The 144,179-nt window shown below is 42.8% G+C and overlaps 5 protein-coding genes across 6 annotated transcripts; 1 reads left to right on the forward strand and 4 right to left on the reverse strand.

Moving 5' to 3' along the window:
- Positions 1 to 11,546: 11,546 nt before the first annotated feature.
- Positions 11,547 to 16,238, reverse strand: LOC130125461 (syndecan-1-like). The gene is made up of 5 exons (XM_056295044.1): positions 16,088 to 16,238; positions 13,617 to 13,701; positions 13,376 to 13,503; positions 13,159 to 13,267; positions 11,547 to 13,067 (listed from the first exon to the last, which is right to left on the reverse strand). The coding sequence occupies exons 1-5, from the start codon at positions 16,151 to 16,153 to the stop codon at positions 12,928 to 12,930; spliced, it is 528 nt and encodes a 175-aa protein (XP_056151019.1). The 5' UTR covers positions 16,154 to 16,238; the 3' UTR covers positions 11,547 to 12,927.
- A 2,508-nt stretch (positions 16,239 to 18,746) lies between these two features.
- Positions 18,747 to 54,244, reverse strand: pum2 (pumilio RNA-binding family member 2). 2 transcript variants are annotated; one of them, XM_056294483.1, is made up of 23 exons: positions 54,068 to 54,244; positions 51,184 to 51,547; positions 45,820 to 45,888; positions 44,994 to 45,099; positions 44,079 to 44,266; positions 41,550 to 41,722; positions 40,612 to 40,906; positions 40,437 to 40,530; positions 40,186 to 40,293; positions 39,843 to 39,988; positions 33,832 to 33,958; positions 32,974 to 33,114; positions 32,451 to 32,756; positions 27,251 to 27,478; positions 25,451 to 25,718; positions 24,248 to 24,377; positions 23,954 to 24,088; positions 23,237 to 23,374; positions 22,882 to 23,007; positions 22,500 to 22,571; positions 21,352 to 21,473; positions 19,901 to 20,093; positions 18,747 to 19,375 (listed from the first exon to the last, which is right to left on the reverse strand). In XM_056294483.1, the coding sequence occupies exons 2-23, from the start codon at positions 51,532 to 51,534 to the stop codon at positions 19,244 to 19,246; spliced, it is 3,648 nt and encodes a 1,215-aa protein (XP_056150458.1). In that variant the 5' UTR covers positions 51,535 to 51,547; positions 54,068 to 54,244; the 3' UTR covers positions 18,747 to 19,243. The 2 variants fall into 2 exon arrangements, with proteins under 2 accessions (XP_056150458.1, XP_056150459.1); XM_056294484.1 differs by lacking the exon at positions 54,068 to 54,244 and adding an exon at positions 52,315 to 52,393 and having other exon boundaries at positions 23,960 to 24,088.
- Positions 54,245 to 54,617: 373 nt separating this feature from the next.
- LOC130125053 (rho-related GTP-binding protein RhoB) lies at positions 54,618 to 56,052 on the forward strand. Its single transcript, XM_056294485.1, has one exon. The coding sequence runs from the start codon at positions 54,789 to 54,791 to the stop codon at positions 55,377 to 55,379; it is 591 nt and encodes a 196-aa protein (XP_056150460.1). The 5' UTR covers positions 54,618 to 54,788; the 3' UTR covers positions 55,380 to 56,052.
- A 12,404-nt stretch (positions 56,053 to 68,456) lies between these two features.
- LOC130125051 (apolipoprotein B-100-like) lies at positions 68,457 to 86,332 on the reverse strand. The gene is made up of 26 exons (XM_056294482.1): positions 86,237 to 86,332; positions 85,583 to 85,618; positions 85,014 to 85,126; positions 84,762 to 84,907; positions 83,918 to 84,065; positions 82,804 to 82,956; positions 81,885 to 82,009; positions 81,502 to 81,587; positions 80,927 to 81,377; positions 80,688 to 80,805; positions 80,416 to 80,562; positions 80,057 to 80,268; positions 79,655 to 79,874; positions 79,142 to 79,321; positions 78,799 to 79,002; positions 78,507 to 78,674; positions 77,992 to 78,197; positions 77,507 to 77,689; positions 77,253 to 77,383; positions 76,450 to 76,651; positions 76,098 to 76,270; positions 75,800 to 75,978; positions 75,548 to 75,663; positions 74,946 to 75,319; positions 69,985 to 74,693; positions 68,457 to 69,841 (listed from the first exon to the last, which is right to left on the reverse strand). The coding sequence occupies exons 1-26, from the start codon at positions 86,289 to 86,291 to the stop codon at positions 68,705 to 68,707; spliced, it is 9,972 nt and encodes a 3,323-aa protein (XP_056150457.1). The 5' UTR covers positions 86,292 to 86,332; the 3' UTR covers positions 68,457 to 68,704.
- A 17,313-nt stretch (positions 86,333 to 103,645) lies between these two features.
- On the reverse strand, positions 103,646 to 121,134 carry LOC130125373 (apolipoprotein B-100-like). Its single transcript, XM_056294930.1, has 28 exons — positions 121,080 to 121,134; positions 120,291 to 120,320; positions 119,903 to 120,015; positions 119,624 to 119,769; positions 118,888 to 119,035; positions 118,576 to 118,728; positions 118,339 to 118,463; positions 118,148 to 118,233; positions 117,591 to 118,038; positions 117,357 to 117,471; positions 117,127 to 117,273; positions 116,804 to 117,015; positions 116,486 to 116,681; positions 116,211 to 116,390; positions 115,890 to 116,093; positions 115,556 to 115,723; positions 115,247 to 115,452; positions 114,908 to 115,090; positions 114,675 to 114,805; positions 113,120 to 113,330; positions 112,856 to 113,028; positions 112,516 to 112,679; positions 112,297 to 112,406; positions 111,842 to 112,215; positions 105,651 to 111,677; positions 105,428 to 105,539; positions 104,917 to 105,103; positions 103,646 to 104,780 (listed from the first exon to the last, which is right to left on the reverse strand). Exons 1-28 carry the CDS (start codon positions 121,132 to 121,134, stop codon positions 103,779 to 103,781), a joined length of 11,406 nt encoding a protein of 3,801 aa, XP_056150905.1. The 3' UTR covers positions 103,646 to 103,778.
- Between the last annotated feature and the right edge of the window lie 23,045 nt (positions 121,135 to 144,179).

Consider the following 144,179-nt stretch of genomic DNA (forward strand, 5'->3'; position numbering starts at 1 on the left):
CCTAGAAATACCCAAGAAACACCCACTTTCCATGTAACTGTGCCCACTGTTGCGCTTCAAACATGAAGTTCACACTTCACTTTCTCCTCTCTGCTACTAGTGTAAACTACTAATAACACACGTTAGCCGCTAGCTAACGGGTCTGACCCTTTAGCCGAGCGGTTAGTGACGTCGCCTTGTGGTGCAGTACACCTCGTATCGAATCCCGCACCGGGCAAGAAAATAACCGGCTATACAGCTAAGACGGGTTTATCAATCCTCAAGGGGATTGATAAAAGTTTACCAGAAATCTAATGGAAACCCCGCAAGCAGTTACCTAGTGAATAAAACGCCACCTGATAACTAACTTATACAGTTCTCGCTTTCAGTGATTAACACAATACCATCATTTAAACATAAAATCAATAAATGATAGATACATGCAATTGTAACGATCACGGATGAATAGGCTCGGTAGCCCTCATCTAACGGGTCGGACACTTAAGTCGAGCGGTTAGCGATGTCTCCCGCGGTGCGGGAGATACGGGTTCGCGTCCCGGATGTGGCGGTTCCCTACTGGCCCCCGAATTCGCTACATTGGTGGCAAAAGTATAACGATCTGACACCAATGCAGCGAATTCGGGGGGCAACCGCAGGAACCTCCACCCGTGGTGCAGGAGATACGGGTTCGCGTCCCGGATGTGGCGGTTCCCGACTGCCCCCCGGATTCGCTACATTGGTGTCAGATCGTTATACCTCTGACACCAATGTCATATCCATCCATTTTCTGAACCGCTTATCCTGCTCTCAGGGTCGCGGGGATGCTGGAGCCTATCCCAGCAGTCATTGGACGGCAGGCAGGGAGACACCCTGGACAGGCCGCCAGGCTGTCACAGGGCCACCCTGTCATATGCTTTTTCTAAATCCAGAAAGATACAATGTAACTCCTTCTGACCATTTCTATTCTTCTCCAACAAGACTCTTAAAGCAAACATCACATCTGTAGTGCTCTTTCATTGCATGAAACCATATTTCGCTTTTAGTGATTAACACAATACCATTCATTTAAACATAAAATCAATAAATGATAGATACATGCAATTGTAACGATCACGGATGAATAGGCTCGGTAGCCCTCATCTAACGGGTCGGACACTTAAATCGAGCGGTTAGCGATGTCTCCCGCGGTGCGGGAGATACGGGTTCGCATCCCGGATGTGGCGGTTCCCTACTGGCCCCCGAATTCGCTACATTGGTGGCAAAAGTATAACAATCTGACACCAATGTAGCGAATTCGGGGGGCAACCGCAGGAACCTCCGCCCAACAGCAGAACAGAAGGGATGTGAGAAAGGTAGCTATGGATGCAAGGACCAGCTACTCATCAATCAACCATATAACAAGAGGTCAAATCGAAGAAAAAGAACTTTTCAACAGCATGGATTGACTACAGGAAGGCATTTGACAGCATGCCACACTCCTGGATAGAGAAGAGCCTCAAGATCTACAGAGACTGCCCAACAACTGTCAAATTCATCACGGAGAGCATGAAGACCTGGAAGACCACCCTGAATCTCTATCATGCAGAGGGGTCGTTAACATCGACACTGATCAACATCAGAAGCGGAATCTTCCAAGGGGACTCATTATCACCACTGCTCTTTTGCCTTGCACTAGCACCACTCAGCAATCTACTGAACAACAGCAGCTATGGGTACAAATCACAGAATGGCAAACTGATCCACCTGTTCTACATTGACGACCTCAAGACATTTACCAAGGATGACAATCAGCAGAAGGGTCTACTCACCATCGTCAAGATCTTCAGTGACGACATCAAGATGGAATTTGGAATCGACAAGTGTGCCAAAGCCACTTTCAAGAAAGGAAGACTTACCAAGACTGCAGACTTAGACCTTGACACTGACACTGTAATCAAAGAGCTAGACAAAGATAGCACATAAAAGCACCTAGGAGTGAACGAAGGAGACGGCATACAACACTCAACCATGAAGGAGAAGAAAGAGTACCACAGGAGAGTGCATATGGTACTGAAGAGCGAACTCAATGTGGCTAACAGAATTGAAGCTATCAACACCCTAGTGATACCTGTAGTGACATACAGCTTCAACATCATCAATTGGAAACTGAACGACATCAAGAGACTAGACACCAAGACAAGAAAGATGCTGACCATGGAGAAGATGCACCATCCAAAAGCAGATGTCGACAGGCTGTACCTACCAAGAGCTTCAGGAGGACGAGACCTAATCCAACACGAAGTGACCTTCGAGACTACCACTATCAGGCTGGATGCATACCTGACAAAAACAGATGACCCACTCCTCCGAATAGTAAAGCATCAGATCTACTCCATCAATAAAGAAGCTGTGCAATTCAAGAAAGAGCTTGATGTCCCAGAAACCCCACCAGCAGAAAATGAGGCAACTACCATCTATACCAAACGAGTGAAGCAGAAGGCAAAACACCATGGCCAGCGGCAACTGCAAAAAACATGGGAGGACAAAGCAATGCTCGAGAAGTACCCAAAAAGAATGAAAGATGCAGACTTGGACCAACAAAAGACACACCAGTGGCTGAGGAGCACCAGGCTGAAAGCAGAGATGGAGGGCCTGATAATCGCTGCACAAGACCAGAGCCTGGCAACCAGATCCTGTCACCAACACATCATCAAAGATGGAACAGACCCAAAATGCAGAATCTGTGGAATGTACGAAGAAACCATTGACCACATTGTCTCAGGCTGCCCAGAACTGGCAAAGACCGAGTACATGTACAGGAACAACAAGGCAGAGGCATAACTGCACTGAAAGATCTGCAGGAGTTACAAGATCAAGACGACTGAGAAGTGGTATGAACATCAGCCAAAAACGGTCACTGAAAACAATGATGTCACCATCCTCTGGGACATGCCCTTCCACACTGACAGAGAGCTAAAAGCCAACAAACCCGACATCGTTATCAAGGACAGGAAGCAAAAGAGGTGCATGCTCATCGACATGGCAATACCATCCGAAAAAAACACCTCAGTGAAAGTACAAAGTCCTGGAGATTGAAATCAGCAGGATGTGGGGAATGAAGACCGAAACAGCACTAGTGGTAATCGGAGCCCTAGGACTCATGAAGAAGGGAATGGAAAAGTTCACCAATCTTATCCCAGGAAACATCAACATCTGTGCAGTCCAGAAGATCACCCTACTCGGAACAGCCCACATATTACGACGAGTACTGTCAATCAAGTGACATCTGCCCCATAGTGCCCCAGGTCCATAGTTTGGACCCGGCTTTACGGGATGTAAAAAAGGGAAGCGTGAAAGAAATAATAATAATAATAAGTATAATAATAATAATAATAATAATACATATTTTATCTAAAGGCGCCTTTCATGACACCCAAGGTCACCTTACATCAAATCCAATCAAACAAAGCAGTAAAAAAAAACATCTGTGCAATCAACACTAAAACACACAATAAGCAATAGAGCATACATCAGCACGAGTTAGAACAAAAAGAATTTGATGCTGTTAATGCTGTTAAAGTGAGTAATCTAGTTTAAAAAGGTGGCTTTTAAGAGAAGTTTTGAATTCTGTAATGGATTCCAGTAAGCGGATATGATAGGGTATAGAGTTCAAGAGTTTGGGTGCAGCATAGGAGAAAGCCCTGGCACCCATTGTGCTGAGGTTGATGGCTGGTAATGCCAATAGACCTGCTGATGAAGACTGCAGGGAGCAAGATGAAGTGTAAGTCTGAAGGAGGTCTGTGAGATAAGCAGGGGATAGATTATGAATAGCTTTGAATGTTAATAATACAATTTTAAAATTAATCTGCTGTGACACTGGAAGCCGGGGTAATTGAATCAAAAGGGGAGAGACATGGTCAGTGGACTTTGAACGTGTAATAATCTGTGCTGCAGAATTCTGGATGACTTGAAGTCAGTGAATAAGTTTGTTGGGGATGCCTGCTAGGATCGCATTGCCGTAGTCAGTGCGTGATGTGACCAAAGCATTGAGTAAGACTTCCGTGGAGTGTTGTGATAAAGCAGGGCATAGTCCAGAGATGTTTCACAGCTGGAAAAAGGCAATCTGGGAGACATTGTGTATATGACTGGAAAAGGAAAGGGTACTAGGGTAAAACCAAGGCTCTTAGCCTGAGCAGAGACAGGTATGGTGGATCCAGCAATGAGGAGTGAGCAAATGTTAATTTTTGATATTACAGATTTAGTGCCAATGAGGAGTCAATGAGAAAATATAGTCCACCTGTGTGCACCTTCCTCCACACTTATATGTCCCCCTGTGTTCTTCACTCTTCTTGAAATATGTATTCACCACAGCCATTTCCATTTGTCTTTTCACATTCCTCTCCTTGACACCATACCTACCCATCACCTCGTCATCACCTCCATTCCCTTCACCAGCATGCTCATTGACGTCCGTTCCAATCACCACTCTCTCCTCCTTGGGTACCCTCTCCACCGCTTCATCCATCTCACTCCAGAATTCTTCTTTCTCTTCCATATCACACCAAACTTGCAGGGCATATTCGCCTACAACATTCATCATCACACCTTTGAATTCCAGCTTCATACTCATCACTCTGTCCGACACTCTCTTCACCTCCAACACACTCTTGCCATAGTCTTCCTTCAGAATTACCCCTAACCTATTTTCCTCCCATCTGCACCATGGTAGAAGAGTTTGAACCCACCTCCAATGCTCCTGGCCTTACTCTCCTTCCACCTGGTGTCTTGCACACACAGTATATCTTCCTTCCTTCTCTCCATCATATCAGCCAGCTCTCTCCCTTTACCAGTCACAGTGCCAACATTCAACGTTACGACTCTCACCTCCACACTACTACCCTTCCTCCTATCCTGTTGCCTCTGGACATGCCTTCCCCCTCTCCTTCTCCTTCGCCCAACAGTAGCATAGTTTCTACCGGCACCCTGCTGGCCAACAGTACTGGTGGCAGTTGTTGGTAACCCGGGCCTCGACCAGTCTGGTATGGAAATCTGATTTATGATCTGCATATTTGATTTAGCAAAGGTTTTACGCTGGATGCCCTTTCTGATGCAGCCCTCCCCATTTATCTGGGTTTAGAACTGGCACTATGGATGCACTATAATTTTATTGTGTTGAAGTGCCAAAATGTAATTCTTTAGCCCTGTCCGCACTAGAAATCAAATGAGAAAAAGTGTTATAAAATGAATAAAATTATCACACAAAAACCCAAATAAACTATCCTGGCATAACTGAACAAATGTTATTTACAACATATAAAGGAACAGTCAAGATATTGTTTTACTAAAATATCAAAAAATGAAAGGAACTTTTATCCGCAAATTCGAATTTCATCAAAAGCTATTCAGCAACAATAAATCCCCAGGCCATTCTCAGTCATATTGCATCATCAGGGTCATGTGACCACTGGTTACCTAGAGCACCCCTGAAGGTCACTACAAGGGACTGTAAAGTGATTAATTCACTTTTACATTTTTAATAATTTCACCTTGTTGCTTTCTGGTACAAAGTGGCAAAGATTTGCCTGTCAGTCAAAAACGTAAAAAAAAGTGATAATAAACTCATTTTATGAAAAAAAACAAATACATCATGTATGTAGAAATTAATGATAAAAGTTATGGCAACGCCAAGTAATTGTCTGTTAGAGATGATTATGTTAGAACGTTGTCCTCCAGCAACATGGTCATGTCATTCAGAAACACAAAGTTTCATTGTTTCACCAAGCTGTCATCCATGTTACTATTGACTGAATATTTTTACAGAATATTCATACTTAATATTCAACATTTAATAATAAAATGTTATTTAAATCAATTTGACAAATACAACAGATTTTCCTTGATTTCACAGATGCCTCTAAAACAAAGAGTGATGCGTCTGTTACAGGGAGAACATTGGGGCTGATGCTGTTGAGAGGGAAGAGAGGGTCACACGGAGGAGTGAGCGGTATTTTTGTCATCAAGTTATGCCGTCTTGGAGGTTGACAGTTCAGGCTGTGATGTCTAGTCACCAGAAGCACAGTTTAGTCAAACCCAGATGATTGTCATGATCTCTCTCTCTCCTTACAATGTCCTGAGGTAGCCCATGACACACAGGTAGTCCCCCGGGTTACGGCAGTGTTGTCCACTGTCACCTCCACTGTTTTGAGCCTGTTCAGCACCAGGTTGTCATGGCCGTACCAGAGCACCATCTGATCAAGGTAGTAGCTGTTCCAAAATACAGCAGTCATCTGTACAAAAATAATTCTTGTCATATCCTGTGAAATTCCATGATAGCAGAGAGGACTAAATGCAGCCTCATTTTAAGTACAGAGCACTGGTGGCGGGTTTTTTCTTCTTTTGTTTTAAACTGTCACCCATTAGAAAGGCTATCCGCAGAGGATGTTACAGCTCCAGTACAAATAGAGGCTGCCGTTTCCCACTGCAGATTAAAAACAAAAACCATGCCAGATTGTGAAGCCATAAAAAGATTCTTACAATAACACCTGATCAATAAAACTGTATACATTATATTCAAGGGGAAAGGAGTGATGAATATACACACATCAAAATGCACATTTTTGCTTCCCTCCCCCCCAAAAGTGTAAAAGACATCCCATTTACAGCATCAACGTTTACAAATGTACAACTGTACAGACGAAATAAAAGCATCACTACAAATTTAAACAAACACAACTGTCAAACACAACAACTAGACATTTCATTTAAACTAATAAACTTACACTTATTTAACTGCACATATATACTACATGTATTCTACAATTATTCATATGAAGCAAATAAGTAAAAGCATGGTATCCCTGATGACTGTTTTTTGTGACTTTCTACTGAAAGCCAAATAAGATGTAATAATTTTTGTAACAGACCAACAACTGCTTTCTGTCTCTGCATTGTGTAGTTGAGTGAGACACACACACACTGGAGTTAGAGATCTGTGGGGTTTATTTTTCTTCACAAGAAAAAGAAAAAGAAAAACACAGGAGTCAGTCACATAGCTTGTCCTCTGCATCTCTTCATACAGCTCTGAGCATACATGCTCACAAGCTGCATGGTGGCCCAGTAGTTACAGCAAGAAGGTCCTGGGTTCGAACCCCAGGGTTGTCCAACCTTGGGGGTCTTTCCAGGTCGTCCTCTATGTGGAGTTTGCATGTTCTCCCCGTGTCTGCGGTGGGTTTTCTCCAGGTGCTTTGGTTTCCTCCCACCATCACAAGAAACATGCATGTTAGGGTTTATACTCCTGTCTGTGCTCCTGACCAAGGCAATGGGAGAAGAACTGGAGTTGGTCCCTGGGCGCAGTATGAAGGTGGCAGCCCACTGCTGCTAGCTACACAGATCAAAGCTAGGATGGGTTAATTTGCAGTAACTGAATTTCCACAAGGGGATCAATAAAGGAAACTTAATTAATTAAATTGACGAATTGTGTATTATTTTTGGGCTCTGTGATGGACTGGCGGCCTGTCCAGGGTGTCTCCCCACTTGCCGCCCAATGACTGCTGGGATAGGCTCCTGCATCCCCGAGACCCTGAGTTCAGGATAAGCAGTTTGGATAACGGATGGAAGTCGAGGCTCAAATGAGTTATTGGTGTTAAAGTCAAAGTCGAGATGCAAGTCTTTTCTTTAGTTTTGTCAGTTCAAGTTTAAAGTTATCAAATTTGTGACTTGAATCTGACTCCGGTCCAAGTCATGTGACCCAAGTCCACCTCTCTGGTTCTAAGCATCCAGAGAAGCCTGGTATGCCAGCTTTCTTTATTGACGTGTCTATGAATTAATTTACCACAAAGGTATTTAGTAAAAAGTGACCTATGAATGGCTTATATAGTAATATTTTTATTTTTATTATCCTGGTACCCTTAAATCATGTATCATCCCATCAATATAAAAGAGAATAAAAGCAAGTTCTCAAGCCATTTCATTGGGTATTTAGTGGTATGAGAGTGCTCCCATCCTTTTTCAAGAAAAAAAAATCTTGGGACGTGTTACTGACTACTTTTCGAAATGAATGCTACACAACCACAGAGATACACTGAATGGCAAGAAAATCATGTAACCGTTCAGTTACTATCAGGTCATATAAAGACCGTACCAACTCCATATCTCATGATCCTTTTTAGGGGTAAATGTGGGATGTGTTCTTATAAGATTTGGATGGAGAAACAGTGTCTCAGTTTGACACACTTCAGTTGATAAGGAAATTTCTAACATACAATCTCACCACTAAGGTATAAATAAAATTATATTATAAATTAGATTAGATAAATTGTATTAATCCCCAAACAGTGAAATGGGGTTGGTTCAGTTTAGTAGCCCTGATAAAATTCACACATATATCAGCATATAGTAGCTGTCCGGCTTGCTTGGGAAATTATCTCAAGAGAGAAAAATGTATAGTATAGTAAAGTATAGTATGGTATAGTATAGTAAAGTATAGTATGGTATAGTATAGTAAAGTATAGCATAGTATAGTAAAGTATAGTATATGTAACGGGGGCAGTCCTATGCTGTTCTATGCTGGTCAGCCTGCTGCACGCCCGTCACTCTCATCATTAGCTCTGCGTTGTGTTCTATTTTCGGTGGGGTCCCAGGTGTTGTGGGGGCCCTCAGTTTCTCATCATCATCATCATGATCAAAGAAGGAGGGGGGGACACACAGGACTCTATTTGGCCCACCTTGCCATTTATTTTGGTTTCAAACTCTTCGACAAACGTCCAGTCCTCCAGCGGGAGCGGTGTTTCTTACGGACGTGGGGGTCGAAGTTCAACCATTACCCGGACTTCACTCGTGTGCGTTAGAAGGAGAAACCGTCCACGGGACTCCGATGTAAGAAAGGATAAACAAGTATTTTATCCCACAGCTTGCAGTATCTTCTTACAGGGATACTCAAGGTTACGTTCTCCTCAACCAGCAAAACTGTCCCACGGTAAGAAACACGTGTGGCTCGGCTCGATTGCTGCTTGAGACTCCTCCCACAAAACAAAAATGGCCTCTCCCGTGTTCCGTCTTCCGTGTACCCATAAGACCTCTCTCTTAAAGCGACAGTACACGTATATGACGGTCGTTGTAAAACAGATAAAAGTAAATAATGACATAAAATAAAATGTAGTAAACACAAATAACAGCACACAGACAGGATTTGGTGATATTTCATACTCAAACAAAATAAAATAAAAACATTAATTTTAACCTGGTTACATATAGTATAGCATAGTATGGTATAGTATAGTAAAGTATAGTATGGTATAGTATAGTAAAGTATAGTATGGTATAGTATAGTAAAGTATAGTATGGTATAGTAAAGTATAGTAAAGTATAGTATAGTATAGTTAAAGAGGTATAAACACTTAAAACATGGGTGTTTTTTTTTATTTTACCCCCTTTTTCCACCCCAATAGTACCTGTCCAATTACCCCACTCTTCCGAGCCGTCCTGGTCGCTACTCCACCCCATCTGCCGATCCGGGGAGGGCTGCAGACTACCACATGCCTCCTCCGATACATGTGGCGTCGCCAGCCGCTTCTTTTCCTCTGACAGTGAGGAGTTTCACCACGTAGCGCGTGGGAGGATCACGGTACCCCCCCCCCCCCGAACAGGCGCCCCGACCGACCAGAGGAGGCGCTAGTGCAGCGACCAGGACACATACCCACATCCGGCTTCCCACCCGCAGACACGGCCAATTGTGTCTGTAAGGACGCCCGACCAAGCCGGAGGTAACACGGGGATTCAAACTGGCGATCCCCGTGTTGGTATAGGCAACGGAATAGACTGCTACGGTACCCGGATGCCTTTTCTGAGGTAACATCCACCCAATTTCAAAGTCCAAAAGAAGGGCACTTCTGCTGTCAGTGCAAACAATTTGTTGTGGCTGACGTCTACTGTACCGTCCATCTCACAGGTCTTTAACGGTGACAGGTGAGAAAATGCTCAGCCTGGTCAAACTAGTCAGACCCGAAGAAGTTCTTCAGTAGAACAGCTTCAGCAGAAACTGGTTTTCAAAGTCGTGTGAATTAATTCTTCCCCTTCATGGGCTGAAGGTCAATCCAGCTGCACTAGAAAGCCCTTCACCGGCAGGCGGAGCTGTGTTCAGTTTGAGCGACAGGCTGGACAGCTGGGTGATACGTCAACATGTCCGTACTGCAGCGAATTCGGGAGGCAACCACAGGAACCGCCGCAGCCGGGACTCGAACCCGTATCTCCCGCACCGCGGGAGACCTCGCTAACCGCTCGACTAAAGGGTCCGACCCGTCAGCCAGCGGCCAACGTGTCTACTTATCCATGCACGTTACAATATGTATGAGGGCAGTGTGACAGTAGTGACGTGTGCAGTCGGAATGACGAGTGAAAACTTCCGGAAAACTACGTTAGCACCGCCCACAAGCTGCCGACAGCGACACACAGCGATGAAGTCGCTGCCGGTGTGAGCGCAGGGTAACGGGAACCCTCACAGAAATGTAGTGGAGTAAAAGTTATAAGTTTCCAAAAAAAATAATGAATTCTCAGGTTAAGTACTGATACTCAGAAAACGTACAAGTACAGTACTCAAGTAAATGTACTTCGTTACTGTCCACCCCTGCGTATAATAGACCATTTCTTAAATGCAATATATCAGCTCAGGGGCTTTCAGACAGCCCTGCATCTTCATTATCAGGATAACAACCTTTATTTACACGGCACTTTTTAAAACCCTGTTGCGCTTCACAGCAAAGTGGAAAGGAAACTAGAAAAATGCTTGGTAACACTTTAGTATGGGGAACGTAGTCACCATTAATTAGGTGCTTATTAGCATGCAAATTAGCAACATATTGGCTCTTAATTGGTCATTATTACGTACTCATTAATGCCTTATTCTGCATGGCCTTATTATACAACCAGTAAGCCATTGACTATGAGTTTTCCCTCTATAACCTCAGAATTATTGCTTATTAGTAGTACCATCTCAATATGCTTTGCTTAGTATGGCCTTTATAAGGTGGTAGTACCACAAGAAGAGTTATTCTCTCTTACTAACACTTAATGAATATGATCTGTTCTTACATAACAAAACACAAAACTACAAGTGTTAATATTGTTAAATTACTCTAAATCAAGTTTTTGTTACTTAGAATATGTTCCCCATACTAAAGTGACATCTTGATCATTACTAATTCACTAGTAATTAAGTTTTTTTACTTCGAATATGTTCCCCATACTAAAGTGTTACCCAAATGCTTTTCAGCAGAAAAAGCGTGTGAATGCTGAGCTGCTGAAAGAAATCGCGAAAGCATTGCTGAAAATGTATAAATAAGAAAAGTCAGAAAGTCACCAGCCCACCTGAAATACCTGGGAACTCAAATGTGAAATGGCTGACTATTTTAAAAGTTTTAAAGGTATGAAAAACTGAAAAATGTGACATAATGTGCTAAATACATAAATAGTTTGATTGTTGAATGGTTCCTGTAATTTAAAGTATGAAAAAGTGGAAGTGGTGCCACTAATGAATAACTGCAAAGCAACAGTGTGAATGCCCAGCAGTCACGCTATGGAGAAGTGCAGTTGGGATATGAGATGATTTATTGAAAGCGCTTCAGATTTTCCATGACAATATCATTTGATAGAATAACTGACAGTAATAACTTACTGATGTGAAATACGTCACACTAATTGACGGGACAATAAAATGAGGCTCGAGTGGGCAATGATGTCTCATTTTGTTAAATGCCCGTCAGTTCGACTCCTCTCCTCTCGTGCTTCTGGGCGTGTTTACGTGTTTATTTACGTGATTGTGACACATGCCACGAGGAGGGTTCGACATGAAGGTGGTTTTAGGTAATTAACACAGGCTTAATTTAACAATGTCTTTCATTCATTCACTCGCACGAGCCGGTGCGCGGCTCTCGGCGAGTCACGCCCCCTCTCTCTTGCAGCCGAGGCTAAACCACACCCCCTTCCACAGTGACGTCCCCGTCTATTTGCATGTAGAGCGGGAAAGTGAGATCCGATCACAAGCGGTCACTCGAGATGCACGCGGAGACGGTCTAATAGCAGGTGTGAACTGACGTACTTCCTGTCCACTTGTGACCGAATCACCCAAGACACTTGTTAATGCCGGGTATAAACAGCCTCACAGAGGCTTTCACCAGCCCTGGGAAGAGCTGCTCTCAGGACTCATCCAGGCCCAGAAAACACTGGTGAGGTGGCCTACATGTGAACTTTATTGTTTTTTCTAAATTGAACGATGAATTGTTGTGATTTTATCTTGTATGTCTTTTTCGTTTGTTTTGGATTTCCCCCCTTTTTTCCCCCCCATCTGTATCCGGCCAATTACCCCACTCTTCCGAGCCGTCCCGGTCGCTACTCCACCCCCCTCTGCCGAGCCGGGGAGGGCTGCAGACTACCACATGCCTCCTCCCATACATGTGGAGTTGCCAGCCGCTTCTTTTCACCTGACAGTGAGGAGTTTCGCCAGGGGGACGTAGCGCGTGGGAGGATCACGCTAGTCCCCCCAGTCGCCCCCCCCCTCCGGAACAGACGCTCCGACTGACCAGAGGAGGCGCTAGTGCAGCGACCAGGACACATACCCACATCTGGCTTCCTACCCGCAGACACGGCCAATTGTGTCTGTAGGGACACCCGACCAAGCCGGGGGTAACACGGGGATTCGAACCGGCGATCCCCGTGTTGGTAGGCAACGGAATAGACCGCTGCCCTACCTGGACGCCCGTTTTTCTATTTATACCATATATATGCTCTGGACCCTCTTGTGAGTCCAAAATAAAGTTTGAATTGAATTGAATTGACACACATCCCAACATATTATTAGGTAATAAATGCACAGTAGAACCATTCTATTATTACAAAACCATATTAGACAACAGATTTGAAAAGGAATAGTTGGTCAATATCTGTAGTGGGAATAGCAAAAGACTGAATCCCTTGATCTTAGATGTAGGATACTCTGTTTGGAAAAATCTGCTGGCCTCGAGTGTATGTTCTCTCATCTTTCCACCTCCATTTGTAGATTATGACAGCTGCCACCGCAGTGGCCAGTGTCAGTCCTGTCACTCCTCCTGCAATGACACCTGCAAGACATTGAGGACCGATGCAACTTTTCTTGAAAAACTTGAACAGTGTCTCACTTTTAAAAACCTATTACCAAGTATTGCCCAATACCTGCAAGGACTTCTTTGTTCTGCAGAAAGCTCTTGGTTTTTGCACCTATGGTTGAGCCAAAGTCATTGCCTCCCCAAGGTGGGACGTCAAAGCTCATGCCTGAATCATCCTGAAAGACATTTCACAACTTGATTTCTGCAAATACTATAATGCCGTTAATATTATAAAGGTAGAGCTACAGTAAGCCTCCTGAAAGAAAGTCATATCATGCACCTACGTTATTCCTGGCACCACCCTTTGCTTTTGCTGCATTGAGTCTGTCTTCACCATTGCTCTGGGGGATATTCTTGATTTTTCCTATTTCATTTTCTGTCTTTGCAGTGAATCTTTCAGAAGAACTGCTGCCTTATGGAGAGGATGAAACATCAGGCATTTAGTTTCAGAGATAACTGACAAAACTGATGAATGGGATGAAAGGTTGACCATAACAGAAATTTGGTGAACGTAAAATCATTTACCTTGTTCTGACCAGTCTCCTGAACCAGATCCTGAACTGTCCAGCTCATATCCCAATTCATCAAAGTCCTCCGCAGTTCTAGAGAACTGATAATAAGAGACCATGTGTAAGAATATGGCACGAGGAACACCACAGCACAACCAGGGCTGGATTGCCATCAGACTCTGAGGCAAACAAGTTCAGTATGCCCCCCTTTGCTCATCAGCCACCCCCACTCTACCCAGCAAAACCTAATCTGTCAGTTTTTTTAAATTCCGTTTTGATATTCTAATTTGTTTTGAGGGCTCCAAATCAATTACACTCCAGTTTTTCTGTTACACATAAAGAAAAACATAGCGCCTTTTGTTAATCACTATAGTAGTCACCTCAAACACCAGCATGCACATTCTGCATGCAGTCTCTCGATATTTGGTTTAAAATGAAGCACAAAAAGTGTTTTCAGAATTTACAACATTTAGTTTGGAATTCATTTGAGGGACACGACATTGACTGAGTAGCAAAACGTTAAAATGCTGGTAAATCTGTTATACTTGTAGACTTATCCTCACTCTTCAATGTTATTGGCTGTTATTGGCTTATTTAAATGACATGGCATCTTGTGTCTCTACACAAGTATCCAACACCGTTTCATTTAAATGTAATATTGCAGCTGCATGTGCAAATACCAGGAGGCTTTGCCAGTAGGCTAACTAACCTTTTAGATTAAATACAGAGTTAAAGTATTTGATGATAAGGCGCTATACAAATAAACTTGCCATGCTTTGCCTAGAGGAAAATACAGTTTTAGGTTAAGATAATGCATTTATGATGTCTTCTCCTGGATCGCCACCTTGTCATGGTGGAGAAGCTTGTGTGTACCAATGATCCCAAGAGCCATGCCATTCGGAGCTTGGCTCCTGGCAGGGTCACGCAAGGCGGATAGGTCAAGGGGGAGGTTAAAAAACGAAGCGCAATCCAACAAAGACCTCAACGGAGGAATTGGTGGAAGATGTCCCCAGGTCCCAATGACAGTGAAGGTGGATGAAGGCTGCAACAGAGGGTGGTCCCCAATCGTCTATGTTCTCCATGCAATTGGACTCTGGCCACCCCCTCCCAAGGACCACGCGGTGGCTGCAGGAGCATCAGCCACTCCATGTAAAAAGCTGTCACGTGCAGGCGTCCTCCCATTATGTGGCTCCTCCAGGAGCTGCCTCTGTGCCCACCCGAGGCAAATTTGTAATTTAGGGCTATACAAATAAAATTGACTTGACTTGAGGACCCAGAGGGGGGACAGTCGTATTCGACCCCGAATGACCGCCGATGATGATTTATGATGTGTTGTGCAGTTGTAGTTTCGCATCAAAAGAATTCTGTGTTTATGGGAAATATACTGTTTGGCAGTACAAGTCCAAAAAGGTGAAGTAAAATCGAATGCTACAATTTTGATGAGGGAACATTCTGGAAGTGCCTACTGGGAAACACTTGAATTGTTCACAAAAAACACCCACTCTCCTATACGGATCGTGAATCATATGGCCAAAAAAAAAAAACTTTGCAAAGAATGCTTCAGTTACTGTTTGACTGAATATTGGAAGTGAAAAAAATCAGTGAGCTATGTGACCTTTAGCCAGGTGTAGGCGAATTTCTGATGCCATGTATACACACCGATTCCATCAAATGCAGCCGAGAACATAGAGACAAGCACACGGTGGGCATAAACAGTTCGTTGATACTAGGTAAGAGAGGAAAAACGAAAGCTACAACAGAGATATGGGTGGGCCACGGAGGTAAATAATGAGCATCAGCGTAAGAGTGATTCACCCAAGCAACTTTTCAGACATCTTATAGGCTATAATCTATTCAGCCTGTTCTGAGAGCAAATTTACTTTTCTTATCACTTGGTGGGTTTATACCCAATAATAAAGTAGGCATGCCCATCATTGGCCACAGAGGTTTTATATTAACCCCACTCATCCTGAGGCTGATGGGGGGGGGGGGACAGTATGCAACACTATGAAGATGAACTTTTAAGACATGTACAGTGGCCCATATGACAGCATAAAATGATTCATGTGGATTTAATGCCTGCAAAATGTTATATTGGTTGAGGATTTTGAACATTGAAATTGTGGGTTATGGGCTGAATTATTGAAAATGAACTTAATTTAGAAATACAACTCATATGCATTGGAGGTCACCCTGTTTGAAATACCTACTATTGATTAATCCAGAACTGGAGCTTTACACCGGAAAAAGACAAGTATGCCCACATTTTATGACAGAGTTGCATCCTGACACAAGTTCCAACACAGACGTACTTCAAATAGAGAGACATGGGCAAAGTTACCAACACTAATTACGGCGGCGACCTTTGAGCCGATACAGGAAACAAGTTTTAGCGCACCTGCACGCGGAATACAATGACGCGATGTCTGACTCACAAGACTGGGACTGAGAAGCCAAGTTGGCTAAAACACAGCAGATAAAACTTACCGCCGTACTTATCGGGGGAATAAACTCCGTTGCTAATAATGTGAAAATAGTCACAGATATCTTCATATTTTGGGCTGGAGTAGTCTCGCGCTCCCTTCCCTCTTGGGAGGTTCTTCCACAGGTGCTTTTGTCTGCCTGCGAACTCCGCGGACGGCCGGCCGGCGGAGCCACGCCCACACGCACGCACACCTATTAATACTGGTTGCGCTGGATCCGGGAAGGCGTGGGCGATACCACAAGGAGCAACGCCGAGAGCTAATGGCGATGAGCGGAGTCCATATTCTACAGGCTAGGACATAGTTACTGATGCGTGCGCGCGCACACACACAGTCTGGTTTCACTATACTTGTGGGGCCCCCCCGTTGACTACATTCATTTCCTAACCCTAACCCTTACCCTGATTCTAACCGTAACCCTAACACCAAGTCCTAACCCTAAAAAAAACCCTTTTCCTTGTGAGGACCTCTGAAATGTCCACACAAGGTAGGTGCTGTCAGGTTTTGCTATCCTAATGAGGTCATTTGGTCCACACAAGGATAGCTAAACATGTGTGTACACACACACACACACACACACACACACACAAATCAATTATTCAAGCTTTCTCCAACGCTGCATTTGTTGTGCCAGTGGGACAGCCGTTCTCATCAGTGAAGTAGTGATAAACAGGGAATGACCCTTAGTGGATAATGTTGGTCTTGGATAAACTACCTGGATTGTGAAAGGAAGCACACAACACTGAAGAAATGTTAGAAGAACAGTTTAATCATACATAGTCACAATTCTGCTTCCAAAAATGAGTTTTTTCTTCATCTAACATCTGGAAATGTACATAAGGCCACCTGAAAATGTACATGACTTTTTGACAGTGTGACAAAACTCATATGTTCATATTTATATAATTGACAATATCTTACATTGCTTTTGCTTACAAGGTAGTAGCTGTTCCAAAATACAGCACTCTTCTGTACAAAAATAATTCTTGTCATATCCTGTGAAATTCCATGGTAGCAGAGAGGACTAAATGCAGCCTCATTTTAAGTACAGAGCATCGGTGGCGGTTTTTTTTTTCTTCTTTACTTCTTTTGTTTTAAACTGTCACACATTAGAAAGACTATCAACAGAGGATGTTACAGCTCCAGTACAAATAGAGGCTGCCCTTCCCCAATACAGATTAAAAACAAAAACCATGCCAGATTGTGAAGCCATAAAAAGATTCTTAAAATAACGCTTGATCAATAAAACTGTATACATTATATTCAAGGGGAAAGGAGTGATGAATATACACACATCAAAATGCACATTTTTGCTTCCCTCCCCCCAAAAAGTGTAAAAGACATCCCATTTACAGCATCAACGTTTACAAATGTACAACTGTACAGACGAAATAAAAGCATCACTACAAATTTAGCAAGGCCTGTCAAACACAACAACTAGACATTTCATTTAAACTAATAAACTTACACTTATTTAACTGCACATATACTACATGTATTCTACAATTATTCATATGAAGCAGAAAAGGAAAAGCCATCACTACTAGAATTACAGGTGAATTGTATAGCTTCTGATGGCCCCACCAGCCTCCACCAATGCACTTGCATACCCAACATAAAGTTAAAAAAGGGAGGAAGTAAAAAAAAAATATATATGCAGAACCGAAATAAGGTTCTTGCCACATCCCTTTCCAACCACTTATCACACCAATTCTTTTCCATTCTATGTAGTCGCACAAAGCTGATATAAGCACCACTTCACAACAACAACTTTGTCCTACAGCTCTGAACTTCAGGCGGTGGGGGTACCATCACTGGCACAAGCCCCCTAACCCAAAAGCAACAAGTTACTCATACATAAAGATGCTATACATTGCTAAACTACTTCTATGCAAGAGATGATTTTCAGTACATAAAGATACAATTTCTAGGGCAGTGTTCATCTCAAACTACAAGACAGATAAGATGTTGCACAAAATATGATAAAGAAAAATCATTCCAAGTATTAAAACCTGTCACAGCATGCCAATGCATACCCCCGCTCCCACCCCCTACCCCACAGAAGCCTGTGACAAAGGTCCTTTCATGTTAAGATTACATCAGGTTACACACCCACTATACAACCAAACCTCATGCTCTGCTACTAAGTGTTGTGTTTAGGGTAGTGTTCCTCTGGCATAACCCCTCTAGGCAAAACCATTTGATAAAGGAGAATGAGTAAGACAACCGAGTTGGGGCTCAGTGGATGCAATAGCACGAGTATGTCAATCTGTTTAGTACCGAAACAGTTCAGATTATTAAATCACACACCGCTTGCTGCAAGGGCATGTCCTCCCCCGAGCAAAGGAGGCTATGAACGAGGCAAGAAAACACCACCGTGGGATGACACTACCCCAAAATAAAGCAGTTGTCCAAAGCCAAGCATGCAAACTGGTCTTGAAGACCTATGGGTGACCAGCTCATTGGCACAAGACACATAGTGATCAAACTGTGGACGGAAAAAGTTGATATCCATCCGTACTATGCAGTGCTATTTAATAATGAATTAATCCGCTGCTTTGGCATGGGCAGCACAATGATGTGAAAATGTTGAAATCCTGTAGCGTCTGGCTTTTATTAGAGCAGCTCACAAGAGTCTGGGTACAAAAAAAGAAAGAATTGGATTTGTTTTTTTTTAAAGGATCACTCAGTTTGGCCGTATAAAGTCACTTGCTGGTGTAATTGTAAGAATTGTAAATTTCAGCAAATGTGTATAACTTTTTTTTTCCTCTACAGAGAATTTACAAGGTAAAAAACTAAATGTACAAGATAATATGAAAACCAGTCAGATACATCAATTACATCATAAACAATGGGCTTGTGCTTTACCCAGGAGACAGCCTGCAAACCATGCTTCCCCTGGTGGCCATGCAGGGGACCTGCACCAGGGGTGGCAGAGGGTCAGACATCACAGCATTCTTAGGTGAAGTTGAATTCGCTTTTATCTTTTTTTTTTTGGTAATTTCCCCAAAATGGGAGAACAAAGGGTGTCTGCAGGTAAACCCCTATGGCTGAGGAGCATCTTATAGGACAGGGGTTAAGGATATGGGGATAAATGGGTGGGGGTAAAAAAGGTCTCTGATTCTGGAATTCATTCAGGGGACCCAGGATGCCAGGGCAACTACATGAGGCCATTTGTGGGCCCACCGATGGGGCCCAAATCAGATCCACTCTTCATGTAGTACTTTTCCAACTTGGCCAAAATGTGCTTCCCATAGGTGTACTTGCGTAAGGTGGCAATATGAGGCCGAATCTACAAGGTAAGAGAGGAAAAATGAGCAAGTTCAAATTCATTTTCACTCAACCTCAAATGCCCAACACAAAAAAATTAATTCATCAATAGATAAGGTAAAGCAAAGCCACCATTATTACAGGGTTACAACCATGGGCCTATTTTATTTATCGTCATGGTGTTGATTTTGTATTTTGTAGGCCATTTGGGAATTGGAATTGAGCCATTTGAAGTGCTCAGTGTACACTTTGTGATCCCTTACAGCTCATTTATGCAACTTTCTACCGAAAGCCAAATAATATTTAATACATTGTTTCTTACTTTTAGACTCTATACAAACTATATTGATCCAGGTTGACTCACAGTCCCAAATCCTTACTAAGCATCAGGGACATTCTGTAGAGTAGCATTTTTATCAAGACAGATATTTTCTCACTGCACTGCATTAAATGTGTTTCCACTGTTTAGATAGACTTGGCCTAATGTCCTTTTATATTTGTGGTATCACAGTATGTGTAGTACAAATCAAACATGTAAATCATTTACCTTGTGCATGATGATCTTGCGCTGCGCAGGCTCTGCCATGTCAATCATCCTCTGAACAACATAGTTGGCATACTGGTCCTTCATCATGGTGTACAAGGCGCTGTGGGGGCCATCTTTCTGGCAGCAGACTTCGTCTATCAGCAGGGCCCTCTCCGCACGGGAGGAGTGGATCACACATTTCTCCACCACGTTACTGAGGATGACAGAGAGAGAGACAGAGAGAGAGAGAGGGGGGGGTTCTCTTCATTAACTTTTTAAAGTGAGCTCGAGGATTTAGAGCATTGGTCACCTGGTTGTCTTTGTCCCTCTTCGCTCCACCAGGCCAGCTGAGGCGACAACACAGTTTCACCTCTGAACAGTTCATTGGTGGCAGGGCCTAAGCTACTGGGAATTGTATGTCGTCGATTTAATGCAAAGTTATTTGGAAAAAAAGTGTATGAATGCCGTACATTGTCATGTTTTTTTTTCCTGATTCTGATATCCCAAATCGTGAATCATACTATACATATACAGAAGAGAATAAAAGCAAGTTCTCAAGCCATTTCATTAGGTATTTTGTGGGGAGAGTGCTCCTATCCTGTTTCAGGAAAAAAATGTTGAGATGTGTTACGAGCTATACTTCTAAATGAATGATACACAACCAAATAAAAGTATAAATACACTTATCTCGATGGCAAGAAATTCACCTAACAGCTCAGTTACTACCAGATGGTCATTTACATACCGGACCAAATACTACCACCACTTTTGGCTGCTGCCGTTAGGGGCCGCCACAGCGGCTCATTGGTTTCCATCTCTTCCTGTCCTCTGCATCCTCTTCTGTCACACCAGCCACCTGCATGTCCTCCCTCACCACATCCATAAACCTCCTCTTTGGTCTTCCTCTTTTCCTCTTCCCTGGCAGCTCCATATTCAGCATCCTTCTCCCAATATACCCAGCATCTCTCCTCCACACATTTCCAAGCCATCTCAATCTTGCCTCTCTTTCTTTGTCTCCAAACAGTCCAACCTGAGCTGTCCCTCTAATATACTTGTTCCTAATCCTGTCCTTCTTCATCACTCCAAATGGAAATCATCAACATCATCATCACCATCTTCAACTCTGCCACCTCCAGCGCCGCCTCCTGTCTTTTCAACATACTGGACCAACTCAATATCAGATTATCCTTTTTAGTAGCAAACTGCTGATGTGTTCTCACAACATGGATAAAGCGTCTCATTTTGACGCAACACTTTGGTTGATCATGAAATTTGTAACATATAGCCTCACCACTAAGGTATAAATTAGATTAATTACATTAATTCCCAAATGGCGACACTAGCTTTGCTTATTAGTCCTGATACATTTCAAACATAGAAGTAATCCAGCTTTGCTTGGGAAATTATCTCAAGCTCCAAAAATGTCTGAACACTATTGCCAGGACCTAGGAAAGATTAGGAATTTAACTTACCTTGCAAATTTGTGCTGGCTGAGGACAAGAACTTTCCCGCGAACCTCTGCCACTATCTTGCTCTTATCCTCTGGTCGACCATGCTCTAGGACATGCTGAATAACGTAATTTCCATACTGATCCTGCAGGAAGTGGGGAGAGGCATGTGATTGGGTGATTTGGGTATGGGACACTTGGTCACCACAGAGAATCAATGTAACATCCTTCTCTCTCATTCCTGTTCATGCACTAATCTCCCAATCGCTCCTAATTGATGTGAGTAATCATGCATTTCTAAAATGACAGGTAGATGAACACGACACCCCCCATTTGTAGTCCCAATTACCATTATGTCATCACTGTGGAAGGTCAGACAAAGTAGATGCTGCTGTTTTGGGCATCTTGACAAGAAAACCCAACCAAAAGCATCTTTGCCCCTTCAGAAATGGGTGATAGACAGTTATGGGTATGACTTTGGTGAGGAACTTAACACTGGAAGCGGTGTAGGAAGGGCACAAAAACTCACCTGACTAGGTGTACAATACTACTAATTTTTCAAACAGTAGTACTACGAAAATACTGATGTGACCTCAGCATGTCCACTTGCTTTGTCTGGCTTGGCACAAATTTCTCATCAATCTACTTTGTTGAAAATGTCAAGAATTTTGTTTATGGTGCTTGACTTTATGTCCCAAGTACTTAAAGTCAAGTCAAAAGAAGTTTGTGCAGTATGTAAATTTAAGTGTCTACAAGAGCATCTAACTGCTCTTAGAAGGCCACTACCAAGCAATAAAAAATAAAATAAAATAATAATAATAAAAACAAAAGTTTGAAGGACGGAAGTAGTAAACAGACATTGTAGACCTAAGAAAAGAACTACCATAGAGCAGAGAGGCAGGTGCTGTGCAAATTCTCTGTGATAAGAGAGTCTGATTTTTAAAGGCAATGCATAGAGGGGGGGGGGGGGGAGAAGGAGAAAAGGAGGTGGGGAACAAGGGGAGGAAAGAGGAAGAGGCTCACTGAGCGGGTTAGAAGAAAGCCTCTCGAGGTGGGGGAGTTGAAGGAGAAATAACTAAATGTTAAATCAGATACATTGCAGAAGAAAAGGCAAAAGGGAAGGAGGGAGGTAACACGGGGATGTCCGCGAGAGGGAGGCAAATTGCTCTGACCTTGAACAGTGCATCGCTGGACACTGTATAATATGTTTTGGGTGTCATCTCCAATGATACGCCTTGATATTTCTAGATGGAATAAGTGGGGGGCAGGGTGGATGTTTAATCATTGCAGGTCAGATGTAGTGACAACTGGCAGTATAACAATTATCCTTACACATTATATTTAGCATACCACTGACTACATGGCAAACACTGACACGCTAAAAAAAACAAAAACAAAAACAAAACTATGAAATGCAAACACGAGAAGAAGAAACATGAACATAAACTAGACAAGCACACAACTCACCAATGTCACAATCACGTCTACAAATGTTACATCTGCGATGGGTGTGGGCCTAGTAGTAAGACCAGATGTAAGTTTGGATAAGCTTACCTGGCCAAGCTGTTCAGAATGCTGATGCAGCTCCTCCAGGATGGGCAGTGTTTGCTCCTGAGTGCAGTGTTCCAAAATCCTCTGGATTACCCTGCAGCCATAGGGGTGAGTGGAAAGCACAAACACCTGCCAAAAAAACAAAACAAAAAAAAAAACAGTGAAAGTGATAAACAAATCAGCAGACAAGCAAATAGGCAGGACATCACCACAACACTGGAATATGCTCTATTGAATAAGAGCTAGCCTTGTTTGGTCTGAAGATAATGACAATGATGCCTGTTAATTAATTCCAACTTTAACACAAAATTCAGATCATGAGCAGTAACTGCTGAGCTGTTCAGATCATGGAACATACCTGGCCCTGGAAGGCATCAATGATGAACTGTAGGGCCTGAGGCTGGACACACTCAATACACTTCTGCACCACATGGTTCCCATTCTGGTCCTTCACACACTTCAATACATGGCCATCCAGCTCACGGACAATATCACTCTGAAATGGAACAATATGACCAAAACAATATCAAAGGTTTTACAGTGAAAATGTGATATAAATTAGATGGATAACTAGATAACTTCAATTCTAAAGATGTTTTATCTTGTGGTTAAAACTAGCTACGCAAAGTCAGCCCATTGCCAATTGGATGAGCCTTTGATCAGTCAGTGACAAATCCCATGATATAGACCCAGAGCACTACAGGTCCACATGTACTGGTCTGCTAGTTGTTAACACCACTACTGCCTGCATGTCAGACAATGCAGCCAATTGAGTTTGTCCAGTTCTGATGAAAATTATTATATAGCAGCATCAACGCTAACCTCTCCTAGTGCAGCCATTGTTGTCGTTGTCAAACTACGGCTATGCTTGTTGTCGCCATCATCACAACACTCCCCAAAGTTGGCCGATTGGTCTGGCTTCCAGCTGTCGGGCTCAACATATTCTAAATGTGTTCTTTCCAGATTATATCTGGCATAGTGAAAACCGAGTTTGTGAAATTCAGGCTGGCTTAGTGAGGTTAGTTTAACGTGCAGCCAAAATTCCATTTAATAGAAGAAGTGAAATCTCACTTACAATTACCTGCTGGTCAGAGGAGATGGACTCGAGGGCTTTCTGGATGACCCGGCAACCATACATCTGCAGGGCAAGGGGAAGCACGTGTCCACGGATACGTGTCGCCAACGCCAGCTTCTGATCTGCACTGCCAAACTGCACACAGAAACCATATTCAGTATAATGCAAAGCCTTCATCTCGCACAGCCTTTGTGAGTTGCTTAAAACAGAAGCAGTTTATAGACTCATCATGTGATTCCCTTATTCATATTGGGAGGAAAAATGATTATTTTATGTAACTCTAGCCTTGCAAACCTCAAAAAACTTTTGGATGACATAGTTCCCAAACACATCAGTCATCAGTTGGTATGCTGCCTGCAGAATTTCTCCAAAAACCATCTGCCTCTCAGCTGGAGTGGCCCTCTCCAGCTTCTGCTGAATAAACCTAGCAGGGCAAGGCAAGAGGGTTAAGATGATGAGTGAACAACAAATTCAATTCAGGAGACTCATGTAGAAACAAAATAGACACACAATTCACATCAATTAAAAGGCAAAGCTCAAGAGCTCCTAAAATTCTTCAGGAGACACACACCGACTATTTATAGACAAAGCCTCCCTGATTACTCTCCCGTTGGCAAAAGCATTTTTAAATGCTTCGTGTAAAGTGCCACATTTTGACTGCAGTAAATGTGTATTAGTAATACACACTTAGACCCACTCAGCAAGTCCACTACCAAGATCTTTTTGGTTTCATCATTCACCAGACTAACACATCTTTATTCACTTGACATATCTGAAGCACGATTCCACTTTTACTTACACATCAAGACACATTTAGTAGCAATTTATGCTAAATAAATTTAAAAAAAGTAATTATATAAAATCCAATCGCCTTTTTACTTGATGTGGATGTCACACTCACTCAAGAATGTTATGAATGAAGAACAGGAAGATGGATTTGTTTTCTTTGTAAATATTTCAGCATTACAACAATGTTAAATGTGGTTTTTAAATCCCTTTTATGCTTTTATGCAGTTAAAAGAGGAAAATGACACTATAATAATTTTCAACAGTGGGGGAGCCTGGAATGTTATCTTGGAAATGGGAGGGGCTTCGGGGGCAAATAGATTGAGAACCACTGACATAGAGGACAATATTAATTAAATCAATATCCATTATTAAGTGTTAGAAGACCAAAACAACTCACTGTGTAGAGTGTACGTAAATGAAAAACAAGGTGTCACAACATTTTGAAGGAATGAAAGGACACGGGTGTGTAAACAAAAGATTGAGTGATTGCAATTTTGCCCCATCTCTTTTCAAAAAAAGTTCTTTTGATTTGCATTAATGTTATATGACATTTGTGAAAACAATTCACATATAAGTAAACACTTTGGGTTAGCTTTCCATACAGGACGCAAACAAACAGATCTTGGTAGTGGACTCAGACCTCTGAATCCAAGTGTACATGTAACCTATATATTTGTATATGTGACAGTGAATGCGTATGCCAGACACCTGGATCCATGCTGGTCCTGGGAGAACTCCACCATGTGTCCTGGAAGGTCTCGCAGCTGGAGGTTGGGGAAGCGGTTGTTCCTGAAGTCTTCCAGCAGGCGGCTACGCCCGGAGGGCATGACGTCAGACCGACTGTACCGTGGCCGAGACGGCGGGAACAGCTGGCTGCTGGAGTTAAACAAGCTGGACGTCCCTCCAGTGCTGCGGTACTTGGCCTCTGCTCCAGGGGCGGCAGAAATGTAGCGCCCGCTGCCATTTGTCAGGCCACCTGGGGGACAAAAAAAAGTGACTGGACAGTGCAGGGGCAAAAAAAAGTAACCTAGTTGCATAAAAGGCTTTTTTTTTTTAGGAGACAAATAAAAGTGAGCATGAGATTTTATTTTATCTTTTTGGGGATTTTTCTCCCCAATTGTACTTGGCCAATTACCCCACTCTTCCGAGCAGTCCCGATCGCTGCTCCACCCCTTCCGCTGACCCAGGGAGGGCCGAAGACTACCACATGCCTCCTCCTATACGTGTGGCATTGCCAGCCACTTCTTCCCCCCAGCTCCCCCTACCCCCCGAACAGGCGTCTCCGACCGATCAGAGGACGCGCTAGTGCAGCAACCAGGACATTTGCCCACATCCGGCTTCCCAACAGCAGACACGGCCAATTGTGTCTGTAGGGACGCCCGACCAAACCGGAGGTAACACAGGGATTCGAACCGGAGAACCCCATGTTGATAGGCAATGGAATAGACCACTATGCTACCTGGATACCCGAGCATGAGATTTTAGGTGAATATGACATAACATTAGATTTATGAAATAATCTGATAGTGCCAATTGACAGACAATTCCAAGATAACAGGAAAACCAATTTGTGTTTCCATCAGTAGGGTGATGAGACAACTGTCTGGATAATGGTTGTTTACCGGTAGTCTCTATAATAGCCATTGTTTTGGAGCATTTTAATTAGTACAAACAAGCTCCAAGTGGAAAAACACCCTAACCTCAAATTAAAATGAAATAATGTAAATACTGTAAATAAAAACATAACCAATTCACTGGCATTAATGATCAGCACCTTTGACCCACTGATGTTGGCTTAGTCACTCCACTTAGTCATGATTGGAAGTTTTATCTCTTGATTCATCCAAAATTGCATCGCTTCCCATTTCAAATAACAGATAAACCACTTGAAGCCTAATAAAAAGCAATTCAAATGCTAATAGGCTTGTCACTCAGACAGCAGTAAAGATCACCTGGGCTTCAGTTAGTATAAAAGATCGACAACTCTTTCCATAGCAAAATAACGCTACTATACAATTTTATGAAAAGAGCCGTGAATTCTTCTTGCAAACAGTTGCTCAAAGGCTATTATTCTGCACAGATTGAATTAGTTGTGTAAATTTCATCAAAAGCACTGTGGTACTTTTGATAACTGGTCAATATCATGTTCTTTGTGTGCCTCTTTAAATGTTTGACATTTAAAATGTTTACATGCATTCTAGGTTACAAGAAGACATACCATTAAACAGCATCAATCTGGAAATATTACAACTAAAGAAAAGTTGAGCAAGGTGATTAATTACATACATTATATATAATAATATATTACATATATCTGGTATCCTATTATATATTTGGTATCATGTATATGTATGTATGTATGTATGTTATATTATATAATAATATAATATATATTTGGTATCCTTCAGCCAATACACACAATGATAGTATGAGTATTTCATGTCCTCTTAATACCATCATAATGACAAATGATTCACCATTCCAATGAATAACCTGTTAGAATCTCACCTAGGTGAAGGCTGGAAGAAGATCCATGAGAGGAGGGCAGGGAAGGTGGGGGGGTAAGTGGGGAGTGGCCAGGTGTTAGGCCAATGGGGCTGGGTGAAGAGGAGTAGCCCAGACTGTTGTAAAAGGGCTGGCCAATGGGGGTTAAACTGCTGCCACCGCGCTTGTACAAGTCTGAACTTGCCAAAAGCGAATCCCTGCGAGAGACACTGCTGCTGGTGGAGCTGGACACTGAGGAAGAAGAAGGGATAAAATGTGTGAAGAAACTTGTAGTGAATAAGGAAAAATATATATGGGACAAGAGAGTAGTGTTGTCACAATACCAACATTTTTGTTTCGATACCGATACCGTTATCAAGTCACGAATTTCAATATTTTGATACACTCAAATATCATTATTGTGCTTTATTTCAAACTCGGACAATGTTTTCAGTCAAAACCCAAACTTTTAGAACAATGAGAATCAATAAAATAAATTAAAGCAAGGGCATTTAATGTAAAATTACAATAATCCAGGTTAACTAAATAGCAGCATAATCTCGCACTGTTCAATTACCTCTAGCCTATCCTAAATCTTGGCTGTGTAATCCCCCCCTCGGTCAAGAAAAGTATTACCAACTCGGCCATGGAGCTTTATCTTAATTCTGAACAACTTTCCTTTGTCACAATTCAAAATAGATTTATATATATTAAAACAATAAGAAATGAAATTGAACACAATGAGATCTATGACAAATATTAGAACATTAATAGCCCAACTAATATAGCAGCACAACTGGCTTGAATGATATTCTGTCACTACTCAGCTTAAAACGTAGTCCTAGGGTGGCTGGCTGTTTTTCATTTGTTACTCAGTCCCTTTGCCTTGTTTAGATTTTTGGCCAAGAAAACAAGGGTGTCTACATTTTCCTCACTCAGTCTAGAACGTGTAGGACTGCAGATATTTCCAGATGTGCTAAAGACACGTTCAGATACACAGCTTGATGCTGGAATACACAGACACGGTTTTGCAAAGTGAGCCAGGATGGGCAGGTGTGCCTCATGTTGACTCCACCGAGTCAGGGGGTCCTCTGCAGGACTGATGTCTTTTAATGGTTTATAGTCAGTGATCTCACCATTCTGTTTACCTACTGGTGTTGTGGGTGTGGAAGAATCTTGTCTTGTTCCAGAACTATTTGCCCTTTTCTTTTCAGAGGTGATACTGCAGAGCAGACTTTTTAGATCACTTCTTTTTCTCTTTGCTACAGCAGCTGCACCTCTATTGTCCTCCAAGTCTTCTTGTTGCTCCTGACTGTGCTCCCTAGGAAGCTTAACTGTCTCAGCTTTTAGGAGCAGTTCCCTCTTAACTTCTTAAATAGTAACAAAGGTGCTCTTAAATCTTGAATCTAGGAAGCGGAGATGTTTAGTGTCATCTTCTGCTCGAGCTCATTGTATCTCTTTTCAAAGTCTTCTCTAATACTCTACTTCATTTCCAGCACTAGTGGACTGTCACCTTCCTCATCTTTCAGGCAGGCTCTTAGTGGCAGGACTGGTGAAAGAGTTGTTTCTCTCTCTCCACTTAGGGTATCTGTGAAATCACCGAGTGGAGCCAAGATATCCTTAATTGCTTCCAAAGTTGTCATTCTGTGTCTCTGGGCATCAGGTGCCACTTCTTTCTGTCCTCAACCAGAACAGTAGAGACTGCTTGCTGCTGCTGACAAAATCGATCCACCATATTATAGGTGGAACTCCATCGGGTGGGCTCATCATGAATTAGTGTATGTTGTGGCAGCTTTAAAGATTTCTGTTTGTCTTTCAGCAGTCTTGACATTTTATTAGAGCTTGAGAAGCCAGAGACAGTCTTGTGGAGTCAGGAAAGACAGATTACCACACACAATCAATGTCTATGGCTTTATGACTGACAAATGCAGATCTTGGCCAAAACAGGGTATCCAGGTATAGCCCGCGAAAGCCTTGTGGTTGTTAGAAGCATATCTGTTGTGACACCAGACATTTTGGCCACATCTAGCCCCCAGGAATATGTCACAATATCATCCAGGGCTTCCTTCACTGTCAGCTGTGTGGTCAGAGTGCAATGCAGAGCATCCTAAGCACCAGGACTGCATTTCCCAGGATTCTGTGATGAACTGGATTGTTACAGCCATGTATGTGTTTACAGTTCTGCTGGTCCAGCGGTCCATAGTGCAGGAGAAGAACGGCTTGGTGTCAGCTGTGCACTGATAATAGACCTTGTCTCACCATACACCTTGGGAATTTCATTATACATAAAGAAATTCCTTGAGGGGAGCTCATACCTTTTGCCCAGGTTGTGTACAAGGTTTCTGAACCCAGCTTTCTCAACTAAATATACTGGCACTAACAGATGAACTCTGCCAATACCCTGTTGAGCCTTTTTGCATCTTTGGACTCCTTTGAGTACTTAATATGCTGCTCAAAAACAGCTTGGATGGTAGGTTGCTTCTGAGTGGGCGGAGTCACTCTCTGAGCCAGAGGCACTAGACTTCTGTAGTTGGAAAAAAAACGGGTTAGAAAATTCATGGTGATGAATTTGTCGTAGCAGAGGGCCTAATTAGTTGGTGAAATACCATACCTAGAAAACATGTTGATGAGACTGATTCGATATATCATAATCTATGACTAGGTTATGTCATATGGTACGCTGATGTTTCACAAAAAAGAAAATAAAGAGTTCCAATGCTGTCTTTATACAGTATGCATGAAACATTAAATGGGCAATGGCCAAATCTCTCTGTATAAAATCATGTTTGTGACTTTGCCATATAAAAAAGCATGTGTGCATTAATTTCTGTTGTGAGTACAGGGGATGTCATGATGACTTTTTTGCTAGCTTGTTGCATATTGTCACCTTCTTAAAATAATGGCCTAAGTCATATTTTCAAGTTTTTCAAAAAACAGAATAAACTGACAAATTTTGTTTCAGTTTCAGTTTATTCTGTTTTTTGAAAAACTTGAAAATATGACTTAGGCCATTATTTAAGAAGGTGACGATATGCAGGATCGAAACATCTCACCACAGTTAAGTGACAGTGTCTCCGACACCGTTATTTGCATACAACATCATGGACGACAGACACTTTCAGCATTATGCAAATATGCAGGCTATGTATGAGTATGACTTTTTATTACTCAGTATTTCTTTCATGGACATAACAGGGGATTGAACTACTCAACTACCACCTGTCGGACTTTGAATTCCTTGAAAAGGTCAGCATGTTTGTCTGACAGATGTTTGGCCAGGTTTGACATGTTGCCTCCTTTTGCGAGGCGCACGTTAAAACAACGCTTGCACAGCGGTGCTGCTGTGTTTATGGGCTCGCCTTTTTGATCCACTTTAAAGCCAACATATCTCCATATTTCATTGCAGGCCCCTCTTTGTCAACGAACTCAGGTGTTGCTGAAGCTGCTGCCATCTCTTCAAGTCTAGTCTCTGAACAAAACAAAAAAGTGGTCTGCTCTCTCTACCGTTGTGCTTGACTCACTTCACGCTTACTGCAGCTTGCATTACAAACTCAGGCAGTGCAACATCACCGCTGTCAGCGATGTGCTTTAAGAGACAGATTCCTATTAGGCAGATCAAATAGCCGTTCTCATAATAACATCATCATTTTTTTTCCAAAATTTAAAAACTCTAGTACTGCGGTACTTTTTCAGTACCGGCAACATTACAAGAGAGCAGCAGAAGTGGAAAGGTAGTGTTAATTAATAGTGTATTTTTCAAAACAAATATCAGAGGGGGTGTAAATAAATAAAACATTCCTGAAACCAGGATAAACTCGCGTTTCACTCTGAGTGTTTTAGAACTGGAGTGTAGGCAGAACATTTACATGAAACTCTTATTTCAGACCAAGCGCAACACTAAGTAAGAGAGACACAGGTGAGGCGATTGGGCTGCCAATTTAAAACTGCGGTATTGTTACTAGGCATGGGTACCAAAACCCAGTATCAAACAGGTACCAGTGCGAAATTATTAAAGACCGTAGTACTGATAAGCTCCAACTGCTATCGGTATTGGAGAAATCAAGAAAATAAATTTCCTATTTATTTAGGCTACATAAACTTTATCTTGCACCTTTTATCTCACCAATTCCATTTCTAATTTGCAAAAAAATTAAGACATTTGTCTGAACCAAGGGGTGGGGCCAGCTCTCTGCCTCTCTCGCTCTCAACTGTGCGCACACACACGTAGACCCACACAGCCTGCGCTCAGTGACATAGCAGAGTGAACTAAACGGTCAAAAGTCTGGTTATACTTCACCAGAGTCGATGCTGACAGTGCTCGTTGCCACAAGTGCAACAAGTCTCTTGCATGTAAGGGCGGAACCACGAGCAATCTTCAGAAACATCAGCAGAAGTGCATTAAATAGGGTGGAGAAATGCCGTTTTCGGCTGCCTAGCTCGTAGTTCATCTCATTGCCCCGTCCACCTCAGATATGTTATGTATGCTAGCAACCTGGAGCCCACACGGAGTTAAGTAAATTATACAAACGGGTTAATGATTAAAAAGCAACGCTCTGTCCAGACATGAGAAAATAAAGCAATGTTAATTCTGTTCCCAATTTGTTTTTGTTTTTTTCTGGAAAAAAAAATCAATAAAGAGTACTGTTAAAGTGGCTCGATGAGCAGTATCGGTAAGAGTAGCAGTACCGTTAAAATCTTAACAATACCCATATCCCCAGTTGTTACTACTATTATCATATCCATAATAAAGAGAGAACATTTTTTGGGTCTTATTCTAGACCATTTTACGACACTAGATTTTACCAAGTCAACATTTCTCATGACATTAATGATGAGCGCAACTGCAAATTATCTGTTCAAATGCATTTACAGTTTTGATGACACTTTATATGTGGCACACAAAGTATGTGTACATTTTTGTATGCATTTTGTAAGGAAGACTTGAAGTGTAAAATTTCACTTTGTGTGTGCTTCCAGTACAAGCCCGCTCTTAAAATTGCAGGTGGTATGAAAAGTTACACTGGTTAACATGGGTACGAATAGAAAGTGGGGCAAACAGCCACAGACACTGAGTAGAACCGACGACTGGTCCAAAATGGGGGTCCGGCTGGGACTCAAACAACTGTCAAAGCTAAACAATTCTATGGTGTAAAGAAATCACGGAATATATGTTAGGAACATTTTCAGAAATACTGTGTTTTGAATTCTTAATTTGGCCACTAACCAGAGGAGCCAAAGCCTCCCAGTGCAGAGCCCAGGCCCACACCAAGGGAGCCTCCAGTGCTGCTGAAGCCCAGTGAAGAGCTAGGTGGTGGTGGAGCGGCAGATGTGTGGGAGAACAGGGAACTGCTTTGAGATGTGGCGGGAACTGAGCCAGAGCCATAGAAAGAGCTGGAGGGTAGGCCGCTGCTGGGTGGGGGGGGCTGCTGCTGCTGAGGCTGGGGTTGGGGCTGAGGCATGGAGCGGTACAGCCCATTTGCTGGAGGACCAGACATGTTGTTGCCAGAGCCCGACGCAGACGCAGCAGCTGCTAAAAAAGGGAGCAAGAAGAAAGACAAGTGTGAAAATCAGAGAAAATGGTCCATTTGGCCCACAGTGGGAAAATAGTGACAAGTAAAATGCTCAGTTTTAAGGTGGCCACACATTAGCAGCTAAGTGACTGTGCCCAAGACATTTGAGTTGTGTGGTCAAGTAGCCTCCCAACCACATGATGAAATGTCTACATTGTGAGGTGAAACAGCACTCACCAGCTTGTGCTGCTGCCGGGTTGATTAGGAGTGGGGTCTGGACCAGGCGGACAGGCCCACCCAAACTAGTGCGGGCCCCAGGGCCCATCACTAGGGCTCCAGTCTGATCATAATAGGCTGCAGGGGCCAATACTTGATAACCTGGAGAGATTCAGAGGAAATGAAATGGAGAAAACGGTCCGATTACTACAAGTGGGCCCTTTAAGGCAATTTAGAAAGGTTAAACTGATGACTGCTTGCTATAATTAAGATGCAAACAACTTTAATTTGAAACCCCTGTGATAAATTAAGACATTTGTATTGTTAGGCAATTAAGACACGTCGATATTCATTATACCTTGCTTTGAGCAGCTCTACTGGAAGATATGCCAAGTTGGTTACAGTAGCAGGATTATGAGCCATGTGATTATTTGGTTTAGTTATAAAACAGATAAAATGCACTTGGATTCCAAGTTGATTTACTCAAATGCTATTCCAAATAAGCCAGGAACTGATCACAGAACACCCGGTGCTCAATAAAGACTCATTGTGTTGTAGAATGACATGACAACCTGTGCAACTAAAGTGTTGCATTACCAAGTGGCGATGATAGCAAAGATACTAGGGTATTGTATCAAATAAAGTATTTAGAGAATAAAAAAGGAAAAAAAGATATACATAACAATAACAGAGGAAGGCAGCATGTTAAAAAAAATACACCACATCTTATCCAACTGCTCAGGTTGCGCATTTAGTGAGACTGCTTTGGCATCAAACACCATACCAGACTTTGAATGTGAAACCTGTAGTTTTCAGTATCCTTTTGATTCTGTAATGTAAAACTACTGGGTATCATTTCACCCGGCCTAGTCAGCCAACCTGGCATGCCGGTGTAGGCCAAGGCTGGGTTAGCTGCAGCAGCAGCAGCTGCTGCTAGAGACTCCTGCTGGCTCTGCTGGCCCTGACCAGGTGTAAGAGGGCGCTGACTGGTTCCTGTGCGCATCACCTGTAGGGAAAGGAAAATATATCACCACTGTACTGTTTGCATTTCAAACCGATTATAAGTGGCAATTTTTAACCAAAATTTGAATGTTTGCATAGATATTTAATGAGGGACGCTCCAATGCTAAAACAGGTTGTACATTTTTAAAGCCGCTTTTCAAATGCTAAAATCAGTTTCAGTCTCATTTATAAAACTAGTTAAATGCATTAAAAATATAAACAAGTTTCAGTCAACTGCCGGAAACTGCTGGTGCTCTGTCAGCCAAGTTTCACAAAAGACAATAACATAGCACACTGCAACCGTTGCGGCAAGAATTTTTAACGGCAGAGGCACCTCCAATATTTTTTTTTATTTTTTAGGCACCTCCAATATGGTAAAGCATTTACTGCAGCAGGATTTAAACCAGAAAGAATGCACATTTGCCAGTGTCTCTCCCAATCAGCATTATACAAGCATTCAGGGAGCACTAGTATTGGAAACATCTTGTATTTAGGTCAGGTATAACATCAATTGACATATAAGTTTATATGGTAAGATAGTGCCCTACACTGATGAGCCAAACCTTATGACCACTCACAGGTGAAGCGAATAATGATAATCTCCAAACAAGTGCACATGTCAAGGTCTGGGTAGATCAGATGGTAAGTGAATCAGTTCTTGTAGTCAACATGTTGGATGCAGGAGAAATGGGCAGGAGTAAAGAAGTGAGCGACTTTGACAAGGGCCAAATTATCATGGCTAGATGACTGGGTCAGAGCATTGCTGAAATGGCAAGGCTTGTGGGGTGCTCCCAGGTCAGCAGTGGTGGGTACCTAGCGACAGTGATCCCAGGAGGGAAAAACCACAAACCAGCAACAGGATGTTAGGCACCCAAGGCTCATCGATGTGCGAGGGCAACGAAGGGTATCCCATCTGGTTTGAACCGACAGACGGTCTACTGTGGCACAGTCACAGAAAATTTTAATGATGGTTACGGGAAGAATGTGTCATAACACAGTGTATCGCACCCTGCTGCGTATTGGGCTGTGTAGCCGAAGACCGATCAGAGTGCCTATGATGACCCGTCCACCACCGAAAGCACTTACAATGGGCACACGGACGTTGGAACTGGACCTTGGCGCAGTGGAAGGTCACTTTGCCCCATTTTCTTTTAGATCACGTGAACGGCCATATACATGTGAGCCGTTTACCTAGGGAAGTGATGGGGCACCAGGATGCACTGCGGGAAGATGACAAGCCAGTGGACGGAGTGCGGTGCTCTGGGCAATGTTTTGCTGGAAAACCCTGGGTCCGGCCAGTCATGTGGATGTCAATTTGACATGTGCCACCTACCTAAACATCATTGCAGACCAGGTACACCCCTTCATCGCAATTGTATTCCCTGATGGCAGTGGCCTCTTTCAGAGGGATAATGCCCCCTGCCACACTTCACACATTGTTTGAGAATGGTTTGAGGAGTGTTGAATAGTGCTGAAGGTGTTGCCCTGGCCTACAAATGCTCCAGATTTCAATCCGATTGAGCATCTATGGGATGTGCTGGACCGAGAAGTCTGATCAACAGTGGTTCCAACTAGCAACTTACAGGACTTGAAGGAACTGCTGATAACGTTTTTTTGTGCCTATACCACAGGACACCTTCAGGGGTCTAACAGAGTCCATGCCTCGGTGGGTCGGTGCTGTTTTGGCTGCACACAGAGGACCAACACCATGTTAGGCAGGTGGTCATTATGTTTTGTTGATCAGTGTATATTCATAGTCTAATTTTCTCTTAGATACATATTCACAGAAAAACTACCACCCCTTTTCCAGTTCATCCCTAGAGAGCTCCTGGTAGGGCAACTCCATTCACAAAGGAGTGCACCCAGAGTGCAGATCTCCGGCAGGCGTATGCATCTCCCCTTCTCCGGTGTTCAAACTTGGTGACAAACCACCCCTTTTTTTTGCTCACTGGAAGAATGGAAATACATGCACACTTGGACAGAAAATCAGTGTTTGTCCTGCCATAAGACTTTTGCAAAGCACCCATGTCGATTGAACAGGAAATATGGGGAAAAAAATCTTAATATGCAGCGCTCAAGCTAACAAATCCACCTAATAAAAACGTTTTGCCTGTCAGTCTGTGGATGTCCAGCCTCCTAAGTGGACCCTCATACAAAAGCAACCAAGGCTGACATGAAATGACAGAGATCAGGCTATCATAATTTCAAAGCCCCTATTAAAAAGACTTCAAATGTGTTTAACCATCGCAGTTTTCATGATATAAAATGAATGAAGGTGAACGGCTGCTCTGCCGATGGACTTTTCATTCTAAAGCAAGAAAACAACAGTAGGAAAAGGCTTCAAGAGTGTTTATCCATAGAGCTGGGCAATATGACCAAAAATGTTATCACAATAAGAATTTTCACATCAGTCGATGGATAATTATCACGATAAACGTCATCATTATTTCTTTAAAGTTTAAAGGCTGGTTTTTGTTGCTGAGTGAAAGTTGGAGAAACCAGACGGTTTTAAACTATACTTTATTGTCAGAACATGACAAACACTTGCCAAACAGTGGAACATTTCACAAATCTGAGCTAGACCATTCAAAACAATTAATGACAAAATCTTTAACATCAAAATATGCATAAAATCATTTTTCAGTCCTTTTCCTCAACAAAATATCGAAATAGAAAAATTAAGTGCTACAATGTACAGCACACATGTAACTTAAAATGGGTCAGACTGCAAAGTTCAGAAAAACACAACACAAAAAAGGGTTTAAAGGATTTTGTCAAATAAAAAATAGACAAAGAAATCATAATTCTGGTCAGAAGTATGTCAAACCCTTTGTGCAGATGGTTTGAAACTTTTTAATTGTTTTAGCTGACACTTAAAAAAAATAGTTTCAAATGATGAAACCGGTTTGGGGTGTTGCCCGTCTTCGTTGGCACATGTCTTCGGCACAGTTTGCAGTGCACGCTGCTCTGCTTTTTCTCGGCTTGTAAATAGCCAAAATATCTCTAAACTGAAGTTGAGTGGCCTCTCTTGTCGACGATGGTGTTGTCCTGCTTTGAGCTGATCATGGGTTTTTTCGGTGCCACTCTTTTCGTTTAGTGGTATTTTGCTTATTCCACTCTAACAACAAACCTGTCAGCCACTACGTCTGTAAACATACCTCTAGCCCTGTGACACGACTGGCTGTGCATCTTCTTCTTCTGTTTAATGGCAGCTGGCAACTAGAGTTTAATGTGCATTAGTGCCCCTCTCTCATGGTGTATGGGTGGTTTAATTATATCAAATCTGATATTTATTGAACATTTGTTATATTTCTATCAGGGGAAAATTACATTGAGATAATTATCGTTATACAGCCCGGCCCTATTCAACCGTCGCGGTTTTCATGATATAAAATTATTTTTGATTTTATTTGATTTTCGTATACTATATTAATCCCCTTGGGAAATTCCTCTCTGCACTTAACCCATCCTAGCTGTGTAGCTAGGAGCAGTGGGCAGCTGCTGTGCAGCACGCGGGGACCATCTCCAGTTCTTCTTTCCATTGCCTTGGTCGGGGGCACAGACATAAGTATAAACCCTAACATGCATGTCTTTTTTTGATGGTGGGAGAAACCGGAGCACCCGGAGAAAACTCACCACAAACACAGGGAGAACATGCAAACTCCATATAGAGGACGACCTGGGATGACCCCCAAGGTTGGACAACCCCGGGGCTCGAACCCAGGACCTTCTTGCTGTGAGGTGACAGCGCTAACCACTGCGCCACTGTGCTGCCCAATGAATCAAGGTGAATGGCTGCTCTGCTGATTGACTTTCATTCATAAAACAATGGTAAGTAAACATGGGCTCAGCCATGGGAAACATTTTATTGTAGCTACTGAGATGATTTCCAGCTGTGACTGGAATTAATCCTACTCTTGAAATTGTATTTTTATGGTGGAGTTTTAACATTGGAGACTATGACACTTCCGCATGGCGGTGAGGTGATAAGGTGAATTATTTTTGACTCATCCAGTCTTCCTGTGATGAGACCAGCAGTGAATGATTTGCTGGCTTGCAAAATATGATCAACTTCTTTTACTTTCAAGACTCATACCTGAATACATATTGTTTTGGTTTTGACGTTGTCGCTGCCCAATCTGACTCAACCGTAGATTTGAGGTGCGCATACGTATGGTTGACTTAGACTGGGCAGTGACGGAGAGCAGCATTTGTCTAGTGAGCTAGAGATTGTAGGGCTTGAGACCAACAGTGTCCAGTCATCCTGGGTACAATAGAAAATGTGTCTGGGATGAACAGAGCTCTTCCCCGGGATGCTTCCGGAACGAAAGGGATTTTATATTTTCCTATTTTAAATTACTGCTCAGCAAATGAGAAAGTGAACCGAGCACCGACTACAACGGAATGCGTCTTCTCATGCTGTTACTAAAGACACCATCACTGGCTGGCTACTCAACGTGAACTCTCGCTACTAACTAGCTAACTTTAGCCCGGCGCTGTAATTAATAGCGAATGGGTCTTAATAATACATAATTAATGAGGAAAATATTAATTACATTCTCTAAAATGTGAGCATAGCAGAGAGCAGAGCTGCAGTCTGCAGCTGGTTGTCTCCACACACACACACACACACACACACACACACACACACACACACACACACACACACACACAGAGTTAAGACATTAACTTACTAAAACTAATTTTAAGCAGCTTATAATACATAAAACTACTAATGTCCAGGTTTTTTTAAGCAAAGCAATAACTTTAAATAAAAAACACAATCATGTATTTCCCTATCAATTGAATAGTGTGTTTTTATGCAAATAACCACAACAGATGACAACAATAAAGTAAAATGACAACATTTAGAATTTTGGACGGTTTACACCGACTGTGGGACGGTTCAAATTATTTTTTGGGAAGGTGGTGAAAAAAGTTAGTCTGGAGCCCTGACTGAGTGAATAAAGAGAGGGAACGATGACAGCGAGAACAAATGTTTTGAATCACTGCAACCATGACAGGTTCTTCATCATACACTCATAACCACACAGAAGTTTTTCATCCGATAGGTCCAGTAGTTTGCGAGATTAGCCGTGGACACACACACACACACGCGCGCGCACACAACCAAACACAATCTCCTCCAGGCTACCGGTGGCTTAGATAATGCAGCGACAGATAAACATAGAAAGTGAATGACCATCACAGACCAGAGATGACATTTACCATGAAGGGATTACATTCCTTTCAACTGTCAGATCTCCCTCATTTAAGTAGGCAAAGCAAATATATACAATGATGTCCTGTCCTTTAAGTGATATCTGTTATTATTTGCACTACAATTAACTGTAAGTTTAGTACAGTTCATGATAGTAAACTTCAGAATTCTAAAGTATGATGGTATCTAGATGTAGTAATTTTTGAGTGTGACCTTGCAAGATGACCAAAGTCCTAACCCCTAAATTTTGAAATATTTTGTCCCCCCCCACAGACAAAAATCATAACAACTGGAACAAGGATTCAGTAAAAAGATTCAGCAGGCAGAACTGGAATAGGAATTGATGAAATCTAAAATAATATTAGCTTTATATCATTCAAAGAACCCAGCCGCTGAGGATGCACAAGCCAGTGCATTCTTAGTGCCGGTCCCAAGCCCGGATAAATGGGGAGGGGGGTTGCATCAGGAAGGGCATCCGGCATAAAACCTTTGCCAAATCAAATATGCGGATAGGGCAACCCCTAACGGGAGCAGCTGAAAGTAGTGGTGGCAGTAGTAGTAATGGTAGTAGTAGTAGCAGGAGATCCTTCAAAGAAAAATTTGTTTATCCAACTTACAAAAATATGAAGGCAAGGTAAAATACAAAACGAGCAACTAAAATGCCTACCTGTGGTTGTCCTGGCCCTGGTCCCTGATTGGATGCTTGCTGATTAGCTGAATGATTGGCAGAAGCTGCAGCCTGTTGCTGAAAGAGGTTAGCTGGGTACACACCCCAGGGAACACCATAGTACTGTGGTGGAACCACTGTCGGACCTGAAGAAAGACATTTTATTGTCAATATTGTTCAGATGTTAGAGGTTATGCATCCATACATTTGCTAAACATAACTTCTTGGTTGAATTTAACATGATCCCAACATGTGTCAGAAATAAGACTGCATCCCAGAATGAGAACATTCACAGACATCCCAGCATGGCACATTAATGTAAAGACAGAATTAGTTTGCTAACCTGCCAGTGTGGCTGCTGCTGCTAGCCCAGCAGCAGTGTAGGGGTCAGCTCCAGGGGGGCCAGCATTTATGATGTAAGGGTTTGGCACAAATGCAGGAGCGAGGCCAGCTGGGTAATATGAACAATAAACCATGTCATGATCAAATCTTAAATCAATCATCCATGAATGGTATTTTTCACTGCATGCCTGTTAATCAAAAGTAATTAAAATTGTGATATAAGACATCTAAAAGAAAAACAGGTCAACTTACCGAGGTGCTGTTGCTGGGCTGCAGCCAGGGCATACTGTTGTTGCTGAGCAGCAGTGAGCTGCTGAACAGTCAGATGATTGGATCTCTGGAATAGCTGAGAAGAGACAGCGATTTATTCCATGTGATTTCATCAAATTATGAATTTAAGTTAAAAAAAAAATCTAGTTCAACGGACCTGCTGCTGGGAGTTATAGTCGAATAATCCTACTGGGGTGCCAGAGGAGTCCACCTGAATCTGATTTCCAGCATAGTCAAACTGGAGAGACTCCACACCAGCTGGTTGCTCCATGCCTCCCATGTTCTGGGCTTCCTGGTTCTGGAAGTCCTCAGCAGGGGCTTTGTTTTGGGCAGGATTCTGCTGCTGGAGGGAGTGGGAGTGGTGCTGGCCCATCATCTCCAAACCAGCTTGACAGGGACCCATCCTCTCCACGGCTTCAGTGGGGGAAGCTTGGCGACTTCCAGGGGTTGGGCTGGTTGTGCAAGAGAAAGTGTGATTTCATCCCTTTAACTTTGGTGGGAAGATTCTTCAAAGCTACCAAGACATGAGCCCTAAAGATCCAAGCTTCAGACTGAATCAACATGTCACAATGATTAATGTAACTGAATGAATGAAGATAAATTTATACCTACATTTAACACTGAAAATGTTCAAATACTGATGTTCCCGTTATATAGTTTGGCTCTGTACACAATTTTGATGTGAAAACATGTAAGAGCATAACAAATTTTATGCTTATAAGGTGATCATTTCAGGTTTGTATGTGAAAATACTTACTGGGCACACAGAAAATTGGTATAATTGGTATATTGTTGGATGGCTACACACTAATAGATACAAAATTGACAAATTTTTCAAATTTCAGAAGTTTGCCTTAAAGTCACTTAACCTTTGGATGGAAACATTGCTAATGTTCCTTTCTGTGCCGAAAGCCCTCCCAAATGATGAACTGATGGTGGCAATGTCCAAGAAGCACTTTGCCAGTGGAGTCACTCTTGGAAGATTATGTGTAGGCCAACCAAATGCATTTATATCTTTAGACATCTTAGGTCTATAGTATAGTAACACAGTGTGTGTGTGTGTGTGGGGGGGGGGGGGTGACACACCATACTTACTTAAAGTCTTTGCAGTCTCTGTCCATGCCATTGAGTAAGACTCTTCCAGGGGCTTTAGAGGCATCGTTGTCATCTCCCACCTTCATCTCTGTGCTTTTGTCTTCCTCAAAAGGCGATGATTTCTCTTGGACGTCGCCCTTCTCTCGCCCATCTTGATCTGCATCTCCACCACCCTGCAATCATAGATTCATTGTGAACATAATAGAGTACACATACAGTGGTGCTTGAAAGTTTGTGAACCCTTTAGAATTTTCTATAGTTCTGCACAAATATGACCTAAAACATCATCAGATTTTTAACACAAGTCCTAAAAGTAGATAAAGAGAACCAGATTAAACAAACGAGACAAAAATATTATACTTGGTTATTTATTTATTGAGGAAAATGATCCAATATTACATATATGTGAGTGGCAAAAGTATGTGAACCTAGGATTAGCAGTTAATTTGAAGGTGAAATTAAAGTCAGGTGTTTTCAATCAATGGGATGACAATCAGGTGTGAGTGGGCACACCTGTTTTATTTAAAGAACAGGGATCTATCAAAGTCTGATCTTCACAACACGTTTGTGGAAGTGTATCATGGCAAGAACAAAGGAGATTTCTGAGGACCTCAGAATAATCATTGTTGATGCTCATCAGGCTGGAAAAGGTTACAAAACCAGCTCTAAAAGTTTGGACTCCACCAATCCACAGTCAGACAGATTGTGTACAAATGGAGGAACTTCCAAGACCATGGTTACCCTCCCCAGGAGTAGTTGACTATCAAAGATCACTCCAAGAGCAAGTCGTGTAATAGTCGGCCAGGTCACAAAGCAACACAGGGTAACGTCTAAGCAACTAAAGGCCTCTCGCACATTGGCTAATGTTAATGTTCATGAGTCCACCATCAGCAGAACACTGAACAACAATGGTGTGCATGGCAGAGTTGCAAGGAGAAAGCCACTGCTCTTCAAAAAGAACATTGCTGCCCATCTGCAGTTTGCTAAAGATCACATGGACAAACCAGAAGGCTATTGGAAAAATGATTTGTGGACGGATGAGGCCAAAATAGAATTTTTTGGTTTAAATGAGAAGCGTTATGTTTGGAGAAAGGAAAACACTGCATTCCAGCACAAGAACCTTATCCCATCTGTGAAACATGGTGGTGGTTGTATCATGGTTTGGGCCTGTTTTGCTGCATCTGGGCCAGGACGGCCTGCCATCATTGATGGAACAATTAATTCCAAATTATACCAGCGAATTCTTAAGGAAAATGTCAGGACATCTGTCCATGAACTAAATCTCAAGAGAACGTGGGTCATGCAGCAAGACAAATGACCCTAAGCACACAAGTCATTCTACCAAAGAATGGTTAAAGAAGAATAAAGTTAATGTTTTTGGAATGGCCAAGTCAAAGTCCTGACCTTAATCCAATCGAAATGTTGTGTAAGGACCTGAAGCGAGCAGTTCATGTGAGGAAACCCACCAACATCCCAGAGTTGAAGCTGTTCTGTACGGAGGAATGGGCTAAAATTCCTCCAAGCCAATGTGCAGGATTGATCAACAGTTACCAGAAACATTTAGTTGCAGTTATTGCTGCACAAGGGAGGGGGGGACATACCAGATACTGAAAGCAAAGGGTCACAATGCTTTTGCCACTCACAGATATGTAATATCTGATCATTTTCCTCAATAAAAAAATTATCAAGTATAGTATTTTTGTCTCATTTGTTTAATTGGGTTCTCTTTATCTACTTTTAGGACTTGTGTGAAAATCTTATGATTGATATTAGGATGCAAATATATCTTTATTAGATACTCTGCATGAACCAGCCATCAAAGTATAGAGTGCACCAAATTGAAGGGAAGCATAAACAACATACATAAGGCAAGAAGTGCTACGAGAATTTGATGATAGCCACCAAGTTAAAAGCTCACTATTTTTGCAACTGAGAGCATTTGCAGTATTGGATCATTATGGAGTACAGTGAATTAAGACATGGCAAAGCTCCATTAAATAAAGTTAAAAGCTTAAAATCTTGACATACGGTGGTCAGTTTGTAAGCCTATAGCCAACTTTGAGGTTGTAATGTAGTGTAGCTCGGCCAGACCTTTCTCCTTACTGCATTTCACTTGATATAGCACTGTGCTAGTATGTAAGGAGAAAAAAAAAAGACAGTCTGTCATAAGCCTTTTTCAACACACCAGACACTGAAAGCAAAGGTTCACATGCTTTTGCCACTCACAGATATGTAATATCGGATAATTTTCCTCAATAAATAAATGACCAAGTATAATATTTTTGTCTCATTTGTTTAATTGGGTTCTCTTCATCTACTTTTAGGACTTGTGTGAAAATCTGATGATGTTTTAGGTCATATTTATGCAGAAATATAGAAAATTCTCAAGGGTTCACAAACTTTCAAGCACCACTGTCTCTAGGACACTACCAATAATGAATTATTTGGCCAATGTATCGTTTACTCCTGTCAAAGAGAGAGACGAGAATCAGACAGAGATAGGCAGAGAGAGTGAGTGAACCAACTTACATAACCACCATTCCTATAACGGCCATCCATCTTATCTCCTGGAGAGGAGCTCAGGACATACTCCACCATGCTTACTCCAAGGCCTCCCCCCTCTGAGCGAGGTGACAGCACAGAATTGGCCTCACCATTCCCATGGAAACTCTGGCCTGGTCGTCGCTGCACCATGATTGGCTGGGACACCGAGTGATCTGAAAGGTATTTTGAATGAGGAGAGATTGTGAAGATAGATGTCATGTTTGTGTTGAGGCAGATGTGCAACACACAGTTATATGCAAGTGGATTGACTTTTGTTTACCAATATTATAGGCAGGGTTACATTTAAGTGGTACACCGGCATGCATGCCTGTCAGGACACACGTACATCGGTTCAGTACTCTGCTGTTCTCCTTCTCAGTGAAATAAAAGCTGTTTTCAGGAGGACTTGATTCAGCTGGATGTCATCTTTAATAAGCCCACTAGCATGCTGACATAAGTGCAAATAGGCCATCTTCAGAGGCGAATCTGGTTACATTTTCCGATGCACATATAACTATCTTGCTGAAATTTTAATCTGGTAACAAAGCCTGGACTCCATTGTACATAACTACAAGTAATTGACTCTAGTGACAACAGGGAATAAAAGGGGGGAGCAGTGTAGCAGAGTACTGAAATGGAGAAAATGAGACTATTGCATCCTACACAGCAAAAGATTATCAATGCATGTATGCGCAAAGGAGAGTGGAACCCTGTTGGAGTGAAATGTTTGCCCCAACAGCAGTGCATGTGTACCAGCATACATGCATACCAGTGTACCGCTTATGTGCACGAGGTTTTTTTTGTTGTTGTCCTGATCAAATCTAGCATATTTCCTATCACACCTCTAACAGCAAATTCAGAATCTTTAACAAAGTTCAGTGGAATACATGAGACACTCACGAGATGATCCCCATGCATTATCCCTCCATTCCTCTCCAAGAAGCATCCCTTTCCTTCCATCCTTGGCCAGTTCATCAGAGTCCCAGAGTTTTTTTGCTGGTAGAAGCTTTGGAGAAAAACTCTTGTTAGCCTTGAGTAGTGTTTCACAATAATGACACACATTCCTAGTGACAACTTTATCGATATTAGGATGCAAATACATCTTTATTAGATACTCTGCATGAACCTGCCATCAAAGTATAGAGTGCACCATATTGAAGGGAAGCATAAATAACATACATAAGGCAAGAAGTGTTACGGGAATTTGATAATAGCCACCAAGTTAAGACGGTTAAAGCTCACTATTTTTGCAACTGAGAGCATTTGCAGTATAGGATCATTATAGAGTACAGTGAATTAAGACATGGCAAAGCCCCATTAAATAAAGTCAAAAGCCTAACAAAATTTTGATATACAATGGTCAGTTTGTAAGCCTATAGCCAACTTTGAGGTTGTAATGTAGTGTAGCTCAGCCAGATCTTTCTCCTTACTGCCATTTCACTTGATATAGCACTGTGCTAGTTTGGAAGGAAAAAAAAGTCTTTTCATAAGCCTTTTTCAATTGGGCATATATTGAGAAGAAAATATGGTCTGGGCAACATTCAGCATTTGTGGGTTGATTTGTGTGTTTGGGGCACTCGACACAACTGGTGATGTGAGAGAACCGACCATCTGTTGGCGCAGAAGCAGCAGTAGAACGGTTATTTCGTGAGAAACATCCTTTTAGTCAGATTAAATGTAGTCCAAAAGCAAAAGCAGCTGTCAGAGTGGAAAACCAAATAGTTACCTCTCCCATGCCCCTTGACTCCAATGCAAGAGCTTGAAAGTCGTAGTTCATCTCATCCACAGCACGGACCTGATTTTAAAGTAAGAGAAAAGATTCAAACTACGAGTCCACATGTTGGTTTTGGTACAACACTCTACATGAAAGAAAAATTAGAGGACATTAAGCAGAACGCTACAACCATTGAACGCAGGACAGTGCATGTTACATTGGCCCAACTCACTGAAGAGATGATAATAAAATCACTAAAACTATACCTTAAAACGTTTCAAAGTCCAACTAATGAGACAGTAGACTACTGTTAACTTACCAAAATTTCTGTTTAGTATTCATAGCTTTATTTACCACAAAGTTTATTAATGACATTGTACAATATAGTCTGTACATGAAATGAGTAGTCAAATACCTACCTATAAAACAATAGATATCTTAAAATAATTTCAGTAAACATTCGATACCGTTATACTGCAACCATACTGCAGCCACGAATAGAGTAAGATTTTTTTTTTTTTTTGGATTTTCTCTCCTTTTTCTTCCCAATTGTATCCGGCCAATTACCCCACTCTTCCGAGCTGTCTCGATCTCTGCTCCACTCCCTCTGCTGAGCCAGGGAGGGCTGCAGACTACCACATGCTTCCCCCGATACACGTGGAGTCGCCAGCCGCTTCTTTTCAACTGACAGTGAGGAGTTTCACCAGGGGAACGCAGCGCGTAGGAGGATCACGTTATTCCCCCCAGTTCCTCCTCCGAACAGGTGCCCCGACCGGAGGCGCCAGTGCAGTGACCAGGACACATACCCTCATCCGGCTTCCCATCCGCAGACACAGCCAATTGTGTCTGTGGGACGCCCGACCAAGCCGGAGGTAACACGGGGATTTGAACCGGCGATCCCTGCGGTGGTAGGCAACAGAATAGACTACTATGCCACCCGGACGCCCTAAAGAGTAAGATTTTCATGATCTGTTTGGTAAGGAAAGCTGTCACATAGTGATATAGTTTTAACCATCCTAAGATAAATCTCAAAAGTTAATTTTGCTGAGAAATACAAATAGACTTTAGAAACTGATACAGCCACTTCACCTTTCAAGTATGTTATGGTTATGTCTCATCTGCTTTCTCGTAACTGACGTAAAACTCTGCAGTTTCAAAGCACAGAAGTGTTACTGTGATAAAATCTTGATCAATAACCTTTGTGAGCCTATTTTCTGCAGGGTTAGGAGTACTGAACCCCATCAGCAAAACCTTACACAGGGACACAAAGTCTGTGATTCACTGACACCGCAGCAACACCAGGCAACTGCCATTTATATGATATTAGAAGTCTTGGGGATCTGACAATTTAGCTCAAGGAAAGATGTTCATAATAATTGGCATATCCCCAACCTTCAAGAAAGCATAATTCTAAACGCTAAACTGACACCGGTCGCATTACAAAAACAGCGCATTAACTGTGTCAACTGTCTAATAGGGATGCCTCAGTTTGTGTCCAACTCCAAACTGCTTCGGTTGATAGGCGCATATTTCAAAAGCAGAACGATGAAGACACAGATGATCAACCGAACATCCTCCATCATCCACTCATCCATTATCCAAACCGCTTATCCTGCTCTCAGGGCCATGGGGATGCTCCATCATTGATATTCATATTCTGAGAACAAAATGATAACCCGATCCACACTTTAACTAGAAGAATATGGTATTGGCAACTTTGGGCCAATACCAAAACTCAACAGATCTCTTATGAAATGAAGGCGAATTTGCCCTTTTTCCCTTCCTCTCCATTGGCTATATTTTATAATAATAATAAAATAAAATAAAAACCCCACTGGCAAATCAATAATTTGGGAGCCAATATGTTGTGAATAAGGACTATTTTCATGTGTATGCATATTACATAAATAGTTAAAATCTAAAAAGAATGAAAAAAAAAAACATGAACAGGTCACAATGGGACAAATGCATGGTACGAATTTGAGCTTTGCTATATGGACTGTGTAGATAAAGGCATTAATTCAAAGCAGCACATGGGAATTTCCAGCCAATGACTGTAGACAAAGTGGCACCATGTTTTAGCTGACTGCAATTCCCAAAATTCAGTTTCATGTCGCTTCAGTGATGTAAGCAAACAACCATGGATCATGGCTTCTAATATTGTGACTTCTTATATTCGTCATATTTTCAACACTAATAGCAATTAAAAGGTAATATTTTACCATAAAAATACTCCCTAAAGCAGCTTTAAACGAAAATGTTTCTGTTTATGAGAGATGGATAACTAAAATAATAATAATAAAAAAAAAACCTAGAGTGGACCAGGGATTACATGGTGCTCTACATTTATCTCACAATACAGACCTCATCTAATTTATTTTAATGAGAAAGTTCTTAGGAACCAATTTAGGCCACAAATATGTTTCAGACAAGGTATATGAGCACCAAGCAGAAATATGTTGAGTTAATTATACCATAAAAAGGTACAAAAAGGCTCTCTTTGCATCCATATAACTTCAAACATGGACACTTGGCCCAAGACAGAGACCCCCCCCCCCCCCAATCAGGCCGGGTTATAATTCACCTTGAAACCCACTGTTTACACGTAGGGCTGGCTGAACAAAGGTCTTTTGACAGGTATGGGACAGGGAACGGGGGTTACTTGGAAAGTTGGGAAGGACTTTGGTGTGATCACCGTATTGAGCTAATCACAATCGTTCCAGCTGTGTTGCCAGGTGAGGATGGTTAAAAGATGGTTCTGAACCAAGGAAATGTGAACACAGTCCATTCTAAAGTAAATTCGAGATCCGATTAAAAAAAAAAAACCTTGAGTAGAGCTTAACAGTGGGGCGTTCACCATGTTGCCCTCAGTAGTCTCATCATTCAGGGTAATGATGAGACTATTGAGGGCAACATGGTGAACAGTCAGATAAAAATCCATATCAGTATTACAAAACTGATTCTACTACTGTGGAAATTTTCATTCAAATGACATGTGGGCAATGGAAAGGGCAAAATGTGACAAAACTGCTGTAAGTTTAAGCCAATATAGCCATCTGTTTAGATGCTGATAAAAGGTAGTGGGAAACTGGTCAAAATGAGTGTCAGTTGCATCAGCTGTTGAGGAACGAAAACTACACTACTGTGTTTCTTCAACACTGCCCCCCCCCCCCGCCTTCACCCCACTCATCACATGCAAGCCTAAAACATATGTAGCTGCTACCTCCCCTAAGAAACAAAATACACAAGGTGTTGATGAGTTTTACTTGTAGTAAGCCTGCCAGATGAGTAACTGAGGTCTGGTTAATAACTTAATTCATGCCCAGACTTAATAATGAAACTAAAACAGATCTAACAACCAAATCAAACGAACCCACAAATTAAATTCAACATTAGATTCATGATTGAATCTTGACTCTAATATTGAATTTAGCTTCTATTTTGAAATGAATAATCATTCTCTAGCCACTTTCAGACTGCCATATCACATAGCACAGTTAAAATGGCATCTAAATGGAGGTTAAAATCATTTAAAATGGTTTAAAAATGGGATCTGAATTTCGAGCAGGTGTGCACTTCGGCTGCTGCTTCAGCCTGTTAAACATAAGCTACGATATTTTATATTAATGATAAAGTAGCTCAACGTGTAGCCTATTCATGTATGGGGTTTCTAATATTTCACTGCATTATCAGTAAGCAAGTTAACAGTAGCCACTGCTAATTCACATCCCATGTATTTTGAGTAAATCCCTTGAGCTTCCATTTCAAACATCAGAGCATGAAATATGTCCTCTTGCGATAGGTTGGTCCAGCTCTGCAGTAGCGATGGGTATCGTTAAGATTTTAACAGTACTACTACTCTTACTGATACTGCTTATCGGTCCGGTACTTTAACGGTACTCTTGTTATTGTTTAAGAGAAAAAACAAAACAACTTAAGAACAGAATTAACAGAAATAGTTATTTTTAATCATTAACCTGTGTTTGTATAATTTTGTTAACTCAGTGTGGGCCCTAGGCTGCTAGCATACGCAACATAACATACCTGAGGTAGATGGCGCAACGAGAGATGAACTACCAAGTGAAGCGGTCGAAAACTATGCATTTCCCCACCTGTATTTGATGCACTTTCGCTAGACGTTTTGAAAGATTGCTTGTGTTTCCGCCCTTACATGCAAAAAAACTTGTTGCAACGAGCACTGTCAGCATCGACTCTAGTGAGGTATAACCAGACTTTTGACCGTTTAGTTCTCTCCGCCATTGTCACTAAGAGTAGGGTCTGTGTGTGTGCATCAGAGAAGAAGAGAGCTGGCCCCGCCCCTCAGCTCGCACATAGGACAGGCTCAGAGAGACAGATCTCTCTTCTGGGTTGGGAATAGCGAAAATTCATCATACACAAATGTCTTAATCTTATTTGAAATTGGAAATGGATTTGGTGAGGTAAGTTTCTGTGGCCTAAATAAATAGAAAATGTATTTTCTTAATTTGTCCACTACCAATAGCAGAACTGTTATCAATATAGCTTATCAATACTACTGTCTTTAATAATTTAGCCCCGGGGCCCATTTAATACCGGGTTTCAGTACTCATCCCTACGCTGCAGTGCGCAGAGAGGACTATATTCTCTTTAAGTTTTATTTTTAAATGCTCTTCAGCATTAGACAATTGTTGCAGGCCCCCAATCCACATTTTCTATCTGCTCTATCAAATTGCCATATACAGAGTACTGAAGGATTTTTTTTTTCTAAATCAAGTCATACGAGTAATTCCAGGACTTGCTTTTTGGATTTTGGAGTGCAAATACAAGAGTTCTGGATATTGTGGTGCAAGAGGGTAGGCATAAAAAAGTAAGCTTTACTACATGTATGCAGTTCCCTACACAATGAACCCAAATGACAACACCGAGTTGTGGAGTCGCTAGAGAAACGTTCTGGAGGAAGTACATGATGAATATGACTGAAAATGATTAAAACAATTTGACATTCAAATTTACCAGTTTTTGATGCAAATAAATGCAACTTTCAGTTGGACCTTTCAGCCATTTCACCAATGGGTTGTGGGAAAATGAGCAACTGTCATAATTTGAAGGTAATGCATGTCCTATTAATAAATTTAACTGTCCAAAGACTAACTGATCAAAAAATAAACTATTCTACCAACATGTTTTCCTGATTCGACCCACAGTAGTAGACAAAAATATTATGAATCGTAGTATAGTGCAATTTATAATCATGGTAAAACTCATACAGAACCCCTTTAAATCAGCTTTAGAAAGCAACTCTTGCAAAACATTGCAAGCTCTTATTCTGACCTGTAAAAGACCGCAATGATTTGCCTACAAAACAAAAGGCCTTGGGGGTGAAAAACCAACACTTACCTGGTCAACATGATTGCCATCTCCAGTTGGCCAGCGATGCTTGCTGGGCACACAACCTCCAAGCTGCTCCCCTGGCTGCCTCTGGAAGAAGTATCCAACTGTGGCATCATCTTGAGATCGCCCGCTCAGCGGAGGCTGTGGGGTTCCTGGGGTAGGGTTAGCGCTTCGGTCCATGCCCTGTAAATGTGGCACCCCAGGACCTTGCCCAGCTCCCCCGACTGTAGCTAGGGGGCCTCCTCCATGAACTCTGACAGCCCCAGTCTCAGGAGCACCATTTGCATGCAGCATCCCACCTCTTGTCTCCTGCCAGGCCACGTCATTCATACCTAGGATGCTGCATGGAACGCTCATTCCACGGGAAAGCCTACAGAGGATGATACGGTTTAGACAACAAATTATTAGTGGTTCTTTAGCCATCAACGGACATCACTTGGGCCAAATGGCAAAAAAGCAATCACATAATAACAATAATTACATGTTAACAACTTGATTACATTTAATAGTTACATGCAACGGTTCCCTATACACTCAGCTGCTTTTGGCACCGTTTTACACAAAGATGGGCAAAGACACCTCTTAATTCGTTAACAAAACACGTCTTTGTCAAAAGCGCATTTAGTTAAAATACATGTAATTGGGGGGGGGGGCGTCCGGGTAGCGTGGCGGTCTGTTCTGCTGCCTGCCAACACGGGGACAGCCGGTTCAAATCCCCGTGTTACCTCCGGCTTGGTCGGGCGTCCCTACACCACTGGTGGTGGTCGAAGCGAGCTACTCCCTTCAGTGTGAGGCGCTTTGGGTGTCTAGAGAAGCGCAATAATACATGTAATTATTTTTGCTACTATTATTACATTTGGCACACACACAGCCTTTATGTTTTCTTCACTGGCGTGCTCGGCACATTTAGCGGGGCCCGTCGCAAGCATTTGGCTGCCCAGCAACACAGCAGCGCGGCAAGCTAACCGAATCCTCGTTTTCTGTAATACCGCAGTTTCTGACGCCGGCGTCGTCGCTCGTCGACGCATCTACAAAAGGAAAAAAGGTCGTCCGCAGGCTGTGGGTATTATGGAGGCGTCCCTTACTAGGCGTGAGCCACTGGCTAAACCATGAGGCAACTTAAAATGGCTAAATTACCTGTGGCAAGAACGGCGGTTCTTAACGATTCAACTCCTCCAACGGGGAACCGAGGAGGCGTCGCCTAATCTAGTCTCGCACTCCAGGCTCGGGCTCCGCGCGAGTCTCGGATCTACCCAGGGCAACGATCGATCGCGCCTCAAAACGAGGCACGAAAAACGGCCGTTAAAATCAAACCGTCCCCCCCCCGTCCCCCCGGGGACACGCACACTCCCGCGTCCAGGCTCGTACGTTCGGCGTTGCGGGCTGCGAGCGACGCTGTCACAAACTTCACAAACTGCCGGACCGGCCGAGTTGTTACCCGGTCGGGCCGAAACAGCCAACGCACCCGGCGCACTGCTCGCGGGTCCGGCGAAGCAGACCGAGCCGCTCGGGTTAACCGGGTTGCCGCGATCGGCGGTTCACAGCGGGCACAATAAAGACTCGCCGCTGTACATTACGCTAGCCCTGGTTACGGTCGCCAAATTAGGGAAACGGCGAACCGTCGCGAAGACGACCCAACAACGGGCAAACGGCTAGCGGGTTAACGTTACGCGACACGACGTCGGCTCACCGAATCTATTACACGAGAGCCGTTTGGTTAACCTAACACGGGGTGGGGGGGTGGGGGTTAATGAAACTACCCCGGCGGACTGCCCCGGCGCTACCCACGGACGCTATAGCGAGCTAGCTAGCGAGCGTTAGCTTACGAGGCGTCAAGAAGCAGGTCCTAAATTCTTGTCAAATTCAACTGACAACTGTGCGAGCGAGGCGATCGTTTTGAGCCACTCGAGAGGTTTTGTTCCGGTAACAATTAATTGCCGGCGATTTTTGTTGCGATTGCGCCGTTTTCAGTTAGACGTTTAGCGGGGAGACGGGGGCACAGCGCCTGCATCCCCTTGTTCAAAGCAAACTTCACCTCAGGTCAGCTAGTCGGCTACTGTTAGCGGGCCCGACGTTGTGTTTATCATTAGCTAGCTAGCTAACAGGTACAATAGCCAAGCTAATGAGACGCCTCTCGGTTTCGAGTCAAGTAGCGAGGTATACGACAAGGTTGAGGTTTTTTTTTTAAGATGTGTATTTTTATGTTATTTTTTTGAGGGGGGGTTGCTTGTAAACGCCGCCTCTGTTGGAACAAACGACGGAGCCGTGCGTCGAGTTAACTCGCTCACCTTAGGAGTCGGGTAGCGCCAGTTGCTAAAAACCGATGCTGTCTTGAGCTACAGCGTCAAGCCAAACGAGCCCCTTAGCTAAACAACATGGCCCCCGTCCAAGTTCCAAACAGAGAGAGAGAGGGAGAGAGGGGGGGGCCTAAAAACCGTTAAACAAAAGGGGAAATAATCGCACGCCGCGACAACAACCCGCGTTTAAATAAGACTTTCGCCCGACGTAGCCCAGTAAATGTACTCACGCGTCGTCGTGTGTGTGTGGGGGGGAGGGAGGGGGAGAGAGAGAGAGGGGGTCTCCTTGCTTGTTCGCACGCCGCCGAGCCGGAGATCTGAGATTGTTTTGTTTCCGCGGAGAGCGGCGATTTAGCAATGCCTCGACGTGCCGTCGCGGCTAGGAGACGCTGCTAGTGCCCCCTCCCTGGATGTAGCGTAAACTACGTCGGCCTGCGTAGAAAAACAATGTCGGTCCGATTTATTTTATTTTTTAATTTTTTTTGTTGCCTTTTCTGCGACGCCGCGACAAAACAAAACAAACGAAACAAAACAAAAAAAGAAAAGAAAAAGAAAAGCAGCACACGTCCTCGTGCCGCGCGTTTAAAACCGACCCGTCTATTTCGGTGTTGTCTCGTGCGCGGGGGAGGGGATCCGCCGCATCACGGAGAAGCTGGGAGTCGTGCACATTTGACGTCTACGCCGATGCCGGACAATGAAGTCGGCGCAGCCCGTCCCGCATGGGGTGTGTTCGTTAGACGCGCCGTGTGTTCGGGGTTTTTTGGGGGGGGGCGCGGTTTGAACTCGTTTGACGAGAAGCGTCAAAGCGATTTGATTTCTTCCATCTGACGCACGTAGAAACAGTAGTTCGGCGGAAAGAGACTCATTCAAAGGAGGAGGGGGGTGGTGGTGTGGGGGGTGTAGCAATATAAATAAATAATAAATATATAAGCGAAGTATCGCGTTACGTTGCCCCGGGGGGCCCCCGGTCATGTGGACTCGGGCTGATCTCGGGTCGGGTGGGTCCTCGTTCTTGGATGACCCTCCTCCACATCGCCGGAAATGTTGAGATCCAATCGCCTGTCCCTTCGCCACGCGGTGATCTCACCTCTCCGTTTCCGATTGGGTTGCTATATTAAGAAAGCTCCCGTGCGCTTTATAAGGAACAGCGCCGGCGCTGCTCGGGCGCCGTGCGCTACTCGGGAAGCGGCGTTGCTGGTTATAGCGGCCGCGTTATTGTGTATGAAGCCAGCCGGGAAGTGGGACGTGACGAGTGGACGTTACCCGTTTCGAGCGTGACACCGGGGCCCAAGCTGGTGGGAGCCGAGCAAACAGATGGCGGACATACGAAAGAAACTCGTGGTGGTGGGGGACGGCGCTTGTGGGAAAACGTGTCTGCTGATCGTATTCAGCAAAGACGAGTTCCCGGAGGTCTACGTCCCCACCGTGTTTGAGACCTACGTGGCGGACATCGAGGTGGACTCCAAGCAAGTGCAGCTGGCGCTGTGGGACACCGCTGGACAGGAGGACTACGACCGTCTGCGCCCCCTGTCCTATCCCGACACCGACGTCATCCTCATGTGCTTTTCGGTGGACAGCCCGGACTCCCTCGAAAACATCCCCGAGAAGTGGGTGCCGGAGGTCAAACACTTCTGTCCGAACGTGCCTATTATTCTAGTCGCCAACAAAAAAGATCTGCGGAACGACGACAACGTGAGGAGTGAGCTGGCCAGGCTGAAGCAAGAGCCCGTCAGGACGGAGGACGGGCGAGCCATGGCCACGCGCATTGGCGCGTATGACTATTTAGAGAGCTCTGCTAAAACCAAGGACGGCATATGGGAAGTGTTCGAGACGGCAACGCGGGCAGCCTTGCAAAAACGGCCGAGGCCAACCAGCAGTTGTGTCAATTGCTGTCTGTTGCTGTGAACGAGCATTGTTGCCTGCTCTTATTATGACTGTGAGCTCTGATCCAAGGTACCCCATTCACCGCCTGGGATCTTGTGCCTGAACACGTGAAGACCGTGGCCATAGTTTGGATTCTTTCACTTAATTAGATGATCTTGGCTGAACCAAAACTAATAATCAGCCGTCTTAAGAGTTCCGGCTGTAGCGTGTTCCCGAGTGGATCACGTGATTCTAACTGTATTGCCTTTTTGAGGGGGACAAGAAAAAGCACTCGAGACAAAATGACATGACACTTTCTCGGTACAGTGGGTGTGTGGTTACCCACTGTGCTTTTGGTTTATGACTGACTGGCTAAAGGCTAGCTTTTAAACTAAAGTTTCATTTGCACAAGGACAGTATTATTATTATTTTTTGTTTTTTTGCCATCTGCACACTGTTGCCTCGCACATTTCTGCCAAGCTGATATGTATGCCAACATCACATATAAATGACTGTATCCAGCCAGGGAACTAATTTAACAGCTAACCAGAACAGAATCTAACTTACAGAAATTACAACACAATGTAAGGCAGAACTACACGATAAGAACATTAATATTACAGTATATTTTGTATGCTCTTAGGTATACTTGATTCTGGTGTTAAATGCTCTTGAATAAAGACCCAACTTTAATATACAGTCTATGAAAGCCTGCATGATTTGTTTTTATTATTATTATCACAAATCCTAAAGGCCAACTTTGAACTGCTGTATGTTTAAATGAGTATCACCAAGTTTGCACTCAATTTTCATGTTTCTCAGTGAATATGGTGATCACTTTCATTTTGGGAGAAGATAAATGTCACACACCAATGTTGAGCAGATTAGTATCTTCAAGGATTGACTTGAAGTGCCATTGAGTGAGAAGTGTTATATTCAGACCATCCTTTGAAAAGTAACACATCCCAAAGAGGAAAACGGCTCAGAGGCCTGAAAAAACAAGGTAGAAAGAGCTGAGCAAACATTAACATGAGGCCTTTTTTCCATCCCAGTCCACTGAACATGCTGAATTTCTGAATGTCGGCGTTTGTGAAAGTAAGACTGGCTAAAGGCCATCTTTTAAGCCAAGGTTACAGAGGTATTTTTGTGTTTTAAAACACGAACTGCTTTGTGTTCTTGGCCATCTGGAAGAATGGAAGGACCTGCTTGCCCTTTTTGTTTTTTGAATTTTACTTCAGATTTTTCAAAAAGTTAACATGGTTGATGACAGCAGAGGCTTCACATTGTGGCACAGTTAGAACTGCATAGTAAAACAAGCTGTAATGAAAAGATGAAAATGAAAAACAACTCAGTGGGCTACATCAGCACTACATGGACATCAACTTTAAATGGGTTTAATCAATCTAAAGGTCACTCAGAGTAAAACTATACCACACCCAAATGCCAAGTTAATATTACGTGTAAAATGCAAACGCTTATATCACTTTTAGTTTCCCTGGTTCTTTACTGAACAGTACTGCTCATGTTTGCCCTGAGCCCATCAAGACATGTTATGTAATGTTCCCTTTACATGGTGATGGGAGTGCTTGTTGAAATGACAGCAATAAATATCAACTGCAGACACTATTGCAAGGCACTTGGAATTCCTATCTACAACATAATCATGGTGGTTCTATTTTTGGTGGATTTTTAATGTGAGCCTAATATCCCAATGTTGACATTTTATGGAACGCACATTTCTTTTTCAAAGCTGTTAACATTTCATATGGTCCGCCCTCTGACATCAGCTACTTTAGATGAAGATCAGAAGGTTTTTTTTTTTTTAATGCCTGTGTAAATCTAGCCAAAGTTGTAAAAGTCACATTTTTTTCTTTGGTTTGGTTGCCAGGCTATTTGCTTCCTTATGGGATGGGAACACACTGTGCAAAACCAACCATGCGCCTTCCCTCTATTTTTCATGTTACTTACTTTAGTACGGCACTCATTGAGCATACATTCTTTATGGGATCATGGGTGCTGGTGAAGGTTTGTGTGGGAAAAACAGTACAGAGCATAAGAGGACACTTACTACCATTGGGGCAATCAATAAGTGAATCAATGTGTCACCATATCTGCCTTTCCTGTCTTCAACCTCAACTTTCAACCTTCACACCAAACTGACAGGGTTCATGTACTCCTCACAGCTAAGAATTTTTAAAATGATCAAAATTAACGCACACTCCCAATTGAGTAGCTTTCCCTGTGAAGTAGAGGGCCCATTTTGCTTGCGGTTTTCAGGTAACCTCTATTGTGAAAAGATAATTAAAAGCTAATGTAGAGTTTGGATTACACATAGGTTGATTTAAGACTCATAGGTTGAAGGACTGAAAACTTAGTGACTCCTCATCCATTCTTATTGTCTTGTTAAGGATAGAGGAATGTGCGCCACATAAGTTTTACTCTATATTTACGCTAAAGGATACCCAATGATTATTGAGAGGTAGGGAAATAATAATACACTGTCATTTCATTCAGACGTACTCTGAGTAGAATACATTAATATGAATAACTTGGCAGAAATACGAGCTTTAGTCTGAGATCTTTAACTCAAACTGTTATGACTCATTCCTGTCGAACGCCAATTTAATGCTCATATTACCATCTGCCCTAACATTTGAACATTATCATCAATTTAGGAAAGAACCTCTGTCTACGATCCCCTTTTATTAGCCTGCTAAGAAGTTGCAATCTGCTAGTGTCAGACCTGCCTCAAGCCAACTCCCTGTTTAGTCACGCCCACACTCTGATTAACTTAAATTGTAACCACACCTGCAGCATATTGTGACGAGCCGGCATGGAAGAAGGAGTGGAGAGGCAGAGATCTCTATTTAATGGCAACTCCCGTGTCCCATACACTGCACGATCCCGGGAGTGCTCTTTTATTTGCACACCAAATTGGCTAACGAGCAATAGTTTCTCCCCCAAGGTCATTTCTGGAAACATTAGACTTAAGTCATGGTCCTATAGTCAGTCAGTCAGTAAAATGGTCGTCTACTTAGTCCGAGTCGAACCCCCAAACAAACAACACAACCACAATAACCAAAACATGAAAAGAACATTTGAACACATAAAACCCCATTTTGAATCACAACAGTTTCCCACCCCCATAATCTTTTGCGCTCCCCCAGCGTAGAACTGCCAACAGTCAGAGCGACCACCTCCTCTGGTCACCCCCACCTGGGGGGTCCGTCGTTCTCGACGACCCCATCACCCAAATTTCCAGGGTGGCGCTGCTGGCGAACAGGCCACCTGGGACTTATAGAAAGTTCAACTGGAGGAGAATCACATTGATTGGTGCATGGGGTGCTACTGTCGCCCTCCTCCCCAACAAAAGGCAAAGCAAAGGGATGGTATGGGGAGAGTCTGCTCTGGTGCTGCAACACCATGTGCAGCTGGGTACCCGGTACACCACTTCAGACAGCCGGCCCAAGACCTCGCTGGGCTGAAATCCCCTTCTTGCGAACGGGACAATCACCCATACCTTGTCCTCTCACAGGAAGGCCTGCCCAAGGCACTGTGCATCATACATAGGTCCACCTCTGCTGTGCTCTGAAATTGGCCTGGGCCCAGCAGGTGCAGTTGTGGACCACCTGCAGGCAGTCCCTCAGTCCTCAGAGGTAGTCCATTTCTTTTCCCCTGGCAATCTTGGGCTTGGGCGGGGCACCAAACACCAAGTACTGCTGCAGTGGGGTGTGGGAGCACTGGGTTGGTCCCCTCTGGGTAGCGCAGGAGTCGCAGCAGTGCACGTGTAGCTCCACGTCTCATCGACAGCCAGGCCAGTACAACTGCCCCCTGAGGTGATGGAGAGTCTTGGAATTCCCATGGTGCCCCACCCCTACCGAGCCATGGACCATCTGGAGAACTTGGGGATGGAGCACACGGGGCACCAATAGCTGCAGGAAGTCCTTCCCTGATCCGGCAACTTGCCACCTCCGGTATGCCAACCCGTCATGGAGTTCAAAGTTGCTCCATTGAGAGTGGTAGGCCTTCACCTCAGGCCCCAGTGCTGACACGTCTGTCCACTCAGGGTGCTGTCTCATCTCCAGCCAGCCCCTCACCAGTGCCAGGGTCACTTCTGCCTCATGCTGCTGCCTCAATTGCTGCATGGTCAACAGGAACCGCCTCTCCTCATTGATGGCATTCTGGACAGCTGCCACTGTAGGCGTCATCTGGCCCCATTACTCTTGCCGCTGACAGTAGCAGCACTCTAATGCTGCACCGGAGCTCTGTGTCTGCTGAGCGGTGGCTGCTTGGCGACTGGCTCGTTGATCTTTGACTGTTCTTCCCCTGGCTTGACTGGAGCACCATGGTCTTTTTGCTGAGGGTTATGGTTTCCCCTGAAACGTTAACGGGTCAGCAAGTCCAGGCCGATGATGCACAGGTCTTGGATGCTGGTGAGCCAGAACTCATGCACCAGCTTCTGGTCTCCCACCTGGACTTGCAGTAACTTCTTCCCTCTCATGCCAACCATTTCTCCTGTCACTGTCATCAGTTGAGTGTTGGTTGGTGATCATGCCACCGAGAGTGGGCCGGTGGTGCCCGGGGGGATGCAAGGTCGCACCAGGGAAATGATAGACTCCGTGTCTACCAGGCCCGGGCAGGGTCGACTGTCAAGTTGGCAGTTCAGATACAGTCCTTTGGTGTGACCTAGGTGGCTAACCAGCATGCATCGGCCTTAGAGGGGGGCTGGAGACTGGCGTGGTGGTCCCCTCAGTAGGCCACCCTGCTGTCCTTTTCCCACCAGCCGGGTAACTCTGGCTTTTGGTGCTGGTGCTGGGCAGTTGTGGGCTATGTCACCAGGCTCGTCACACTGGTAACAGCAGTCAGTTGGCTGGAGTGGATGTCGCCTCAATGTTGGAGGCCATCGCTGAGACTGCTGTGGCGGAAGCAGAACTTGGTAGACCTCTTCTACCTCCTCCTCTTCATCTTAGTCAACCCACCTGACATGTGGTCGGAGAGCGGTAGCCTTTTGATGGGTAAGCTGCGTGGAGAGTACCACCTCAGTCTGCTCAGCTTCGCAAAGAGCCTCACTGAGGGATCAGGGCATGGCGAGGCAGACATGCTGGCAAAACTACTCCGGCATGAGCCCCTGCAGGAAAGCGTGGAAGACCAGTTCCTCTTGGGCGGCTGCGTTGAACTGCGGGTAACCATGTCGGGCATGCAGCTGCACATCTGGGACGAAGGTGCCCAGGCTGTCTCACTCTTGGCGGTGGCAGCTGGCTAGTTGCTCTCTGCTCTGGTCAGTGACGGGTCGTTGCCCGAATTGCTTCTCCAGCACCATGGTCAGGGCCCGGAGGTCCCGCTGCTCCACTGGGGCTAGGTCGAGGAGCACCTGCAAAGCCTTTCCCTCCAACACTAGAGCCAGGTGGATGGCAGCTTCTTTGTTGCTCCATCCACTGTGCCATAACGTTAATTGGACTTGCAAGAGGTGCGGCTCTAGCTGTCATCTCACTGTACGTGGGCAGCTTGGCTGGTGTTCTATGCGCAGCAGCTGCCCCGGTCTCTAGGGGGCGGTCGATGGCGCAATGGTTGGTGCAATATTTACCTAAACATGACTGGTTGATTTATTCCTTATTTTGTAAGAACAAAAAGCTCAGACACAATGTTATGTTGCTAGCCTTAAGTTCAAAACTTTATTGACCTCTGTAACCTTAACAATCAATACTGGACATGTAGACCATTACTGTCACCTATTGGTCATCACAAGTGATTAACTACATATCATGACATCTCATTTCCTTTAAGAAAAACACTAGCCTGGGAACTAAACATATTTCACAAATGCTAATTAGTCTGGCTCCTCTCAGTTCATTTTCCATTTCCGGGGGGGGCGGGGGTATCAACGAGCGCAGACCAAAATACCTCTGGACATATTCTGGATGCGAGGGTCTAAGGACAGGTTGTTGTGTTGCTGTAAAGCTCCTTGAGGCAAATTTGTAATTTGTGATATTGGGCCATACAAATAAAATTGACTTGATTTGACTCCAAACTGTCCAACCTGAGCTGTCCGTCTCTTTAACTCTTGCTGCAACCCTTGTACGTTGTCCGTCTTGGAGGCGAGATCTCTCCTCTTTTGCTCTCCCTGAGGTTTCTTCCTATTTTTTCTCCCTGTTAAAGGTTTTTTTAGGGAGCTGTTCCTTATCCGATGCGATGGTCTGAGGACAGGGTGTTGTGTCGCTGTAAAGCCCCTTGAGGCAAATTTGTAACTTCTGATATTGGGCTATACAAATAAAATTGACTTGACTTGACTTACTCTTCTATCACAAATCACTCCTGACACTCCTTCTCCACCCACTCCACCCGTCTGCTCTCTTCTTCACCTCTGTTCTGCACTCCTCATTACTTTGAACAATTGACCCCAAGTATTTAAACTCATCCGCCCTCGTCACTTCTACTCCTTGTAGCCTCACCATTCTGCTGTCCTCCCTCTCGTTCATGCATGTTTTTCGTCTTGCTCCTACTGACCTCCATTCCTCTTCTCTCAAGTGCATACCTCCACCTCTCCAGGCTCTCCTCAACCTGCTTATAATGCCATCCACTAACATCATAGTCCACGGAGGCTCCTGGCTGATCTCATCCGTCAACCTCTCCATCACCACTGCAGACAAGAAAAGACTCAGAGCCAATCCTTGATGTAATCCCACCTCCACCTTGAACCCATCGGTCATTCCAACCACACATCTCACCACTGTCACTCTGCCCTCATACATATCCTGCACCACTCCTACATACTTCTCTGCCACTCCCGACTTCCTCATACAATACCACACCTCCTCTCTTGGCACCCTGTCATATGCGTTCTCTAAATCCACAAAGACACAATGTAACTCCTTCTGAGCTTCTCTATACTTCTCCATCAACATTGTCAGAGCAAACATCACATCTGTAGTGCTCTTACGTGGCATGAAACCTGCTCGCTAATTGTCACCTCTCAATAGCTTTCATTACTCTTTCCCATATCTTCATGCTGCGGCCGATCAACTTTATACCTCTGTAGTTGCTACAGCTCTGCACATCACCCTTGTTCTTGAAAATCGCTACCAGTATGCTTCTTCTCCACTCCTCAGGCATCCTCTCACTTTCCATGATTGTGTTAAACAATCGAGTTAAAAACTCCACTGCCATCTCTCTTAAACATCTCTATACCTTCACAGGTATGTCATTTGGACCAACCGCCTTTTCACTCTTCACCTTCTTCATAGCTGCCTTCACCTCATTCAAGCCACTTTTCCAGGGTAGGATCGTGGTGGCAGCAAGCTAAGTAGGGCACTCCAGGCATCCTTCTTCCCAGCAACGACCTTCAGCTCCTCCTGGGGGATCCCAAGGTGTTCCTAGGCCAGATTGGACATGTAGTCCCTCCACCGAGTTCTGGGTCTATCCCGGGGTTTCCTCCCAGTTGGCCGTGCTCGGAAAACCTCCAAAGGAAGGCGCCCAGAAGGCATCCTGATCAGATGCCCAAACCACCTCAACTGGCTCCTTTCGACGCGAAGGAGCAGCGGCTCTACTCCGAGCTCTCTCCGGATGTCTGAGCTCCTCAACCTATCTCTAAGGCTGAGCCCAGACACCCTACGGAGGAAACTCATTTCAGCTGCTTGTATCCGCGATCTCACCCTTTTGGTCACTACCCAAAGCTCATGACCATAGTTGACATTTCTCCTCAAACCTGGCATAGAACGTTTCAAAGTCCTCTCTCAGACAACCCACAACTGATCCGCTCACAACAAAAAGCTATATCCATGAGCTTGTTCTGCAGAACAGAAAAAAAGCCCTTTGGTTGCATTGAAAATTTCTCCATACACCACCAAGAGAAAACAGGTTGAAGCCTTTGACAGCCAAGCATCATACCCCACAGCCATCATCAAAATTGGCGCTGTCCCAGCCCTCAGCTCTTTCGGAGATAAGATGGAACATGTCACGGAGGTCAGAATGGTAGAGACTGATCATTTGAATGAACTTAGAGTAAGAGTTCCACCTGGTTGGCGCCGCTTTCGACATGTGATACCTGACAACTTCATCCAGCAGCTGAGTTCATTTCACTGACTTGCTAAAAAAAGATGCCAGTTCCTCAGCTGTAAACATCCAAAATGCCCAAGACATGCTCTGCCACCATAGCAGCTCTCTGTTCCTTGCTGACATCACAAAATCCCAAAAATGCCTCTTTAACTCCATTTTGGCAGACACACCGCAATACAACAGATAGCTAGCTGCACTTTGTTGGTTGTGTCAGTGGTCTCATCGACTTGTACGGACACGAAAGGGGCTGCATTTCCTCAGTGTCACTTACTGCCAAGATAAGGTCATTTTGAATACGGTTCGATGATAAGATAAGAGCTCCACATAGTTTCCTTGGTTTGATGAGCTGGAGCTTTCCTTTTTTACCCTGAAGGCTAATTCCTGTTTCTCTAAGTAGCAAGTAGCACATATCAAGTCCTTCAGAATCTTATGATTTTCGCTCACTTTCACATTGTGCATGGAGACTTGTTGTTGGTTAGCCTCGTTTAAAGGTAGGTTGATCGGAGTGCAGTTTCCAAAGGTTTTCAATGCCATTTGTTGTTGAATATGTGAACTGGACCGCTCGTGCTGGACTAGCGCTGCAGGCAGGTTGTTCAAGTCACAGTAACCTGCATCTTCCCATACATTGTCCCGCTCTCTGGAAAACAGCAAACAAGGAAAGCAGTACAGCCTTCTGGTGATAGCATTGGTGCCGCATAGCCACTCTTTCCTTATGAACCACTCTGGCTGGAATGATCAAATTATTTTCTGCCCTTTAAGCTGATGGAGGTTAGGGAGAGCTGGTGTAGGTCTGCCTTGCTTGATGACAAGTAATTTTTGCTGGTAATCCAGTTTATTAAAACTCTGAAGATGTACGATGGTCGACATTGCTGATTTCGCTCTAAAGTGTAGCTCAGCTGCTCAAATTCAAATGAGCTAGCTTGCTTTATTGATAGCACAAATATCTATGACATTGCAGCACTTTAGCACCTTGATGGCTATGATTGGCTTGCACCATAAGTAGTGCCTTTCCTCGTCCCGTTGATTTCACCCTAAGCTACGTAATACGTATGCGCAAACTCTGAAATTCACAACGAGAAAGGCAATCCTGAAAAAAAGCAGAGCCTACCCTTCCCATTGAAAAGATAGGTGAGCTTGTGCGCTATACAGTGTTTCGCTCTTAGAAGTTTAAGGACTTAAAAATGGACAAGAACATAAAAACATCATGAAAAATACATTATAACACAGCATACTTGTAACAAGAGTGAGATTTTTGATTAAATTTTCACAGGGTAGGCACTAGGGTTGGGCATCGTTTGGATTTTAATGATTCTGATTCCGATTCTGCTTTTCAATTCTGGTTCTTAACGATTTTCGATTCCGGTTCTTTGAGAGGCGGGGTCAAAACAGGTCACATGCTTATTTCACAGAAGAAAATGTTATTTAAATTTTTTTCTATACAAGCCATTCAGTTTTAAGAACGGATCTTTCATGCTAATGTCTCATTCTTATATTTACATTTACAACAGCTGTCTCCCTACTTGAAGATGAAGAAATAAAGACACAGTCACACCCTGGTCTGGACTACCAGGTATTAAACTCCATAAATTAGAAACAGTTCTTGTTTAGAAAAATTAGCATATCTGCCTTCTCAGGCTATATAGGCGAGCGTTTAGTGTTGCGTCCTGAAATGGTTTGTCTTGTAACGCCGCTAGGGGGCACTGCTGGGTAATGAAATGTGTGTCCTACGTTAATACAGTGAGAAGAAGAGTATAAGCCAGTGGCTACGAACGTAACGTTGAACGCTTAGCGATCTCAGTAAACCTTCTCTTACATTACCTGCCATCGTTATTGAAATCTGCTACGATACCACAAATTGGCGACGAGGATCCCCAGCGTTTTACTGCTGATTGGCCGACAAAATGTCACATTTCAGTATTTGCGTACAGTTTCTAGCAATTTTCTCATGTATAAGTTGTTTGCTGTCTCGCTGTTGCGAATAAGACAAACGTTATTAATTTTCACTTACCGCGACGAGGTGCTGCTTGCTGTTTAGGCAGGGTTGGCTGAAGAGGACGCCGAGGCCGGAGATGGAGACCGGCGCAACCAACGGCGTGGCCAGGGTACATGAAGCGGGGGGGGGGGGGTATAATGATGAGGGGTCTGGGACACGCCCTTTTTGGTGACGCGCCCTTTACTTTGGCCTAGAATGCATCTCCAGATACCATGTTTGCCATTGCTGACATGGAAACTTTGACAAATGCTTTCGACAGAATACTCCAACCAGTCATATGTACTGCACCACTTTTTCTGACGCGTATATTCCCTACTTCCAAACTTTTTAGCGGGGAAATCGATCACAGGTCGTATGGGTCCAAGTGCGAGTACTTGGTCGATATTTACAACATTTTCCGTTTGGATGTGTGTTGTGTAAGCAGTATATGCAAAAGTAAGTAAGTATAAAAGTAAGTAAAGCACGGAGCACAGTAGTAATGAGCAATCGTTTCTTCTTCCCTTCTTCTCTTCTCTCTTACGTTATACGCAACAATGCATTCATAGCATTAGTGCCACCTACTGGCGTATGCATAGAACACAACAAATGTGTCACGTGGTACTGCGTAAATTGAATGGGGAAGACTATATTAAGATATTGCAGTTTCTACCGACACACAAACAGGTCAGTTTGTCATAGTTTAGATCAATGAAGTACCTCTTTATGTGGATTAAAACACCTCATTTTGTGAATTAAAATTTTAATACCTTTCATTGCTTCCAATGTCTGTGTGATGAAAGCAACCCAATACTGATGTATTACCTCATCACATCACATCATATCACATCACAATTACAGCGACCTCGAATAAAATGGCCATCACGTTAGTCACTTATGTAATCTTCTTCCAGCATTTCTCCAAAAAATTCTTACCCAACTCAACCTATGCCCAGGTATTTTCTCCTCGGTTTTGAAGGAATCTTGAGGACCATCTTTTGACAAAAAAAATGGGGGAGGGGGGGGTTGCCCCCTCCGTGTTCACGCCACTGGGCGCAACCTGTCAAACACGGTACACTGGTTAATTTGTACACCGTGATGGTGTTTGGCCATATTTGTTGTGCATCCTCCCTTGCACGAAATAATTTTGCCACAGGCGTCGCACTGTGCCAACCCCTTCATTTTCCAAGGCAAAATAAAGCCACACTTTCGACCGCCGCTTGCTCTGATCCATGATGGCGCTAATTTAACTTGCGGACGCAGCCCTGAGGAGCAGTCCTGGGTCCCAGCACAAGACATCCTCGACCCTTCACTCAATATGGAATTCCACCGTACCCATCAGCTCCATGGCCTCATGGTCGCCCAGTCAGGAGGCTGTCCGGGGCATTGGGTGCTGCCCACGGAGGGGGGGTACTATCAGATGTACCTCAAACCAAATCCCTGTTCAGCCACGCCCACGCTGTTATTCACCTGAGGTGTAACCATCATCATCGGCGGTTACTCTGGGTCGAGTATGACTGAACTCCCTCTGGGTCCCTCTGGGTCCTCAGGTGGGCGTAGAGGCCGATCCTGGAGCTGCATAATGGAAAGACGCCTGTGCGTGACAGCTTTTTACGTGGAGTGGCTGATGCGCCTGCAGCCACCACACGGTCCTTGGCAGGGTGTGGCGAAAGTCCAATGGCATTGAGAACCAAAAACGATAGGGGACCACCCTCTGTTGCAGCCTTCATCCACCTTCACTGCTGTTGTGACCTGGAGACATCTTCCACCAGTTCCGCCATTGAGGTCTTTATTGGTCTTTGAGTTGTAACCACACCTGCAGCATATTCATCTAATCACCACTTGGGATTTAAGGACTGCAGATGAGACACCTCATTTGGTTTGTTCTACTGAACGGTTTCACTGGTGTTTATACTTTTTACTCTGTTCCTGTTTTTTGCCATCTTTGCCTGACTTTTTTGACCATGCTCTTTGTCTTTCAATTTGGATTGTTTGTACGGATTCATGTTTTGCGCTCCCTGCTGTTTTGACCCTAGCAAAGAAGAAGATCGGTGCTGGCCAAGCCAAGAATTGATCTTTGCAGTGGCATAGGGCCCTTTGGCCAGCAAGGGCCCCTCCCTTGACCCCTTGTGTCAAATAGGGTGTCAATGTTTACAACTTAGAACTTAGTCTGTCTGTCTTGCTAACCTAGCTTGACAGTGCATCTCTTGGTGTGTCTGTGTCTTGCTTGCTTGCCAGCCACCTCCAGGGCTGTGTTCTGTGACTTTGCGCCTGACAAAAGTGAGAGTGAAATACACATATTTGTTAAATTGATAAACGCCAATGGGTAATGGTGTTTACAAACTGCAGCTCGGAAAAGATAACCGAATCGCCCAGAACATGTGTTCATATGCGTGTGCATGAAATTAAACTCTGACTTTCCAGCAGCAACCTCTGTGGGGACCAGTTCAGACAATATATGGGGTGATGGCACTGTTATAGGCTTATAGTTACATTGTATAGCCAAAACCAATCGCACAGCTGTATAGAGGTTTTATTTTACTATTTTGAGACATAAAGCTGCAGCCATAGCCTATAGGCTTATGTTTACATTGTATTGCCAAAGCTAATTGTATAATATTGTGAGGACTGGACTAATTGGCAGCAGAGCCAAAGCATAGTATTATCTTTTATTAATTTTTATATTCTCTACGATTTCTTATTTATGTTAATATTCACTTAGCTTAAGATTATATCGAAAATATTTTATTCAATAAATATTGTTGGTTTAAACCTCATTCTGTTCTTTATAGGTCAACTTATTCTTAAACAGACAGGTGGAGCAAACTGTTTTAAAGGAGGGAGGATTGTAGTGGGAACACTGGAGTGTCAGGTGTGACTGTGTGGCACTGGCAAATGGTTTACATGGCTCACGGTTTTGGGGGGGCAGAACTTTGCTTTGGGCCCCAGCGAGGTCAGGACTGGCTCTTATGATGAACCCTGGGAATTCTGATTTGGATTTGTTTGGACTTCTTTATTAAAGTACAAGAACTCTGCACTTGGATCTTTTGACTCCAGCTAGAGCAAGTAAGTGATAGAAAATGCACAGAAACATTAAATGCGGTACAAATTGTCTTTATTGATGGCTTCATACATTCTATTTTTTAAATAGAATAAAACACAAACGGAGCAGAGCTCGACCAGAAAAGATCAAATTCTACACTAAAAAATACTGAAATGAGTAATTTGTAAAATAAGGCAGGGGCAAAAATATCCTGGGTCGAGGCTTGTCTTTTGATGGTGTACATTTTTTGTTAGCTATTAAACAATAAATTAGGCTTATACTGTCATATTTCAAAGTTCACATTTAGTTGAATTTGGCAATGTATGGTAAAGGAATGTCAATATCCATCTGTCTGTCACTCATTCTTACAAAAGGATCAAACTTTTTGGTCATCTCCTTGATGTACTCGATGACATTGTTGTAGAGTGCATTCACACGTTCCACCATGGAGTCAATGAAGGACTGGATGTCAACTTGAAGCTGATCAATAGACATATCGGCAAAAAGATATTCAAACTTTGCTCTCACAATGTCTATGCATTCTTCAACAACTCTTCTGACCTCGGCTATATTCTTAGTGATGTCAGCCAGGACTTGAGAGTTAATAGCATCCGTGTATACAGCACTCACACTAGCAGAAAGCATATCAACATCTGGAATTCCTGTGGACTTGAGGAGTTCCTCAGCCCTCTCAACAACAACATTCATGACACGAGAGAAGCCCTTAATGATGTCTTCCAGATTGATATCTCCCAATGTCTTGACAATGGCAATCAATTGTCCCTGAATCTTCTTCACTGCTGCAACAACATCATGCAAGATTTCTCTACCACTGACAACTCTTCTAGAGCCAGGCAAAGTGAACTTAAGGCCTCTGAAGTAGTTAAGGATCAGTTCGAATCTAGTTTCAAGGTACTCTGGAGCCCTTCTGATGGCTTCTTTGGATACATCAGCAACAAAGGTGCTAAAGCTCTGGTAGACCTCAAATCCTGACATCTTTTCTCCAAATCCAGGAATCTGGAACTTGGTCTCACCCAGGAATTTAATGACAGCATCAAGAAAAATGTTGATGTTCTTTTGGTACTTCCTAAGAATCAAAATTGTGCTGTCTGAGACCACTGTGGTCATTCTAGAAAGATTTAATGCTTCAAAGTTGTCAGCGGCTCTCTTAAACATAACTTTGCCCTGCTCCTTAGCTTGCTCAAAAGAACCCTCAAGATTTCCAGCAAAGTTGGTTATCTTGCTGTAGGCCTTGCTAATTGGATCAGACACAATATCTTGGATGGTCTCTGGTGAAATGACTGTAGGCACCCTCTCCTTTATTCCCAGCATCATCTCATAGGGCACTTCCATATTCCAGGCTGTTTGAAGACTCAGCTTCTCAAAGTTCATCACAGACATCTTCAGAGCCAGTATATCAACTTCATTTGTGGGCTCAGACTGTGTGGAAAAAGGTAATTATATCAATAAGTGAAAAATCATGGCTGCATTGGTTTGGATTGGATATGACTAAATTAACTGAAATCACAAACAAAACATACATTTGCAGGCAAGGAAAATTAAATCTAAACTCTGTATCTTACCGGGTAGCGGCCGAAGATTCTCCCCTTTACTTGGGCTGGATGCTTAGCCTGCAGCTGGAGTCCAAGGAGTCCAGCAGATGGAGAGGACACAGACAGAATAAGGCCTTCCTGTGGATTTCCAAACATCTCCTGGTTGATCTCCATTATCAGGACAGGCAGAATGACCTTGGCTGAATTGGTCATGGAAGCATCCACTGCTCCGTTGTTGATGTTAATGGTGCTGTCGTGGTTTCCCTCCACAACCATGTGTTTCGCAGACAGGACAGAGGCCATTTTCATTCCATTTACTCTGTTAATGGTGGTGGTGCCCTCAATCTTACCAGTCAGAACATCAAACTCGGAGGATGAGGAGGCATCAAGTTTAATGATGATATCACCTTGGTTGAGGATGCTTGCATCAGTCTTAAGTGTGATCACAGCTGTCTTCATGGAAAACTCATAGGTTAGATCACCCATAGCAGGGATCATAATGCTCTTCTGCATTTTGGGTAGAGTGATTTTTGGTAGAGTCAGCTTGCTAATGGCGGATGGTATGTGCAAAGCAGGCATTGTGATGAAACTGAAGTCAGGCAAGGGAATGGTGAAAGAGGACACTTCAATATCCAGCACTGGAACTTTGTATGCAGGGATGGTAACAGTTTCAGGCATCTCAATACTGTATTTGTCATACTCAGCCTTTGCTTGGCCATAAGATTTAGTAAGGATAACAACAGCCTTATCCTTGCCAACAAGTAAGTTCTTGTGCAAAATCCTGCCATTTGTATTTAAAAAATCAATGATTGGTTCCATGTCAATGTCAAAAGTAATCATTTCGGGGTTCTTAATGTACTTGAGTTTGGCATCCATGTTGAAGGTCTGCTGAGTTGTGGTCAGGAGCTTGTTCAGACCAGTGTCTTCCCACAAAGAGTAGCTTTCCACTTTTGGTGTCTTAATGGCAAAGAATGGAACAGTCATTTCAGGAATGCTGATAGGCTGCTTCAGCTTATCAAGATTGGCTTCACCATCAAATTTTGCAAAGATCTGAATTTCCCTTTCACGATTATCCATGGTTAAGTAATGGGAAAATTTGTACTGGTTGAATCGAGCAAGGCCTGTCCAACTGGCCTGCTGCACTTCAGAGTTAAGGGTAATAGCCATATCATTCTGTAGATCTGTCTTCACAGACAGCTTGAATGGTAGAGTAACCTTGGGGTTTCCCTTATTCTTGGTGTCAAACACAAACTGAGATGGGGTGGCCAAAACAAGGAGAGAGTTTGAGAGTTTTCCCTCAACTTGTCCAACAAGTTCTGCATCATGAGAGGCAGTCACATCAATCTTTAAGTCTTCAACCTTAGCCTGGACTTTCAACTCTGCAACACTGTTTTTCATGAAGGGAGTTACTGTCTCAGCCCTGGCATCAATAATAACATGGCGGAAAATGCAGATTTCAGCATTCACATTTTGGTTCATTTTAAGGTAACCACTTTGTGTTTCTCCCTTGGAAGTCACCTTGGCAGTGTGAAGATCTATGACTACTTCAATGTCACTTTTGTGGGTTGCCTCATCTGAGTAGTCCTGAACTGCATATTTTCCTTTGCCATCATTGCTAGTGGTCAGCCGTAGAGTGCCAGCTTCAAGCAGTGCAACAGCCTTCTGGTTAAAAGATGCATCACTGAAGATGTTGAGGAGTGGCATGTTGACCTCATGTTTATATGCATTATCCACTTTCACAGAAACTCCGTTTTCCAATGCAAAGAATGCATCACTAACTAGCTCGGCAACATAGGGCTCAGTTGTGGCTTTAACTGTGGTCTTGGCATTACCCTGAGCGGACAAGCCATAGAAATTCACAGCCCCCTGATGGTCAAGACTTAAAGCTGTATGCACTGCCATGATTTTCTCAGTGAGAGACAGACGGCTCATTTTGGGAATAGCAAGGTGAGCGTTGGCATCTAGATCGTAGGCAAGGAGGTCAAAAGTAGATGTGGCCTGTGAGGTGAAGTTCATTGTAAACTCTGGTGTGGCTAGTGTAGTAGTGATGTTCCGCAGCTCAGCAGTAGTCTTGAGGCGGTAGTCAGGCGAGATGATTTTGAACTCTCCATGGAGTTTTCCAAAACAGGGAACCTTGCTTATTTCAGTGACTTTATCTTTCAGCTCCATTGTGAATGCTTCGTAATCAAATGACTTGATTTTCTCAACCATTTTAATGAAATAGTCACTCATGTCACCAATCATTTGCTTGAAGTCAAAGGCATACAGTTCATTCACCAGCTCCTTCACAGGTGCCATAATTTCGTCAAGCAGAGGTTGGATGTCAATTGATCTGAGAGTGGCAAATGCAGACTGAATCTTTTCCCTTACCCGGTACTGCTTCATAATTTCAACAGCCTCATCCATTATTTTCTCAATGATATTTTCAACCTCATAGTGGGACAAGAACACTTCTATTTTGTTATAAATTACATTGATCTTGGTAGGGATGTCAAGTTTCTTCAGCCACAGTACGATGGTATTCCTGATTGATTTCAGAACATTAACAACTTCCTCAGCGTTGAACTTAGCCATAATGCTGGTGATGTATTTTTCCATTGAGTTGATGAAATTTTTCATGTCTTGGCCAAACAGCCTGAAGTCAAATGTTTCAATTACCTCCTTCAGTTCTGACACTTTCAAATGAATCCTGGAACTGATTTCATTTTCGGTATAGATTTTTCTCAGCATTTCAATGCTGTTGTCCATCAGCTTAACGATGGTAGTCTTCATCTCGTCAATGACTGCAGGCAGATACTCAATGAATGGAATCTGGAGGAAGTGGCTGTCACTGTTCTTGTCATACTTTACAAATCCAGAAATGGTGTAGTCATGGCTCTCACCTGCTTTGTTGAAGAGAGTGGTTGAGACAGCTCCATTCAGCTCTACTCCCATTTTCTCTGCGTTGTTGTAGATATTCATTTCCTCACTGAGGGCATGGTCATTTAATTTGGATGTCATCTTCAGTGTGACACTCTGCTCCTGGAGGGTCATCAGGCTGTTGAACTTGTTGTTCATGTTAGTCTTCATGGAAACTCCATTTTCCATTTCATGAGTGCTTGAGGCTCTATTCTCAAATGAGTGCATGAAAACCAGGGGCTCTGCCTTCAAAAGGAATTTGCTGTACAGCTCACCATTCTGTTGTCCGTATAGATAGATGTCACCATTTGAGTTGAAAATTGCATCAATGTGGAGTGTGAAGGGTGCAGCAATAGTTTCGACAGTGCTGTCAAAACGAAGAGATGGTGAGTTGAAGTTAGCCCTATTGTTGAACACCATCCTCAGACCTGAAATCTCCATGTCAGTGGTATGTGTCATGCGTGACCCCAGGAGTTTACCATTGGTGTCGTACTTTGTAGATAGAATCATATCAACAAATTTGATTTCATAGGTGTGCTTCAGCTGTTCCTCTGAAAAGGTTCCCATCATTGTCCCAGTCATCTCCAAGTTAAAAGGCTGTGCCCTGAGCTCGGCTTCATTCACAAAGTTGGCATCCATGATCTTCAAGTCATTTCTACTCTTGACTAAGGCAGTGAAAGGCTCCATCCTAATTGTGATGTCATGCTTGTAGGAATTTTTGTTGTCAAAGAAGTTATCCGTCTTAGATTGGAGCATCAGGGATCGTAGAGTAAGGGTCATGGAGTGTGTGCTATCAGTCCTTATCTCATTAAGAGATCCAACCAGGTTGTTGGAAAAGGTCATGGAATCCCTATTCACTCTGAGGTTCACTGCGTTTCTGGTGTTAGCATTAAAGAGGTTGCCCTCGAACATGCTTTTAAGGTAGGCCTCTGAACCTCCAATCTTTCCCTCAACATTGAGTTCGGCTTTGTTCTCCCTCATGGATCCCTTGGTGGTGATAGACATGGTGGCTCCAGTGGTGTCAACTCCACCATGGAAAGCATTTTCAAAGGTCAGTGGGATACTGCTGTGTGCAGTTGTGGTGCAACTGGTGGTCAGGCCATTCATGTTCAGAGACAGGGTTGCTTTGTGAGAGGCACGGGTTGCAAAGATATTCACTGAGGCATCTGCATTGACCTCGACACCAGAGGGGTCCATGGACCCAGAGAGCAAAGTGTAGGCACGGTTCTCATTATCATCTGCCTGATTCTCTACCCTGATGCTGGCCTTTGCTCTGGAAGCAGCGAAGTCTACCTGGCTACGAAGCACTCTATTAACAACCTTGGTCTCAGAGTTAGACTGGACTGTGAGCTGGGCATCTTTGTAGCCAATGCTAAATTTGGTGGTGTGCTTCACTGGCTCATTGTTCATTTCGGTGTTGGACTCAATCAGAAGCTGCTCGTTTGCGTAATTTCCTTTAATCTCATTCATAACCTTCAGGATTGGAGATTTCATGGTCAGTTTGGACTCGGCTTTTGCTTCTTTCATCATTGGCTTAATAGAAAAGGAATGGGAATAGGTGGTACTAGCAGACATAGATCCGACCAACATACTTCCATCTACATTTCCATCTCCAGAGAGCATGTCTGAGCCAAGGGACAACTGCGAGGTTACGTCCAGGGATGTTCTTAAACCTAGAGGGCTGGAAGCCTGGATATTGTAGCTTCCTGTTGACAACATTTTGTCTGAGAGAGCCATGGTTTCCAAGACATCAAAACTGGCATCCATAAGCTTGTGTTTCATGGAACCATCAATAGCGACCTTCAAAATCACCTCTGGTGTGTCACTGATCTGGGCAGCTCCTGTAAAACAAGATAAGATAAACATGTAAAATCTTACTCACTCTAAGTGACTGAAATATGGTACATCCAGTGCAGAACATAGTGCAACACTGAATCAATGGAGACAAGTAGGTCGTTGCCTTCAAATTGAAAATAAACAATTACAAATGTCACACTTAACATAATTGTCAATAATGTTTGCATGACTTTTGCACTCTGCAAAAGAATAACCTTATGATTCCTCTAAATAAATGCATTAGGACAGATTATTACCCTCAGATGTGAAAGAGAGGAGTTCGATGGGACTGTCAGCCATGACCTTGAATTTAATCAAGTAATTAGGAGACTCTGCAGTGTTGTTCCCAGCAGAGACCATTCCCTCCCAGTTGTAGTAGTTGCTGTTGACCTTTGCAGACGCTTCCACCATTCCCATGAGTGGCAAATTAAGATCATAGTCAGTGGGGATGGTGAAGGTGGGGACTTGGATCTCCCTCTGGGCAAGCTCCAAGCCAACCTGAGGCACTGACATGTGTGGGGTTGTGAGCATGGAAGGTATCCTGAGCTCCTCAGATGACTTTCCTCCAAGAGGCAGGGGTATGGTCAAGGTGATATGGTCCTTGTTGAATCGGTACCTGAATGTGCTTTCGCTGGTGAAAGTGAAATAATTTTTTTAGTAATATATATATATATATATATATATATATATATATATATATATATATATATATATATATATATATATATATATATATGTATATTAGATGAAATAGTAACACTTATTGAGCTATAAAGAAGGAGGTGAGAGGTACGCCTAATTAGTCGAGAAACTGATAGTTTAAAAAAAGGTCAAATTGATGACTAAGAATTTTACTTACAGGTTCATAAACAGAGTCTCTGGCATTGAGGGCATTGCCAGGTCTTTCATACTGTCCCTCACAGTTTGTACATAGGGGACATCAGCGGTAATCTTGTCCATCCAGATATTGCTAGCCTGTTTAAAAAACAAACAAACAAACAAACAAAAAAAACATCATCATCACCATTATTTTGTGTTGAAGTTACAGGAACAAGAAGGGATTTCTAAAGTATTGAGGGGTTCATTAAAATATTAATGATATTTTTTTTACCTCAACAGCCTTGGTAAAAATGTGTCCCAGTTTCATGTCAGTCTTAACCACCTGCTGATCCATGACATCGTCCACAAGCTGCTTCAGCCAAACATTGAAGGCTTCGGTGTAAGGCACGAGGACTCTCATCATACCAGAATTCATGTTTGACATCAGCTGAACCTCAGCCTGGTCCGTGCCTAGAGTAAAGGATATCATTTTAATGGTCAGCATTCTTGAATATATTTTGCCTATTTAAACAAATTCCTGAAAATGTTCATATTTGAAGTCAATAAAAGCTAATATTTGAGAGGTGTACCATATTTGAAGATGACTGCCTGAATGGAGGAGGTCTCAAGGAGCTTGATGTCACTCTTGATCTCCATGGTGAGTCCCTCTGTGTTCCTTATGGTGCCAGTGATGGCAGCATCAGTCTTGAGTGAAGGTACTACCAGCTGAACCTGCAGCATGCCGTCAGTCATAGCCTGAAGCCTGTGGCCAACAAAAGCATTACGTGGATAAAAAAAAAGATTTAAAAAAGGACAGAGTGAAGTCTTATCTGGACAAGAGCAGTGTTGATTTATAGAAGTCAGACATTTTATTAATTTCAGCTGCTGATTAAAGATTGTAGCTCAACTGTAAGCAAAGGTTTTGTGTCTTGTTTTACTCACTTGGCACGGCCGATTAGTGACAGTTGAGGGATGTTCTTGTTGGTGACCTCAAGGGTAATAGATTTGCCTTTAGCACTGCTGTCAGTGAGTCCCACCCTGATCCCGGTCTCCACGTCAAAGTCGGGGATCTGGACATTGGTGGTGAAGATATTCCTGTTTCTGTTGTATTTCATCGTGACTGTGGCTTCAGTGGGCTCCTCACCTAAAGCCACAATAAAGTATATCAGATTAGTTTTTTTTAACGATACACAAAAAACAAGTTGCCATTTATCAATACACAGTTGATGTAACAGTTCTGACTATCTCCAGAGTGAGTATTTGCACAGAAGGCCAATTCTAAGACAAATCTCCCCCCTTTTTCTCCCCAATTATAGTTGGCCAATTACCCCACTCTTCCGAGCTGTCCTGGTTGCTGCTTCACCCCCTCTGATGATCGGGGGGTGGGGGGGGGGGGCTGCAGACTACCACATGCTTCCTCTGATACATGTGGAGTCACCAGCCGCTTCTTTTCACCTACAGTGAGGAGTTTCGCCAGAGGGAGGTAGCGCGTGGGAGGATCACGCTACCCCCCCCCCCCCACTTCCCTCTCCCCCACCGAACAGGCACCCCGACTGACCAGACACGACCAATTGTGTCTGTAGGGATGCCCAACCAAGCCGGAGGTAACACGGGGATTCGAACCGACGATCCATGTGTTGGTTGACAACGGAATAGACTGCTACGCTGCCCGGATGCCTCTATTACATATCTTAAACCAAATAAACCAGGAAGCATATTTTTATATTGAAACATAATGCTCATACCCTCCGCTCTAAGGATCATCTTCAGAGAATCAGTCTTGTGACGTCCCTCTTTGCCCTCGCTGAGCAGCTTGTAGGCAATGGTGGCAGTAAACTCAGAAACCTCACCAGTGGGCTGAAGATCCACAGAAAATCTGGGAAATAATAATGAATATTAATTCATTAGAGAATATTAGCTATATCACTCTTGTGATGGAGTCAGTATTAGGGCATAGGTGATTATCAAATAAGTACATAGTCTTAAAACTGTAACTTACTTAGTCTCGCCGTTGAGTGGGAAGTAAGGAGCAGCGTTGTTGGCACCAGCAACAGAGTAACGGAGAGTGGTACAGTACTTGATTCCAGGGAAGAGAGGTCTGCAGTTAATGTTATTAGTCCTGCCCTCATCCTTGTGTGGGATCAGGGTAACCTGGCCGGTGGTCACACTCAGCATTCTGTTGCTATTTGAAAGAAAGAACAATTACATTAGTTCCAATTATGTATTACCTTAACGGACTGGATTCAAAACCCCACCTGGAAATAAAGTAAAACACCCTTTGTTGAAACACCACCAACATCAAAGAAGGTTGAATCAGTTCATCTGGATACAGCGTGCAACATGCATCAACTTAGAAGGATTATATTCAAGATTCAGAGATAAAATAGGCAACTGATTGTTTCTTTAATATACATACACATGTAACGTTTTATATATAATACGTTAGTGATATCTACTTCATGTTCTGTTGAGGGTATTTGTTACCTTATTCTGAAGAGCTGGTTGGAGCCCTGTGGGGCGGGAATGGACAGCTTGACCTGGCCCTGGTCCATGGTGATCCTAGCATTGAGAGAACTCTCGTGGTATATGTTGGTGTGCATCTCGACTGCCGACACAACAAACTCTGGGATATGAACACCCATCTGTGTCACAAACTCTGTTCCCACAGAGGGGCTGAAGGATACTTCCTGCTGTAAAAATAAAACATAAAACAGGTTGTAGACGCTTGAGAATACATTTTGATATGAATATAATATGAATTATATACATCAACAGCACTACTTCTATTACTACTTCTACTATGACTACTACGGCTACTATGGCTGCTAGGAGTACCACTACTACTACTGCTATGATTGATAACTATAATAATGATGCTTTGCATGATATTCAAGACATCTCACATGAAGTAAGTATTAATAAAATAAATCTATTCAGACAGAACAGTACAAGAGGGCTAGGTTTAAGGACCGGCTAAAGATAAAGCATGAAATATTTACCATGTTTGGTGCAATGCGAAGTCCTCCCTTTGCACCAGCAGCAAAGGTGCCAGACAGAGCAAACTTCAGAGGGAGGCCAGACGCTGTCGATAAGGTGAATTTGTTATCCATGAAGATGTAATGCCCGAAGATCTCATTGTCGGTACCGGATATCAGTTTCTTCATGGCCTGATGAAGAGATTGGAAATGGTGGTAAAATGCTAACCATGGTTAAGCGCTCTCTTATCACTGGAAAGGAATTGATTTATTTATTCATGTGAGGGCTGGTGTGAAATGTAGGGAAGGATTGTACCTCAGTAGGAAGAGTCTTCAGGAAAACTTCAGCATACATGATTGCATATTGAGCGATGCCCTTCAGCTCGCTGCCCTTGATATAACCAAGTTCATTTCCCATGATCCTAAGGTAGGCCATGGCCTCTGTGGATTCCTGAGCCTGCAGATCTGCTGTCAGCTTGTTGAAATTACGAACAATTTCCCTCACAAGATTCTCAGGCACCTTGGTAAAGAGTTTCAAAAATTTTTCATATCAAATGTGGTGGTATTGACACAAAATAATAATTCAACACAAACTACAAGTGTGAGTGAGATGAAGGCATAAACATATATGAAGACTATTTTGCCACAACAAGTTATACCTGCTTCTTCTGGCCGCCTGATTTTAGAGTAGAAGCCCATTTCTCCAGAACCTCGCTGATCTTGGCTGGCATCTTATCCCCAGCCCAGTACATAGCCTTGGACACAGTGTCTGGGAAGAACCCGTTCTTTCCAAAAAGACTCTCAATGGTTGGCTCAAAGCCCTTCCCTTCAATGCCAACCTACAGACCAATAAAGCAATTATATTCAGGATAAGCGTGAATTCGGCATTAAAAAATCCAGACCATCCTGGCACCCATAAATCCTATCTATGCATTGTTTTATTCTTCTCTCCTTGCGCATCGGGGTAGTTCGCCAATTAATGCAAACAGCATTTTACAGAACGTTTTAAGAAAACCTGGAAAGCATTTAAGTCATTTGAATATTCTTTGCTGTAACTGACAACTTCTGACAGACAGCCTACATATGTTTGCTATTTGACTTGGCCTGGGTCTGATGAGATCATAACAATGAACGACATGATTACATAATTAATGATTATTGTTTTTGCTTACCTCCCACAGATCCATATTGTAGCCAAACGCTTTCAGGGTAGTTTCTAACAGGACCTCCTTGGGCAATTGGTTGGCACTATCAAAGATAGTGTTGCCTTGAATTTTGGCTTGCATTTGTTCATTTGCCATTTCCAGCTTGTAGTTGCGGGACATTGTGGTGTAGTCAGTGTGGCTGTCCACATCAGAGTTCTGCAAGGCATCTACGATCTTCTTACCAATCCTGGAAATACAAATGTCAAAATTATCAAGTTGTAGGCGAGAGTGGAAGGTAAGTCACCTTTATCAGTATTGTTGGCTGGTTATTTTTTAGCATTGTTGATTTAATACGAGGCTCCATATAAGTTAAAAGACTCTATTCTATCTGTCTAATGCTCTACAAATGGAAAGGGACTCCAATCTCACCTCTGGGTCTCGGGATCGGTGGAGGAGATGATGTTGTGAATGTGAGACGTGACAAAGGCTTTGACCTGTGGGTTCTGTTCCTGCTTGAGCATCTTCTTGATCATCTCAAAGTCGCTTGCCTCGGGATTCCTCATCAGAATCAGGTAGGCTGCCAGGCGCTTCTGCACAGCTCCCTTGGCATACTGACTGACCCTCTGGAGGTTTGAGCGCACCTGGATGGGAAAACAGTGATGCAGGTGTCAGTGTGGTCCAGAAAAGTACAAAGCTGTATAAAACCTGTACTGAAAAGCGAGCGTTGAGTACGTAGATTACTGGCTCTGTAGTGTGATTCTTCTGAGGGCGCAGCAAACAACATTTACCTCATCAGTTACAGACATACGTCTGAAAGCCTGGATGGCAGCCAGCTGCACAGACAGTGTAGTTGCAGGCTGTCTCATGCATTTCAACAGTGTGGTCTTTATAGTTGGATCTGCAGCCTCCATCACCTCTCCCATGTTACCAATCACCTGCAATTTTGAAGAGTAGAGAATAAGATGTCAGAAAAAATAAATAAAACTATGAGTGAAAAGAGCCATATAATTGTTTGGTTATCAGGTATGAATCATTGTTGATTTTACAGCTGGTTATCTACCCTTAGCGTCATGAAGGTTCGCTCCTTCTCCCCTGCGCAGTCCTCGCCCAGAATGGAAGCCATGAACTCGGACACAGCAGTCATCTCAGGGGTGACTTTACCCTCAGCCTGGTATAGCCTAAAACCAAAGGCAGACATTTGTAAGTTGAACATTTACAAAAGAATCCAACTTTCACTGTCACGGCAATGACCAGGGCTGACCTCAAAGCTTGGAACAACTTATGAATAATTTTGCTTACTTCCTCATGGCGTTGCTTAAGGCAAACATGATGGGTTTGCTCTGCTTGTATTGAGCCATTGCCAGCATATCCTTGACCAGGAGGCGGGAGGGGTTGGGTAGCAGTCCCAGGGCATAGATGGCAGCATCAACCTCGATAGCAGCCTTGTCGAAGGTCCTGAGGACACTCAGCATGGCACTGCTGCATTCTGGGGTACCGCACTGAGCCAAAGCCTGCCATGTTAGGGCCTGGGACATGTCCATCATATCCAGGGCTGCTGAGCTCAAGATGTCGGCCTTCAGGCCACGGAGCTCAGACACCAGTCTGTGGAATGTGCTTGCACGCTGGTGGCCAGGTGAAGCCTGAGACAGGGTGCTCAACTCTCTCATGGCGGCAACTGCTGCATCCTTGGTCTGGATGGGTGCCTTGTCCTCGAAGGCCTCCATGTGCAAGAACTTAAGGTTGTTCTCATCTTTAGAGAATAATATAATAAAGCCAATGAAGTTATTGTGGAATTTTGACATACCTGACATGCTAAACATACATAAATATTGCAATGTATTTTTCACTATTCATTTTCAGCGTTCAACACTCACTGTGGTTAAAGACTCTGTCGTTGATCTTGCTGCTGTCTCGCAGAGTGAGGGTCTGCTTCACCAGTGTAAGAATACCATACTCATTCCTGTTTTTAATGACAGACAAAGAAATGTTTGATGGTGATAAATTTGAAGAATTTAGTAATTATCATTTGGGAGACTGTTAGATATGCGGAAATTTGTTCAAAGTTATGAATGAATATGATTATTGAAATGCTTTTACATTGCATAAATGAATGAGGAAATCCAAGCACTTCTGTGTAAACAGTTGAATGAACTGTGACACGTTTCAGTTTTTACTGTCTATTCTATGGACAGGGCACTTTAGCAGAATCAGGTACTCCTGCCCTATTGTATTAATGCTTCATTCTAGTCAAACTTACTGATGAGAGAAGGGCATGAAGATGTGTTTCTCAGTGCAGGTTGCACCGGTCATGTGCTTCCTCTGGTTGTCAAACTTGTAGTTACAAGTCTGAGTGCTGCTAATCATCTTAGATAGGGGGTAATTCTGTTGGCGGGCACAAAACATCCATGTTAGATTATGAATATGAGATATGGGGAGAACGTTAACATGGCACATCTGCATAGTGTGAGAATATGGATAGCTGAGGAAGGGACGCTTGACTGTATAGCATTATGTGGTGCCCACTTCACCCACATGGTGATCATCAAACACACCAGTTATATGCAAGTTTCTCTTCGTCACTCAATGGTTGGTGAAAATCACAAAATGGCATATAGTTTGAAACAGTTGTAATGAATGAACACAACTTGTGCGTGTCCTAATTTCTTTTTCTGTCAACAGGTCCCTAAATCACCATAAGGGTTTCTGTAGTACAACTGTAAGCTTAGAAATAAATCAATGAAAATCTACTGCTAGTTTAGGTATTATCTATTATCATTTAAAAAAAAAATCCTTCATTGCCTCTGTGGAGACATACAGTAACTAAAATGGATTTCCACACAGTGTGTCCTAAGCCTTGAGAAAGGAGCAGAATTGGAGGTAGACACCTCCACCCAACTTGGATGGATTCAGATTTTTTTTTCCCAGTATTTTGTCCAGTGCATGTCTTTGTTCGCTCAATCACTTTGTACGATCAGTTCAGGCCCAACAAAGACTATGACTGAAAATAGCTCCTTTTCAAAATGGAAGAATTCCAGAAAGTGGGTGTTTTGTTCATTAGCGTGCTTTCTGTTTTATCGGAGGCTGGGGCAGCCGCTGGGGATTACCACATCCATGCCAGAGTTTAACAATGACTAAACATTGCTTCAACTGCAGTATTTAGTCATCGTGAGTCTTACCATGCCGGAGATGAGAGCCAAAGGACTGGTGTGCTCCCTTTTGGCGCTGAAGCGGTCACATCTGGACAGGTCTCGGCTGACGGTCACGTCGGTGGCAATTTCCTCCCTGGAGTTGACGGTGAAGTCGGTGGTGCAGACTCCGTGTACGGTTGCCTGAAAAATGATCAGAGGTCATGGAGGTTAGGAAAGAAAAGGACGTTCATGCCCGAATTAGGGGTGCACCGATATCACTATTTCCCTGCCGATACCGATTGCAAGCAGGAATCTTTGAGTGTTGGCCAGTACCGATCCGATCCATTACTTTTGTTAAGTGGTGCAGTTGTGCACCATTACTTTGGACAACATAACCGAGGAGTTTTTTTTCCCACTAATAAATACAGGCTTCTACGTGCCAAAAATGCAGTAAGCCATTTTGCTTTTGTTTATGACATGTTACTCATGGCTTTTAGTATCAGCTCTTAGTCATGGGTGAAATCTTCGATATTACCCCATTGTAGGTTGGTACCAGCCCAATATGCAACACCAGTATGGGCGTCAGCATGTCCCTTGCCTGAATATCACACTGGATCAATGACTCTTGGTACACACTTTGGTTTGGCTTATGGGTCGTTTTTGGCAATCCCAAAAAGGCATTTAAAAGTTATGTTATCGTGCTTCATGAGGCTGTAAACTACTGAAATTCCCTCATATAGTAGAAGTCACCTACAGGTTAAATTGCAATGATTAATTGAACCAGGTTCTTTTTTTTAAACCTGCTCTCTTGCTAAATAAAAATTTACACCAGTTAAATTATCTTGAGTACTGAGCTTGAGAAATGAGCCCTAATCTCGCAAGTACAGAAGATGCCACTTTAAGATAAACTTATCTAGGACTTTGACCTTTGGCTGAGGGCTGGCATTTTGGAGAACACAATGTCACAGGATGGTTTTTACTACCCTTGATTGGACCTTATCTTTTCCTTGCATAACTTGTTTATCTTCACATGGAGCCACACCACAAACACAATGAAGCTTTGCTTGATGACTCAGGGCTGAGCCGATCGATAACTGCCATAGTTTCCAAGAATATATATAAGAATATAGAAGGCCGTCGGCCATTTGGGAGCAGCTCTTACCATTTCCCTATTCCTCTCTTCCTCCATTGCGGGTACAACAAGTGCTGAGATGATTCCTCTCTTGACGTTCAGGATGTTGACGGGCTCGTCCTCCTCGGGGAAGAGCTTGACATCAGTCTGTCCCTCTACCATGAATTTCAAGGGGTTCCTATGAAGAAGGAAATGCTGTTTTCAGCCTTTTCTTAACGCTGGTGTTTCCATGTCATATAAATTCCCCCCCCCCTTTTTCTCCCCAGTTGTTGGCCAATTACCCCACTCTTCCAAGCCATCCTGGTCGCTGCTCCACCCCCTCTGCCGATCCGGGGAGGGCTGCAGACTACCACATGCCTCCTCCAACTTGACAGTGAGGAGTTTCGCCAGGGAGACATAGCGTGTGGGAGGATCATGCTATTCTCCCCAGTTCCCCTCACCCCCAAACAGGTGCCCCGACCGACCAGAGGAGGCGTGAGTGCAGTGACCAAGACACATACCCACATCTGGCTTCCCACCCGCAGACTCGGCCAATTGTGTCGTAAGGACACCCGACCAAGCCGGAGGCCACACGGGGATTTGAACCAGCGATTCCTGTGTTAGTAGGAAATGGAGTAGACTGCTATGCTACCCGGATGCCCGTTGCTTCCTTCTTCTTTTTTTTAACTAATAGGTTTTTTTTTTTCATTTCAATCCCAACACATCTGACAGCATTTGTTCCTCTCGACTCGCCTGTCTAAGTAAAAGTTAAAATAAATAAATCACACTGAACTCGACCTTTCTGATTCTTCACGCCTCGGTTTTAGGGCAAGCGATGCAAAACAGTACAAAGGGTGAGTGAATGTCGGGTGGGAGACGGGATGAGTTGACCTACTTTGCCATGGCAACTTTGAAAGCCTCGGCGTTTGCAGCGGGTCCAAACACTGGAGCACCCTCTGCACTGACGTCAACGGCCTCCATCAGAGAGCACTCCGATGTGCGCAGGATGAAACTGCAGGTCTGGGGCACGTCTATCTCAACCTGTAAACCAGACAACACAAAACCTTCTCAGAACTGCGCTCCCTTTTGCACGCTGGAGGCAGGAAAGTGCTGCATCGGAGGCCACGGTGAGGGGTACGAGACCGACCTTGCAGGAGACTTTGGGACCGTTCTTGAGATCCGCAGCTCCGTTCACTCCGTTAAGGGTTTCAGCTTCGTAGTTGTACACAAACCTCTTGAAATTCTTGAACCTTCTGGCCACTAAAGTAAACGTTTTAAACAGTGATTAGATGACTGGAAATGGATCAGTAAAAAAAAAAGAAAAAGAAAAAAAAAAGACATTAATAGACTGAATTTTCATGGAAATTTGAATAGAGCTGATGAGGAAAATGTGGCAGCCTAATACCCCCTCTAAGGACACAATGTGTGACTTTTAGATCCTCTAACAAAATTAAATTGAGTAGGTAAATTAGGCAACTGATTTTAATTTTAGTTTGAACAAAATGATTTCAGTATTTTTAATAATTTCAGTCACTTTATTGTACACATTATAATATTATAATGCAATCCTTTATTGTTGTTACTGTTATTATTGTTATTATTATCATTGTCATTATCAACTCAGTTCATTGTTATTATCCTTTTTGGGGAAATCCGGAAATCTGGATGCTGCAAACAGTTAGATCTTAAAGTGTTTGCCTTAGAAATATAACTTACAGAAACACGTTGGAGATTGGCCATCGACATCTTGCTCTGCAGAGGATAAGAAAAGTAAAGGCATTCAGATAAATAACTTTACTGTGGAAATAGATAAATACCTTTACCGACAGCAACATTCAAATACATATATGAAAAATATCCTCATTATTCACATGACCTATTCGTGTGTTTGCTGATCAGCAACATGGTAAAAGCAAAACTGACAGTATCTATATATGGACAGAACAAAAAAATAAAATAAAATAAATAAAATAAAAATCATACAGAGTTGGTAACTCAAGATTTGTATAACAAAATAGCAATCCAAAATTTGACAGTATTTTTGACAAAATGGTTGCTGACACATCAAAATAAACCATAGTTACACTGTTATTTAAGTGTAAGCTCCTTACAAAACAGTGACACTTTAGAGGATGCCATCATTTATGTCTTGAAAATAAAGGGCGGTGGGTACAATTTGGGGAGAAAAAGGGTGGAAACTAAAAAATAAAGGTCAGTTTTATCTCATGGCACTCCCCCCCCCCCCTTTCCAAATGGTAACGCAGTGTTTTAGAATAAATCCGTTGTTCAGTAAAGACACTCAGGCATCCTTTGCTAGCTAGTAGATGAACAGTAAGTATCTGCGGGTCGTGGTGATGGGTCGGTACTTACGGGCCAGGGCGTACGTGCTGAGCAGCAGCAGAACGCAGAGCTTGGTTCCCCCCATGATGGGTGTGAAGAAGCTCTGGAAACCTGAAGGAATGGAGAGTCTCCCTCTTTCTCTGAAGACTAATCTCCGTGCGTCTGCTTAAAGGCTTTTATACCTCTCCCACCTTTACTGTATGTGATCATCAGCAGCTGCAAATGTGTTGCCCTGGTTCCAAAGTCTAAGCAGGCTTTGTGGCAGGCCAAAGGTAAAAAAACATTTCACAAACCTGCCGAAGACTCATTGGTCAGCACTCGATGGGATGGGACTGTCTGATTGCATTAAGTTGCATCTTGTTTCAACTTCTGATTCATTCTTTTGATTTTGTTTCCCTGAAAACTGCTGCATTTCTTTCTTTCTTTTTTTTTAAACAGAGATTCTGCATTTATGGCTCAGGCAGAAATGGTTACCATGTAATCTGCATATACTGTAATCTCAAAAACAAACTCAAATCAAAACCAGGTTACATGGAAATGGATGAACTAACTTGGCTAGCTAGCTTAAGCTTGCCCGGAGTTAGTTGTGTGGAAGTAGATTAATCTAATTAAATTTGCTTAAGCAAAGAACAGGGAAATATTTTACTTTACAGGATGTTGTGTTGCTGTTAAGCCCACTGAGGCAAATTTTTAATTTGTGATATTGGGCTATACAAATAAAATTGATTTGATTTGATTTTGATTTCTGTTACTCAGGCTACTATTTCAAGAAGCATTGGTAATTCAGACTCTAAAATGATCATGTAAAACGTGAACATTCACGTGAATCATATGGGGACTTTTGTTGATCAATTTCTGACCAAAAAAAAAAAAGCCTCATAAAATCAACCATTGTGTCATATCAAAGAAATCTGTATTACCATAGCTGCTTATCAGTTTACACAGTGACCCAGACACACCAAAAAAAAAAGAAGGACGATTCCTCTAAGTAAATTCAATATATACAAGGAGAAAATTAATTATGTTTTACATAATTACGTTTTAGACATTTTTTAATCATAGCCTTAAAATAAATTGACCCTTTTGACTTCCTTGTTGGCTTCTATCTAATCACATAACATAAATAGATAACATAAAGAGACTTAAGAGCTTCTGCAGAACTAAAAGAGAAAGCTTAAGTCAAATGCCCAAAGATGCTGGCTCATATTTAAGGGTAATGATGTTTGTCAGTGGCAGTGTAGGAAAATGTATACTTAGTAGTAACTACTTGTCACTAAAAACATCTTGGGTTTTCATTCATCTGGGCCAAAATAAAACAGATTTAGATTTACAATCATGCAAAAGGTATATATTCTAGTTTTAGGACAGAATAATCGAAATTGCTCACATTTTCTGACATTCAATGAATTATATATATATATATATATATATATATATATATATATGACTTTGTTAAAAGAAACACTCAACGGTAGGGAAAGTGCTCAACAAATAAGGAGCAAAATAATCCAGCGAGTCAAGTAAATTGGATTATACATACACACACACACACACATACACGCACGCACGCACGCACACACACACACACACACACACACACACATACATACATACATACATACATACATACACACACACACACACACACACACATATATATATATATATATATATATAAACACGGATACAGGAAAAAAGATTTAAATACATTGCAGTACAGGCCTGTTTCTTGTGTCTTGCACTCATCAGCTGCTAATGTTTTATATATATATATATATATATATATATATATATATATATATATATATAGGCTCTAGCATCCCCGCGACCCTGAGAGCAGGCTAAGCGGTTAAGACAATGGACGGATGGATGGATATATATATATATAAAACATTTATATCAGCAGCTCTGGTATATATTCTCTGCACCATTGCACTTTATCGCCTGTATAAGTCAAGCATTGTGTGTATATCTGAAGACTGTTGTGTTGTAGTGTTGTTCTTCTATGTTAAGTACACTGAGAGAGCCACGAAGCCAGAGTCAAACTCCATGTGTGTGCAAACCTACATGGCCAATAAACATGATTCTGCTTCTGATGATGGGTGGGTGGGTGTGTGTGTGTATGTGTGTGTGTGTGTGTGTGTGTGTGTGTGTGTGTGTGTGTGTGTGTCTTGTGACTTTGACTGATTCATTGTGCTGCTGTAACATGGGTGTTTATGGGATGCATTGTTGTCGGGTGCTGTGCTGAACTGGGTCTCCGCCTTTTGCTGTATCTGTAGTTATTGACAGATGCATACAAATGGTGCATACCACATTGCTGTGGTAGTTTCCGGTAGTATGCTGCCTGGAGAATATCACCTTTCAAGCCCCTTGAGGGGTTTTAGGCAATTCTCCTTCACATTCTGTTTAGAATTATGAATTTTATCTTTTTCTAATTTTTCACATGTGTAAATAAAGAATATATATATATACACTACCGTTCAAAAGTTTGGGATCACCCAAACAATTTTGTGTTTTCCATGAAAAGTCACACTTATTCACCACCATATGTTGTGAAATGAATAGAAAATAGAGTCAAGACATTGACAAGGTTAGAAATAATGATTTGTATTTGAAATAAGATTTTTTTTACATCAAACTTTGCTTTCGTCAAAGAATCCTCCATTTGCAGCAATTACAGCATTGCAGACCTTTGGCATTCTAGCTGTTAATTTGTTGAGGTAATCTGGAGAAATTGCACCCCACGCTTCCAGAAGCAGCTCCCACAAGTTGGATTGGTTGGATGGGCACTTCTTTGAGCAGATTGAGTTTCTGGAGCATCACATTTGTGGGGTCAATTAAACGCTCAAAATGGCCAGAAAAAGAGAACTTTCATCTGAAACTCGACAGTCTATTCTTGTTCTTAGAAATGAAGGCTATTCCATGCGAGAAATTGCTAAGAAATTGAAGATTTCCTACACCGGTGTGTACTACTCCCTTCAGAGGACAGCACAAACAGGCTCTAACAGGTACTATTTAATGAAGATGCCAGTTGGGGACCTGTGAGGCGTCTGTTTCTCAAACTAGAGACTCTAATGTACTTATCTTCTTGCTCAGTTGTGCAACGCGGCCTCCCACTTCTTTTTCTACTCTGGTTAGAGCCTGTTTGTGCTGTCCTCTGAAGGGAGTAGTACACACCGGTGTAGGAAATCTTCAATTTCTTAGCAATTTCTCGCATGGAATAGCCTTCATTTCTAAGAACAAGAATAGACTGTCGAGTTTCAGATGAAAGTTCTCTTTTTCTGGCCATTTTGAGCGTTTAATTGACCCCACAAATGTGATGCTCCAGAAACTCAATCTGCTCAAAGAAGTGCCCATCCAACCAATCCAACTTGTGGGAGCTGCTTCTGGAAGCGTGGGGTGCAATTCTCCAGATTACCTCAACAAATTAACAGCTAGAATGCCAAAGGTCTGCAATGCTGTAATTGCTGCAAATGGAGGATTCTTTGACGAAAGCAAAGTTTGATGTAAAAAAAATCTTATTTCAAATACAAATCATTATTTCTAACCTTGTCAATGTCTTGACTCTATTTTCTATTCATTTCACAACATATGGTGGTGAATAAGTGTGACTTTTCATGGAAAACACAAAATTGTTTGGGTGATCCCAAACTTTTGAACGGTAGTGTATATGTGTGTGTGTGTGTGTGTGTGTGTGTGTGTGTGTATAAAATATATAATATATGTAATATATATCCATCCATCCATTATCTGAGCCGCTTATCCTGCTCTCAGGGTCGTGGGGATGCTGGAGCCTATCCCAGCAGTGATTGGGTGGCAGGCTGGGAGACACCCTGGACAGGCTGCCAGGACATCACAGGGCTGACACACACACACCCATTCATACCTAAGGACAATTTAGTATGGCCAGTATAGAGTATGGAGGTCATTTATATTGAGGAAGAAAAAAATCAATCTTTCAAATGTTATGTATTTTTGGATATTTGTGAAAAAAAAAATCCACCTTAAACTCGCGTCAGTCATAATGTGACTGCCCCTGTCTCACCTTTTACCTCCTTAGAGGAGTCTGTGAAAAACTTTAATCAGTAGGGCAACAGAAGTGAACTCTGTCATTGTAATGATCCATGGCGAGGAGATAAGTTAATCAGGCAGAGGCGGACAACAGATGTTGCATAAGAGTGCCAAGACGACCGAGCTCCATGATTGCCAGTAGAAAATGTGTCACTCACTTATATCTTATTTTCATGTTCATGCCTTTAATCCTAGTTTAACACGTTTCTTTAGCACTCATTCAGTGCTCCTCTTTCTTATATTTGACATCTTTTATTTGATATTGTTCCTTTATTATTGTTGTTGTTTTATCGTTATTGTCGTTATTGTTTATTTTTTGCTGTTCTTGCACAATCCAAGCGGGCTGCATAGGGGAAGCATTTCACATGGGTCATGTATGTGTATTTGAACGTGACAAAAAAACCAAGTTCCAAGTTCATTGGGCCTGGAGCAAAAGAACATAATTATAGATCATATTGTCCTTAAACAAATAAATAAATAGATTGATTGATTGATAAGACAGATCAATTTATAGATAGCTAGATCAATAGACTGATCAATCAATAGATAGATAGATCGATAGATCAGTAAATAGATAGACAGATCAATCAATAGATAGATAGATTGATAGACATATCAATAGATAGATAGATCAATAGATAGGTAACTGTCAGAGACCTGAGGGATATAGAAAAGAACTCTGTGACAATCTGAGGGCATTTTCATTTTTACCTTATATCAATCATGTAGTACTTTACCTTGTGAGGACAAAAATAGTTGATAGATGAATGGATAGTAGTAATGTAGTTATTTCTATCATATACATCTTTTAGTGAAAATCTTGCATACTGTCACCTTCTTAAAATAATGGCCTAAGTCATATTTTCAAGTTTTTCAAAAAACAGAATAAACTGAAACTGAAACAAAATTTGTCAGTTTATTCTGTGTTTTGAAAAAGTTGAAAATATGACTTAGGCCATTATTTTAAGAAGGTGACGATACATAATATGAATGCATACATACATACATACATACATACATACATACATACATACATACATACATACATACATACATACATACATACATACATACATACATTTGTGGGCTCATTATACATGCACGGTAATGGGGGCAGTAGGAAAAGTGGGGAAACCAAGATTTTCATTCCACCAGCTTCTAAGCACTCCCAGTTCATATGAGAGATATAGTTCCACCTAGCAAGTTTGCACAGTATGATTTTAGATACTCGAGTATCTAAAATACTTGAGTATCTAAAATCATGTTATCTATTGTATTATCTAAAATAATAAACATGAGTTTAAATACTTGGGGTCAACTGTCCAAAGTAACGGGGAGTGCAGTAGCGAGGTGAAGAAGAGAGTGCAGGCAGGGTGGAGTGGGTGGAGAAGAGTATCAGGAGTGATTTGTGACAGAAGGGTACCAGCAAGAGTTAAAGGGAAGGTTTACAATGTGCTTGTGAGACCAGCTATGTTAGTATATGGTCTGGAGACAGTGGCACTGACGAAAAGACAGGAGGTGGAGCTGGAGGTGGCAGAGTTGAAGATGCTGAGATTTTCATTGGGAGTGATGAAGAAGGACAGGATTAGGAACGAGTATATTAAAGGGACAGCTCAAGTTGGATGGTTTGGAGACAAAGCAAGAGAGGCAAGATTGAGATGGTTTGGACATGTGTGGAGGAGAGATGCTGGGTATATTGGGAGAAGGATGATGAATATGGAGCTGCCAGGGAAGAGGAAAAGAGGAAGGCCGAAGAGGTTTATGGATCTGGTGAGGGAGGACATGCAGGTGGCTGGTGTGACAGAGGAAGATGCAGAGGACAGGAAGAAATGGAAACGGATGATCTGCTGTGGCGACCTCCTAATGGGAACAGCCAAAAGTAGTAGTAGTAGTAGTAGTAGTAGTAGCAGTAGTAGTAGTAGTAGTAGTAGTACAGTATGATACTGCAAATAAATAGAAAAATGATCTTAAAATGAATATTTTTTGCAAGATATGTAAATAATACAATTCAAAATAAAATGGCAATGAACAAATATCCTGCAGAATCAAATCAACAAGGCAAGGCAAGGCAAATTTATTTGTATAGCACATTTCAGCATCAAGGCAATTCAAAGTGCTTTACATAAAACACAAAAGGCATTAAGAAAAGCAACATAAGGCAATAAAAAGACATTTAAACAAAATGAGTGTTAAAGTTACAGTGCAGTGTAAGATGATAATCAAAAGCTTCAAATTTTATTTAATCACAGGCAGCGGCAAACAGGAAAGTCTTCAGCCTTGATTTAAAAGAACTGAGAGTTGCAGCAGACCTCTAGTTTTCTGGGAGTTTGTTCCAGATGTACGGTGCATGGGGCGGCACGGTGGCGCAGTGGTTAGTGTGGTCGCCTCACAGCAAGAAGGTCCTGGGGTCCAGCCCCAGGGTAGTCCAACCTTGGGGGTCATCCCAGGTTCTCCTCTGTGTTGGAGTTTGCATGTTCTCCCCGTGTCTGCGTGGGTTTCCTCCAGGTGCTCCGGTTTCCTCCCACAGTCCAAAGACATGTCGGTTAGGTGAACTGGCCATACTAGATTGTCCATAGGTGTGAATGTGTGTGTGTGTGTGTGTGTGTGTGTGTGTGTGTGTGTGTGTGTGTGTGTGTGTGTGTGTGTGTGTGTGTGTGTGTGTGTGTGTGTGTGTGTGTGTGTGTGTGTGTGTGTGTGGGCCCTGTGATGGACTGGCGGCCTGTACAGGGTGTCTCCCCGCCTGCCGCCCAATGACTGCTAGGATAGGCTCCAGCATCCCACAACCCCGGTTGGGATAAGTGGCTTGGATAATGGATGGATGGATGGATGTGGTGCATGAAAACTGAAAGCTGCCTCTCCATGTTTAGCTTTGACTTTAGGAACAGAGAGCAGACCTGTCCCAGATGATCTGAGAGGTCTGGATGGTTCATAGTATAGCAGAAGATCAGAAATGCATTTTGGCCTTAAATCATTCAGTGCTTTATAAACCAAGAGTATAGTTTTAACATAATTTCTTTGTCAGACAGGAAGCCAGTGTAAAGACCTCTGAACTGGAGTGATGTGATTTACTTTTTTGGCCTTAGTAAGCCCTCGAGCAGAAGTGTTCTGAATCAGCTGCAGCTGTTTGATTGATTTTTTAGAGAGACCTGCAAAGACACTATTACAGTGGTCGTGTCAACTGAAGATAAATACATGGACATGTTTTTCCAAATCTTGCTGAGACATAAATCCTTTAATTCTTGATATATTCTTCAGGTGATAGTAGGCTGACTTTGTAATTGTTTTAATGTGGCTGTATAAATTCAGTTCTGAGTCCATGACTACACCAAGATTTCTGGCTTGGTTTGTGGTTTTTAACATTACTGATTATAGCTGAGCGCTGAATTTTAATCATTCTTCCTTGGCTCCAAAGACAATTACTCCAGTTTTATCTTTGTTTCTCCTTCTTTCAGCTTGTTCCATGTTTTCCAGGGTTCGCCACAGTGGATTGTACAGTTTTCATCGGTACCCTGTCAGGGCACAGTACCAATGGCAGCCATTGTTAACCAAAGCCTCAGCCATTCCTGTATGGAGCCTCGACTGATCCAGTATGGTCTTGTCGATCCGAATAATCATTTGGCAAAATTTTATGCCGGATGCCCTTCCTGACACAATTACTAACCCTATGGATGGTGGCACAGGTAAAGTTTTATCTTTGTTTAATTGAAGAAAATTGTGAGACATCCAATCGTTGATTTGCTCAATGCATTTGCTCAGTGCTTGTATGGGATTATAGTCCCCTGGCGATATGATTATATAAACCTGTGTGTCATCTGCATAATTACACTAGCATATGTTGTTGTTTTCCATAATCTGACTAGTGGGAGCATATAGATGTTAAACAGAAGCAGCCCCAGAATGGAGCCTTGGGGAACTCCACAGTTCATATTTGTACTCTCAGATTTGTAATTACCTATAGGCATGAAGTAGTCCCTGTCCGTTAAGTAGGATTCGCTTTCTGTGTCAGAAAGTCCCGCCCAGTTTTCCAATTGGTCTAGTACGTTGTAGTCAACTGTGTCAAATGCAGCACTGAGATCCAATAATACTAGGACTGAGATTCTGCCACTGTCTGTGTTTAAGCCGATGTCATTAAAGACCTTAACAAGAGCAGTCTCAGGGCTGTGGTGTGGTCAAAATCCTGACCGGAAGACACCAACACTGTTGTTTAGCGCGAAAAGGTTGTTCAGCTGCTGGAAAACAGCTTTTTCAATGATATTACCGGGAAATGTGATGTTTGATATGAGCCTATAATTGTTCACTAGTGAGATGTCTTGATTATTCTTTTTTAACAGTGGTTTGATGACTGCAGTTTTCAGGGCATCTGGAAAGAGTCCTGAGAGAAGAGACGTGTTGACAATTTGTAGAAGATCTGCGGCCATGCAATTAGAAACACATTTGAAAAAGCCTGTTGGCAGAATACCAAGGCAGCACGAGGAGGACTTCAGAAGATGTCCTCCAAGTTTTTATGGTTGATGGGATCAAATTGTGTTATGCTATTTGAATTGATTTTAGTTGGACACAGGGAAAACACATACCCTGTACCTAGTACAGAGGCACTGACTACCATTCTACTTTTATGAATTTTGTCATTAAAGAAGGAGAAAAATTCATTGCAGGCCCTGGTAGATAGAAAATCAGAGGCTACTGCCACAGGAGGGTTTGTTAGCTTGTTGATAGTAGCAAACAGGATACTACATTATTATTGTTTTTGGCAATGATGTCAGAGAAGTAGGACCACCTTGCATTTCTCATTTCCAAATTATAAATGCACAGTCTTTCTTTATAGATGTCATAATGAACAGTAAGATTTGTTTTTCGCCAGCTGCGTTCAGCTTTACAACACTTTTTTTTCTATTCTGACCAGCGTGGCACATCTCCACATCTTTTCTTACCAGGGACCACCTTCAGCTTAGTGGCTGCAATGGCATCAATAACATCTGTAATTTTAAAATTACAATTTTCTATAAGCTCATTGACTGATACCCGAGAGAGGGCAGGTGTGGAAGAGAAAGCCTGAATAAATATTTCACTGGTGCGTTCAGTGATACGCTGTGTTGTGATCATCTCTGTTTGATAGTACTCTCAAAGAAAACACAGGAATGATCAAAGAGAGAAACATCAGTCACCACAACCTTAGAAATGTTCAGGCCCTTGGAGATAACTAAATTCGGATTGTGCCTCTTGTTGTGTGTGGGCTCCGTCACATGCTGAGTCAGTCCATAGTTATCAAGAACACAACACATAACCAACTCTGGGGGTTATCAGCATGGATGTTTAAATCACCAGCAATAATGACACTGTCAAATTCAAACCAGATTATAGACAGCAGCTCAGTTAAGCCATCAGAAAAGTTTGCATTGTATTTAGGTGGCCTATAGATAGTATTTAGAGATAAAACTTGAGAAGAGGACTTCAACTGATGAGCCACATATTCAAAAGGAGCAACATTTCCATAAGATATCTTCTTGCATTGGAGCGACTCATTAATCAAAACGGCAACTCCACCTCCTCTCTTATGCTTCCTGGTTTTGCTCACAACATTGAAGTTGGTAGGGGTTGACTCAATAAGAACAGTTGCGTCCGTCTAACCAAGTTTCAGTTAAAAAAAACATAACGTGAGATTGTGCTTGATGATAAAATGATTGATTAAAAGTGTTTCTCATGCCAAAGACCTGATGTTTAGTAACGCTAAATTTAGTGTGTTATGAGTATTATCTGCCCATTTTTTCATGACAGCCTATGGCTGCTGGCATACAACTGGAGTCAGATTAGATAAAGCAGCTGTGTGCTTTGAGTACACTTTGTTCTCCCTGAAGCTGGTCAAAACAGGAATTGCAGACCTTGGAGTTGCTCCTTGCTGTCTAGGGTGGGCTATATCAGCAGCAGTGGGTCCATACCCATGGACCCAATCCATACCCACTGGGTATGGTGGGAGATAAGTTGAAGGGGTTGGGGGGTGGGGGGTAAGGACCCAGTCAATGCTGACTGCAAGGAGATTGCCTTTGGTTTGTTTGGCTAAGCAGGAAGGGGTGGGGGGTAAGGATCCAGTCAGTGCTGACTGCAAGGAGATGGCCTTTGGTTTGTTTGGCTAAGCAGGAACTTTTGATGCCACATAGTAACATCTCATCAATTCCCTTTATCTGCTTCCTTAGTTTGTGTGAGCTATTTCTGAGGTGGGGGGGCTTAGAATGATCCATGGTGCTGTCCTTGTTTTCCTCGGTAGGAAAGATTGCTCTATTTTTCCCAGATTTTCCTGACCTTTTCCAAATACCAACAGTGGGGTGCTGGAGGCCATAGGTTAAGTTGGCAGTAAGCATGTTGACCCCCACTCTGTTTAAATGAACCCCATCCATTCTGAAACAGTTTCGTTGCTCCCAGAAAAGGTTGAAGATGCCAATGAAGTTCAGTTTTTGAGCAGTTACTGAAAAGGAAGTTAACCAAGCTAGACAACACATCAAACCAAAGACTCTGCTGGTAGGTGACCATAAAAGATGTAAAAAGCATCATTTCGAAAACTGTCTGTCTACCCAATGCTATGGTTAGTGATATGGTCCAAACACTGCCACAAGTGTTATCCAACCATCCGGGCATGGACACACTTATTGTGCATGTTGGAACAAATGACACATGGAATGGCACATGGCTCAGAACTGTTAAAAAGGGACTTCATACACCTAATTGACATTCTACAACAAGTCCCAGCTCAGATATTTGTGTCAAGTCCAATTCCCACTTTAGGGAAAGGATTTGAACGTTTCAGCCGCTTGCTGGCATTAAATACCTGACTTTGTAGAGTTGATCCCAAGTATTTAAACTCATATGCATTCGTCACCACTACTCCTTGCATCCTCACCATTCCACTGTCCTCCCTCTCATTCACATATATGTATTCTGTCGTGCTCCTACTGACTTTCATTCCTCTTCTCTTCAGTGCATACCTCCACCTCTCCAGGCTCTCCTCAACCTGCACCCTACTCTCGCTACAGATCACAATATCATCTGCAAACATCATAGTCCACGGAGACTCCTGCCTGATCTCGTCCGTCAACTTGTCCATCACCAAATGCAAACCAGAAAGGGCTCAGAGCCGATCCTTCATGTAATCCCACCTGCACCTTGAACCCATCTGTCTTTCCAACTGCACACCTCACCACTGTCACACTTGCCTCATACATATCCTGCACCACCCCTACATTCGTCTCTGCAACTTCCGGCTTCATCATACAATACCACACCTCCTCTCTCAGCACCCTGTCATATGCTTTCTCTAAATCCACAAAGACACCATGTAACACCTTCTGATCTTCTCTATACTTCTCAATCAATATTCTCAAAGGAAACATCGCATCTCTAGTGCTCTTTCATGGCATGAAACCATACTGCTGCTCGCTAATCATCATCTCTTCTCCTAGCTTCAATTACTTTTTCCCATATCTTCATGCTGTGGCTGATCAACATTATACTTCTGTAGTTGCTACAGTCCTGCACTCCTTGTCCACTCCTCAGGCATCTTCTCACTTTCCAAGATTGTGTTAAACAATCTAGTTAAAAACTCCACTGCCATCTCTCCTAAACATCTCCATGCCTCCACAGGTATGTCATCAGGACCAACCGCCTTTCCACTCTACATCCTCTTCATAGCTGCCCTCACTTCCTCTTTGCTAATCCACCACACTTCCCAATTCACTATCACCACATCATCCAACCTTCTCTCTCTCTCTCTCTCTCTCTCTCTCTCTCTCTCTCTCTCTCTCTCTCTCTCTCTCTCTCTCTCTCTCTCTCTCTCTCTCTCTCTCTCTCTCTCTCTCTCTCTCTCTCTCTCTCATTTTATTCATTCATCAGCCCCTCAAAGTATTCCTTCCAACTTCTCAACACACTCTCCTCACTTGTCAGCACATTTCCATCTCTATCCTTGATTGCCTTAACCTGCTGCACATCCTTCCCAGCTCGGTTCCTCTGTCTAACCAATCGGTACAAGTCCTTTTCTCCTTCCTTAGTGTCTAACCTCTCATACAATTCACCATATGCCTTTTCATTTGCTTTTGCGACCTCTCTCTTCACTTTAGGCTGCATCTCCATGTACCCCTGTCTACTTTCTTCATGAAATGAAATTCATTCATGAAATGAAAGAATGCATGTTCTGCTGGGATACTGTCTTTTTTGATGATGTGACATTAGCTTTAGCAGCTATTGATCTTTTGTTTACCTCCGGCTGCTGCCAAGAGAAGCTCCAAGGTCTTAGCTGTATCATGGACCGTGGCTGCACAGGCCTCAGCGTTAGCTTCTGAGCTAGCGGTGCTAATGCTAGCTATGTATTGTACTCACTGACAGGCAGCTCGTCCAAAATAACAAACCTGTTCCCCGGCCGAACCTCTGGTGAGACATTAATGGAACTGTGCTTGTTGTGTCTGACTCTTCTTTTACCCCGGGTAACGTCTGTCCAGAGCTCAGAGTTTCACAATGCGCTTCATGTCCCTGGTTCTGATCGTCAGCCGGTTCCAGGACATCAGCATCAGTAGCAGTGGCAGCAACCAGTGACAATAAGTTTTCATCCTCTTGTATTTGGTAGAGCGTAGAGATTCTTTTTCAAGCTCAGTGATTTTCTGGCTGAGCATGGCACAGCTGGTGGAATCAGTGGAGGGAGAAGAGAGCAGAGGCATTTTCCCCAAAGCAAAACAAAGCCTTGAGCTGTAAAACAATCTTCACAATGAAAAGCCAGTCTGGTTCCTAAGGGCAGCGGGCCTCGGTGTGTTTCAGCCTCAGTGCTGTGGACAGACAGTCTCTTCTCTTCAAAGAGACGAAATCTGAAAACTCAGTGAAAACTATGGTCACTTTTACAAATAATCTAGCTGTATTACAGTGCCCCAAAAATATGGGGGGGGGGTCTTGCACTCTCCAACTTCACAAAATACTACTGGACTTGTAATTTTCAGAAGATTCTATATTGGCTGCATAATCCAGATGATGAATCTCCTATTTGGGCCTGTATGGAACAGTTATCTGCCCCTTTTCATTGCTCTCTATTATTTGCTCCCAATTACCACCACCCATTACCTTCAGTGCAAATTCAGTAGTTACACCGTCAGTAAAAATCTGGGCCCAGTTCAGAAAACATTTTGGTTTGCATAGGCCCTCTATTCATGCTCAAGTTCTTAATAATTGTGCATTTGGACCTTCAAAAGACTATGCATTCCACATTTGGTTTAACAGTGGCATTAAGACCATTGATTATCTTTACAGTAATGGTATATTCATGTCTTTTGCCAAACTCTCCACTCGGTTGGGCCTACCCAATTCCCACATGTTTCATTTTTTTTTCAAATCAGGCATTTTGTACAAATACACTTCCCTCACTTCCTCAATTGCCCCCTTGAGTCACCAATGGATACCTTTTTAACTCTGGATCCACAGCAGAAACACCTCATCTCTACTATTTACGGCCCAATTGACTCACTAAACTCAGGCCTTCTTGCCCAAACAAAAAAAAAAAACTCCTGGGAGCTAGACCTAGGTATTGAGCTACCAGAAGATAGGTTGAGTCGCATTCTTAAGCTGGTCCCCTCGTCCTCAGTTTGTGCCAGGCATTGGCCTGCTACAATTAAAGATTCTGCATAGAATCCATTATACCAATGCTAGATTAGCAAAGATGTACCCCAACATCAGTGACGCTTGTAATAGCTGTAAACACTCACCCGCTAATCTTATACATATGTTTTGGTCCTGTCCCAAGCAACTAGACGACTGGACAAAATATTTGAAACCCTGGGGGGTGCTTATAACATGATCATTGATCTAACCCATGTACAGCCATATTTGGCATTCCCTCCGAAGTACAATTGCAAAAAGTCCTGGCTTTCACAGCTTTATTGGCCTGTTGTCTCGTTCTTTTACGGTGGCAACACGTTTCACCTCCCACTCATGACAGATGCATCAAGGAGGTTCTACAATGGATCAAGCTTGAAAAAACCAGATTCTCCCTTAAAGGCTCCCTGAGATCCTTTAATAAAACATGGAGACCCTTCTTGGACAATATAAATAATTTGACAGTTCTACCTGACCCTGAGAATAGCTGAGCTCCCTCCCTCTTTTCCTGTCCCCTTCACCCATCCCCTTCTTTCTTAATTTTGTTAAAAATTCTATTTTCTTTTTCATTTATTTATTTGTTTTATATGTATTTATATTTATATGTATGTATATGTATGTGGGTGTGTGAGTGTATGTATATATTTATATGTGTGTATGTATATATATACACACACACACACACATACACACATACATACATACATACATACATACATACATACATACATACATACATACATATATTAGGATTATTATCTTTTATGTGTGTATATATGTATATGTATTGTATGTATGTATGTATATGTGTGTGCGTGTGTGTGTGTGTATATATATATATATATAATATATATATTTCCCGATTCACTACACACACACACACACACTTTTTTTTTCATCAGCTTGTTTTGCTTCTCCAGTTTAGTTTGCAGTTGGGTGGGTTGAGGGTGGGTTTGGTTTTCATGGGGTGAAACTCACAGGCACGTTTACATTTTGTTCTGTTTGACTTATAAACCTGTGCAACAATGCAATAAAAAGAATAATAATCTAGTTGTTAAGTACTGCTCGTGGAGAAGTAGCAAAAAGCAACCAAAAAAAGAAGGAAAACTTGGGAAAGTCAAAGAGCAAAGCGGGGAGCAAAAATGTCTGCACTGTAGCATGGGCGGGAGCAAAACACGCTAAATTGCCAAAAATTGGCAAAATATATTGTAACGCGCATGGATAAGAAGACACGCTGGCCGCTGGCTGGCGGGTCTGACCCTTTAGTCTAGCGGTTAGCGATGCCTCCTGCGGTGCGGGCGATACGGGTTCGCGTCCCGCCCGCGGCAATTGCTGTGGTTGCGTTGTCCCCCGAATTCGCTACATTGGTGTCAGAAGTGGGATGGAGCGACCGTAAGGCCATCGGAAGCGCATGCGCCCTGAGGCGTGAAGGAGCTGATTTTGCTTAAGCGCGGGGACGCGCTTCCCGAAGGAGGGGGGTAGTGTAACGTGCATGGATAAGAAGACACGCTACTTGCGGTTCTGACCCTTTAGTCGAGCGGTTAGCGATGCCTCCTGCGGTGCGGGCGATACAGGTTCGCTTCCCGGCCACAGTTCCTGTGGTTGCGTTGTCCCCCGAATTCGCTACAATATTATTTCTGCAGCCCCGCCAATGTTCTCTCTTAGCCTCTCCCTTGTATTCTATCACTTGGTGTTGCCCATACAGTTTCAGCTGTGGGAGGATTTCGCAGAAACTCCATCAACAGAGATACAACTAAGACGTGCTCTGTCACCTTTAACGTGTTCAGACAAATCACTCTGTGTCAGCTTGCTCTTCTGGTTGTTGGTTAGCGAGAGACATGAGTCAGATGAACTAACCTTATCTGTTTTGAACCGGTGCAAAAGCATCTATTTTACAATGCCAGTGTCAAGCATCTAATCAGGACGTTGTGTAGATAATATGTAACGTTGGCTGCACAGTTGAAAATGCACAATTAATACCAGACTTGCCTCCACTTACAAACTTCAGGCAATGATCAAAGAAGGTCGAATCAGTTCATCTGGTTACAAAGCTTTTACGACGTTTTACAACGTTGTATCCGGATGAACTGATTCGACCTTCTTGATTTTCTTACCTGGATTATTGTGCATGCATCAAGGCATTGAGGCAATGATCTCGTTTCATTCTCATCACAGCAAAATCACACAGTATTTGTGCTTTGCATCTGCGACTCTGAGTCCTTGTTGTAATGGTCTTTTTGAGTTATGTTTAGATTTTCACAATGCTGTAAGAAATTAATTTTCACAGTACTCCGCGTGGGTTCTTTTCTCTCCGTTTGCAGTAATATCTATACACCATGACTAGAGTATGCTGGATACTTGATGTTGTTCAAAGCTATATGGGGCAATGTGTCTGGGCTACTGAGGCAAGCAAGCCTGCTTGAGTTGTTATTTGTGTAAACTACTAATAAGACACGTTAGCCCCTAGCTAGCGGGTCTGACCCTTCAGCCGAGCGGTTAGTGACGTCGCCTTGTGGTGCAGTACACCCCGTATCGAATCCCGCACCGGGCAAGAAAATAACCGGTTACATTGGTGGCAGCTGTGGGATCCGGAAGTGTGCAGATCCTCAGAGTCACTTCGGAGCGCGGGAATGACAAAGCGCGAGGGCGCGCTTCCGGGGAGGCTGACGACTGTAAACTACTAATAACACACGTTAGCCCCAAGCTAGCGGGTCTGACCCTTTAGCCGAGCGGTTAGTGATGTCGCCTTGTGGTGCAGTACACCCCGTATCGAATCCCACACCGGGCAAGAAAATAACCGGTTACATTTGCCAATGAAAAATCATGTAAGAATTAACCCAACGATAGTCTGACGCTGACACATTCAACCTTGTTATATCTGCTAGTGCAGTGACCAGGACACATACCCCACATCCGGCTTCCCACCCGCAGACACGGCCAATTGTGTCTGTAGGGACGCCCGACCAAGCCGGAGGTAACACCAGGATTCGAACCGGTGATCCCTGTGCTGGTAGGCAACGGAATAGACCGCTATGCCACCTGGACACGCTGGGGATGTTTTTACTATGGGAGTTGGTACGACAGTCAAACTAGGATCAGGCAGTCTGTGCACTGTTCATTGTTACAGTTTACATGGTTAAGCTTAGACTTGGGGTTAACTGGGAATAGGATGGCCCTCTCTGGCAGAGCTGTTGATGTGAAAGCATAATGTAATGTCAGGTATCTTGCCTGGAAATGCAATTGAATGACAAATTCAGCAGCCAGTGTTGACCAATCTACACTGTTATACTAAAGAAGAATAGTCAACAAACCCCTTGTTGGAAACAAGTAGGGTATCAGACTAATTGGAAGAAGTGAGAGACAGTACTTGATCATTTTTCACCATAACAAATTGTAGTAGGAAATGCTTCCGCTCATTTTATAGAAGTTCAGCTATAGCTGAGTCGGACATGTCTCTATCATGCAAAACATTATTGGTTTTGTGCTCTAATAAGAAAGATTGCATAGCTTGAAATCTTACATAACATTTTATTTTACTACGTTTTATCAAGTATTCATTAATTGCTGTGATATTGCTGGGTATGTGGGGAGGCTTACCCTAAAAAGAAAAAATGTCTGCCCATATATAAGCTAAGGAGAAATTGAAAGTTATTGAAGCCCTTTGGGTGAAAAAAGGATTCATACACAATGCAATGCAATGCAGCTGGCTTTATTTCACATTTACATGACATGGACGTAGGACTATTTCAGTGCCTTTATTAATTCTATGTACAGGTTGTTAGTTACTCAACAATATTAGTTATTGCTCAAATGACTGTCTCACTTTATTCTGAGATGTTAGTGTTTCACAGCGTTAATTTTTTTTATGCGTGAGACTTTGTCAGTGGTAGAGGTAGAATGGAAGGTTGATCTCAATCCTACGTCCCTCAACTTTCACATAAGCCCTAAGCTCAGCAGGAGCCTGCTTCATAAAACTATAGATGGTGTTGGTGAAATAGTTAACCGTGGATCTGACAACATCCATTACGTAATCAGTGATATCACTCGAATGTTCAATGCCCACGGCATTTTTGGCATGCTCCATTGCATCTCTGATCAGGCTTATGAGGTTGCTATAGAAAGCGTTGATGTAGAACGCCATGACCTCAAGAAGGTCAGACTTCAGGGTGTTGTCAACAAACTCTTGAGTTTTGTTAACAAGGGCCTGCATGGTTTCACCAACCTTTTCTAGGATGATGTCTAGACGCTCCAGGTGCTTTACAAATCTCAAAATGTTGCTAAGGGTTGTCTTCACTGTGTTCCTAAGCTGATCAATTATCTGGGCTCCAGTCATGACATCACCAGTGGGCATAGTGACCTGAACGTTACTAACCGTATGACTCACAGCATTGAGACCATACTCTAAATTTTCACCTGTCAGCTGGATGGCATAATCTACCATAACAACAATAGTGCTGGTCAGCTTGTTGAGGACCTCAGGGAGAGTGGTCATCTTTGAAGAGCCTGGTAGTTTGAACCTTGACTCCCTCAGGACCTTGACAGCAGCATCCAAGAAGACCTGGACAGTCTTCTGATACTGGACAACAGTGTTTCTGAAGAGGATGGACAGCTGGCTCAGATGTGGGGCATGGTTGCTGACGGTGTTGTAGACTTCTTCAATGTGGTTCATGATGGCGCTCTTAAGCATAGCTGCATATCCAAAAAGCTGGTACTTTTCACCAAAGGTGGTCAGAGAAGCAGTGATGGCAGGGAGTCTTTCCTTTAACCCATACATCATAATTTCAGGGGCTTCGGAGTTGAAGGTCACCTTTAAATTCATCTTATCAGCATCTCTGGCAGAAGCTCGGATTGTGAAAAAGTCAACATCATTCTCAGGAGCAGACTGTTGAATAAAAAAAGATGCACAAATTGAACGAAAACTTGCTGATTTTCACTAATAGTATGCAGGTAAACCATTGGATCATTGCAATGTTTTCTAACTTGTTTGTATGAATAAAACAACAATGAGAGACACTCACAGCATAGCGACCATAGAGCCTGCCACTCATCTGAGAGGGGAGTCTGCCATGGAACTGAAGACCAAGGAAGCCACTAGATGGGATGGATACAGATGTGCTGATTCCATCTTTCCGGGCAGAGTAGCGGAAATTCACATCCGTGAAGATGGGGCTTGTGATGTCCACATTGAAGGTGTGGCGTGAGCCACTAAATAGACAAACATGAATTATCAGCTTTGTATTAGTTACTATTCTGAATATGTGTGTGTGTGTGTGTGTGTGTGTGTGTGTGTGTGTGTGTGTGTGTGTGTGTGTGTGTGTGTGTGTGTGTGTGTGTGTGTGTGTGTGCGTGCGCGTGTGTGTGCGTGTGTGTGCATGTGCATGTATGTATATGTATATGTGTATATGGAAAAAATTTACCTTGGATCACCTTGGTGTCTTTTTCTGGGACAGAGAAAGAAAAAAAACATGTCATTATATGACATTAAAACCACAAATTTATAAGGAAAAATGATAAGCGCAAAAGTGTTACCTCATATAATGAGAGAGAACATGCTGAATCTCCATAGTCAGGTCAGCATGGTTGAACAAAGCTTTACCAGTTAGGCTCAGGCCAGTATTTTCAAAGCTTGTAGTGATGGCAGCTGTGGAACCCAAATGTTTTAGGCAAATATGTCAGAATAGAAATGTACAAAGATGTAGTTCATTAAAATGCAAATGTTTCTCTGTTATTTATCAGAAATGTAAAAACTCACATTCCAGGTCATAATCCAAGAAAGGAACAACTGAGGTTGCAGAGGACTTGAAGGTGCCTTTGAAGACAGGTGCGTCACCCTCCACTTCAGCTTTCACATTTGTGGCGTATGCTGGGGTGACAATCTTCCCATCAAAAGAGATCATCTGCTTGGGATACGTCAGCTCAACCATTGTTTTCTTAAAGATAGTGAGGTCTCCCAGGTTGCTTGGCTGAGACACATCAATCTGAACATCAGCAGTCAGCGAGGAGGTTGGTGCAATATCAACAGTAGCCTGTGCAACATGCTTTCCCTTGGTGTTGAAGGTGAAAATGTTAGCTTCATTGTTGCCTGTAAACCTCAGCAGTCCATACACGCGGCTCATGGAAGCCTCAACAGCCAGGTTCTCATTTATATCCATGCTAATGACTTTGGAGAAACCATGGTGGAGTTTGACATCAGAAATGACCTTGGATGTCGAACGCAGGCCATCACTATTCAAGTACAGATTAACTTCATTGTCCAGGACTCCCAAAATCAGAAGGTTCTCAAGGACTCTACTATCAGTGTTTGCTTTAGTGATTGATTCTATGGATATGTATTCTAAAGTTCCCTCGAGTTTCAGGCTGTGATCAGCCCCTACTTTTCCAACAGCCTTGATCATGGGCACATTGAAATCACCCCTCAGCTTGAAAGTGGAGACAGTGTTTGCTTTGGATTTTGTGTCTGCGATGAGGTTCTGGTTTACTTCCATGTTGAGGATAGGTAGAGTAATCTTGGCAGCTGTAGCTACAGAAACAGCTGTTTCAAAAGTTTCAGTGTTTACACTGACGGCACTGTCATGAGTTCCCTCAATGTGACGATTCTCCAGGGACAGGGAATTGGCCAACTTGATTCCTCTCTTGGTGGTCAGACTGGTGGTGCCATCAAGTTTTGCCTTCAGGGCCTCGAACACAGAGGCTGTGTTTGCTCCCAGACGGAACACGAGATCATCCTCGGCATACAGTCCAGCATTGACATTCACATTGATGATGGCAGACTTGAAAGACAGCTCTGTGATCAGGTTACCCAGAGAAGGAATCTGAAACAGATTCATCACATCGACAAGGGGGGAGTTCTTGCTCTTCTGGTACACAATCTTGGCATCAACATCAAAAGTCTGCTCAGTTGTAGTCAAGATGTGCTTTAATCCAGTGTGCTCATATAAGTTCAGACCATTGATGGCTGGGGTTTGGATGCCAGCAAAAGGAAGATTAATTTCAGGGAGGTTGATAGGCCTTGTCAGGAAATCAAGATTAGTCTCAACATCTACAGCAGCCAGGATGCCAGCCTCCATGTCATTGTTGTCAACAGTGAAGTTACAGAACAATTTATATTGATTGAGGCGGGCCAGAACTATAGTGTTAATCTTTTGTGTGGCAGGCTTGAAGATTCCTGAATAGTCATTCTGAAGATCAATCTTGGCAGTAAAAGCATTATAGAGGCTGACTTTGGTGTTGCCCTTGTTCTGGAAGTCAAATGCAACCTCAATGGGCTGTGCAACAACATTGATTGCATTAGACAGGACTCCACTAATGGCACCGACCAGCTCTGTGTCATGGTTTGCCGTCAGCTCAAATCTCATATCATGAAGGTTGGCATTTCCGTTTATCACCAGCAGGCTGTTCTTAATTGCTGGGCCTTCTGCCTCAGAGCGGGCTTCAAATTTAATATAGCTGAAAATGACTGAGTCAATACTCAGAGTTTGTTTTGTCTTTAGAGGGACAGTGTCTGTATCACTTGTGAAGGTCAACTTTGTCATACTTGGATTGATGGTGAAGTGCAGGTCACTCCTGTGGGTGCTGTCATGAGAGTTGAATTTAGCAGTGCCCTCATTTCCAATGGTCAGGGTAATGGTGGTACCATCTTGGCGGACAACAGCTTTTTGAGTCAGAGCTGCCTCACTGTTAAGATAAATCATGGGGAGGTTGAGCATATGATTGTAGGTGGTATCAATAGTACCAGACAGACCACCCTTTGTTGCAAAGACGGCTTCATTAACAAACTCAGCACTGTAAATTGCAGAGGTTGCCTTTACTGTTGTCTTGGCTCGGGCCTGGGCAGAGAGGTCATAGAAGGTCACAGATGCTTGGTGTTCCATTACAAGAGCAGAATGAGTGAACTTAATGGTCTCAGCAGCTATTACATGATGCATGTTGGGGACAGCAATGCGAGCAGTGCTATCCAAGTTAAAGATAAGCATCTCATAGCTGGGAGATGTTGCATGGGAAGTCAAAAAAGCTGTCAGCTCACGATTATTCTCACCATCAAGAGAGCTCTGCAGCTGAGCAGCAGTCCTAATAGTGTAGATGGGAGAGTTGGCTCTAACTTCACCATACAATTTGCCAAATCCTGGAATCGTGATTTCAGAAGGGATTATTGGCAGCTTGATCTCTGAAATCTGTAGAGTCTCAATAAGTTTCTCTGCAGGGACATTAGGGAGATATGGGAAAGAGAGTTCTACAAAGTTAATCTCCGGGAGGAAAATCTCAGGCAGGGCAGGGAGGTAATTCATGGTCATATCTCCAAAGAAAGCATCCATGTCAAGTATCTCAATCTCAAAGTTAACGATGAAATCAATAAGCTCAATGATTCTTTGCCTAATATCATCAAAGGAGATGGTGGTTGCCGTCACAGTATGGAAGCCCAAGATGGTAAACTCAGGGATGTCCAGCTGTGTAGGGATTTCCATTTTATGAAGTTGACCCATTCTGAGCTTCATGGAGGGCAAAACAAGGTCAGTCAGGGGTAATGTCCAAGATGGTATGTCCAATTCAGCTGATCTCAGTCCAGTGATGAACCCCTCAAAGATTTGCTTAACCTCACTGAAGATTTTTTGCTCAGTCACCTTTTGAATGACCTCAAACATATTGATGGAAATTTCTTCAATGATGGTCATGGAATTTGTATATAACTTGCTCGCCAGCTGTAAGCAAGAGGTAACCTCAGCTTTGACATCAATTTCAATAATACCCTGTTTAAGAGTTTCAACAAATTTCCTCAAGTCGTTAAAGAGGGCACGGTTCATTATGTCTTTTACAATTTTAGTAATTTCTGCGATTCTTATTTCTCTCAATTGCTCCGTGAAGCCCATAAAAGAAGACAAGATGAAGTTGACAAATTCTCTTGTGGCTTCAAGTTTTTGGGGGATTTCTAGTGCCCTAATAAACTCATTCACATTTTTAACATAACCATGAATTAGTAGATTTACTTCATCCGCAAAAGCATTGTAATTGAAAGACTTCAGCTTTTGCAGAATGGTGTCAAGGTAAAAATTAAGTTGCGCTATTAAATCCTTTATTTCAGTGGCCTTCAGATAGTTGATAGCTTCTTCCATGGTCTGCATGAGTTTTGTAGGGATGTGAATGGCTTTCAGCTTATTAGCTACAAATTGGACAGTCTCATCAATGTTGAATTGCTTGATGAGCTCGACAACCTTTTCCAAGATGACCTCAACCTTCTTGTCAATCTTGAACTTTAAAATCATCTCTCTCAGATTAGCATGGAATGTGTTGATCTTTTCAGGGATGCCAAAATTCTGAATAAACTCTCTGAGAGTTTCAACTGTTTTGCCAAAGTAGTTTGTTGGAATCTTTGCCATAAACTCCTCAATATGGGCCTCAAGGTTAAGAGATAAAATAAAGCTCTTTAGATCGTCAGAAAGCTTGATAATGTCAAAGTTCTCAATGAACTGCTTCAACTTGCTCAAAATCATCTCCAACTTTGATGTGATTCCAAAATCATTATCAAAATCACGCAGGAAGGCAAGACTAGTTGCAGTAAGTTTTTGCATGTCTATTTGTTTGATTGTATTTTCCATGCGATCAATAACAGCAGCAATACTAGCCTTGATGTCATAATCTTTGAGGAGGATGTCCAACTGCTGGTTGACTTTCTTGACCACATTTTCAGACAGGGTACTACTCACAATCAATTCTTTGACAGTAGAAAATACAGCTTCTACATGGGAAACGATTTCAGTCAGGAGTTTCTCAACACCAGCCTTCAGGTTCAGGAGAGAAGTCTCCAAGTCTTCAGCAGTAAAGGCATATTCTTCTGTAAAAGCAATCAGATCCTGCTTAAACTGGAGTGCTTTTTCTTCAATGTTCAGTTCGACAAAAAAATCACTCATATGCTGGGGAAAAGCCTCTAATTTGGCCTTAATGTCTTCATTATTGATGTAGTGATGCAATGCCTCCATCACACTCACAACAACTGTTTTGATGTCTTCAAGGAAAGCTGGGAAATTCTCAATGAAAGGCAGGTTAATCATGTGGCTCTCTGTGCTCTTATCATATTTTAGAAAGCCAGCTATACCATACTCCTGGTTTTCACTTGAGGCTGTATTAAAAAGGCTAGTGTGAAATGTGCTAGACATTTCCACACCAAACCTCTCTGCATTGTTGTAGGCATTAACCTCCTGGTTCAGGGCATGGTTGTTCAACTTTGTTTTGATAAAAAATGTGGCCTTCTGTTCCTGAGGAGTCAGAAGTGTGTCCATGTTGTTGTCCATTGTGGTCTCCAGGGAGAATCCATTGTTGAGCTGCTGGGTCACTGAGCCTCTGTACTCATGTGAGGTAGCAAAAGCCAGGGGCTGAGCCTTAAGGAGGAACTTGCCATAGAGCTGTCCACTGTGTTTTCCGTACAGGGTCAGGTCACCATCAGCATTGAAGATGGCATCAAAGTAGAAGTCAAAGGGAACAATGCTGGCACGGATGGTGTGGTCAAAGCGCATTGGTTGAGAGTTGAAGCGTGCATCATTGGTAATGCTGACAGCAAGGCCAATAATTTCAAGCCCTGTGTTTTGGCTCATGTGAGTTCCAAAGAGTTTCCCAGTGGTGCTGCACTTAGCACTGGCTGTCAAGTCAGCATAATTGATCTGATAAGTATGCTTGACTTCCTCCTCACCATAGATAGATTTCATGCTTCCAATTAGGTCCATCCTGTAGGGCTCTGCCATCAACTGAGCTTCATTAACGAAGCTGGTGGACAGAAGCTTCAGATTGTTATTCATATTTGCAGAAGCAGTGTAGGGCTTCAGGTGGATGGCGATGTCATGAGTGTAGGAGGCATGCTCAGTGAAAGTACTTTCAGCTTTCGATTTGAAGTCAAAATTAGAGGGAGTGATGGTCAAAGTGTTAGCATTATCAATCTTGATGTCAAGCAGTGCAGCATTGTTGTTAATGGACAGAGTAGCCTTAGAGGCATCCAGTCCAGCACTGTAGGTGTTCTCTAGGGTCAAGGGGCTCTTCAGGGTGTTTTTTCCACTTGTGGTCAAACCATCTTTGTTCATTGTCAGAGTAGCCTTGTGAGTAGCCTCATTCTGAAGGAGCTTCACAGCAGCATCACTGTTTACAGCCAGACCATTGGCATCCAGAGAAGTAGTCAGCAGAGAGTAGATGTGGTTTTCAGAGTGGTCAGCATTGGTCTCCACCTTGACGAAGACTGAGCCTTGGCCAGCAGTGGCCTCTGCTTGATGGCGGATCTTCATGCCAATAGCAAAGGTGTTTGCGTCAGATTTCATTGAAAGCTTTTGTTCTCTGAAGGAAAGCTCAGCAACGTGTGTCAGGACATCTTCAAAAGCATTTGTATTGGACACAACAGAGAGTTCACCATTAAAGAAGTTTGCTACAATGGTGTTTTGGACCTGAACAATTGTGGAGTCAATCTTTAGAGAAGAATCAATCTTTGCTTCCGGCTTGAATGGGAAAATGGTGAAAGACTGAGTAGAAACTGTGTTGCCATATATGGGTCCAGCTTTGACTCTTCCCTCTAGATTGCTATCAGCAGAGATTTGTTCAGTGTTGAGATCAACCATGCCAGTATGCTCTAATGCAATATTGAGACCGAAGGGACTTTGGGCTTCCATCTTACTGCTGGATTTCACACTGATTTTGTCTGTGATGATTCCATCCTCCACAACGGTAATACTGGCTTCAAGGAACTTATGGGCTAAAGAGCTTTTCAACTGGGCCTTGATGGACTCAGAGTTGGACAGCATGCCAGAGCCTATTGAAACACAGAAAAAACCCAACAATTTAAAAAAGTGTCAGTTGTAATGCAAGATATGTCAAAAATAAATCTGTGCAATAGTCTCTGTAACTGTGGTGAGACAAACACAATAACCTTGTTAGAGAATTTGAATTAATTGAAGATACTATATACTCAAGTACCATCAAACTTAAATGAGAAGATATCCAATGGTGACGTTCCTTTCACATCAAACATGGCTGAGTAGCTTGGTGTCTCTACAACATCTTTTCCAGCAGTCATCGAGACCTCCAAGTCATACAGGTTGCTCTCGATTTCAGCTGAAACCTCAGCTTTACCAAAGAGAGGCACTGACACCGTAAGGCTCTCAGGGACAAAAAGCTCAGGGATGGGAATCTTCATGGAGACGATCTCAAGACCAAACTGTGGCAGAGAGAGGTGAGGGGTGCTCAAGGCAGGTGGGAAGTTCAGATCTTCTGTTGACTTTCCTCCAAGTGGAAGAGGAATAGCAATGGTAAAGCGCTCGTTGTTGAAGTGGTAGACTGCCTTTGACTCGCTGTTGTGAAAAACAATAAATGTCAGTTATTTTGAATGATAACAATCTCAGCATGACAAGCCTTGCATTTGTTTGACTTACACATTCATGAACAGTTTCTCTGGCCGAGCAATTGTCAGCTTTTCAGGGACTTTGAAGTTCTGAATGTAGGGGATGTGGAAAGCGGACTTTTCCATGTAGTTATTTGTTGCCTGACAAAAAAAAATCACACACACACACACACACACACACTTATTTTACTTTCACAGAAAATTTAAAACTCAAAATCTATTGACCAAAATATCTATAAAAGTTTTTTACCTCCACAGACTTGGTAATGATGTGACGGACCCTCATGTCAGTCTCCCCGACCCGCATGTTAAGAACTTGATTGACATACTTGTTAATCAAGTCTTCATTTGGAAGGATGTCCAGGATCTTAGAGTTCATGTCAGATTTTACTTCAGCCTCAATCTTGTCATCATCTATATTATGAAGAAAAGTTTTATGAAATGCAATGGAGTGAGCTGTCAGAAGAACAATTTTAAGTATATTGCTCAATTTCTCTGAACAAAATTAAGCACCCGCGCCTAAAAATCTGATCAAATGTCATCAAGTCTAATTGGATCTAATTAAGTCTCATAAATTAAAGACACATTACCATATTTCACTGTGATCTTCTGCTCAGAGGTTGTCTCCAGGAACTTGATATCACTCTTGAGCTCTAATTCCTTTTTCTCACCAAGCTTCAGGTTGGCTGTGGCAGTGGCATCAGCCTTGATGGAGGGGATAAGAAGCTGGACTTCCAGCATAGCTTGCTTCATGGCCTTCAGACTAAGAAAATGGGACCAATGAGTCAGAAATTTTGAAAAGCTGAGGGTGATATCATTTCATCTATCTCATGATAAAATAACTGATTTCTTACTTGGCACGGCCAACCAGAGAGAGCTGAGGGATATTCTTGTTAATGAGGTCCAGGGAAATGGAGTGAGTTGCTTTGCCCTTTGTGTTGCTGGTGAGGACTCCCAGCCTTAATCCAGCCTCCACATCGTAGTCAGGTATCTGGATGTCAGTGGTGAGGACATGCTTTCTTCTGTTGTATTTTACAGTTGCTGTGGCTTCAGTGGGCTCTGCACCTGATGATTTACAATTTACACTTTCATTTAGCAGACGCTTTTATCCAAAATGATGTACATCTGAGAGTTAATACAACACAAGCAAGGATCTAGTCAGGAGGTGACAATGCCAGTAAATTTAAAAAACAAACAAACAAAAAACAAGGTTCCAGTCCGATAGGACATAGGTGTTAACACGCAGTGCACAAAGACAAAGGTGCATTGAAGCAATTTTGTTTTTTTAATACCATCAGGTGTGGAGGTGTTCGAGAAAGAGCTGGGTCTTTATCTTCTGCTTAAAGATTGAGAGGGACTCAGCAGATTGAATAGAGTTTGGTAACTCATTCCACCACTGGGGAACTACAGAAGAGAAGTCTGGCTAATGACTTAGGGCCCCATTTTGGCAGAAGTGCCAGGCGCCTTTCATTGGCAGAGTGTAGTGAGTGAGACTGAGTGCAGACCTGAATGAGGGTGTTTGGCAGGAAGAAATTTAAGTTGCTGTTTTGTATGCCAGCATTAAGGTTTTGAATTTGATGCGGGCAGCAACTAGGAGCCAGTGGAGGGATATGAACAGCAGAGTGACATGTGCTGTTTTGGGTTGGTTGAAGATCAGACACGCCGCCACGTTCTGGATCATTTGCAGAGGTTTGAAAGTGCATGCAGGGAGATCTGCCAGTAAGGAGTTGTAGTAGTCAATGCGTAATATAACAACAGCCTGTACCAGGAGTTGTGCTGCATGCTCAGACAGGTGGGGTCTAATTTTCCTGATGTTGTACAAGGCAAATCAGAACGACCGATCAATTCAGGCCACATGACCCTTAAAGGTTAATTGGTCATCAATCATGACACCCAGGTTTTGGGTCGACTTTTTGGGCATGAGTTGGGCTGATCCAAGCTGGATATTGATCTGTTGTAAGGATGGACTGGCTGGGATGACAAGGAACTCAGTCTTAGATCGTTTAAGCTGAAGATGGCATACTTTCATCCATGCAGAGATATCAGCAAGGCATGATGATATTCGTGCCGAGACTGTGAGGTCATCTGGCGGGAATGATAGGAAGAACTGGGAATCGTCAGCATAGCAATGGTATGAGAAACCATGGGAGCGGATGATTGCACCGAGTGAGGAGGTGTATATTGAGAAGAGGAGGGGACCAAGCACTGACGCTTGAGGTACCCTGGTGGAAAAGCTGCGCAGTTTGGACACTTCTCCCCTCTAAGATATCTAAACAATCTCCCCGAGAGATAGGACTTGAACCAGCCAACTTGATGACAGTTGAACAAAACAGTCAAACATAAAGTCTCCATCAAATGAATTAGATAGGTTTAGTAATAATGAAGATAACTGTTTAGCTTAGCCCTTACCTTCAGCTCTCAGGATCATCTTTACCATGTCAACTTTTTGGCGGCCCTCTTCTCCCTCCTTGAGGAGTTCATAGGCAATGGTGGCTGTGTAGTCAACGACATCACCAGTTGGATGGAGTTCTATAGCCATCCTATTCAAATATTTTAATTGATTAATCAATTTGCCATATTAACTCTGATAAGGCAAATATTTTGCTTTAGGTAACTTATGTGATTTAGAAGTCCTTGCTTACTTGCTGTCTCCAGTGAAAGGGAAGTAGGGGGTTGTCTCATGAGAGAAAGCATCATTATACTGCATAACAGTGCAATACTCCATTCCAGCAAAGAAGGGACTGCATGCCTTAACATCAACATTGTCCTTCACCACAGGGGGGATAGTCTTTACTTCTGCACCAGTCACTGCCACCAGGGTATTGCTATATAATTGAGATGTAGTAAAGTTCAGATTCTTGCAGTCACAGGTTATGGAAATTCTCTTGAAAACATGAACATGAAAACAGCATAACTTATTATTAGAGATACAGGTATGAAACTCGTCTTGACAAGTTGAGTGTAAAATCTGTTCAGCTTACGTGATACTGAGAAGCTTGGTAGGATGTCTAGGAGGAGGAATGGTCAGCTTGACATGATTGCTTCCAATGGAGAGTTTGGCAGTCAGCCCACTCTCATGGAAAAGATTGGTGTGCATCTCCAGTCCAGAGTTGACATAATCAGGGATATGGGAACCCACTCGAGTCACAAACTCAATGCCAGCGGATGGCATGAAATTAACCTCGTTCTATTTAAAAATAAAAGGGTGGGAGTATAAAGAGCTGTTGAGCTAAAATATATTATTCAAAGATAAAAATAGACTCTTGTGTTGAAAGGATATATGCCATTACCATGTCATGAGCAAAGTTAAGTCCTCCCTTGATACCAGGCGTGAAGGTACCAGACAAGGCAATCCTCAGAGGTATACCAGTGGCAGTGGGCAGAAAGAATTCATTGTCCATGAAAATGTAGTGAGCAAAGATTTTGTTGTCGGTCTTAGTCATCAATCCTTTCATCAGCTGTAGCATAATGAACGAGACACGGTTACAAAATACACACAAGAAGACATAAAGAATACAAATACCTAAAAGAGCAACAATTTGTGAAGCTGTCCGTGAGAACTGTGTTCAGTAGAAATTGTATCATTGCGAGTGTAAGGTGTTTGTTTTGTTTGCATGTACTTACATCAGTTGGGAACATCTTGAGCATGCTCTCAATCATCATGGCAGCAGAGTAGGCCATCTCCTCCATGTCATTGGTCTTTAGGTATCCCAGCTCATTTCCTAACAATCTCAAATAAACCATAGCTTCAGGGGACTCCTGGCTCTTCAGTTCCCTCACCAGTTTGTTAATGTTGCGCCCAATTTCCCTCATCAGGCTCTGGGAAGCCTATGGACAAGTATATGTTGTTACAAAACATTTACACCATGCTACAAGTGAGTTTTGCAATAGCAGTGGTATTTAGTTTGAAGAGTTTACAAAAGTTAAAAAAAATGCTCTGAATACCTGTCTTTTCTGTCTGTCATTCTTCAGAGAGGGCAGGATGTTCTTCAGGACCTCACTAAACCCAAGGGGCATGTTGTCAGAGATGAAGTACATGGTCTTCAGGGTGGTATCAGGGAAGAATCCATTCTCTCCAAACAAGGCTTCAACAGTTGGCTCAAATCCTTTTCCCTCCATGCCAATCTTAAAGGGTAACCAAGTTTAGATTGTTAGCATTCCAACTGAACAGATAGAAGGCTGTCTGAATCAGTTCTACATTAAATAGTTTGAATGTTTACCTCCATCATATCAATGTCATAGCCAAAAGCTTTCAGGGTCATCTCAAGCATAAACTCCTTGGGCAGGAAGTTTGTGCCCTCAAAAATCATGTTGCTTTCCACTGAGCCAATCTTGTAGTTGCGAGAGAACTTGGTGGGATCCATGACAGGTCCAATCTCATTATCCTGCAGGGCAGCTAAAATCTTCTGCCTCAACCTATTTGACATATAGAAAAAATGTGTAACCTCTGATGGTCAGGATTAAGAGAGATTGAAGGGGTCCATTCTACATATTGCATTATGGGAAAAGTAACAATGATGTAAAGATGCTTCACTTACTCTTGGGTCTCAGGCTCAGTTGAAGACAAGATGTTGGTTATGTGGGAGATGACAAAGCTCTTTGCCTGTTGGTCCTGCTCAGCAGGCAAGGCAGCCACGAGCTGAGCCAGTTCACTTGCCTGGGGGTCTTTCATCAGGATCAGGTATGCAGCAACACGTTTCTGCAGGGGGTTAGCACTGTCCAGAAGAACCTGCATGAGAACCTCTCTGCCCTGTGACAGAAAAATGTCCTTATTTAAATTTCAACAAGAGATTAAATAATATCCTTGATGATGTTCTGTCTGTCATATCTAAAAACTAACAGGCTTGACAATTTGACTTGCCTCCTCAGGAACAGGAGTCAGTCTGAAGGCCTGGATGGCAGCCTGCTGGACTGTTGGGGAAGCAGCTGGCTGGTTCACACACTTCATCACAGCTGTCCTCAAGGCAGGGCTGGCATCACCCATGGCTGCAGCCATGTTTCCAATAACCTAAAATCAAAGACAGAGGATTATCCTGCCTGCTTGTTTGGTGTTCATTTGATTTTTTTGAGTCATTAAAATGTGATACACACCCTCAAAGTCATGAAAGTGTGATCCTTGTCTCCGGAGCAGTCACCCAACTGAGCAGCCATGAACTCAGCAACAGAGTGGATCTCAGGGATCAGTTTCCCTTCAGCCTTGTACAACCTGTTTGAGAAAAATAATCCAATTTCAAACGTTTTTTCTTCTTTTATATGATAGAAAAAAGGCTTCTTCAGTAGAACATCATTATTGTACTGGTTAGATGTTAAGTCCGTGTAACTCACCTCTTAACAACATTACTCAGGGCATACATGATGGGCTTGCTGGATTTGTACTGAGCCATCTCCAGCATATCGTTGATCAGAAGGGGTGAGGGATTAGACACAAGCCCCAGTGCAAAGATGGTGGCATCGACTTCAAGTGAGGAGCTGTCATAAGTCCTGAGGATCTGCATGATGGCACTACTGCATTCAGGGGTACCACATTGGGCCAGAACCTGGAAGGTCAGGGCACGGGACACTTCAAGAGCCTTGGGAATGGCAGACCTCAGGGTCTCAGCCTTCATTCCACGGAGCATGCTCACAAGCTTGTGGAAGAGGTGAGCCCTCCTCTCTCCCTCTGTCTCAGGAAGATTTGCCAGTTCTCTTAGAAGAGCCAGACCAGCATCTTTATCCTGGATAACATTTTTGTCCTCAGGAGCCTCCATGTGCAGACCCCTGACATTGGCCTCATCTGCAATTAGATGTCATAAGTGGTGATTCAAGTTTTTGAGGGTTTAAGAGTTTAAATGACATTTCATCGGCTGCATTTTTTGAAGTGTGCAACCTAATGTGATACATACTGCGTGTGAATACTCTCTCATTGAAGGCGGAAACTTTAAGCAGTGTCAGAGCCTGTTTGCCAACATTAGTAACACCGTATTCTCCTCTGTGGATGAAAAAACACGGTTGCAGACGTAAACTTCATCACATTTATCATTTTACACTGACGTTAGAGAGACTCTGGGAAAGAAAAGTGTGAGGATATGCTTACTTATGAGAGAATGGCACTAGGATGTGGTTCTCAATGCAGGATCCAGAGGTCATGTGTTTTCTCTTATTATCAAACTTATAGTTGCATGTCTGGGTGCTTCTTATTAGCTGAGCAAGAGGGTAGTGCTAAAAAAAGGCATAGATATTCATGTTTCCTTCAAGGATTTCTAAAACAAAGACATTGGCTCTGAACACATTTAAAAACCAAGCTAACATTTCTGTAGTCAGGATGTCTTACCATGCCAGAGATAAGGGCCAAGGGGCTGGTGTGGTCTCTCATGGGTATGAATTTGTCACATCTGGACAGATCTCTGGTGAGGCTGATGTCAGTAGCAATGTCCTGTCTCACATTGACAGAGTAATGGGTCTTGCACATGCCATGGATTGTGGGCTGGAAAAAGGTATGTGAACAAAGATTAGGATATTCCTTTTTTAAAAAGCATTCTACTTTCTTCATTGGGCTTGAGCAGACAATTCTTAGTAGATTCAACCTTTAGATTTTCCCTTGGGAAAAAATACTTTTTTTTTAGAAATGCAAGTCTATTTTTACCATGTTCTTGTTTTTGTCTTCTTCAAGCAGAGGCACAGCCAGGGCAGAGATAATACCCTTCTTGAAGTTCAGGATGGTTGTGGTCTCACCCTCCTCTGGGTAAAGTTTGACATCATACACACCTTCAACCATGACCTTAAGGGGATATCTAAAGAAACACAAGAGACTTTTAGACCAAGGTCTTGTATACAAACTGTTTTAGTGAGGGATATGTTCACATGACAGATTATCTCGGTTTAAATGGGGTGTCACATCCGTTTTAAAAAAAATAAATGGGGTGTCCAGGTAACATAGCAGTCTATTCAGTTGCCTACCAACACAGGGATCACCGGATCGAATCCTCGTGTTACCTCCGGCTTGGTCAGGCATCCCTACAAACACAATTGGCCGTGTCTGCGGGTGGGAAGCCAGTTATGGGTATGTGTCCTGGTCACTGCACTAGCACCTCCTCTGGTTGGTTGGGGCACCTCTTTGAAGGGGGAGGGGGACTGGGGGGAATAGCGTGATCCTCCCACGCACTATGTCCCCCAGGTGAAACTTCTCACTGTCAGGTGAAAAGAAGCGGCTGGTGACTCCACATGTATCGGAGGAGGCGTGTGGTAGTCTGCAGCCCTCCCCGGCTCGGTGGAGGGGGTGGAGCAGCGACCGGGACGGCTCGGAAGAGTGGGGTAATTGGCCAGATACAATTGGGGAGGAAAAAAAAAGGGGGGGGGACAATCTGAACAGAATAACTTACTTCGCCATTTCAGCAGCGAAGGCATCAGAGCCGGGTGCTGGTCTGAACACAGGGTTGCCCTCTACATCCGTGCTGACCACCTCACTCAGGCTGCAGCCTGTGGTACGGACAATGAAGCTGCAAGTTTGGGGCATGTCGATCACAACCTGTTGGAAGATCATTTTTACTTTTATTACACGGCTTGCATGTGATGGTACAGGAGAGCTGTGCAGATTGTGTTCAGTATATTGAAGAATTAAGTTATCTCAGAGCCAGTTGTCAAGCTAATGTGGCACCTACCTTGCAAAAGGCTTTGGGTCCATTCCTGAGATGTGATGCGCCGTTGATTGCGTTCAGGGATTCAGCTTCATAATGGTATTCATATTTGTGGAAGGCTTTGTACCTTTGGTTTACTATGGGGTTTTTAAAATACAAATGCTTTTAAAATACAGTTCTGATCTCGGTACAGCAAGAAAATACAAACTACTATACTCAAAGAGCAGTATCAGTTATTCCACAAATTATGAAAAAGCATAAACTATTGAGAAAACACAGTCTTAAAATGATTAATTTGAGAATTATGTTCTTGAAAACTGCTGTTTTGGCTGCTGCAAGATAATTTGAGTGTAACTGACACAAACCAGCGCAGATTTTTTTTTAATAAGTGTTTAAAGATACTAGAACTTACACAGGCATGATGGCGCTTCCTGCTGAGCATCTGTAATGAACACATATTCAACACAGAGGATCATTCAGAAATCTAATCGAAAGCAAAATGTTCCTCATCATGAAGCTTGTTTGAATTTCAATACACCATCTCAGCTAAAGAACATTTGTCCAGAATTATTCATATTTGAACATTTAGGGCTGGTTTCCTGGACTAAACTGACTTTGCATGGAGAAACGCCATCCAAATTTTGAAACTGGCCCTTCCGTCCCCCCGCCCCTTTTCTCCCCAGTTGTACTTGGCCAATTATCACACTCATCCGAGCCATCCCAATCTCTGTTCCACCCCCTCTGCTGGTCTGGGGAGGTCTGCAGACTACCACATGTCTCCTCCGACACATGTGGAGTCACCAGCCGCTCCTTTTCACCTGACAGTGAAGAGTTTCACCAGGGGGACGTAGCGCGTAGGAGGATCACGCTATTCCCCCAGTTCCCCCTCCCCCTCGAACAGGTGCCCCAACCGACCAGAGGAGGGGCTAGTGCAGCGACCAGGACACATACCCACATCTGACTTCCCACCCACAGACACAGTCAATTGTGTCTGTAGGGATGCCCGACCAAGCCGGAGGTAACGCGGGGATTCAAACCAGCAATCCCAGTGTTGGTAGGCAACGGAATTGACAGCTGCGCTACCTGGACACCCCTGCCCCTCCTGTTTGATAAATATTCCAGTACAGTACATACTACTGCTTACTCACTATTACATACTTAATAATACTATACAGTACAGACTACTTAAAATGATACTTACAAGTCAAGGCAAGAGTGCTTAAAAGCAGCAGAAAGCAGAGCTTTTCATCCCCCATGATGGGTCCCCTGAAGCTCTCCTGTTCGGAGATGGTGAGTACTCAGACGAGACTGGAGCCTCATCTCAAGCACAGGCCTTTTATACCAATGGTGTCCCACATGATTAGGAGGTGGAGGTTTCAAACAGCACAGTCACAGCTCCAAAGTCCACTCTATCTATTTGTGTGGAGGGACAAAGGAGACTCGTTTCTTCAGACCTTTTAGGTGAAACATGCATGTTTCAGCATGTTTGAACAGTTCTCTGCAGAGGTTAAACAAACAAAAGAAGCAGGCTTGCTTTATAGCCCATCAGAACAATTCAGAAACAAGTCAGTTTTCAACAATGAATTGCACATATGAAAGATGAAGTCATTAACTAAAGATACTTTCAGCAGGTTCCCAGTGACCTGCTTCTTTTTTTATTCATTGCATAACATTTCCCCAGTCTTGGTTTGGATCTGTACTTTATATAGTAAAAAATATATTCAATATACTTAAGAACATGTGATTTTTAAGATATGAGCTCCAAATTCCAAGCATGCTGTCTGCTTGTGATTTAACTTCTGAGCTTGATCCAGTGACTATGTTTAGTGAGGGAGTTCTGTGCAATTGCTTATGTTTATTTATTAATTTATATTTATGTAATGTTTTTAATTATGTTTTATGCCAGTTCAAACCTGTGATGTCACAGGTCCCGGTCAATAGTTTCTGTTATGAAACAGTTATTGCAGAAAAACGCGGTTATGTTTTTAAATCGCCTCTGAATGCATGAGATTAATGTATGTTGGGGCTTTTATCATCATAGTGACTTTAGCAATTCTGCAGCCACTGTGTAGTAGCCCAAACTTTGATTCATCAAAACTTGAAAAGATGAGGTGCAGAGAAGATCTATCTGTTACAAAAATGTGTATGCGTGTGTCCATGTGTGCGTGTGTGTGATTTTTAGTGTATGGGCTGCCTTATAATTTCAGGATCAATAAACCAATTGAGAGATGGATGAACTTTTGATACTGACAGAGCATAGGACAAATCCCACTCATTGTAACTGTAAGAGGCATGTCTGTGTAAAGCGGGTGCATGGGCAACACTGCAAAACATTGAAGTCTCTTCTCACAAAAAAATAAAAAGCCGTTTAAATGAACAAATTTCCATAAAGACAAGAATCCTTAAGCGGTTCAGCTGCTTCACTTTATCTGGTGTGCACTAAAGACAAAAACCTTAGAAAATCTGCACATCCAAATAATCACCCAGAGACACAACGCAACCAGGTAATGGGGAGTCTTTTGTCCCCAGCATTGATAAGGACTAACTGCACTGATATTGTATTGGTTGTTATCAAAAGTCTCCTCAGAGGACTGTTGGACTCGCATCCCGTTTGGTTTTTTCCACCCTTTGAACAAGCTTATCTTCTTTGGATAAAAACTCCTTTACTGTACAAAAAGAGAACACCCGAGACATTTCAAAATCCATTAAAAGGAGATTTTCATACCAGACGAGAGTTTGACCTTTTTTAATCCAACATTTATTGAATCATTATATATATATATATATATAGAGAGAGAGAGAGAGAGAGAGAGAGAGAGAGAGAGAGAGAGAGTGAGTTCATGATTCAACTTGATGCAGCTTTTCACACTAATGATGTTGCTAAAACATATTATTTTTTGATTTGCAAATTATAATAATCATGCAGGTCTACGTTTAGGGCATCAGTGTAGGTTTCATGTGTACATCAGAGGTCAGTGAAAAATTAACTAGTGTTCCCACGATAATAACGTGTTGGGTGGAGTTCAGTACAGAAAACCCCTGATAACCTGCTACTTTAACTTGTCTGAAGTCTGGAGCAGAGGTTGATTTATTGGCTCACAGAGAACCGTCTGTGACAAACTAAGCATAAGGGGACTCTTTGACTTGGACATAACTTTAACTGCGGAGCGGAAGCAGTGATGGCCATTAAGGCCGGAACATCATGTTTTAGATACATTTTAAAAAAGCTTGTTATTTTTCTAAGTGGGCGAGTGTTGCACCTTTTTCGAGTTTCTCCAAAGAGAGGAAGCGATTGTCATCAAGTTTCAAGTGGATTGTTGTTTCAAATGTTTATTTTTGTAAAATCTGTATGTCTGGAGTTGTATAGGAGAGATTATGAATTTAGCAAATTAAAAACCAGGTGATTTTAGCAAAGGTACACAAATCATAGTATTTTAGTGCTCTTACATCTGCACTATAGTGTCAGTGAATATGCAACTTTCAGATTAGCTTCGTCGGCCTTGGTTTGTTGTTTACGCGAGGCCTGATTCTCCGACATAGAGGATAAATTTAGGGTGCTGGCATCATGGAGGTAGAGACAGGGAACCCAGGCACACAGCACCACTACTTTCAGCAACATTGTTATTCATGTCAGCACCAATAATGTTAGGATGAAGCGATCAGAGATCACAAAAGCCAGCCTAGTCAGAACGCTTGTGTTTGCCAGAAAGATGTGTTGTCATTGACTGTCTCTGGTCCCTTACCCATGAGGGGTAATGATGACATGTACAGTAGGCTTACCTCAATGAACCACTGGATGGCTCGTTACTGTAATGAGCAGGGATTCAGTTTTGTTGATAATTGGCCTTCTTTCTGGGGCCACCCTTACCTGCTGAAAGGGGACGGTATTCACCCTACTGGGGACGGTGCAGCTCTTTTGTCTGGCAGTATAGATAACTGTCTAAGTTTAGTTTGACACTAGGGACTTACCATTCAGCAGGTTGCAGGTGATTAGAGAGCCTGCTAGGTTTAAACCTAGTGCGAATGTGGGGTCAACAAGTTTAGTTGCTATGATGGGTCAGGGAATTTCTCATAGTATTGATTATTAGACTGACAGCTTGGTCTATAATATTGAGACCATCTCCCTACCCTGCTGAATTGCTCCCAAGCTCTCCTCTCCTAAATGTGTGAATCACAATAATCTAATAATCATTCCTACCACTGGTGGTGGTGAAATGTGCAACAAAGTCACTAATAATCTCCAGAATCAAACATCTAATGTTATCAAAAGTGTGACCACACATCATTCAAAGTGTAGGTCTTCAAAATTGTCAACTAATAATACAAGGTGTCTTATTCAAATTAATATTTCATCTAGTGGTAGTCCTAAAGTTCTGCCTACTACTGATCACTTCAACAAGATGCTTAAATTGGGTTTCATAAATAGCAGATCACTGTCTACCAAAGCCTTACTAATAATGATCTGATTCTTGAACATAGTTTTGATATGATTGGGTTATGTGAAACATGGCTGAAACCAAATGTTTTCCTTCCCTTAAATGAAGCTTCCCCACCTGACTATACTTATACCCATGTAGCTCAGGCAAATAAACAAGGTGGGGGTGTTGCCTTAATATATAAATCTATTTTCAATCTGACTTCTAGACTTGAATCTAAATTCCAGTCTTTTGAGTCTCTTATTCTTGGTCCATCTCCCTCAGCCATGAATAGACTCGGCTCAGTCCAAATTGTGATACTCTACCGGCCTCCTGGCTGTTACTCGTTATTTCTTGAAGAATTATTCCTACCACTGGTAGTGGTGAGATGTGCGACAAAGTACCTAATAATCTACAAAACCAAACAGCTAATGTTATCAAGAATGTGACCACATATCGTCCAAAGCATTGGTGGCCAAAACTCTCAACAAGGTGTCTAATTCCAATTACTCTTTCACCTATTGGTAGCTCTAAAGCTCTGCCTACTACTGATCACTTCCACAAGATGCTTAAATTTGGTTTCATAAATATCAGATCACTGTCTACCAAAGCCTTACTAATAATGATCTGATTCTTGAACATAGTTTTGATATGATTAGGTTATGTGAAACATGGCTGAAACCAAATGTTTTCCTTCCCTTAAATGAAGCTTCCCCACCTGACTATACTTATACCCATATAGCTCAGGCAAATAAACAAGGTGTAGGTGTTGCCTTAATATATGTCTATTTTCAATTTAAATTCTAAGATTAAGATAAGAAGATGCTAAGATTTCCATTGGGAGTGACAAAGAAGGACAGGATTAGGAACGATTATATTGGAGGGACTGCTCAGGTTGGACGGTTTGGAGAAAAAGCAAGAGAGGCAAGATTGAAATGGTTTGGACATGTGTGGAGGAGAGATGCTGGTGTAACCCAGGTCTACATAACCCAGGTTAAAATAAACTACATATTGTAGCGAATTCGAGGGGCAGTCCGGGAACCGCCACAGCCGGGACGCAAACCCGTGTCTCCCACTCCGCAAGCGACAACGTTAACCAGTCGAATAAAGGGTCCGACCCGTTAGTGAAGGACCAACGTGTCTATGTTGCACCCCTGTAAAGGGGAATAATAAAGGAAAAACACAAGACACGATGTCGCTTCAGTCACGTCCAGTGTTGGAATGTATTTTCAACAAAAAAAAACACAATTTTCCGAACATTACATTGTTATAAAATCAGCAACTGTTATATCAGAATATTACTCAGAAAAATAAACTTTGTACTGGCAACACTATATATCTTTACAATGGCTTAAATCAGGATTGACAAACTGTACATTCAAATGGGCAGCAAACTGTATCATCCCAATACTCTCACATTTTACATCTGCTTCAGTTCAAATACTATAAGTTCACATCGGACGTGTATAGTTGTCATAACCAAACTGATATCTTTAAAAAAAATGAAAGTTATTAACATCACTATTTTACCAATCCAAATACAAATATAACAACAGGGCAACACGTTTTATCACCAAACATATCCTTATTAAATAGTGTAAACTACTAATAAGACACGTTAGCCCCTAGCTAACGGGTCTGACCCTTTAGCCGAGCGGTTAGTGATGTCGCCTCGTGGTGCAGTACACCCCGTATCGAATCCCGCACCGGGCAAGAAATTAACCGGTTACATAGCAAACATTGCACACAAACATCACAAATACGCCTCTAAAACAACGGTGTTCAGATGGCTAGCAAGAAAGCTACGGCGAGTGTAACATTCAGGTATAAGTAAGCTTATTAGCTCTCAAAGTTACTGCAGACACCAATAATTTACTTCCTACTTATCTCCTAAAATACCGAAAACATAAACGTGTCACGAAACGTAATACAATCCCTTTTCTTACCTGTAAAGGGGAATATTAAAGGAAAAACACGAGACACGACGTCGCCTCACTCACGTCCAGTGTCGGAATGGACGAACGAAGGCCACGCGCTCCCCTCTAACAATAGCACGGACACAAGCAATCAAGAACCGATCACTGATTAGCGGAACGCTCTCAAAGAAACAAACTTTGAAGAAAAGAATACTGCAGAAAACAATATAAAACAGTAATCAGTGAGATTTTCCCAAAAATAACACCAGAAATTCGTTATGTTTTAAACACAGATTATCCTTTTTAGTTTATCACTCTATGCGTATTTGCCTGGGAGACAAGAGAAGTAGATTACCGACCACTTGACCAGCGGATCACAATGGATTTCTTCTTAATCCGTTTTAACCTTTCTAATGAATTGTGTTTTCTTTTTAACCATGTGTTGTCACGAATTAAGCATTTTTTTTGCTTGCTGTTCTTAGCATATTCACATAAACATTTTTAGCATTTTAATGGCACTTTTATATTTCAACGGCACATTTATAACCATTACATCTACTTATCCATGCACGTTACAATATAATTACAGTTGAATCATAATAAATAAATAATCATAATTATTCATTTTGCAAATAAATAGTAAACAGTAGATAAGTAATTCATTGTATCAATAAATTCATATTCATATTGTTGGTTCATATTGCTATTTCTTAAAACGCAGCGCGTGCAGTGCTGATTAGCCAATCAGCTGCCTTGTTCGAGAGGGAGAAAGTTCCAGAACTAGCTAGGTTTCAGAACGCCAGGCAAACGCTTGAGAGAAGCCACTAGAACGGGAGCTGAAGACCAAAGATTCTACTTTGAAATACCAGTGAGCTACAATTGTTTCTGCCTTTATCCAAATTGAGTATTTTTGTTTGGTTTAATCGTCCTCCGGACCCTGGGTTTTTTTATTGTGTCCGAGTATCAGCCAGGACTTGGTGAGTCAATTGCAAACTAGCCAAACTTTTCCGTTTTCAATGTCTGTGTGCATAGGCTAGTCAAAGCTATAAGTAGCTCCGTTTTATGTTGTAGATCATATTTTGTGTAAAGATTATTGAGGAGCTACGTTTTTGTTTTGTAAACCGAATTCAGAATGTATTTTTCTTTTGTGCAAACCGAATTGATAAGCTAGCTATTTCCAGTCAGGCTGCAGCAGCATGGTGTATTAGCACAGAAAATGACCTGCGTCACAGCTAGCTGCATGCAGCCAGGCTGTAGTAGCATCGTGCACTAGCATAGGAGATTAAACTGCGTCACGTTTTAGCGGTTGGTAGATTGACTATGTCAATCGGTGCTTCTGTTGTTTTCTTTTGACTATTTTATTGAGAGATATGTAAACTAATGTCTTTGCATGTGTGATGTGCCGGTTATAATGCAGGCCAGGTTTTTTTTTTGTGGATTGGGAAGATCGCGCTTGGTGTTTCATACCCCAAGCTGGAAACAAGATGGCGAGCCACCCATAGGAGACCTGCTGGATCCACGTGGTCTGTCTGCGGCTGCAGACAGCTCATTCTCAGGACAGTAGCCTACAGATTCGAGCACCTGGATTGTGGTAGAACTGAAATTTCCGGTTTGTTACTGCAAAACGCAGTTGGACTCAGTGGAGCAACAACGGACTTTCCGAAAAGGACTGATTATAGCCTACATTGATTATTGATTTTGATTGTTGATCTGATATTGTATTGTTAATTGCTGTATTGGCTGAGTTTATTACTCATTCATACTGTTCATGGGGTAATGCAATTGTGTGTTACTTTTGGCTAGGGATGCACCGAAAATTCGGCCACCGAAAATTTTCGGCCTCAGTTTCGGCCGAAAGACCTAAATCACCGAAACAACACGGCCGGAACAGAATTGAGATGACGAAAGCAAAAAGCGCCGCCATCACACGGTTATCTGGATAAGAGCCAACATGTCTGCGGTGTGGACGTATTTCAATATCTCGGAGAAAGACCCACGGATAGCGATTTGCAAAACATGCAATGCTGAAATTTCAAGAGGGGGTGTGTCTGCAAAGAGTTTCTCCACGTCGGGTTTAATTTATCACCTGAAATCCAAACATCCCGATTGCCATTCTGAGTATGAGAAGAATGCGGCGCAGAAAAGAAAATTCAATCCGAGCACGCCCACTCCATCTGTAGCGGATTTATTTGAAAAGGCAAGAAAGTTTTCCAGTGATGGTGCTAAGGCAAAGGGCATAACACAAAACATTATGGAGTTTATTGCCTTAGATGATCAGCCGTTCTCTGTCGTAGAAGATGTGGGATTTCGTAGGCTGACTGATCACATTGAACCATGCCAAGCAGACGGCATTTCTCAGACGTGTGTTTACCTGAGCTGTTTAATGTTGTTGCAACTCATGTCCATGAGCTTATAGCATTAGATATTACAGCTATCAGTTTCACGACCGACATATGGAGCTCAGACATCAGCCTCACCAGTATACTCAGTCTAACCGCACTGTGGATCGATACAGATTTCAAGCTGCAAAAGATTCTGCTCCATTCACAAGAGTTTAGAGGGTCACATACAGCAGCAGCCATTTCTGCTGCATTCGCCAATATGTTCGACACCTGGCATATCGACCGATCTAAAGTGCATGCCATAGTCAGTGACAATGCAAGAAATATGGCAAAATCGATAGAAGACAGCCAGCTGAAAGGAATACGGTGCATGGCCCACACACTACATCTGGCTGTGAATGAGGGAGTGTTGTCTCAGCGCAGCGTAAAAGATGTATTGGCTATAGGCAGAAGAATTGTTGGCCACTTTAAGCATTCTCAGCTGGCCTATTCCCGCTTACAGTCTATGCAAGATCAGTTTGGAACACCAATAAAACGGTTTCAACAAGACGTGAGTACACGCCGGAACAGCACTTTTTACATGCTGGAAAGCCTCTTTGCGCAAAAGCGAGTCTTGGCTGCATACAGTGCAGATCACGAGCTCCCCGCGACATTCACTTCACACCAGTGGGTCTTAATAGAGAACATTCTCTCTCTTCTTGACCCCTTTGAGCAGTTAACTAAAGAGATCAGCTCCGCTGCTGTATCTGTAGCAGACGTTATTCCGTTAATTGCGGCACTAAAGCGTCTTCTAAGCAAAGAGGTTGAGACAGACCACGGAGTGAAAACAATGAAAAGCACACTCTTAGTCTGTCAACACACGTTTCACTGAGATCTATTCGGATCCTCTGCACTTCACCGCGACTGTACTTGATCCACGTTGTAAGGATCATTACTTGGATGTGGGATTAAAGCAGCGCGCACGTGAAATGATCCAGGCCACGATGGATGCAGACGACCCGCTTGGAGACGGACCAACACAGCGCGGGAGGAGAGCAGAGCGCAGAAAAAAGGACTTGTCTCTCTGCACCAGATGAGGGCCATGCACCTTCCTTGTCTGATATGTTCAATGAGATCCTGCAAGAGAGTGCCCCAAATAATAGGTAGGCTATTCTGTTCTGACTTACTATATGTGACTATCAGATGATTTTATTTTTCTACTAGACAATTTTCATTTTATTTGATAAAAATGTTTATGCACTGGCCCTTTATCTTTCTCAAATATCAGGCAGACAACAAGCGCAACCGCTCAACATTTGGATGGTTATCTGTCTGAAGTCCCCATCTCCAGAAGTGATAACCCTCTTGCCTACTGGAGAAATAACCATGGCCGCTTTCCTGACCTGGCAAAGATGGCACACAAGTACTTGTCTGCTCCGTGCACAAGCACTGACAGCGAGAGACTGTTCAGTGCTGCAGCTCATGTTCTCGATGAGAAGAGGAACAGACTTCACTGTGATAAAGCAGAGAAGCTACTCTTCATCAAGTAAAACCTGCCACTTTACCTCAAGAAGTAGAATGGGCGTGTGTCTATTGTTAAAATATTTGTTTTCCACTTTGCACATCCACAATTCTTGGTGCATTTGTTGTTGTTAAATGCCTACAGGCTATGGCAATCTTTGTTTTGATACACTGTTATGTTGTAGGCCTACAGAGAAAATATTGTTATATCTTTCAGCAGTTGCACTTGTTCTGAATGCACTTTGTTGTAGTAGTCCTACAGAGAAAATTTTAAAAGGCACTTGACTTAAATGCACTTTGTGTTTTTATGAGAGAACATATTTGATTTTACAATCTTTCAGCAGGCCAGTCAATTATAGGCCTGTACATTATTATTTAATGTGTCCATGAGTGGGGTCAAGTTAAACATTTTGTTTTGAATTTTAATTTATATTGTGCATTGTTGTAATGTCAGTGCTAAATAAATATTTTCATACTTTTGTAATTGATTTATTCTTTGAATTGCAATGCCTTGGTTTTAGTGAGGTTAGTACACAGTCATAGCCATAAATGCAATGATTCTAATAATTGACATAATCATTTCTTTCAGTGTTTCGGTTTTCGGCCTTGGTTTCCTCATTTTTGGTTTTCGGTTTCGGCCAAGAATTTTCATTTCGGTGCATCCCTACTTTTGGCATTCTGATTTACTGGTTAAGTAACTTAGGTTAATGGAAATTAGAACTGAAACTTAAAGGCCTAATAGAAAAAAATAGAACATAAAACAAATTAACATAATTTGTCAACTTAAACAAGAGATAACTTCAAATTAGAATTAAAAGGATCCTAAATTAGAACTAAAATATCTATCTAAAATATCTGAAACTCAAAATAGTGGTTTTATAAGGGTTAAATCATAAAACAAGAGGTTTCAAGGAATTTATCCATTCTCATTGTGTTATTGTGTAATTGTGTATGTTTCTCTGTCTGTGTTTACAATTCTTTATATAAAAACAAGCCGGCAGTTCAAACTTTATTCCCTGGTCTGTGGTCTGCAATCATTTGATGCTAGTTATAAACTGCTCCTACGAACCTAGAACCGGTCCTAGTCAACTTTCAACATGTACAGTGCTACACTGGGTATATTGGGAGAAGGATGCTGAATATGGAGCTGCCAGGGAAGAGGAAAAGAGGAAGGCCAAAGAGGAGGTTTATGGATGTGGTGAGGGAGGACACGCAGGCGGCTGGTGTGACAGGAAGATGCAGAGGACAGGAAGAAATGGAAATGGATGATGCGCTGTGGCGACCCCTAACGGGAGCAGCCAAAAGTAGTAGTAGTAGTAAGTAGTTTTTGTTGTTCTAGTAGCACTGGTAGTATTTTCAATTTAACCTCTAAACTCGAATCTAAATTCTAATCTTTTGGGGCTCTTATTCTAAATCCATCTCCCTCAACCACGAATAGATTCTGGCCCTTATCTACTATTTCTTAAAGAATTTTGTCTCAGGTCTTGTTTCTCATTATGATGAGATTCTAATTGTTAGTGATTTATTATTCATCTGAATAAGGCTGGTGATCCTGTAAGTAAAGCCTTTCTGGTGCTTGTTGATACTTTTGGGTTCGTTCAATTTGTTAAGAGTGGACTCATTGCAGTTGCAACACTCTTGATTTAGTTTTATCTAAAGGGATAGCTGTTTCTGATCTGAATGTCTTGTCAACCACATCTGCTGTTTCAGATCATTTTCTCATTAGTGAGAGTAGGGAGCAGTTTGAGGAGAGCCTGGAGACGTGGAGGTATGCACTGGAGAGAAGAGGAATGAAAGTCAGTAGCAGCAAGACGGAATACTTAAGTGTGAACGAGAGGGAGAACAGTGGAATGGTGATGATGCAAGGAGTAGAGGTGATGAAAGTTCCAAGTAAGGGGGAGTGCAGAAGAGATGTGAAGAAGAGAGTGCAGGCAGAGTGGAGTGGGTGGAGAAGAGTGTCAGGAGTGATTTGCGACAGAAGGGTACCAGCAAGAGTTAAAGAGAAGGTTTACAAGATGGTTGTGAGACTAGCTATGCTATATGGCTTGGAGACATTGGCACTGATGAAAGGACAGGAGGCGAAGCTGGAGGTGGCAGAGTTGAAGATGCTAAGATTGTCATTGGGAGTGACGAAGAAGGACAGGATTAGGAACGAGTATATTAGAAGGACAGCTCAGGTTAGATGGTTTGGAGACAAAGCAAGAGAGACAAGATTGAGATGGCTCGGGCATGTGTGGAGGAGAGATTCTGGGTATATTGGGAGAAGGATGCTGAACATGGAGCTGCCAGGGAAGAGAAAAAGAGGAAGACCAAAGAGGAGATTTATGGATGTGGTGGGGGAGGACATGCAGGTGGCTGGCATGACAGAGGAAGAAGCAGAGGACACGAAGAGACGGAAGAAGAGATGGAAGCAGATGATCTGCTGTGGTGACTCCTAACAGGAGCAACCAAAAGTAGAAGTAGATTGGCCTGTCCTGTTAATGTCGGCAAAGATTTAATTGACACTTGCCACATTGGTTCTTCCCACACCGGAAGTGGATGTGGGAAGACGGCTGCATGAATTCGCATTTGCAGCAGCCTCACCCAGTGCCGTTGTCGGAAGGTGGCAGTGCGAATTCACATTTGCGGTGGACTCACCCAGTACCGCCCATGCAGTGTCTTTGTCGACATCTTTGTCTAAGTTTTGAATTCGTTTGATGGCTGGGAGAGCGGGGCAGGCTAAGCTAACTGCTAGCCCATGCAGACCAGTAGTTCCGATAACACCGAGGGCGGTCTGGCGACGGCCTCACCTGGCATTGACTGGTGTTTTGATGTCATCATGAAGAGTGCGGGGAGGTGTGTTGAGGGGGTCTGGCTGGGAGAGCTGGCGCTGGATCAACTGAGCGAGCTCAGTCTGCTTCGTCCGGAGGGCCCGGGGACCACAGCCCCTGCCTGGAGCTGTGCCCGAGGAGGAAACACCAAGGGCAGTCTGACAGGATGCGGAAGCAGGGTGGGCTAAACTCACTGCTTGCCCATTCAGACCAGCGGTTCCGACATTCATCCTGTCTGGCATTCGTTCCCTTGGACAGTGATTTTTTTTTTGTTTAGTTTTGATATATGCGTTAGTTTGGGTGAGTTCCTGTAGATTTTGGATGTGTTTTTCTCTTTGTGTTGTACTGCTGTGGGCTGGGGGAAATGGCATTTCATTTCATTTCATGTACGCAAGTGCATGAAGTGAAATTGCAAAGTTTTCCTGATTCCTGGTCCATCCACTGTAGCTGGACTTGGCCAGCAGTTGCCTGAAGTCTTGAATCCTTTCACTGTAGAAACTGACTCTGTTGAAAATCTTACTAGTGAATTAAACATGGCCCTCTCTAGTCTCCTCAATTCAGTTGCAGACTAAAGAGGCCCACACCCTGGTTTAATGACAAGACACGTGCTCTTAAGTTTGCCTGCAGGATACTGGAACATAAATGGCCAAAATCAAAATTGGAAGTTTTTACCTATCTTGGCATGTGTGTTTATTGAAAAGCGTGCTTTGACTGCTGCGATAGCAGCGTATCTCTTTCACTCAATCAATATTAATAAACATAATCCTAGATTTCTCTTTGACACTGCAGCTGAATTAAAAATCAGCTGTCTATTAGCTGCTCACCATTCAAGGCCCATGAGTTTCTAGATTTTTTCTGCAATAAGGTCGATGAGCTCATAAACAAAATTAATTCTTCAACTCCAGCTACTCCTGTAGATCCTGTCTTATCAAATTCATATTAATACAATGAGTCACTGATAGTCCCTGTTATTACAGCTATTGGGATTATCTCTCTTGATACTTCGACTAAGCTCATGTCAGCTTCTAAACCAACTACTTGCCTACTTGACCCTTTATCAGCAAAACTTTAAAGCCCTCTGGCCTTTCCTGGGACCTCCAATCCTAGACATTGTTAATTTATCAATTACTACTGACACTGGTCCCAGCAGTTCCCCCCCCCCTTTTTTTCTCCTCCCTAATTGTATCCGGCCAATTACCCCACTATTCTAAACCATCCTGGTTGCTGCTCCGCCCCCTCTGATGATCCGGGGAGGGCTGCAGACTACCACATGCCTCCTCCGATACATATGGAGTCACCAGCTGGTTCTTTTCACCTGACAGTGAGGAGTTTCACCAGGAGGATGTAGCACATGGGAGGATCACGCTATTTCCCCCAGTTCCCCCTCCCCCCTGAACAGGTGCCCTGACCGACCCGAAGAGGCGCTAGTGCAGCGACCAGGGCCCACCCACATCTGGCTTCCCATCCGCAGACACGGCCAATTGTGTCTGTTGGGACACCCGACCAAGCCGGAGGTAACACGGGGATTCGAACCGCCGATCCCCGTGTTGGTATGCAAAAGAATAGACTGCCATGCTACCCGGACGTCTACTTAAGAAACCACACCTCGATCCAGGGTCTCTCAATAACTATCGACCAGACTCTAATCTCCCGTTCTTTTCTAAAGTACTAGAGAGAGTTGTGTATCAACAACTTTCAACCCATATAGAAGAAAACTATAAATATTAACCTTTTCAATCTACTTTCAGGGCCTGTCACTCCACTGAACTTGCTCTAACTAGGGTGGTAAATGATCTTCTACTAACTATGGACTCTGATTCCACCTCTGTGCTTCTACTACTGGACTTCAGTGCAGCCTTTAACACCTTTGATCACTGTATACTATTAGACAGAATAAATTGTAATTTTGGTGTCTCTGGCTTAGCTCTTCTTGGCTTAAGTCCTACTTATCTGGAAGAACACATTGTGTCTGCTATAATAATATTACATCAAAATTTTCTGACATTAAATATGGCACACCTCAAGGCTTGGTTCTTGGCTGTCTACTTTTTTCTCTTTATATTTCACCTCTTGGCCAAATTATACACAGTCATGGAACACATTTCCATTGCTATGTGGATGATAGTCAGCTATATGTGCCTATAAGGGCTGATGATCTTACTCAAATGACTAATTTAGAAGCCTGCTTGGCTGCTGAAAAAAATTGGATGTCACTAAATTTCAAGCTTTTAAATTCAGATAAAACTAAGATGCTGGTCATTGGCCCTGCTAGACACAGACACCAATTTGATAAAGTAACAATAACAATCAACCACTCTGTGATTTCATAAAGTGTGGCAGCCAAAAATCTAGGTGTTACGTTTGATTCCATCTTTTTCTTTCATAAGCACATTAAAGAAATCACAAAGAATGCCTTTTTTCACTTAGGAAACATAGCTAAAATTCAGTCTGTCCTGTCTATGGCTGATGCAGAGACCCTAATACATGCATTTGTTTCATCCAAACTTTATTATTGTAATGTTCTGCTTTCAGGTCTGCCACATGATAGCCCTAAAAGTCTTTAGATGATTCCAAATTCTGCAGCCAGAATCCTAACTAAAACTAGAAAATTTTACCATATTCAGCAATTCTTATCTCTCTTCATTGGCTTCCTGCCCACTTTAGATTTGACTTCAAGGTGCTGACTCAATGGGCTTGCCCCATCATACCTGTCTGATCTCCTTAAACTGTACATTCCATCTCGAGCTCTCCACTCTCAAAATACAGGGTTCCTGTGTGTACCCAATGTTAAAAAGAAGTTAGCTGGTGGTAGGGCTTTTTCTTTATTTATATATATATATATATATATATATATATATATATACACACACACACTAGTAGAGGTACCCGGCATTGCTTGGGGAGATTGTTCTCACCAAACAACCAACATGATCTGATCTTTACGATATAATTGATGATGAAATATAGGATAATTTATGATATGATACATGTGATAAACGAATGTCAAATAAGCGAATCTTATTAGCGAAAAATATCAAATGTCATAGTTTTCAATCCATTCATCAAGCTTCTTTGCCAATGTGTGTATTAATCGCTCAGTGCTCAAGTGCCTCAGGGTAAACCATGTTGCGTGTCTTACTATTTGGCGCTAGGATAGAAAGCTTTCTGCACAACCAGTTCTGAAGGCAGCTATATACAACTGGCCGTGTGAGAAACATGGAGCAGAAAGATGTACTCCAATTGTTTAAAAAGTCTGTCCTTGGGCTTTGTTGATGGTCATTGCAAAACATAGCTTGCAGGGAAAAATCCGCCACCGCAAATTGCCACAAAATAAACTCAGTTTCGCAAATAAATCAAATTTTTTACTTGGTTTTTGAAATATTTTTTGAACCATGCAATCCTTGGAAAGTGCTGATTCTAAAGATACCTTTCTTTTTGTTCTACAATGAGTACATCTGGAGTTTTAAGCAAACATAGAAACATACACTCTCACTTTATATTCCAAATCCATATAATTTTGTTATCCTGTTTCAATGCTATATCCTTCTCTCACTATGTGTGACTAATGTTTTAGTCACAAATTATCTCGTACCTCCCATTACATAGTTTTATTGTACTTTTTTGTGATATTGGTTGTGTATACAGTGGATCAGAGTCTGCAAATGAATGATGATCAAGGTAATTATGATGATGATGGTGATGAATAGGTAGGTAGGTAGTTTAGGCCTGGCTCATCTTTGCTATTAAGGTCACAATTTTATGTAATTTTTTCAGCACTACATTCTGGTCAAGTTGCAATTCTAAGACATTTAACCCTATAAAGTCATGAATCAAACCCAAATTTCACCTGAATACTTTCAAAGGAACTGATGGCATAATACTTATTTGAATAATCACTAACTACGGTCTTAATGCTCATTGACCCGGCCCATTTATCTGCAATATAATAAAACAAACATTAACTTGATGTTAATTACTATATTATCTACTTAAGGAAGCAACCGCAATATCAGGGATTTTGGGCCTCATGAAAAGGTATCATATTCAGCCCTGATAACCCCAATCCTGAACAATCACTGTAACTTAACCCGGAGAAACTAATGAGTGACCCTTTAAAAGCTTAGTCTACATTTGCAACTCTCTTGCAGTAATTTTTTTTAAGTCTTAGGTAGTAGGCTTATGCAACATTCTGCACACAGTGGAGCTCACTATTTGATGGAAGACAGTACATGAGGCAAAGGTAATTTTATATCATCAATTTTAAGTCCCCCAAAGTTTACTATTAGTCAAGAGGGTATAGCGTGCTTTTAAGAGCTGGTAGGTAAAACATTAGTATATGTAGATTACTTATCAGTAGTGATTTGCTTCATATTGATAAATATTTCATATTGATGAAATATACTACTGCTACTACTACTACTACTTTTGGCTGCTCCTATTAGGGGTCACCACAGCGGATTTTTTTATATTATTTATTTATCAAAATAATATATCCATCCATTATCTGAACTGCTTATCCTACTCTCAAGGTTGCGGGGATGCTGGAGCCTATTCCACTGTGGCGCAGTGGTTAGCATGGTCGCCTCACAGCAAGAAGGTCCTGGGTTGGAGCCCCAGGGTAGTTCAACCTTGGTGGGTCATCCTGGGTCATCCTCTGTGTGGAGTTTGCATGTTCTCACCATCTCTGTGTGGGTTTCCTCCGGGGGCTCCGGTTTCTTCCCACAGTCCAAAGACATGTAGGTCAGGTGAATCGGCTGTATTCAATTGTCCCTAGGTATGAATGTGTGTGTGTGTGTGTGTGTGTGTGTGTGTGTGTGTGTGTGTGTGTGTGTGTGTGTGTGTGTGTGTGTGTGTGTGTGGGTCAGCCCTGTGATGGCCTGGCGGCCTGTCCAGGGTGTCTCCTCGCCTGCCCAATGACTGCTGGAATAAACTAATATATATTTTATTATTTTATTTTTTATTATTTATTTTATTATTTAATTGCCTTGTGAATTTCAACAGCTGTTCTTCACGATAGTGTACATTCATCCGCGAGCTAAAGCATCTGCCGCTGCACAACTGATTGCCGACGTAACACACAGGCTCGATTCAATCTGTCTGGATGCCCCAAATTTATCCTTTTAGATCAGCGGTCGGGAACCTATGGCTCGCGAGCCATATATGGCTCTTCCGGTGACGGCATATGGCTCCCAGACAATTTTGAGTTGAAAATTATTTTTTTTTCAAAAAAATCAGTTTGGAACTGATTTTAAAATACTTGTGATATTTCTTAATAATACTGTGTCATTTTAAAGTAAACAGAAATTAGTTTTGAAGATAAATTTCACGGGTCACGGGTCACCCGTGGGTCGGGTCGGGAACCAATGGCTCGCGAGCATGTCCGGGTCATTGTAAAGGTGAAGAAATCAATTTTATCAGATAGCCAACTAGTTTATCCGCTTCAACCCTTGTAACGGAAAAGATGGCGAAAAGAAAAAAAGACGATGATTACCGTGCATTCCAGGCTGCGTGGACAGAGGAATTTGCATTTGTGGAGAGAGCAGGATCTGCGGTATGTCTAATATGCAATGATAAAATTGCATCGATGAAACGGTCAAATATAAAGCGGCACTTCGATACGCACCATGCTTCATTTGCATGGAAATATCCAGCGGGGGACAGACAGCAGGAAAAGGGCACGCGAGGAGCTACAGCGGAGAGTGCAGACGAGTCAGCAGCAACTACGTGTGTGGACCAAGCAAGGTGACGGGAATTCCGCTAGCTTTGCGGGGGCTTTGGCAATAGTAAGGAATGGAAAGTCATTCACAGATGGCGAGTATGCCAAAACATTCATGCTTGATGTGGCCAATGAACTGTTTGATGACTTCCCAAATAAAGACAAGATAATCAAACGAATAAAAGACATGCCCCTGTCAGCAAGAACTGTGCACGATCGTAGCATCATGATGGCAAATCAAGTCGAGGAAACACAAATTAAGGACATAAACGCCGGGACATACTTTTCTCTCGCGTTAGATGAGTCAACAGACGTTAGCCATCTATCTCAGTGCAGTATCATTGCCAGGTATGCTGCAGGTGACACACTGCGTGAGGAAAGCTTGGCTGTTTTGCCAATGAAAGGGACAACAAGAGGAGAGGATTTATTCATGTCTTTCATGGAGTTTGCTAAAGAAAAAAAACTACCGATGGATAAACTTATTTCTGTCTGTACTGATGGTGCACCCTGTATGTTGGGGAAGAACAAAGGATTTGTAGCGCTTCTCCGTGAACATGAAAAGAGAGCCATCCTAAGTTTTCATGGCATCCTGCACCAGGAGGCGCTTTGCGCTCAGACGTGTGGCCAGGAGCTTGGCGAGGTGATGTCTCTGGTCATTCGAGTGGTCAACTTTATTGTTGCCCGAGCTTTAAATGATCGCCAGTTTAAAGCTCTGTTAGAAGAAGTTGGGAATCATTATCCCGGTCTGCTTTTACACAGCAACGTGCGTTGGTTGTCAAGGGGGAAGGTGCTCAGCCGTTTTGCAGCTTGCCTGAGTGAAACCCGGACTTTTCTTGAAATGAAAGGCGTCAAGCATCCTGAGCTAGACAACACTGACTGGCTCCTGCAGTTTCACTATCTCGTGGACATAACTGGCCATCTGAACCAGCTCAATGTGAAAATGCAAGGTATTGGAAATACAATCTCATCCCTTCAACAAGCAGTGTTTGCATTTGAAAGCAAGCTGGAAGTCTTTCTCAGGGACATTGAAACAGGTCGTCTTCTGCACTTTGAAAGACTGCAACAATTTAGAGATGCATGCTTAGCAAGTGACTCCACTCAACATCTGGATCTCCAGCAGCTAGCTGGCTTTACGTTCAATCTCCTGCAGTCATTCAAAGCACGTTTTGGAGGATTTCGTGCGCGCACTGGTCTTTTCAAGTTCATCACTCATCCACATGAGTGTGCAGTGGACAAAATCGACCTGACATGCATCCCCGGGGTCTCTATCGGAGACTTTGAGCTGGAAGTTGCTGACCTGAAGGCATCAGACATGTGGATGAGTAAGTTCAAGTCACTTAATGGAGAGTTGGAAAGTCTTGCGCGACAGCGAGCAGAGCTGGCGAGGGAACACAAGTGGACAGAAATTAAAAATCTTCAACCTGAAGACCAGCTGATTCTTAAAACTTGGAACGAGCTTCCTGTGACATACCACACAATGCAGCGTGTGAGTATTGCCGTATTGACCATGTTTGGCTCTACATATGCATGTGAACAGTCTTTCTCGCATATGAGGAACATTAAGACCAACCTACGCTCACGTTTAACTGATGGAAGCCTCAACGCCTGCATGAAGCTCAACCTCACCACGTATGAACCAGACTACAAGGCCATCAGTAAAACCATGCAGCACCAGAAGTCGCATTAAAAGTAAGTCATATTTAATTTATTATACGTTAAAAATACTATATGGCTCTCAATGAAATGTATTTAGAAATATTTGGCTTTTATGGCTCTCCCAGTCAAAAAGGTTCCCGACCCCTGTTTTAGATTTTAACCACGGCCCTGTGATGGACTGGCGGCCTGTCCAGGGAGTCTCCCCGCCTGCCGCCTAATGACTGCTGGGATAGGCTCCAGCATCCCCGCGACCCTGAGAGCAGGATAAGCGGTTTGGATAATGGATGGATGGATGGCTATTTAGCCATATTGATGAAATATATTTTAATAGGCTAATGCACTTGGAGACTTGTTGGATGAGAGAGTTACAAACTTCTGATCTTGGGAATTATCTCTCACTTTAAAAGTCACCTGAGATTTTTCCAATATTTGGAAGGGATAGAAAAAGAGATGGGTTTATTTTCCCAAGTTATTATGTTTTGTAGTTCTATAAGTAACTGTCATTCAACATGGTGCCGCTCACCACTTCCTCCTTCAAGTAGTACTGGTTCACTGGGTGTGTATGGGGTGACAGGGGAACTGCAGCTAATGACTCTGTTGGGCATTTGCTTTAGTATGAGTAGAATGTACCAGTGTTGTCTGATTTTATGTGAATAATCGCGTTCTTTTTTATGTGAGGGTATGACAAGGAATGCAAGCTGGCAATCCTAATTATTTCCTCATTGTATGGAGCAGCCGCGTAGCCACGGGTGGGCGTGCGTGGGCGGCCGCCACCCACTTGGAACCACCGCCCACCCAATCAGTTTGGTCAGTTTCAATCAGTTTCTTTTTTAATGTAATAATAATAAAAAAATAAAAATAAAATAAAAAAACCCTTTATATTAATATTATTCACCAGCCTCCATATATTTCATAAATATATCAATATCTAATTAGGTATTTTTATGACCCCACTCCCATCCAATCATCTTATCACGTTGCAAGGCACGTGCTTGTGTCTGCGTAGCTGCGATATCCCGAAGTGCTGCTGAAGTGCTGTGTGTGCGTGAGTATCGTTTGCTAGCTAGCTAGCTTAAGTAGAATAGCCTACGTTAAAATGGCCAAACAAAGCTCTCTATCCAATTTTTCCAAAAGACCACGACGTACTTCAGAAGAGGAGGACACGCCTCAAGTCGTCAAGCATGCTTCTGCCACCGAATCCAGAACAACCGTGCCTTCTCCCCCTCCACTACCAGCAGTCATGGCCCCAGCCCACGCACCGGAACTTACCGACACAGGTGCCACTGCTCCACTCGCCCTCACAGACCTATCAGCGGTAGATGAGCCAGCTTCTCAGCCTAGGCTGCGAACATTCCCTGCTACAAGAACGGACAACTGGGACAGAAGTTTTTCCTGTCGATGGTATGAAAGATTTAAATGGATGGAGTACAGCATATCGAGAAGTGCTGTGTTTTGCCAACCATGCCGCCATTTCCCCGACGCTGGCATGGAGGATCGGTTCATTAAGACTGGTTTCAATGACTGGAGACACATGAGCCAGTTATGCTCTAAACATGAAGCTAGCAAAGCACATTCTTCTGCAGTGGTCAAAGCCAAGGCCTTTAGAGAAAGCCACCAGCCAGGACGAGGAAATATCCTTAATTAGCTCAATAGGGACGCACATGCAGCCAATGTATCCTTTATTGAAAGGAATCGAGCACACATCAAAGTAATAATGGACATTGTGCTTTTGTGTGGCAAGCAGGACATACCATTACGTGGCCACCGCGAGAACGAGGAAACTCTTAATAAGGGCAACTTTCTTGAAATTTTCAACTTCATATGCAGTTATGATCCCGAGATTAAAAAGCGACTACTAGACGAGCTCCCAAAAAAATGTGACTCTCATGAGGCCTGATATCCAGAATGAACTGCTGGAAATGGCTGCGTCGCTCCTTCTCAGAAAGATTAAAGCAGAGCTACACCAACAACCGGACACATATTTTGCCATTTTGGCGGACGAAGGTAAAGATTTGTCTAAACCAGAACTAGCTGCTGTTTGCATGAGATATCTTTACAAGGGTGCATTGAAAGAGAGCCGTCGGGTTTATTGCAACCGGGGACATGATGTCGAATGGGATCTCTGAAAAGATTTTGGAGGTGTTGACAGCACTAGAACTAGACCCTGCCTTATGTGTTGGCCTCGGTTTTGATGGGGCCACAGGTTATGTGTGGTAGTCGAGGTGGGGTTCAGACAATGTTGAAGGAAACTTTCCCCAAAGCAATCCATGTACACTGTAACTCACACCGCGTAAACCTTGTGCTTTGTACGGTGTCGAAGGCATCTCCTAGTGTGGCCACTTTTTAAAAAATTTTGAACAGTCTGTATCATTTCATGACTGGAACGAACCGGCACGCCAGATTTTTAGAAATTCAAAAGCAACTGCACCCACACAGACTGTGTCTCGAACTGGAGAGGTCCACTCCATTGACACCAGATGGAGCTCAAAGTCTGGCTCAGTGCATAAAGTTTTAACTGTGTTTGATGCAAGATTGGAATTCGCTGATAGCACAGGTCAGACTAAAGTTGACACAGAGTCTCCTACAGCAAGTGCAAACCAAAACATTTGTGTTCTTATTAGTCACGTTTTCCAAGTTATTTGACGCCAGTGATTTTCCTACCAAAGGATGACAGTCCCCCTGTCTGTCAATCACAGATTGCATTGATCTTATCGAAGGCCTTAAAGACATTTTCAGTGCTTTCAGAGACAACTCTACCGGTGATTTTGATAAAGTCATCAAGCTTACTGAGGAGTTAATGGCTAAACATGAAATCTACAACTGGGATGTCACCATTTCCCGAAACAGAAACCTGCCAGCCAGGTTTGGGGACGCGCACGTTACATCTACATTGGGGAGAGCAGCATCTATTAGGAGCGACTCTGATCTACGGGCATTATGGAATGAGATATTGGACCGACAACTTCAAGACCTCAACAGCCATTTTCAGAACAACTCATGTGGGATAATGAAGGCCTCCGCTGCCTGTGTGTGCCGATCGGACTCATTTGGTCAAATGACAGCGATACTGCCACCCTGCACACATTATGGTATTTCTTTGGAGGATGCAGAACTGACTGTTTTTGTACACCAGCATAACCAAAGGTTGTTCCTATCCATCCCTCATCGAGGTTCTTGACATCTGTCCTAAAGACATATTTCCCAACAGGAACATTCTCCTTCGAGCCATCATCACTCTGCCCATTACGAGCTGCACAGTAGAACGTCTTTTCTCGACTGTCAGTCGGATCAAAACGAGCAACAGGGCGTCAGTGCTCACAGGCCGCCTGAACAATCTGTCACTGCTCTCATTCGAAAGACAGCTGACCATCATTGGATTATGATGAAAGTATTTCAATGTTCAACATCAAGCCACGTCGTCTTGTGCTGTGATTTTGGCAACAATGGTAGGCAATAATATGTTCTTGTTCTTATGTAGGCTACTTGTAAGTGTCTAATACCTGTGTATAAACATAGTAACGCTATTGTAACTATAGAAGTATATACATATATATAATTCATATTGTACTAAACATTGGCTTGTGTAATTACAAAACTGGCGAGCACAGAATACATGTGGTAATATCATGTAACTATTGTTATGTTTTTGTCCTACACTACTTGCCATAGGTGTGTGTGCAATGCATGCTGGGAACCCAGATGTTGGTTTTAAAAAAGTTCATTGAAGGCTTCGAGTAAAGACCGACGTTGATTGTAGCTCTGTGTCTGAGTGATTTATTGGTTTATGAGCAGAGTCATAAAAGTGTCCCCTGGATATAACAACTATGTACTTGCACAGGGGCTACATTGTAGTTATTATGTATATATACACATAGGCCTATTAGAGAAACTTAATTTTCCCACCTAGTTTCATGTACGTCCACCCACCAGCAAATTTCTGGCTACG

Source organism: Lampris incognitus, chromosome 15 (assembly GCF_029633865.1).
Source record: "Lampris incognitus isolate fLamInc1 chromosome 15, fLamInc1.hap2, whole genome shotgun sequence".
Taxonomy (NCBI): domain Eukaryota; kingdom Metazoa; phylum Chordata; class Actinopteri; order Lampriformes; family Lampridae; genus Lampris; species Lampris incognitus.

What these genes read in the sequence shown, in the direction of transcription:
- LOC130125461 (XM_056295044.1), bottom strand. Translation starts at nt 16,153, where the DNA reads ATGAAGATATCTGTGACTATTTTCACATTATTAGCAACGGAGTTTATT. An exon ending in AGGAGACTGGTCAGAACAAG is followed by an intron (nt 13,504 to 13,616) that starts GTAAATGATTTT and finishes CCTCTCCATAAG; the next exon opens with GCAGCAGTTCTTCTGAAAGA. An exon ending in AGGGTGGTGCCAGGAATAAC is followed by an intron (nt 13,268 to 13,375) that starts GTAGGTGCATGA and finishes AATGTCTTTCAG; the next exon opens with GATGATTCAGGCATGAGCTT.
- pum2 (XM_056294483.1), bottom strand. Translation starts at nt 51,534, where the DNA reads ATGAGCGTTCCATGCAGCATCCTAGGTATGAATGACGTGGCCTGGCAG. An exon ending in GTTATAGGAATGGTGGTTAT is followed by an intron (nt 41,723 to 44,078) that starts GTAAGTTGGTTC and finishes CTATGATTGCAG; the next exon opens with GGTGGTGGAGATGCAGATCA. An exon ending in AGCCAGCACAAATTTGCAAG is followed by an intron (nt 20,094 to 21,351) that starts GTAAGTTAAATT and finishes TGTCATCCTCAG; the next exon opens with TAACGTGGTGGAGAAATGTG.
- LOC130125053 (XM_056294485.1), top strand. Translation starts at nt 54,789, where the DNA reads ATGGCGGACATACGAAAGAAACTCGTGGTGGTGGGGGACGGCGCTTGT.
- LOC130125051 (XM_056294482.1), bottom strand. Translation starts at nt 86,291, where the DNA reads ATGGGGGGAACCAAGCTCTGCGTTCTGCTGCTGCTCAGCACGTACGCC. An exon ending in GTCCCAAAGTCTCCTGCAAG is followed by an intron (nt 84,908 to 85,013) that starts GTCGGTCTCGTA and finishes TCTGGTTTACAG; the next exon opens with GTTGAGATAGACGTGCCCCA. An exon ending in GAACCTTCATGACGCTAAGG is followed by an intron (nt 80,563 to 80,687) that starts GTAGATAACCAG and finishes TCAAAATTGCAG; the next exon opens with GTGATTGGTAACATGGGAGA.
- LOC130125373 (XM_056294930.1), bottom strand. Translation starts at nt 121,134, where the DNA reads ATGGGGGATGAAAAGCTCTGCTTTCTGCTGCTTTTAAGCACTCTTGCC. An exon ending in TTCGCTGCTGAAATGGCGAA is followed by an intron (nt 119,036 to 119,623) that starts GTAAGTTATTCT and finishes GTGTTTCTTTAG; the next exon opens with ATATCCCCTTAAGGTCATGG. An exon ending in ATGACAGACAGAAAAGACAG is followed by an intron (nt 116,094 to 116,210) that starts GTATTCAGAGCA and finishes ACTTGTCCATAG; the next exon opens with GCTTCCCAGAGCCTGATGAG.